At 37.1% G+C, this 144,179-nt stretch overlaps 4 protein-coding genes across 7 annotated transcripts; 3 read left to right on the top strand and 1 right to left on the bottom strand.

Moving 5' to 3' along the window:
* Positions 1-7,886: 7,886 nt before the first annotated feature.
* Positions 7,887-36,851, bottom strand: LOC134855088 (transmembrane protein 184B-like). 4 transcript variants are annotated; one of them, XM_063871468.1, is made up of 13 exons: positions 36,644-36,851; positions 27,793-27,958; positions 26,499-26,589; positions 25,177-25,212; positions 21,741-21,816; positions 19,757-19,848; positions 18,748-18,917; positions 12,976-13,168; positions 12,567-12,608; positions 10,899-11,050; positions 10,344-10,502; positions 9,388-9,407; positions 7,887-8,282 (listed from the first exon to the last, which is right to left on the bottom strand). In XM_063871468.1, exons 1-13 carry the CDS (start codon positions 36,812-36,814, stop codon positions 8,271-8,273), a joined length of 1,380 nt encoding a protein of 459 aa, XP_063727538.1. In that variant the 5' UTR covers positions 36,815-36,851; the 3' UTR covers positions 7,887-8,270. The 4 variants fall into 4 exon arrangements, with proteins under 4 accessions (XP_063727538.1, XP_063727541.1, XP_063727540.1 ...); XM_063871471.1 differs by lacking the exon at positions 12,567-12,608; XM_063871470.1 differs by lacking the exon at positions 25,177-25,212.
* A 42,132-nt stretch (positions 36,852-78,983) lies between these two features.
* LOC134855238 (aspartate--tRNA ligase, cytoplasmic-like) lies at positions 78,984-141,167 on the top strand. Its single transcript, XM_063871699.1, has 12 exons — positions 78,984-79,010; positions 105,762-105,886; positions 106,926-107,032; positions 128,436-128,620; positions 131,167-131,326; positions 131,637-131,795; positions 132,399-132,533; positions 132,855-133,081; positions 133,428-133,557; positions 136,334-136,491; positions 137,490-137,677; positions 140,137-141,167. Exons 2-12 carry the CDS (start codon positions 105,780-105,782, stop codon positions 140,261-140,263), a joined length of 1,683 nt encoding a protein of 560 aa, XP_063727769.1. The 5' UTR covers positions 78,984-79,010; positions 105,762-105,779; the 3' UTR covers positions 140,264-141,167.
* On the top strand, positions 82,540-89,141 carry LOC134855565 (endoplasmic reticulum-Golgi intermediate compartment protein 2-like). Its single transcript, XM_063872106.1, has 4 exons — positions 82,540-83,021; positions 87,118-87,312; positions 87,693-87,885; positions 88,212-89,141. Exons 1-4 carry the CDS (start codon positions 82,544-82,546, stop codon positions 88,444-88,446), a joined length of 1,101 nt encoding a protein of 366 aa, XP_063728176.1. The 5' UTR covers positions 82,540-82,543; the 3' UTR covers positions 88,447-89,141.
* Positions 94,634-101,143, top strand: LOC134855416 (putative E3 ubiquitin-protein ligase UBR7). The gene is made up of 6 exons (XM_063871931.1): positions 94,634-94,854; positions 95,411-95,487; positions 95,719-96,403; positions 99,503-99,676; positions 100,244-100,556; positions 100,870-101,143. Exons 2-6 carry the CDS (start codon positions 95,434-95,436, stop codon positions 101,126-101,128), a joined length of 1,485 nt encoding a protein of 494 aa, XP_063728001.1. The 5' UTR covers positions 94,634-94,854; positions 95,411-95,433; the 3' UTR covers positions 101,129-101,143.
* Positions 141,168-144,179: the final 3,012 nt, after the last annotated feature.

Here is a 144,179-nt window from a genome sequence, read left to right as displayed (position 1 = left end):
AAGCCACATGGGTATCCCAGGTAATGACCTGGCCGACAGAGTAGCCAACGAAGTATGTAATCTCACACACGAATCCAAACCAATCACTCTGAAAAGTGCGATCTCTACAATTAAACGATCCTTCAAAGACCCTCCTCCCCCCCCCCCAACATGCCCGGACGGCAGCAACCTATGCAAACCTGTCTACATGACGCAACGAAAAAGCTATTCTAAGCCGCAAAGACGCTACCTTGATTGAGCGCTTGAGATCTGGCTACAGCTTGAAGTTGGCAGCCTATCGGCACCTCATGAACCCAGCCAAATACCCACCTGCCCGAAATGTCACGAAGCCCCGGAAACGCTAGAACACTGGTTACTGGAATATCCCGGAACAATAGCAGCAAGACAAGTAGTTTTTGGCACAACTGACGTGGGTCTAGCCATTATGTCTCAAGATCCTCACTGAACTACGATGCTCGCAAAGAGATGCCTTTAAGAGCTCCCTTCGGCGTAACCACAATCAACAACAATGAACAACAAAGCAGCAGTAGCGTGCCGAAAGGGGCGGCGGGTCCCCCACCCTCATTACTGGTTGCCACATTTTCCCAAAGGGTTTCCTTTTGGTAAAACTTAACGACATCAATTTTTGGCTCAGTAACCTCAAAATTTTTCTAAAAGCGCCTTCGGCACCGATTTAACTATATTTAAGGGGGGAGCGCGCCTTTTTTGGCCTGTTTCTTGAGCAGCAGATAAGTTATTGAAAAAAACTATCAAATTTCTGGATATTCTATTGATGAGCATGATAGTTGGATTGCGGCTGTGCTGAATCGATTGGCATAAAACAAAGAATGAATCAAATATGATTGTTTGGATTTAAAAAAAAGATTTTTTTTTTCAAAATAGCTAAATCAAGTTTTGAGTTCGCTTTAGTTTCATCTTCAGTATTTTCAACCATCGATGACGCACATGAAAATGCGCAACTAATCAAAGCCAAATGGGCAACATTTAATTTGGATATTTCTATTTAAAAGAACGAAACAAAAGAACGAAATTGGGAACAAGTATTATCTCAGAAGAATAAATCACAAAATTTGACAACACAAAATAAAAGGGCATAATATAAACCATCAAAACCAACTAAATATTCATTTTGACCATAAGTTTTATTACGTTAGTTTGGGGCTCAAAAATAAAAGATTGAATAGTTAGTTTTTATTTAAGAACTTTCTGCTGAGTTAAAATGAAGCTTCAGCTCTGTTGCTTCTTAATTTTAATCATTAACTTTCAAGAAATTTCCGCAAATAATGGTGCAACATGTCAGGTTGTTGACGATGTTGCAACCAGCTGTGAACTTCAGCGAACAGGTAAAAATAATTTTCTTCACGACTTCTATCACAAAGCTAAAGAACAACCCCTTAAGCTGGGTAATGTTTCATTTTTAAACACCTTCGACAGTTCTTCATATTTTTGATAGTATGTTTTGGTGACAATTATGTTGTTCTATCGTGATTTTTAATTCAAACTTAACTCTTCGTTTCCCCAAATAATTGATCAACCACTAGGAACAAAAAATTCAAGAATGTTCCGACCAGTTCACAATGTGGGAAGGAATTATGGCGTATTTTTTTTGCTTGAACTATAGCTTGAACTATAGCTCGTAAAAGATCAAGCGTCATTAATTATTGAAGCGCTTTTAGTTTTGAATCAAATTTCTCTATGTCGAAACAAATTGGTTTGATAGTTTACGGTTTTCATGCTAAATTATCAAATGTGCATAAAAGATGACCTTTAATTTTATTTCTAATTTAAATTTTAATTTTATTTCAATTTTTATAATTTATAAAGACAACTTTTCTTTGCCTATTTTAACCACCAATAGGCTATTTCTTTGGCTATTTTAACCACCAAAAAACAAGAAATCCAGTTATTGAAATCAATTAAGAAATGAAAAAAAAAACGTTCAATTTTTGAAAATATCTTTTAGCTTACAGGCGGCATATAATAAATTAATTATTTCATAAACCATTAAACAGAAACAAAACAAACCAGTTTCGAGCAAAAAGACTTAAACCTGATTCACTTTTTTCCACATGTTTCTGATCTTTTTTAGTATGCTGCGACAAAATAAAGGTAGATTTTTAAAAGCTAAACAAAAATAAACGTACGACTAAAAACAAATTTTTTTTGGGTTTGACGTCGATTTCGTAAAAAAATTGTTGAAAAGTTTTGGTGTAAAACGTTTTCGTGCAATTACAAGCTTTCATGCATTTATAACAGGAGATTGTATTAAATGAAAAATCCTTGAGCCGCCATTATATTGCATCCATTGAATAACAAATAATGAGAAATTTTTGATTATACATATAGCCGATGAGCTATCTTTTGTTTTTCATGGCTGAAAAATTGAACCAGAGAAAAACCTGTAATTTCAGATTTTAAAATTCTTATTTTACTCTATTATTTGATCGATTGATTCGTTTGGCTAAATTCGTAGCAATAATTTATCTATTAATTGTCTGCAAAATCATTTTTTAATATAAAATCATGTTTTTTTTTCATCCAGGTTTTCTCAGTAACAAATAATTACTGCCGATGGGCGGCCAAACAAACCAAAAAATTGCAAAAAATGCTAAGTATTAAATTAATCTAATGTTGGCAGATAAAAACTATAGCTGTGAGCTTCAAGTTGAGATTAAAAAAACTGTAGCGCATATAGCAAATCAGATCTCTTGGATATTTTGAACATTATCTTCTGATTTTTGACTAAACATATGTCATCAGTGTCGGCTCAAACTGGTGCTCTTCTATTCTTAAACTAAAAGTTTTATAAAATTTTGAAGCTCGCATACTTTGAAAACAAATTTATTTATTTGTTATCGAAATTCTAATTTTGCATTTCTTTCCTAAAATCTATGGGTTATTGTTCCCACGTCAACTTAGTGCATTTTTTATTATAGTGAATCATATTTGAACAAAAATTTATTTTCCTTACACCAATAAATCATTATTTCAAATGCCTTAATTCAACCAGAACATGCATTTTTTAATGCTTATAGAAATATTTCATTCAGAACTTTTCAAACTGCGCGAGTCAAGACTTTTTGAACTATTATCATTTTAGGTGATCACTGCACGTTGCGTCTATATCAAGTGACCTTTCGAATTTTCTCCAAAAACTTCCAATTAAACGGAATTCAGGAATGCAAGAAATTGAATTTTGATTTAGAGGAATCAAATACTTTGATTAGCGTAGAAAACATGATTCCAATGGCTGAGAGCGATCATATTCCGTTTTATTGGGAATCTTTTTCAATTATAAATTGCCAGAAAATAGACGCGAAATCAGTTCAGAATCTCCTATCAAATAAGCCTGGCAATCAAGGGAAGCTTAGCATATTCGACAGTTTTAACACTAGCCCTGGCAGTATTTTTGACATTTCATCATTTGTCGACAATTTCATCGACATTTCTATAGGGCAGCCATTTGTTCCTCTGATAGTACCAAATTTCATTGATTCACGGAATACAAAATATTTTGCACTGTCAAATGTGGATGTTCGCGAAAGGATTGACATAGTTTTTAATTCCGAAGTTTTAGCAGCGCTATTTTGGCAAAACAAAGAACTCAGTTTTTGTCCACGCTTTTATTCTGGACGCGACGGAAAGCCAATCACCGATATTTGGTTATCTTGCGCAACGTTTTTTGAAAAAGAAATTCTAACTTATTCAAAGGTCGAAGCTGTTGAAATTGGCTTACCAGAGCGAATAGAATACGGTTCCCTGGCCAACTCGCTAATTGTTAGGAAAATAATTCTCAAGGAGAATGAAGCATATGAAATGTCATTAGAGGATAAACAGAAATTCCTTGACGGAAAATGTTGGGAACTGATACCAGATATATGCGAGATTTGCTTAATGCATCAATATGGTTTGCATAGATTCGAAGACAACGTTCCTTCAAAGTGTACAGCGAAAACCGAACTTGACACGAACGACATGAAGACTTGTTATTGGCGACCAGTCCAACCTGCTCCGGAAAAAGTTGCAGAAAAACTGACACCAACGAACTACTTGCAAGACGACAGCATTAAAGTGTGCGATGAACTTGAAGATGATATCACGGAATACCTCAGCAAGCTGGCAGAGTTTGAAAGAAGTGCAGGGGAAACATTGGGAGTCAAAACTTCCCTCTATTTAGTGGCTTCTTTTATATTCTTCTCATGGCACTGATGATTAAACAATTCATCTTTATATCGAAAATTTGCTATTCTTTTCCTTGACGTTTTTTTAAATTAATAAACAGTCGAGTTTTAATTTTCAATGTAATCCAATTATTGTGAAATAGACTGCGATAGACTTGCTTTTATCAAATTTATAGTGCGTGAACTCATGATGAATGACATGGCTAGTTACATAAAAAATTTCAAATTATTCACAATTCGAGCTGAAAGTTTTCGTATCGGCATCATTTAACAACTTTTATGCAAAAAATGAAGCGATGAGAAAAACTTTTACCGAGAAGCTAAAACCAATACATGTAAAGTTTATTTAAATTTATAGTATAAAAGTGTTTTAATAAATTACTAAAAACTGTTGATTACAATATGTTCCTTTTAAGCTGTCACAGAATACACAGATGAGACACACAGCCTAAGATTGAAGCCTGATTAATTAGTTTTACTATTTTTCAAACAAATTTGGCCTGAATAAGCCAAAGAAGTTTCAATGGCTAATAAGTTAACCAATTTAGAACCTTTTACATATAAAAACTGAATGAGTAGCGTTTTTTGTTTGATATCACTTCAACTTATCGCATCATAACGCCAAAGTTTCCAAGTTTCATTTCGCCACATCAGTTTTTTATCGTATAGTTCGAATACTTGAAAATGACGCAAAATAACATTTAGAGCTCAAAGCAGAGGTCAAACTTTTTTCTGTGCGATATCAAATGGATTTTGTCACTTGATTTGTTAGTGCTCAAAATTGATGTTTTTACACAAAGGGGAAGCGGAGCGTCGCATCATTTGCAATACAACACAATCATCAGAAAAACATTTAAAAAAATGAAAATATTGAAAATAGTTGAATCAACATTTTCGTATGTCTCGATGAAGGACATATAGGGCCCAGCTTAAGTTGGAGATACTTGTTTGATAGCTTTTGAATTTGAAACACTGACGCGGGACAAAATACGTAAATTCAAAAGTTGGACTTTGTCCAAATCATAGTTGTTTCTCTACTAAAATAAGAGAATCAACTTTGAAAAGAGTGAAGCTAAGAAAAAAGGGAAAATTTTTGAGAAATTAGAATGATTCCAAAGTTATAACCTTTCACTAACAATTGAAAATTTCATCTCAGATTGATAGAGTATTTTTTAAGAAAAATCAAAAAGCTTCTAAAAACGGTCAAATTTCGAAAATTTACACTTGTTTGAATGCTTTAACTTTTTTCTAAAAGAGAAATTGCAAAATCCGTTAGATTTTTCTGCTTAAAGAATGTTGTGCCCGGTAAAGTAGAGAAGATTCCCCTTATATGGTTTTTTAATTTTTTGTAAAGTCAACAGTTTTTGTAAAAAAAGTTGTGGGTGGCCGCTAATGCAGGGTAATTTTCCACTTTTTGTCTCTGTTGAACCAACAACGTCAGTTTTGGGAGGCTAGTTTTTGTTAAATTAAATAAAACTCAAAAAAGTTTAGGACATCAAAATTTTGACTATTTCCACGTGGCCATAATTTTATGTTTTAAAAAAGTTTGACGTAACCGCTTTAAGAGAAAAATGTTTCAAATCCTTCCTATTAATTGAAACCAGAACCTCAGAATCTCGGGTTTGGTATTTTTACTTCTGAGAAAACCAAAATCAAAAAAATCAGTCAAATATTCCCACACCAACATAAACCCGTACACATTCAAAACACCTGTTTTTTTTGTCAAACATGAAATCTAGGAAAACAAGCCAAGCAATCCAATTGAATTTCAATTTAGCAATTGAACAAAAGCAAAAATTACGAAGCGGAAACCAGGCCCACAATATTTGATCAGATACCAATTGAGCCAAAAAAACACTAGAAGTTAATCTTATTTTTCGAGGCCTTCACACTTTTGCTGTTCGATAGTTGATTTTGCTTTCCTTTTAACAAAAAAAGTGAACTGAGTTTAGAAAAAAATTATACCTCAAACCGCGAAAATTTTGAAATTGAGCCTGAGCAAGTTTCACACTATTCCTGAAAAAAAAACAAAAAAAATCAACGCCACCTATTTATGAATCTGATCTACGTTCATCTACTCTTAATAGAAGTCTTTGATTTTCTGGAAATTCAGGAGTTAAAGAGTTGTCAAAACATACATACGGCTTTGCCAGTTAAAATAAAACTGTTCACTTAAGGTCAACCTTCCCTCGAATGAATATCTCAAAATCGACTTTGCACCTCGGAACAATTTCCACTTTTTGAGTGAAAGTAAACGTATTGTTCCGACTTTCGATACAAAAAAAAACTGAATATTTGTACTCGGGTGGGTTTTTTTCTCTTCAGACAAATTTCGACTTTTTAACTAGCCATTTTTGACGGAATTTTTTTTTATCATTCACAAGGTATTGTTGTCTTGAGCCTAAATTTGAAAAGATATTTCACCTGTGATAATTTTCGTAAAGTTGTGGGGGTTTAAAAGATGCCATTTTGGGACAATTAACGCGCGATATATTTCGCGCTATTAACGCGTAAGCGTAGATTTAATCCGTCTTAGAAATTGTTCCAAATTGGTTGAAACTAGCTTATTAGCCATAATTGATTTGTTACCACAAGCGAAATGTATTCTTTAGTACTTTATATGGCGTGTAAGAGGATTATTTCATGAAAAGTCTTCAAATTTTAGATTTTTTTTTCTTTTTTCATTTTATTTTTTTTATATTTATTTTTACTTGCTACTACTGCTCCATAAACCTTAAAAGGCAGTCGGAACATTCAGGGCTTCGCCCTGATACGAGCAATCTTGTTTTATTACACTTGCATAGCTGGGCAATCAAATCTATATCTCACAATAAAAACTATAAAGCAGAACTGATTATATTTATTCAGCTAGTTTCGCTTGAGAAAAACTATGGCAAACGGTTCCTCAGTCATTCTCTATCTCAACCGGGATTATTCCTGTTTTAGAAAAGTAGTCTCATTTAGCTGCTTCTTAAAAGAAATCCATGCCACAATATTTAATTGACATCGAATTACTTTGCATCATTATTATACATAGATCGCACCCATTTATACATATTTTGGAAAGAGCAAACTAATTATTTCTATTTTAATACATATTTTTCACTTTTTTGACACCAAAATAGAATTCAATTTTTAAATAACTTCATGTCGAAGATAAATAATTTGGACTAAGGAAATTAATAGGGAGGTTTTAGGTAGAGCTTTGGGGCAGTTTGAGTTAAAACGTACTGCATATTTTTTGCATACCAAGAGTAATACTCATAAATCTACATCTAAATTTGGATCATGATTACACTCAAAATTATGGGTAATATTATTTTCTCAATTGTAATTAAATTTTATTAGAAAGACAAAGTTATCTGAAATTATAGATTATTGTGAACTTCAATACAAGGAAGATCTTACGAATTACAATATGGCACGTTCTTAGGAACTAAGCGGGATTAAATTGACATGCTCATTTTTCGATATATAATCTTTTTTCAAAAATCAGATTATTATTCACAATTTCACGGATTAAAGTTATGAAAAAGAACGAAATAAAACACTAACGAACAACATAGCTAACAGATTTGACAAAAAAATTTCAGTGAATCAAGTGGTTAATTTTTCCTTTCAAGAAATTGTTATATCAAAGAGATTTCACAAGTTTATTTGTAATGTTATTTAATTTTTCAATGACAATTTCTGAACAAAGAAAATTTTTCATTAAAAAAATAACTATTGAACTTAAGGGTTAGGGCTTGAAAGTTTGGCTTTGATCTCACCGAAAAATTTAGCCAAAAAAGATCATGCAGTCGCAGTGTGAATGGAATAGCAGAAACGATTCAAAGCTAATCAAAGTTGCAGTAATTTGAATACATTCAAATAAATAATTGCAGTTTCTTTGCATGCAAATCAGTTCAAACCTCCATTTTTTCACATGCTTTTTCTTTTGGAAAAAAATGTATTGTCACGATTTTTGTCCCTTCTTTCCAAGATAACCGTTCTGTGACAGCTTTCAAATTGGAATCTCTTTGGTTCATCGATTTAAGACACCACTCCGTGTTTTGCTTTCACCTTGTTTCCTTTGTTGCAGCATTTGTATCAGATTTCATCCTAAAACAGTTTGATCAAATTATTCAGATCAGCTTCATCTTCTTTTTCTCGGCAATCGAGGCTTCTGGATTAACAATACTGAATCTATTCGCCAAAAAAAAACAAATCTAAAAGCTTTTCGTAACTATGAACTACTCAAATCTTATTGGCTGTTTTTAGATGTTTTTTATTGGTTTTCAAGCGAAACATGTTTTGCACTCAACTATGAAGTTATGAAATTTCATCTGGGGGTGGGGGGGGTCTTTTTTTCAGGTCAACCAAAATGATTTTCCGAGCTCTCCCAAAGCACTAAAAAGACCCTGTTTTGGCCAAAATTTCTGCGCCGTAGGCAAACTTTTGAAAAAAAAACAGGCCAAAAATAGCGTTTTTAGGCACTTTACCAAAAAAACGCGTTTTTCGGCGCGCGCTCCCACAAAATATAGCATATATTGGCGCTAGGCGCTTTTGGAAAAATTGTAGGGTCTGTCAGTCAAAAATGGATATCTCAAAATAGTACAAAGCAGGACCATTTTTCGTCGGCAGGGGGTCGAATCCTTGATGGGGGCGTCCGCCCCCCTCCGCCACCAAAATCCACCCGTGCTCAACCCCTCACCAAAATTTTGATATCGTTTTTTTTGTCGCTGAAACTAAAAAAAGTGTAACTAATTACCATTATTGACGACAGATAAAGAGATAGAAAATCAAAACAGACTTTTTCAGAACCAAACAGTCATTTATTTACATGTTATTCTCTCAGAGAAGATCATTTGATGATTTTGACACTGTTATCACTTTCAGTTTCAATTCTGATTTAATCAACAGGCTGATCAAATTTCTGTTCATTGTTGATGCTCTTTTTTCAGCCCAAGGTCGCAATCATATCATTGGATGAAGATGCGTCACTTTCATAATCATGACTCAACAGCGAAAAAGCAGCTAGATCTTTATCTTTTGCCGATTTCTCATTTGGGCGAAAATTACTCTGTTTAGGCTCAGCTTTAGATACACTAGTCTTTGATCTTTTTATGATCTTTTTAGGCGAAAATTTTGTTAGTTTTTTCAGTCGTTTAACAGTTCTTGATTTGAAGTCATTTGAAGGTGAGATTCGAGATGATATACTGCTTACTGATGATTTATCGTCGGTTTCTGAAAATCGATCAACTACTTTTTAATTGCGTATCGTTCATTTGTACTTGCAATAGATAAGAGTTCTCACTAAGTTCATTATTGTTAAACACTATTTTAGGCGCTCGTGTTCCTTTATTAAGATTATTTTCAGATTATTTTTCGACACATTTACTCGCATTTATAAAATATCGCCAAGAATCAAAGTTAATATCACCTTATGTAAATTTACTTAACTCTCCGTAAATAATCATTTGTAGTCCGTCCTGTACTAAAATTTCGGGATAATGCTAAGGCAAGAATTAAAAAGTAAGAAAAAATTTCGAAAGGTACGCAACATATCACCATCCACACAAAAAAGACGCCCTTAACCACAAGACAAAAAGTCCACTGACACTCAATTGAAACAATTTTGTTTTCACATATCATTTTTGTTTATTCCGCAGTACAAGTTTTACCAATGCATTCATGTGTTAAATTTGAGACCCTTTTCAAGGTTAGCTGTATGGGGTTACAATGCTGTCACCGTCGTCTGTAATCAATCAGGGGAGAACATTTTATTCAGTTAGTTTGGAACCAAATTCGGAACATGTAACATACCAAAAATTGATACACTAAATATACATTTTCTAATATTAAAATTAAAAAAAAATAAATTTAGCGAATTTAGAATTTTTCGAAAATGAAACATACAAGCAGCCAACTCAAAATTAGCTGGAGCTTCATAATTAATAAGACAGAAATATTTCTTAACCAAAACTTAACAATGATTGTACTTTGTTCTGTTGCACATTTTAAGCCAGTCATAACAAGTTGTGCTTGTTTTTAATTACTTTTAGGAGAACATAATTTCACCCTGAATAAAACAGTTGATTTTAAATCAAATTAACTGTAATCAGAGCCAAAAATGTCTAAGTCTGGATCATCCTTTTGTAAAGCATGCAAGCGAGCGTTTACCTGAGCTCGATTCAGTGAGCAGTCCCATTTTTTCGTTCTTGGGGTTTCCTCCTCCCCCTCCGATTGGCTGATCAGCTTCCGCCCCTCCTCCCCCACCAGTGCCGCTTTTTCCCCTGTTAGAGCCAACGTCCTTCAAGAACTCAGCGTCCGCATCCGCACCTGAGAGAAATCAAGCAGACGACAGTTATCATCACCATCATTACATATGAGCGGAGTTGCAAATCGCATAGACAAGCGAGGAAATATTATTTTTCGAAGTTTCTTTCATGGCCTTGCTAGGAATAAAAAAAATTATTAAAATTTAAAAAAATCTGAAGTTAGCGAATTATTAATTTTTTTGTTTTGCAACTCTTTTTTCGAGGAAAACTTTGGTGAAATACGCCTAACGCACTATTACTATTGAATATGCCTAAATATAGACTTTCGTTGAAATCCTCTCATCTCGTTTTTTAATTTGTGGTAGGAACTTTCTGTTCTACTTGCAATGCAACCAAACTATCCTTCTTTACTATGTACCTTGAAGCATAGTAAAAGAGATCACCCTCCTCTATTTACCTTGTCTGGTGTACTGTTGGTATTGGGGTGAGAAGTTGTGCAATGCATCCTCAATCACATCCTTTGGGTTCATGGACTGTGTGAATCTAGCCCCGATCGAAGTCAGGGTACTCTTCCCATTGCCACTTCCACTCCCGACCTCCGAGTAGGAACTGAACACAAAAAACAGTCGGGTGAACAAAATGGAAAACATAGCCAATCGAAGATTGGAAAAGAGTAATGAACGCAAGTAAATATAAAAAAAACCACTAACTTTGTTGAAAAAATCTCAACTTTCGAATTTCAAAGAAAAAAATAGATGCCCTATAAGCTCTTTGAATTTCTAGAACAATTTATGATTGGCGCTTTTTGATAACATGAACCCAAGTAGAGAAAACTGGATCAATAGGTAGAGTTTTTATTCCGCAGGAAATCTAAAAATTAAATTCCACTTTCGAAACTAGAAATAGTTCACAAATTTTCGCGCCATTTGCACGTTCGTATTCGGAGAATGCTATTTACGTCACTTTCAGCAGATGAATTTCAATTGAACTCAAAAAGTGCATTATACCTAAGTGCATCAATATTTTGAGACTTTTTCCTGAAAAAAAAATCAGCAAGACCTATATAAGAGTCTTCACTACGTTCACTTCTCTTAATCAACATTTGAACAATTATAAATGTATGACTTCAATTCAGTTACAAAGTATCGTGTAGTTAAGGAACATAAAAACCCAGCTCAAACAAAAATTATGAATGCAGTTTAGAAGACCAATGGTTCAAAATGGTAGGATCTAATAAAAAACAGTTGTTAAATCTCACGTGAAATCGATTAACAAAAGTTTTTTTTTTATTTAAAATTAATACTTTTGTTAATCGCTTTCAGGTGGAATTTAACAAAAATAAAAATACAGCTCCCTCTCATAAAACAAAATATAGAGAGTTGCAAAAAGTTCGGACAGACAGAATTAATTAAAAAGAGCAGCTGTCTAGACATCAGCGGAAATTAAAACTGAATTAAACATAACGTCGAAAATTCATAAGCAGAGTTTCGCTCGAAACTTATAACTAAGGTAGGCAATTGCATCCGAAGCCTCGAATAGTAAACCTTGAAACAGGAAAGTTGTTGCTCAGGGTGGCTAATGTTTTTCTGCGATTAGTTTCCAAATTTTGAATGATTTGATCATCTTCACTTCCGTTTGTTTTTTTTTGGGCGGACTAAACTGTTTTTTTTTTGTTGAAAATAATTCTAGATTTCAATTATCTAACTAATTTCTAACTATTTTATAGTGAATCTGGATGTTCATCGCAGTGTTTAAAAATTAGGCTAGCATAATCATCGGATAATCGACGATATTGCATTTCGAATTTGGTCTGACAAAAAGTTCAAGATTGTCCGGCTTCAGATTTTGCATGCAAAAAAGCGTCGAAAAGCACTGATCGCTCATTTTAATTAATTCTGTCTGTCCGAACTTTTTGCTACTAATTTTAACTCAGAGAAAAATCATTCAAGCAAAGCAAATGATTTCAGCTCAGCTTTCCACAAAGTAGCGATAGCAATAGCCAAACAAAAATGCAATGCATTGATTTTTTTCTATTCAGATTTCCAAAACTTTTTCAGACAAATATTTGCATGAATTTATTGAGAACTGAAATGTAATCAGCCAGTGCAACATGAACCATGCTCACCCATCGTCATCACGTAATGTAACTCCTGCTGCTTCAGCTTTACTATAATTTGAGGTAACAGGTAAGCTTTTTGAACGTATCTACAAGATTATCAACCAAACGATACGTGCTCAAGATAAACAAATTAAAATTATGTGTTATAAATTGATCTTCCTAAGCTGTATCATACTCTTAAAACAGCCTGTAGTTGGAATACAATGTGCTTCTTCCTTGCACATCAACTTGCTACTATTTTCTCCTCTAAATGTTGAAAAGCTTTCTTCAAATTGTTCCTCAAAACTGAAATCGTAGTATCACACATTGCCTGTGACTTTATATGCATTCAGTTTTACGGATATGGTCGATTAAAAACCAAAATAAGCAAAAAAAAACTATTGCACAACAATTTTTAAAATGCCAATATTCTCACCCAGCATTGAGATCCTCGTATATCCTGTGCGGAAAAGCCATGAACAGCAACAGAGCAGCGAAGAAGAACTCGATGCAGATGAGGAAATTCTGATAGCCGGCTGCTATAGTGCCAGAGGATATCATCTCCTGTCCATTGGCGAACAGCACTGCATTCAGGACTCCGGTAGCTTCCAAAATTGCCAGCAACATTCCTAAATCAAGAAAGATATAACTATGCTACAGCTTCTAGTTGCTACAGCTATGCTTCAGCTTCAACATACAAAAAATGTGTCTTTAGGCAGAAATTTTTGCAACTCTACTGTAACTCTCCTAGCGAGCCACGAAATGAGCCTAGCGAGCGACGAACCTTTTGAGCCACGAAATGAGCAGCGCTGAATAGTCGCTTTTTCTTGCCGCGTTTAAACAAATTGTTTTGCTTCGAATTTCTCAATTCTTTCTTTACGTGTGAAATTTCTTTACTACTAATTCCAAACTTATGTATTTAACTGAGAGTTCCTTTAACATGGGACCACGTTTTGAGAAAGATATGTATTCCTCGATGCTGGAAAAGATTTCCGACACCAATGTGAGACAGATTTTCGATAAATTATTGACGGATCTGGGCAAAAAAGATGAGATTATTCTAGATCTTGAGAACAAAGTGGATGATTTGGAGCAAAGAGTATCTGCACAGGAAAGGTATTCTTCTAAGGATTGCCTAATTTTGGAGAACCTGCCAATAGTAAACAATCAGGTACCGTTGTCACATCAGGTATGCGATTTTTTGGCCCAATTTCTTCAGTATAAAACTAGCCCGAGTAATTTTAAAGCCTGTCACTTGCTTGGAACGTGGAAAAATATCAATTATCCCCCAGCTGTGATAGTTAAATTTTTATATTTTGGGGGAAAAAGTGAAATCTACAACAGAAAATCTTGGTTGGCTAACATTCGAAACCCGAATAACAACAAACAAATTTTTCTCAAGGAAAGGCTTCCACCGGCAGACCTTCTACTCAAACAGTACGCTGATGATTTGGGTCTTGTAAATACCAGTCAGAATTGTCAGGTTAAAATGTTTAAAATGGACGACAGAGGAGTTTACAAATCTTTTCCCGTTAGTTCGAAAAAGGCGATTGATGATATGAAACACTTAGCGACTAAGAAATCTGACAAATTTCAGTCGAAAACTGGAAAATCTACGGAAAATTATAGTGTATCTGATTATGAAAGAAATACGACACCAATCAGAGCAAATAATACTCAACGGGCGGAGAATATTAAATCTATTCTGAAGCGATTACGTGACTCCCCAGAGCAAGAAGGAGAACAATTATTGGAGCAATTATGCAAAAACAGAAAAACTCTTTCAGAATATGTTGTAAATCCCTACGAGGAAGGTTCATAGTTATTCATACATTCTTGCATGCTCTATGGGGTTGGGATTGATGAAGCATACAAGAATGTTTGAGCGTGGCTTGCAAGTCAGCGCCTAATTTTTTCTGTTTCTTATTTTTGTTGATAAATGAGTAAATTATATTATCGAGAACTCCTAGAGGGGAGACAAGTGGGCGTATTAAATAGCAGTTTTCTTTTTTTCTTGAATATTAGATCTTTGCGATGTCATTATGATGAGTTAAAAATTCTTATTGACGACTTTGAGGTTAAGCCACCAATAATAGCCCTTTGCGAGACATGGCTAACGGACAATGATCCCTTATCAATTTATTCAGTTGAAGGCTACCAACCTATAATAACTACTAACAGAAAAGGTACTCGCGGAGGTGGTTGTGCATTTTTCGTTAGATCGGATTTAAAGGTGTCAAAATTGCAATTGGAATCAGATCTTGAGTTTCTAGCTATATCTGTTAAAAATGAAAAACGTTCGAAAAATTTTATTGTTTTGTATAGAAAACCATCTTCTGCACTAAACGACTTTTTTGAAAAGCTAGAATCTTTCCTGGATACGGTGGCTACTTGGAAAAACCAAACAATAATATGTGGTGATTTTAACATAGATTCACTTGATGCTTCAATCACTAGTGAGAATTTTTTGACATTAATGAACTCATATGGGTTTCTCCAACGCAACTTTGAACCCACACGTGTTACATCTTCAAGTCATTCTTGTATTGACTATATTTTTACCAAGTCTTGTTTGAACAAAATAAACACTTTAAAAACTGTAATCAGTGACCATTACTCAATTTTACTTGAAATTGATGAATTTAAAAGTAAAAATGACATTAAAACACAGAGCGTTTTCCGAAACATAAATCCATTGAAAAATGACAAAAACCTGGTGGATTTCCTTTTCTTACTACATGAAAAACTCAAAAAAATGCAAAGTTCACTAAACGCTGATGAGCAGATAACTTACATTGTAAACAGCTTAACACGTATTTTAGATAAATTTTGCCCATTATCTCAGGTGAATAATAAAGCAAAACCAACTTGGATTACCCAGGATATTAAAAAGCAAATGCAAACGAGAAACATGTTCTACAAAAAATGGATAATTGATCCAACTCCGACAAATTTAGAGAAATATAAATTGTCCCGAAATTTAACCACATCGCTAATAAGAAATTCGAAACTAAAATTTTACCAACAAAAAATCGAAAAATCGAAAAACAATAAAAGTATTTTTCAGGCATATAACGATTTCATACAAAGCAAAACATCTGCCAAAATAGAAGTTGAAGCTGATGTCTTCAATCAGTTTTTCGCACAAATTGGTAATAAATTAAGTGGTAAAAAAGTCAATCATAAAATTGCCTTAAGGCATGTTAAATCTGTAAAAAATTCGATGGTTTTTCAGGAAATAACAACAAAAGAAGTTTTTGATACAATTATTCTTATTAAAAATAAGGGGTCTTCAGGTCCGGATGGTATAAGTAATCAAATTTTGAAACTCTCGTCGACGGTTATTAGCGAACCTTTGTCAAAGTTATTTAATCAATGTATAAAGCAAGGAACGTACCCGAATGCATTAAAAATTGCAAAGGTGCTTCCGTTTTATAAAGATGGTAATTGTCAACTACCAGAAAGCTATAGACCAATAAGTTTACTCAATTCGATAAGCAAGGTTTTTGAAAAGATCATTTTTGGCAAAATGTATAAGTTTCTAAGAAAATATCGAATTCTCACACCAGAGCAATACGGATTTCAACCTAAAAAAAAGTTGCGCTGATGCTTTCTTAGAATTTACCGAGTTCATTCGAGAAGTTATTGATAAACGCCGTTACGGTGAAACATTTTTCATCGATTTCCAAAAAGCTTTTGATACAATAAACCATGAGCTACTTATTCTTAAGTTAGATAAGTATGGAATAAGGGGTAAACTGAACAAACTTATCCGGAGTTATTTAACTGATCGCAAACAATATGTTGCTTTTGACCAAAAAGAATCTCGAATAGAACATTTAACATGTGGCGTTCCGCAGGGTTCTGTTTTAGGACCTCTGTTGTTTCTAATCTTTATTAATGATCTTCCGATTGTTTGTAATACAATTAAACCAGTTTTATATGCAGATGATACAACTTTATGTTATTCAAGTACAATAAGGACAAATAAATTTGAAAACTAAATGAAAAATATTGAAAAATGGATTGATTGTAATGGCCTGACAATCAACTGTAAAGAGCGTTTTTATGAGTTTCGGTAAAAATGTTGAAATGATCAATGTATTTGGAGATAATTTTCAATCGAACTACCAATTGCCTGTTAAATATTTGGGATTAAAAATTGACAATAAACTGAGTTTTAAGCAACATATATGTGGCATTGTTAAAAAGTTATCAACTTTCTGTGGAATAGTTTACAAATGTCGTGAAGTTTTTCCGAAAGCAAGTCTTCTGTTGTTCTACAGAGCATATGCTCAATCCGTAATTCAATATGGTATTCTTATTTATGGCAATACATATAAAACTCATCTCGATTCAATTTTAAAACTACAAAAACGCATCACGCGGGCTATATTCTTCAAACGCAAATTTGAACCAATAACCCAATATATGAGTGAAAACAAAATTTATTCAGTCTTTAATATGTTTCCGAAGTCTCTCTTCAAAGAATTATTTGAAATTTTAAGATGCCCCGATAAGAATAGTTTTTTGAGTTTATCGAGCCTAGAAAGGCTTCCTCACACCCGCAGCAAGACTAAAAAACAAATTACAAATATAGCTTTTAAATCAAAATCAAACGCCATGAAATTCTCTCTTAAACGTAGGCTAGCAATAGCATATAATTTTGTTTTTCAGAATAATTTACTTCCAAAAGATTTTTTCGAATTAAATAAATCAGAACTGAACCGTTTTCAGGAATCTTTTTTCCATAATTATATTTTTGATAATGAATTCTTACACAAACTGCTCTTTAATTGATGCCCACTCTGGAGAATTTATGTCTCTGCTCTTTAAGTTCTCGAGGTGTCCCACTCGATGAGATGAAATTCTCTTTGGGTCACCCTCCATGCCTTATAATAGTATTCATTACTGTTGTAATGTAGATGGTAAATTAAATTTAAAAAAAAAGATTTAAAAAAATTCTTGAGCGAAAAAATTATTTAGTCTCCTTCAGCTGCCTCAAAACAAACTTACATGCACACAATAACTTCTTTCGCTCGTCAAACAACGCAAAATGAGGCCACTAAGCTAATATAATATAAACCAAAACCTATTAACCCAAAAGAAAAAAAAGAAAACATGAAATTTTAACAAACCGACCAGGGAAAAAATCACAACCAAAAAAAGCAAAATTTGAATAGGACCGAAATTTAAAAGGCTAACATGCACAAAATATGTCTATTGCAGTAAATTTGCTGCTGACAGAGGCTTCCAGGATATGAGTCCAGTGAGACCTGTGAATAAAGTTATTTACGGGAAGAAAGTCCAGTACCCGGTTGCAATACACTTGCTATCGCAAGTGTTATAATAATAATTAGAAATAGAGACCAAGTGGAGCTTCGCACCACTTGTTAAACACTAAAAAACAGCATTGCAAGACAAAAACAAAACGAAAGCCACTAAATCGAAAAAAAGTAGGAAAATCAATAAAAATTGCAAAACTTTGTCACGAGTGATGTTTAATTTGAGGAAAAATTAAATAGCTAAACAAATTACGGCGTGAAACAAGTATTCAGAATCAGTCGAATGAAAATGAAGCCAACAAATCTAGCGTACACTCCCGTTGCGCCGAAAACAAAAACTTTTTCCATGAAAAACTTTGAATTATGTATTTCTGAAATCCCAGAATTGTTCCCCTTTTGCGTGCTTCCAGCGGGGTTGGGGCGGGAGCTTCCGGTCGGGGTTAACCGAAGCAAGATAAGCCAATAACCTTAAGCCAAAACCATTTAGGCCAAATAAAACTTTCCCACGGAAAAAAAAGGAAAATACACACGTCAGGGTTAGTAAATTTTCAAACTGAAGAAATTACAGGAGTATATCAAAAACACTTGCAACTACAAATAAAACTGCTAAAAGTACCAGAAGCCTTCGTGATGTGGCATCTAAGCCAACAAAACCATCAAAAAAAATCATAGGTCGACAAATTTTTTTGAAACAGAATATTTTCAGTTTAAAAATTAAGGCCCAGGCCGGATTCGGACCTAGGACATTTGCCGTCCTAGGCGTAGTCATTTACTCTTGGCGAAGTCTGCCGGAAAAGCCAAAAACTGGCATTCATTGTAAATCAAGGTATCATGTGATTTTGCTAAACCAGTTAGTTCAACAGAAAATAGTCTACATTTCGGTTTGATACCTCTTGTTAATCGCAAGCGTAATGAGATCTGACCTTGCCAGAAGGAGAGAAAGATGACAGACTTGACTGAGAGGAACTTCAGCACTGGTCTGTAGGGGGTGAGCATGTCAGCTGTGGCCTGGTAGAAGAGGAAGAGGCCATACAGTGCCACTGACACTGAGATGTTGTACACTATCGTCACGTACAGGTAGCCACTCTTCGTGCTCAAACACAAACACAACAATGAGAGCGAAACACGCTACAGTTATCTACATATGAAAGTGAAAAGATCTTTTTCCTTTTTAGCTTCGCTTTTTTGTTCCGACCATTTGAAAAACGTGGAGGAACTTTGTATTCGGTTGTTTTAGTTTTGTTTTCCCTCTTTTTTTCCGCGCAAAGTTAGAGCGAGCTACCGAGCAGGTGTACAACAGCTTATTTATGCTTACTTTAAGCCCTGAAAAATTAGTTTTAAGCAAGTAAAATTAGTTTTTGGAGTTTTTAGCGCCATTTTGGGAACATGAATGATTTTGATTCTGCAAAAATGATTTTATTTATTTTTTCTTTTCTAGTCATTTTTCTACTAACATTTTCGTCTAATTTGCCTAAATTCGTTAGGTTATACTTTTCCGTCAGACCCTGTTATCACACCACGCAGAAAAAATTACACAATGTGAAAAAAAAAATTTGTTGTTTTTCTAAGGACTATGATCGGAACATTTAGCGCTACTTGCACAGTAATCTGCGATCCTTGTTATTATTCTGGCTATAATCTTCCATATATAGATGATAATGGCGCTTCTTAATTTTGTTCTTCGGTATAATTTCTAGGATTACTAATTGATGACAAAATAAAGCCAAAAAAAATATATACAAGCTTCCAAATAAATTGAAAACCGATCACAGTGCTCACATAAATAGCCCAGAAAAAAGACAGGAGCAAACCAAAAAAAACCCATCAGGTATTTTTTAGTTTACATCAAGAGCATTTCCCTCATGTAAAAATGAACAAAATTATAGCAGTAAATGGATAAATGAAGCTGAAGAGTGTTGTGTTTCTATTTACCTCCAGTTTCCGTCCTGGTAGAGTCCGAAGAACTGCAGAATGAGAGTGACCACTGCCATCACTGGCTTCACAACACAGAACTGCAGGGTGGCCTGCAACACACACGCAAAGAAGAAATAATGTCTTGTTCACGGTAAAACTCTTTGTTCACGGTCATAGTAAAAAGTTTTGAATATTATTAATAGACTTACTTGGAATTAGTCACGGGACAGATAAGTTGCAATTTTTTTTATTTCAACGAGCAAATGAATATTTTTTTTCGCATTGAATAATTAAAATATAGGGTTGGAATTTGGACACAGAGAGGTGTTCCTGCTGTCGAAACATCATCGCAAACACCAAAAAGTTTCAATATACAATTTCAAAACGGTTCTTTGGGAATAAACGGCAAAAATCTTAATAATTTTGAGCTGATAATCAAAAACATAGCCAACTGACAATTGGAAAAGAGTAATGCACGCAAAGAAACAGAAAAAAAAAACAACACTAACTTTGTTGAAAAAATCTCAACTTTCGAATTTCAAAGAAAAAAATAGATGCCCTTTAAGCTCTTGGAATTTCTAGAACAGTTTATTTTTGGCGCTTTTTTGATAACATTAACTCAACTTGAGAAAACTGGATCAACAGGTAAAGTTTTTATTCCGCTGGAAATCTAAAAATTAAATTCCGCTTTCAAAACTAGAAATAGTTCACAAATTTTCGCGCCATTTGCACGTTCGTATTTGGAGAGCGCTATTTACGTCACTTTCAGCAGATGAATTTCATTTGAACTCAAAAAGTGCATTATACCTAAGTACATCAATATTTTAAGACTTTTCCTGAAAAAAAAATCAGGAAGACCTATATAAGAGTCTTCACTACGTTCATTACTCTTAATCAAAAACGAAACAGCAAAAAACGATAATCAAAAGTAGCACTTTTATTTGCAAATTCAGTTGACAAAAAAGTTGCATCGTACCATCACACTACGCTGCGCTTGTGATGAAAATTTGAGCGAGCAAATCGAAAAATCTGAACATGCAAATCGAGCATGTTTATTGATCGGACCAATAATATCAAGGTACGCAAGTCTTAAGATACATCTACCTTATAAAAACTAGATGTGAAAAGTACCAAACAATCAGCGAAAAAAGGTACCAGGCCCAGCATGTTGTCGATGAAAGAAAAAAAAACACACCAAGGCCTATAAAAGAGTCTTCACTACAATCATTACTCTTAATAAGCCAACAAAAGAACTGTGAACTGTTCCAGCTAATATTTGGGGAATAGGACTATTCCGGTTTGTGCACAGGATTTTGATCAGCAGTTATGTTGTTTTTCAAATTTGTCAAAACTTCTGGTATGAACGGCCAAGACATTTTAACTTTGTATAAGACCGGACTAATTAACTCTTTCAAATGTTTGTCTGTCGGTATTTCCGGGGCTCAAATCGTAAGTACAGCTCATCAGCTTCCTAAAATCCAATTTGAGTTAAAAAATTGAAATTATTTTTGTTGTTTGCGAAGATGTTTGACAGCGAGAATACAACTGAAACTAGTAGTGATATGCTCGATATTTTACGCCTTCAAAACATTTCTCAATTTTGGATCGGGCTAGCTCAATTCAAATTATTCTATCAACATTTCAACATTATCATTTAAATAATTGCAGCGAAAACGACAAAAACATGCAGAAATATTTTGTTCATTTGCTCGTTGAAATCAAGAAGTTGGAACTTCTGCCTCGTGGCTATCGATTGCAAACCAAAGAGATAAAAAAATTCATTAATTCTAAGTTTTTGAGGCATCATTTGTACTAATTAAAATGTTTTGCTCAAAGAGAATCGGTCGAACTCGCCAGCAATACCGCTGGATCTGTTTTTCCAAAAAGTTTAAAGAGCCTTTTTTAATAACATCATTTCGATTTTTCGAGATACTCCAACTCCCATGCTAACCATAACTTCCTGATGTTAAACTGTTTCCAAAAACTGAATGAAAATTAGGACCTGTTTGCAGAATCTGAGGAAACTGATGGTGTATTGCAGTCCATTGAGCCAGCAGGTGCAGTTCCTGCAGGTTGCACTGAAACAATACACCAAAACTACAAATAAAATAGATCGTAGAACAGAAATTATCAAACGGACAAAGATAATTCTAAAACTATGATCTTTAAAAAACACGTCAAGAATTCACATTATTTTTAACTGCGAAATACCGTCGCTATCTTAGTATAGTTTAACTTATCAAGATTTAAAGTTTTGAATCAATCTTTTGATAAATACAACCTTTTTCAAATCGAACTTTTTTACGTTTTCAAATCACGCCGAAATAATTTGTCGTCATACACGCAAACGAGACATGTACTGCCAAGATAAATTTCAAGCATGATTTATCAAAATTGTAGAATTTCCCTCACTTAAAGGTCGCAGAAACCCTTTAGTAGAAGATAGATAAAAATAATGCCTGTAGCATTTGGGAAAAAATATATAAATATAATAAACTAAGTAGCTCGTCAACACCCACCAAAATTTTCAACTAGCTTCATATTTCTCCCATTACCTTCATGCAATTTTCCTCAATAAACAAGCACGTAATTACCTTTCCCCATTTGTTTAACATACCTGCACGCTTTCAGTGTGTACGTCACAGATACCAATTGCACAATAACATAAATGCAAATGTTTCAGGCAGCAAAAAGAGCTAATGTATACTTCAAAAACTCTACATAAATCCCTTAAAAACAGACCGACAAAAATTTGAGCAAAGTAAACACAAGAAACAAGCGCTAAATTCTTGTTTCACTTTCATCATTTAACAAAAATTAGGAAATGGTTTTTTTTTCTATTTGAATATACGTTTCTTCAACTTTTGTGGATTCAGATGAATAATTTTTAGGTCAAACCTTCCTTCGATTAACAGCACTACTTCATTTTCAAGAGAGGATATTGAAAAATGGGAAGATAGTCTCCGCTTCAGTTGATTAGAATTTTCCAATCTGTACTTTTTTTTCATCCCTAAACATGCCAACCAAACCAGCGTCACCCGAAAAAGCAATAACGCTACATTTATTAATTCACAAATCGCTTTTCCTTCAACCTTCGCCTACGCAAAAACTTAGCAACAAAAAGCCAATACCACGATTGACAATTTAAATCTAGGTACTACAGTAGGGTACAATAAAAATGCAAATTAAAAATTGGGTTCATGTTGGTACCAAGGTTTGGAAAACTTCAATGGGCTTGTAAATTTAGAAGAATGGTAAGCAGATTGGCATTTATAAAATCAGTTTCAAGTATTTAGCTTTAATAATTTAACGTCATGTTTCCGTAATCATTACATAAAATTAATATTAGAACTCGTTTTTGGAGTCATATTCAGGGCAACTGCAGCTTGAATTTTGGATTATCGACCTTTTCAAGCTCGGTGCTAAACAATTCAATGAGCTATTTAAAACTGAAAAACTCAATTAAAAGATCTGCTTATGCACCGATCTATGTAACGAACACATTTCGGTCTTTAAACATTTTGTTTCCCCTTTTCCCAAAGACAATCTGTTCATTTCCTTCGTCCCTTTTCTAATTATCTTTAGAAGGGGAAAAGTCAGTATTTATTGACTTGAGTTAGCTTTGACATAAAAGTGTCTTGCTTTTACTTTTAATCCACAATCCTCCAAAGTGAACATCTTTGAACTTCTAAAAATATCTAACTGCATGGAATCTTATTTTAAAAAAATCCTTTAGCCAAGTTCTAGTTCGAATTGTTAATATTTGCAATAAATATTTGATTTTCACCGAAAGCATTGACGAAAGAGACCAATTATGACGGTTATCAACATTTTCTGAAAGGAAATTAAAAATAAATTGAAAAGATAAATTTAGATTCAATACTTTTTTATGTACTTTAAAAGAGCGTGTTTCCTATTTAAAAAACGATACGCAGTACTTCATTCAGGCCATGAAAGGAAATAATCTACGCTTACAATAATTTTTATCAAGCATGCAAAGTACACCAATTAAGAATTAAACCGAAATTAATCCTGACTCTTCTCAATTTTTGGTGAAAGTCTTCCTTAAAAGGGCGAATCCTTGAGGAGCCTTATGGTCCGCGAGTTTGATCCCTGTGAGTATGTTTATGACCGCTGTTATATGTACTCACTACAGTTGATTAAATAAAATCAAATCAGAACACAGCCAACTGACAGTTGGAAAAAAGTAATGAACGCAAGGAAACAGGAAAAAAACGGACTTGTTTTTGATAAAACTTCAAATTTTCAAATTTCAAAAAATATATGCCCTTACTTCAAATTTTAAGAAAAATTTATGCGTGGTGCTTTTTTGATAAAATTAACCCAATTTAAAAAAAGTGGATCAATAGGGTCAAGTTTTTATTGCGCTGGGAAATCTATAAATTAACTTCCACTTTCGAAACTAGAACTCGTTCACGCTTTTTGCGCCATTTCAACGTTCGTATTTGGAGTGATGTTTAAGTCACTTTTGGCAGATAAATTTCAATTGAACTCAAAAGTGCACATAAGTGAAAAAAGCAAACAAAAATATCACCAAGACCTATATCAGAGTCTATACTACGTTCATTTCTCTTTAAAAGTTTACAACAAAAACAAAACATCAATTGAGTTAGTAGTTAGTAAATAAGGATGTTCATAAATACTGAAGGCATAAATTTACCCTAATCAGGTTTAAACATTTGTATTAATTGAGAAAAGTAAATGTTTGAAATAACATTCTGATTGATTACTGTGATTGTACATTAATGATATGACTCAACCACCATATTAATTAGGAAAGAAACAAGAGCAGTAAAAACATACCTACTCTATCAAAATTTTCTTCGGCGAAATCTTTTGATTGAAAATAGACAAACCCTGTTTCTGTTCCGACCCTTGAAAATGGGGACGAAATTTGTATTGAGTTTTTTTTAATTTTCTAGATCCACTCAAAATCAGATACCACAAATAATCATTTGAATGGTTCGAGTGATATATCAAATTAAAGCTCCTTCAGTCGAGCTTCGAACATTAAAAATTTTTACAAAGATTTAGTTCGATTCGAACGAGCAAGCGATCGATTAACGTTCGCTATATGAAAACTTAAATATAATTTAGTCTTTTAGGCTAAGAAAACTTGATTTACTAAAACAGAAAACTAGTTTTGAAAGTCATTTAGCGTATCACTGTCAATTAGAAACTCCTTGCACAGCAACCGGATATCTTTGTTGACATTGAAAAAGTACCATTTAAAAACTTTTCTCTGAAACCATATTCTGTGAAATATTAGAAACAGCACCTACAAAGCACCAGTATTTGATTTGACCTCAACCCAAATGTATTAGAAAAGAAACAAACCACCAATTCAATTAGAATACTAAACAGGTGTTTTGATTGGCTGGATAGCAGAAATCAAGGTAAGTGTGATTCTTACTTACTAATTGCTTCGCAAGCAGGGGTACCATGTTTTAACACTGCAGAACACAAAACAAAGGAAGAATGAACATTCAATCAATGCATTTTATACATGCGTCATGCATCGTAATGATTGGGGGAAAGCGAATCGCGACTCACTAATAAAAAAAGAGGGAAATAGCTAGTCCCCCCCCCCCCCCCCACGCTAATATTTAATCTGTCCAGATGAAATCTTTTTTTTCTTCAAATTTGCTACCAAATCTTTACGATAAACAATGTAGCAGTCCACATTATCCTCCTCTATGGATTAGAAACGGATTCCGTTAACCTATCTCAAACCAATTAAGAAGTTATAACCGGGTCTTAGATTACTTGCTGCTATGATGCTGTGAAGCATTTGTTTAGAAACATGTTTTTAGCGTTTCCCAACCAAAAAAGATCCTTCATTAATTTAGCGACAATAATGCTTTCAACAGCGGATGCAAAGGGGTCCCAAAAAGGATGCAATTAAAACCATGCTTCATCCGTTAATGCCAAAAAAAAAACAGAATAATCACATAACCATATTACTTAATTGAAGGGGAAATGTGAAAGGGACATTTGAATGGAACCGAGGCATGGGAAGCAGCTTTCTTTCAATTTCAATGAGGGCAAAGAAAGTCACTTTGGCTGTCAATATCATTTAATTCATTAGGAGGAAAAACAAGATTGCTTCAAAAACTTCAATAGAAGAATTTGTCTTCTTACAAATTTGCCTTTTTCTAATTAATTGATTCATTTAAAAAACAAATATTGACGTAACGCGTAGCATGTATCAAGCCGTTAATAGACAACTTGACTAGTTCGCTTCGAGTCCAAAATGTTACTTGCGGTGCTTTATTTGTATGCCAAAAAGCCTGTTAGCAATTTTGAGGAGCAATTTCCCTCCCCGCAAACTGAATAAATTATTTGGAGAGGACCAAACAGTCTGAACAAATTTAAGCAATGACCCATTTTCGTCTGAATAATGACTTCTTCATCTCAACCGGGTATTCTGGATTTAACGCAGTACTAAAAATGATTCTTCAATTTTAGCTCAATGTATTAAATGCTCTAATAGCTCCTCCTAGTTTTTTTACACCACCTATCATTTTTTACACAATACTATTCTCATAGAGTTTATCAAATATCACAATGAGAACGATGAAAAAACTATTAATTGCTAATTGCTTTAAATTTAATTCGAGCTTGAATCATATAAATTTTTCCAGTGAGATATCTAGACAAACGCTTGAGGACTAAATAGAACAGTTTCTAATCGATCCATTGGGGTGAGAAAACAAAGAGTGATTTGAGAGTGACTCACGCTATTGGCTTTCCTCTGATCTCGGCCATGATGGCTGACTCCCCTCCCAAGTACTCGTAGCATAGACTCAGGAAACTGTAGATGACGAAAGCTGCAAAATACAAAATATGGTCATCATTAAAAACACTCAACCCTTCCACAGGATGACAAAACAACGCAAACTAAAACAGTTATAGATTTAAATCGAGCTAAAACAACAAATAGTTACAAGAGCTACGCAATAGCCTTTTATGGAATTAAAACCTTATTATTTACTGATAATGCCAAAATTGCCTCTTTTTCCTTTTCCCTCCAAATGCAAAATTTTTGAAGTAAAAGTTTTGTTCAGTTCCAATTATTTTAAAAATTGACACACGGACTAAAAAGGCCATGAAAAACACGTTTGGTTTTTATTCTTGACCTTTTAAAACCACTCGTTGTGCCATAGAATTGATGCTCATGTGAGGTGGGGGAGAAAAAAAGCCCCGAACTTTTGACGAAACATACAGCCTCGGCTGATCTCTTTGGTTATCAGAAAGATTATTCTCAAACTGATCCAGATAAGTTAACTTAAAGCGATGTGTCTAACACTTTGATTCCAATTTAAGAGTTAGACAATAAGGACTGTCAAATGAACTTAAGACCGATTCATAAAACTCCACATTTTCCCCGCAGAATTCAACTTGACACACAAACTACTCAATTCGGCTCTTTTCCAGTTTCCCACCCCCCTGGTAAAATTACAAAATTAGGCTGCTCAAAAATCGTTCACACGGCATTTTGCATGTAAAAAATGTTGTCAAAATTTGTTCACTTGTTCACGCTGACACGTTTTGATGCAGTTTATAACAGGAAAAACAATTTTAAGACTTTCACATGTTGAATTTCAGAAAAAATCAAAGGGGGGGGGGGGGGGGGGGGTGGCAGGAAAAGAGCTCTCAATTCAAAAAGGTCATCCGAAAGTTCAAAACTGCTCGAAATCAAGAAACGTAAATTTTCAATTATTCGAAACTTGAGATTCTATCTACGAAATTTTCAGCTGTCTAAAATAGAACTAAAGGACCAAGTTAACATCCTCATAGGGCAGAGAATATTAACGTAACCCGAACTCAGTCTTCCCATTTGGAAAAGGCAAACTTATTATACTTACTTATTAAAAAGCAATTAACTTCAAAACACGAAGAATTCCTAGGAGAATTTAAACTCAGTAAAAATTTTCATATGATCAATCTAAGCTCACAAATCCAAATGCATAAATTGTTCGAAATCAGGAAAACGGTGGTAAGGAGGGGGGCGGGATTTTCTAGATTTTTACCCTCGTAGCAGTCTCGGATTGCATTGAAGTAGATGAAGACATTGCTGCGATTGAAGCAGAGAATCGAGATCCACGAAGAGAGTGTGTAGATTGGCACGATGCACAGAATCCTTACTATCCACCTCTGCTCATTCGGAACTGTGTAGTTCTTCAAATGATGGTAGATCTGAAACAACGCTTTAGTAAAATAAATACTAGGCCAGTCTGATTAAAAGGTTGTCTGCTTACTGGCCGTACACCATAGAAATATAATATAAATTGTGTCCGGCAGGGTCGGATCCAGGATTAACTCGAGGAGGGCGGAATTTCAAAACATTTTATCAACCTTTTTAGGTCGATCGAATTGATTTTCCGAGCGTTACTACAACACTGTAGTTTGACAAAAAAAAGTTGCGCCGCAGGCAAATTTTTGAAAAAACATGTCAATAATGCCGTTTTTGGGCACTTGTTGAAAATTTTTGACTAAAAAAAATCGCGTTTTTTGACGCGTGCTGCCTTCAAAATTAGTATATATTGGTGCTGAAGGCAACTTTAGAATTGGTCGGCCGAAAATGAATGCCATGAAAAAATACCAAAGTGGGACCCTTTGGTCGATGAGGGGGTCGAATTGTTTCTGCGAACAACTGAACTCGATCAATACAAATGCTCATTTGTCGTGTTTATAATTTGTCGTCCTGCTTGCCAAGCGCTCAATTGTGCAATATTAATACAGGTTCAACCGTACAATCCCCCCCTCTAAGTGACCTACCGTAGAATGCTCTCCCCAAGCAGGTATTAAAACTGAAAATTGAATCTGTATAAAATATGCATTTCATGCTATCGAGCAAATAAGTTTGGTTCTTACATTTTTGTATGCGGGATTGTATTTGTATACAGTTAATTCTTAGCTTAATGTTTTAATTCAACTTTGTTCAGTAGAGCGGTTAATTTTGAAAAAATCTAGGCTATTCTCACAATTAGTTCATGAAAAATCAGGGGCGGATTTAGGGGGGGGGGGGGGGGGGGGTGGGCGGACGCCTTGCCTTCCTCAGGGATTCGACCCCCTGCCAACCCAAAGGGTCCCCCCTTTGGTAATTTTTAAGACTAAGACATCCATTTTTGGCCGACCGACCCTAAAATTTTTTTAAAGGTGCCTTTGGCGCCAATATATACTTATTTTGAGGGGGAGCGCACGCCAAAAAAAACGCGATTTTTTTGTCAAAATTTTTCAAAAAGTGCACAAAAACGGCTTTTTTGACCTGTTTTTTCAAAAAATTGCCTGCGGCGCAGAAAATTTGGCCAAAACAGGACAGGATCGTTTTACTGCTTTGGGAGAGCTCGGAAAATCAATCTGATCGACCTTAGAAAAAGGTCGTCAAAATTTTTTGAAAATCCGCCCCCCCCCCCCCTCGAGAAAATCCTAGATCCGCCCCCTGCGAAAAATCCATATTTTCTCCCCTCTAAATCGATTTGGCGGAAACTTGTACGGTTGATCCTTAATATAATGATTTATTTCCATAAAAGTTTAAATTCATCTAACATAATTTTATAAATAATCATTCATCTACGAGACCAGTCTGGTGGATTGCGATTAGACAATATGTCTGTTTTCAGACGTCTCTGAGCCAAAAGTTTTAAAGCAGATGATTATGTAGTACCACTGTAATAACTTTTTTACACGATAAAAACCATCGAGTAGAAGGAAATGTTTCTATAATTAATGTTTTCTATATATTCTATATTGTTTTTTTATTGACAATATAGAACAGCATTAATGTTTTCGGCCAGCGTATTTAAAACAAAAAAACTGCTGCGCTTGACATCGAAACCTATTGCTTTCACGTATTTCCAGATTTTTCAACATTTTTTCAGCACATAAAAAAATAAACAAACAAAATATTCTAAAAACGAATATTTTACTGAATGGATCATGGCCACCGATATTGCCGATATTTAGAACATTAAAAATATACCCCCGAACTTTGAAACACAAATTATACAAATTATTTTTAGAACATTGAAAATATAACCCCCACGCATGAAATACAAATTAAGAGAACTCGACTGCTCCATTAAGTACCTAAAAGTTTCCAACCACGGCCATCTTTATTTATTATGGAAAAGGTAAATTAATAAATATGGCCCGCTTCAGTATGTTACTAGTAATCAATCAGACCGAGGCGCCTTTGATAATTCAAGCTAGACTTTTACATGTAGCTTTCACACACGCATTTCTGTAGCTTAACCATATCCTTTCCATGTACGACATTTACCGCAAGAAAAAATTTCTTCCTTGAAATATTTGCCAATTTGATCTCTCCCTGAAAAAAAACCTCGGGTGGTATGCCTTTTGACGTCTCAAAACGACCAAAGGTGAAAAGCTCATGTCGGACAGCTGTGATGCAATAGGTGGAGCGCTGCTTAGGGGGCGCTCGAGCGCGTCCATTTATGAGTGATACTCCAAGTTGAAATACCAATTTTAACGCGTGTTTCATCCTAAGTTTTCATCCAAATATATTTGAGCTTCTTCAGAAATTTGCCACCTTGCCAGTTTCTACTTGCAAAGCAGAGAGATCTTTCTCTGTATTACGTCTTCTAAAAACATATGAGAAGCACAATGGGTCAAGAAGGTTTAAGTGCACTAGCACTTCTATACATTTACCGAGTAAAGCATAAAAAAACCATATAAAGATAATAGAGCCGCGCCTATCTATGAGTTCATAATAGGCACTCGATGGAGCAAACAGGCAGGTTAAAACGTGCTGCTGATTACCTAGTCGGTTACGTGAAGTCATAGTGGAACGTTAGGGCATAAATTGGGTAAATATTTCATTAAACGCTTAAACTTTTCAGATTCTTTGAAAGTCCCTGAGATCATATCTGGTTTTATATTGACGACTAGTTTCCAAAGCATATATAGTCGTTCTTTTACTGTCAACATCAAATGAATTTTTATTGCGCATAAAAAATCTTCAAATTTTTTTGCTGGCCAGAACATTTTGGGCACAACAACCAGCAAATCTTGTTGATCCGGATTCGACGTCTGCAGTTATTGTAATTTTTTCATACATTTTGGACGCAACTTAAGGCCACTTAGCAGAATAACAGATATGGTTACGACAGCATTTATAAAAAACTTCACTTGTTATTTGAGCTACATGGAAATCTTTCATTAAAAATTTCAAGAAAAACAAGTGGAAACTTCAGGTTTTCAGAATGTACATAACCATACGTTACAGGAAGTTAATAAGCAACCACGCTCACCTTCGTCCATTAACACAAGGCGGATTTTGCTATAGAGGTTTAAAAGCTTCAGAGGGTAAAGCTAGCCTCTAGAGGCCTAAGCTGTTTAGTAGATTCAAAGTCAGAGACTATTTTTTTGCCACGGAGGCGAAGAAGAGCTTCGCAACACCAAAAGAGACGGAATATCATTAAAAAAAACAAAGCATGCAAAGATCAGTAATTTATTTTTCTTGACAAAAACCTTTTGCTACCGGACAAATAGAAGGTACACTTTTTTTCTTAAACTAGATGAAATCACACTTCCGATGAACAGAAATCTTTCACTAAAGCTGACCAAAAATTGTAATCGTAGAGAAATTATCTATGAGCGCGAATCAAATTATCATAAAATTCTGAAAAAATGAATTAAGACCGGGAGAACGGTATCAACTTCTCGCCCAGGCTCGTCATGTAGTTTCTAAAGAACTGTACAAAACCTATCAGTCTCTCTTCTTGTTTCACTGTTTGTGGTACTTTGATCTAATTTAATAACGGCGTTTTCTTGGCTTTCTCAAGTGACACTCTCTGAGTTCTATTTCACATTTAATTGGCAAAAATGTTAGACAGGACCTTCTAACACATTCGAATATCTTTTCGAGCGTAATGATTAATTCTTGAAAGCTGTTCACAGCACTTCCTACATTGTCCATGAACTGTCTACAAAAATCTTCCTCTAAGCATGGATCAAGATAGTGGCGTTTGAAAGAAAAAAAAATCTCGTGGCCGATTTACTTAGCCCTAGAGCAAGGCATTTATATGCACACGTTCTTGGCCCAAAATTGAACGCCAGGAGCTGGACTGAAAGGTCATTTGCCATTTGCACACATTGTATGCTTGTGAATAGTTTAACTTTGTAAATAAGCTTTTTACGGCGAAATGGTTTGATGCATCGGTCATATTTGAACTTGGAAAATTGCTGTTTAAATAATAACTTTTGATTGAATTGTTTATTCGCCTGAAGTCGATCAATTTTCACAATCTACCTGATGCTTTTCTATGTGCAAACAGCGGACTACTGTATTTAGAATGCGACAAGGTTGTCATTGGTCAAAATTAATGCATTAGGGCAAGCTTAACCATTAATATTTTTCCAAAATGTATTGGCGTGGGTGGTCCTTGTGTATGGGGGCGTTCAAGCGCGGGTATCAACTCGATCTTTGATTTTGAGTTGGAGCCGATGTCAAGTCCATATTTGACAAATATGTACGAGTACTTGACCAGTAAATGTTCCACTTCCGACCTTTGATCGTCCGTTAACACTAAATTCTCTCACTAAAATTTGTTTAGAAAGGTCAATCGATCTTTAATTTGATTTGTTGGATCAATTTTCTCAGTTTTGAAAACGAAAATGGAGGATTTGACCATATATCTCCCGTTGATTAATGGTAAGGGAATCAGGATTCTGACACGTTTCCGGCGTTGGGAACCAAAAATTCAAACTCGGACGATGGTCTCGATTGTGAAGCTGTTTGCGCGCTTGACTTTTGATCAATTAATTCATGAATTCTTAATTCAATATCTTGCGGCTTCATTCTTTGATAGCGCGAGCGGCTCAATGGGCATCACTTCTTCCAATTTGGATAATGTCCGATTCGAAAACTTTCCAATTTCGGTTTTGAAAGGCACTGTAAAGTAATGTTCTGTCATGTTGAATGTTTTGTTAACCTCATTTATTGTTGAAGTTGTCGGAAATTTACACTTTTCTAATTCTTTCGATGGGACAACTGTCCCTAAATTTTTTTCCATGTTTGCTGAGATATCTTGTGACAGGCACTCAATTACGACTGTTTTACTGGGAGAGGGGCAACTACTTGTCGCTTCGAGAGGACAAGGGTAAACTTCGTTGATTTAGAGCGCCAGGTCCGGTAATTTGAGTAGATTATACTTGGGGCACCCTTGCATGTCGTGCTCCTTGAAACAAAGAGTTACCAAGGATAAGTGAGTTCACTGCGTTAAGTACGAGAAACGTTTCCATCAAAGTCATATCGGTCATCCTGAATTCAACTGTAATTTCAGTTTCTATTGAGATGATTTGTCCACCGGCGCGGGCAGTTGGGCGAAAGATCCCTTAGGCTTTTGTTATTCGCTCGCTGGGTCATATTTTTTGTAGGCTGTTGGTCGAAGATTGCATTCTGCGGGGTTTGCATAAGCATCGGGTGCTGTCGTTGATTTTGCTGCATTTGCTCAGAGACGAACATCCTGGCGAAGTGTAGCAAATGTAGCATTTGTCAGCACCCGTCAACCACGCTTCTTCTAGTTCACACTGCTGTCTTTGTTCACTGCCTGTAATCCATCAGTTTTCAAGTTGTAGCTTCCTCTTGTTCATACTGCTGTCTTCTTTCATTGGCTCTGATCAGTTTTTAAGCTTTAACTCCTCTTTTCTGCTTTTTGAGCAAGTTACTGCAGTGATCTTGTTTTAGTGTCTCTGCGTTAGTCGAAGTCGTTTTGCTTTTTGGGCGTTGAGTACACTCACTTTTCAGTCATCTTCAGCTCGTCGAGAAAAGTAAGAAACATCGCCCACTCATAGTCACCATGTAATAGACAATCTCTGGCTACTTTTGATAAGTAGTTAAGGAGCATTTTGTGTTTTGGATTATGTATTGAGAAACATGTGAATGTGCGGTCAGGGATGCGCTTTGTGAGGTTGACTATCTTCTCTAGAGTCTGAGCTTGTCGTTAAAAAAGTAATATTAGTGATTCAGTTTACCTTGTTAATCCGAGTTTGTTAATTTCAGTGGTCACTAGGTTTTACTGAATTTCTCGCCTCTATTGTTTACATTAAGCAAACATAATTTAACACTTTGGCATTCATCTAATTTAACATTGAAATTTAATTTATTTGACCTTTAATTTATCCTCATATGGTAATTAACAATTAGTCAATTTGCATGCGATCATGCGCAGTTCATGAAAAGAACAGAACATGAAAAATGTTTTAACAAAACTAGTTAATCTGCAGCGTGCGTTCAATCGGCGTGAAAGAATGTTTTTCATGCACGATTGCAAATGCGCTGTTGAGGTAGTTTGAAAATATGTTTTTAAGTGAGAAAAGTATTTTAGAATGTGAAAAACAATTGAAACACAAGCATGAACACAAACACTTTTCTTTGACTAAAGAATTTTGGCAATAATTTTTTCAAGAAATTGGGAAATTAATTCACTATTCTCGAGCCTGGCGGCCCTCTGATAGTAAAATAATTCCATCGTGCGTGAAAAAAGGTTCAAAACTACTACTGAATATGTAACCTAGGTGTGCAGCACTACATTACACATTTTTGGAAGGCTTATTTCAAACAGAATGAAATAAACACTGATTTCAAGCTCGAAAACTGAAAAAAATCTTAAGCAATGCAAAATACGTTATAGCTTAAACGTGAAAAAACTCTTCCGTTAAACATGCCAGAATAATAGGTTAAAGAAGCTTAAACATGACGAGTTAGTGAAGCCCGCAATTAAATATATAATAGATAGACAGATAGATTTATTGTTGTTGCTTCAAACAGTAGTGAACGTGAAAATTGCAATGATTACAACCAAGGCAATAAACGGGGGAATCCAGCAACAGTTTTGATTTCTAAATTTGAACGATAAAAAAACTCAACTTCAACTGAAATGGTTAAATGTTCAAAACTACTGAGTTTCGGATCTTCGTATTTATAACTCATAAACCCTAAACTGCACACTGCATATTTGAAAAAAAATGAAACAGTTTCAATTGCAAAATCAACAAAACTATAAATGGAATTCAGCGTCATTAATTTTAAAACATTAGACTCGTTTTTCTTTTTTAGTGGTAAATTTAATGAAAAAACTTTAAAAACCATACAGAAGCCAAATTAGAACAATTAATTTGAGCACTAAAATCAACATTTGAATTGAAATTTAAAACTTTTGAAAGTTTTCAAAAAATACAAAAACGCCATATCCAAAAATATCACCTCATAGTTGGGATAATGTTAAGTTTTTCATATCTAAGTTCGTTGAAATTTTTTTAAAAATCATTAAAAAAGGCCATATCTCAGAAATTTAAAGGTCATAGTTAGATGCAAGGTTTACAACACCTGAAAAAATCCAGAAAGAACCCAAATATAAGGTTGAAAATTTCAACGTTTGTCCAATTTTTCTATCTTAATTCTTTGAAATTTATTGAAAAAAATAAGGAAACGTCTTATCTCGTAAAGTAAAAAGATTAAGCAGCCAAACTTGGAGGCAAGAATTTTACCTCCCTAGAGTTCCCTGACAGCATCTCATAGCATAGAGTTAAGAATTTTGAAAATTCAAAAAGGTCTTATCTCGGAAACAAATAGGATTTGAGCATTCATTTTTGGAGGCAAAATTTGCAACTCCTGAGAATACCCTGACAGCATCCAACTTCAGGGTTAGGGATTTCAAAATTGAATGTGACACAGTGGAGTTTGCCTTTATTTTACACAGAGGCAAAGCTTCGCCTCGCAAACACTTGCGAGAAAACGACAAAAAGCAGCTCTATAAAGTTCAATAATGAAAAAGAAAAAAGCCCCGAATTAGCAAAAAATCAGTTAATTTAGAAATTCGAACCTGCGACCTAGAGATTTAGAGTCTCACACACTAACCACTCAGCCACGGAAGCTAACTATACGCTAAACACTAGCCACAATAAAAATGAGCACAGATGCTATGCAATTTCCAATGCTACGGTGAAATTTCCAAATAAGTGAACACTTTTACTGAACACTTTCATTTGCGAGCTAGGTAAAAAAAAGAAGGTTCGTAATAACACACTAAGCTCATCGCAAATGCAAAAGTTTTGAATGAAAGTTTTCTTTAAAATTTTGTGAAATCAAAAAATCGTTGAATCTCGTAAACTAAAAGAATGTTCTGAAAGCGCGTTCAAAATTGGAGACCAAACTTGCAACCCTGTGGCAACTCTGACAGCATCCCACTATTGGGTTTCTAATTTCGAACTTGGTGAAACAATCAGAAATCAAACTGGAAAATCGAAAAAAAAATTCCTAGCCATTGCAATAAACGATATAGCGTAACCGTGAAAATATCCTATCGTTGAACATGCTAAAATAATAAGTTGAAAAAATTGAACATGGCGAGATAGTGAAGCCCGCATTTAAATATATAATAGATAGATAGATTTATTTTTGTTGTCCGATTAACTTTTGACCTGCCCTGGTCGCTTGACGGAAGGGCCAATAGATTTCACGTTTTTATAATACGTATATTTTATAATAAGTAAATTTTTGTATTAGCACGTAAGAATACTGACTACGGAAGAAAAGCCAACCATGAGTTGTATGTATCTTACACAGAGGTGAAGCTTCGCAAACACAAGCGAAAACACGACAAAGAGCAGCTTTAAAAAGTACAATAACAAAAAAAGTATAAATATGAAAATTCGCTACAATGAAAATTCTAAATACGAGCACTTTATTTGCAAGTTAGGTTAGAAAAAAAAGAAGGTTCGTAATAACACACTAGGACGACGCTAGTGTGAACATTCATTAATCATTGCAGGAAAAACTCATTGTGCTAAAAATATAATCACCTTTTGATAATCCTTTGAAATTTTTTTAAATGGAGTTCATCTCATTTCACTCACCTGACATGCAGTCACACAAACTGCCAGTATCACAAAAACGCCAGTGATGACTTCTGCTGTCCAAGTCTGTAGAAAAGTTGAACCATCAAAGCCGAGAACAGATGCTTCTGTAGCATTATGTGTTTCAGCTTTTCCGGGCTCGATACTGTGATCCACGCTATCCGTCGACATAATTAGGATAGCAAACGAGCTCTACATAATACCTGAAAATTAAATAAATTGCAATCGATACCATCAATTAAAAGTCTAAGGATTTGTATTCTTAACTGTTGGTGTTTTGACAATAACTACAATAAAAATTTGCTGACACTTTCAACTGGCAAATGTTTTTTTTAAACTATTTTCAAATTTACAAGTGTATCTCAGATTTTTGTAAATCAGAAGGTAAGAAATCAGCATAGTCACCAAAGTTACCACACTAGTCCTTTATCACATAGTCACCGAAGTTACTACAATAAGCGCACGCAACAAGAAGGCACGCAACAAGCGTCTTGCAAGTGCAAGTAATTCAATGTGCGGGTCCTGCAGCAGAAAAATCAAGGACAAAGAGGAACAAGCAATCCAATGCGACAAATGCGACAATTGGCTACACCAAAAATGTACTGATGTCCCGCTGGAGGCCCTCAACCTATTCGATGTTGTGAAAGGAATCAAATGGTTTTGTGACCATTGTCTTAACCCCGTAAAACAACTGATGGCCAGAAACGAGTCCATGGATGAGGCCGTTGGAATCATTAAGGCAACCATATCAGAACTGAAGGAGGATCTCAATAAAGCTAAGTATAATTCTACGTCACTAATAACTTCCAACCCAACCCCGCCAGCACCCAACGAAAATAATTTAGAAATTAGAGTAAATGGAATAAAGGAATATACACGGAAGAAAGACGCAAATGGCAAAGATATAAGAAATTTTTGCTAAAAAGTAAATTTCAAACGTTTTCGCAACTATGTGCATCGTCAGGATTTTTACAATAAACTACTCTAAATGACTACTCTAAATGCCGATGAAATAACGGCAAAGATATAATTGCAACTCAAGACGAAATTTTGTCTCATGATTCGTATGAAATTGAAAAAGTGCTTAACCACCTAGGGGAAGAAACAAACTGTATCGCCGACTTAAAACGTCTGGGAAAATTTGACAAAGACAAAAAACGCCCTCGTACTATTTTACTGCGACTGAACAATACCTGGACTGCGAGAAAACTTCTAGCGAAAGCAAAGCAGCTGAAAACCTTCGAGGGAGCAACAAAAGTGTTTATATCTAAAAGTTTGAATAAAGAGGAACAAGAAATAGAAAATAAAGTATTGATGAAAAGAAGAGAATTGATTAACGACGGAACAACCACAAAAGATATACGCATAATAGGACTGAAATTATATGTCAATGGACACGAAACCAAAATTGATTGACTATCAAGTGTACTACGGAAGATTTAGATGTATTATGTTTCAATATCAGAAGTATATACCTTCTTCAGCGTAGAGTGGAGCTTTCATCATTTCTTGCCTCGCAGAACTACAACATTATTCTAATATCAGAAACTTGGCTTACCGATGAACAGGAAGATAGCGAACTTTTTCTGCCGTCTTATCAACTATTTAGATCTGATAGAAAAGCTCCTAAAGGTCAGACAAAACACGGAGGCGTTATGATTGGAATTATGCACTCATTTCATTGTCAAAAAATATCACTACCTGAAGAAAGCCAAGGTACTGCTGTAGGGTGCATAGTAAATTTTCAGAACAGAAAAATATTAATTGTTAGCTTCTACAATCCACCGCAAACCAGCCACTATCACCTTAACGATGAAATGATCAAATTAATTTTTAAAGAAATTGAAACATTGATGTCACAGGTTGATGCAACAATAATCTACGGCGATTTCAACTTGGATATCGACTGGAACATCAGAAGTAGCGAAAAGTGCGAATCTCAGAGTTTCCTTGATGTAGTTGATCACCTTGAACTAGAACAACATATAGATTTCCCAACAGCTGCTACGGGTACTTTAGATCTCTTATTCTCAAAAGGTGAACTGAATCTCGTCTCAACGAAAGTCAAACCCTTATCCATTTCAAGCATGTCAAACCATTTTCCAATTACAGCAAAGTTTGAAATTCGAAAAGTAAACAATGTTTTCCGATCATACCACAATGAGTCGAAAATGTTCAGCTACTGTAAAGCCGATTTTAAAGCCTTAAATGCGGATATAATAGACAACCCTTTTCAAGGCTTCTGTTGGTCTAACCCTGATGTGTTATTGTCGGACTGGTATAAATGGTTGAACATCAAAATCGAACGCCATGTCCCTACTCGAACAAGGCATCGAGCCAGACTCGCGCCATGGATTACCCAATCCACATCCAATATCATCATGAAATTGAACACCGCTAAGAAAAAGTACCCAGCTCTGCACAACCGTGTTTTATCTCTACAAAAAGAATGCGATTTTGCCGTTGAACAAGACCAAATTAACTTTGAATCAGAGCTATCTGATTCTAGATCAACTGATAAGCTTTTCAAATTTTACCGTACATTTAAGTCGTCCAGAATACCATCAAAACTTATTTATGGTAGCAAAGAAGCTCAATCAAATGCCGAAAAAGTGGAACTTTTTGCCGATTTCTTTGACGATAATTTCTCAAAACCCTCCGATCCTCCAAGTCTTGGTGAGCCTCAAAACTTATCAACCACGAAATTATATGATTTTGATATCTCGGAGCAACGCATACAAAACATCTGCAGAACTCTGGACTGTACAAAAGCAAGTGGCCCAGATAAAATACCCGCAATTCTTTATAAGAACTGCTCAAAAAACATCGCTAAATCACTAAATGTTCTTTTCTATAAGATCAAACAAACCTGCATTTTCCCCAGCTATTGGAAATGCGCGATCGTTAACCCGACTCATAAGAAATCGTGTAAATATATGGTGGAAAACTACAGACCGGTTTCGTTACTTGCAATCGTATCTAAAATTCTTGAGCGATGTATGTTCCTCGACATCTACGAATTTTTCGAGCCGCTCATCTCCAATCAGCAATACGGTTTCCGCAAAGGACGATCATGTTTAGTTCAAATGATTGTTTATCTGAACAAGGTCTATAAAGCAATCAATGATGGAAAATCTGTAGAAGTTGTGTACACAGATTACGAAAAGGCATTTGACAGAGTAGACCATCAATTATTGCTGCGCAAAATTCAAGATATCGGTATAAGTGGGAAATTGCTCAAACTACTCCGCTCGTATCTTACCAAACGTACCCACAAAATAAGGGTAGAAAATCAATTATCCACAGAAAAATTATTAAACAGTGGTGTGCCACAAGGCTCAATATTAGCAAGCATCTTATTTCTTATCTACATAAATGACATACCATCGCAATGTAAATTCTCTACACCTCTCATATGCGCCGATGATGTCAAATTCATTAACATCAATCAACAGAGCAACATTTTTCAAACTGATCTAGACAGAGTGTTCAAATGGAGTTCATCTCACAAACAAACGCTGCATGTTGGTAAATGCTCTTACATGAGCTTTACAGGTGAATGCAACCAAATGACTTTCAATAATATTGCAATACCGGAAGTTGAAGTACAGAAAGATCTTGGGTTATTAGTCTCGCGGATTATGAAATGGAATGAAACTATAAGCAATAATATATCCAAAGCCCTTAAGACCTTTTTTATGCTGAAACGAAACACTCCAAAGGGACTACCAATGCGAGTGAAACTTAATATATTTAAATCGATGATTTTACAAGTGCTGTTATATGGGTCAAGTTGCTGGGCAGCAAGCATTAAAATGCTTAGATTGATCGAAAAAGTGCAAGAGAAAGCACTGACATGGGTAAATGGCCGGAACGACTACGTAACAAATCTGATGCAATGCAACATTTTACCGCTGACCCTGTATATGCAATTATTGGATCTACTATTTATGTCCAAGATGTTGAATGGTTTCTATAAAATTGATGCCACAGAGTATTTTCGTTTAAAGGAATTCGATAGAGCCACCCGGTTATCAGAGAAACCTTTTTTCGAACTGCCGAAAATAAAGAAATCTATCTACCAACAGGAGTTTTGGCTCAGAACCTGCAAACTTGTGAACATCTTACCAAATTCAATCGACTACTCCAACCATCAGGGACTCAAACCACGACTACTGAAGCACTTCTGGAATTACTTCATGACAAACTATAGATACAACGATATTTCGACATGGAAACTTGCATGACGCTGAAACTTAAGGGTGGAAACACCCAAGCTCTAATAGCTGAATCCATAATAATAATCATAATAATCATAATAGTTCAGTTGACAGCAAAAGTGATAAAGGTTAAGCAAATTTTCAGCAAAACTGAAAAAGGTTGAGCGGATATCAATTCCACTAAACCCCATCTTCATATTTTTTGCCCTGCTATTTACGCAAAGTGAGCGCCTACAAAAAAAGTCCTGGTCCCATGGAAACAATTGAATCGGTCTGTTAAGTGTCATTCGAAAGCGCATGCAGGTTAAGAAAATTTCTTAAAGTCATGGGTGAAAATACAGTTCTGGGGATGTCTGAAACGTGGCTTAAGAAAGATGATGACAACTTATTGAATATTGAACCTTATACACATGTGATGTTTAGCTATGACAATCAATGATGAAAAAAAGGTCGTCGCATTTAATTATATGAAGTTTATAATACATACCAGCTCAATTGGCCCTAAAATTGAGAAATATTTAGATGTAAAATTTTGAAACCCTACGGCGTTGAGCCAATTCTCAATGACAGTCTCTCCTACAAGGAGACGTTATTTAAAAAAATTTTCCCTTGTTTTAGTGGAGAAATCTTTTTAGAGGAAAAATCTTTTTATATTTTACCATGTTAGAATTGAAATGGTCTACAACTCCCTCTACCACAGCCTGGAACAACTTAGCAACACCGAAAAAGAACAATTTCTGCCCAAAATTTTGGCTATTCCGGGACTTTCTTTAAGCCCGAACACCACGAACCCACAGAAGAACCTCGCAAGCCTACTCTGCAGAGCACCTCTAGCAGAAAAACGTCAAGTGGTGGTGTGGCACGACATCATCAATAATTCTATCAACAGTCACCGCACAAACACTTACAGAGCTTGCACTGCAGAGGCATTGACAGAAATCCTGAAGACACTGACAAATATCAGCGCAATTGTATACTGTCAGAGAAACGGTACACCGTATATCAGGAACCAGCTAATCAGCTCGGGTATTCTTGTCATTCCAAAGTGTCTCATTTCAAAGAGGAAGAGAAGAACGGAGCTGGTCAACGAATATCAGGCACTGCACCAGGACGTCCAGCTGGAGCTAAAGTATTTCCGGATTGTGTTCGAACACCAAGAAAACCTGCCAGCTGTTTTGTCCAAGCTTCGTTCAAACACGAAAAAGAAATCTCAATCGAGAAGGAGGGCGGAGAAAAGAAGACTGGTGAACAGAGGCGAGGAAACTGTTGGTCCGACTGACGAGAAGTCTTTAACGGAGTAGGTGAATTAAAAATTGTGCTATTTGTGTTGCTTTGTGTCACGTGAGGTTTATTCCTCGTGGCCTGCAAACCAATGAGCACAGTTGTACTCCCACCTTCAATCTTGATTTGGAATTTGAAAAACAAACTCATTTGGAAATTAGTCCGTGATTATGCGTCCATATATGTTAAATTTATCAACTGTCACCAACGTGTTAAATTTTTGAGAGTTTGTCTAGAAAACGACATTATACTTGATTTTTTGAGTTTCAGGGTGCCTCATTTCAGCAAAAGAAAGGAACAAGTGATGCGAATGTTTTGAAGATAGAAAGAGACATCAATAAGGAGTTGTTCGCTGTGAGGAAAAAAGACGAAATAAGTGAGAATCTCTACCCAAGGATGAGGTCTACAGGGGGGCAGACCCCCAGGCTTTATGGGGTGGCGAAGGTGCATAAAGGGAATACCCCATTAAGACCGGTCCTCTCCTTGCCTGGTAGCTCTTATTATAACTTGAAAAAGGTTCTTGCAAAATAATTTGAGAAAATTGAGGGCACAAACATCGAAACCAACTCACTAGATGCGAGAGAAATCTTAGAAAACTTTAATCTTGAGCCCAATGAAAATTTGATATCTCTAGATGTGAAGATTTTGTATGCAAATGTTCCACTGAAAGAAGCAATAGACATAGCTCTGAGAAAACTGTATGAGCAAGATGAACCACCATCAATTGCTAGGAAAACCATGAAGAGACTGTTGAACATGGCAGTTAGTCAAGTCCATTTCAAGTGGTACGTTCAGAAAGATGGTTGGGCAATGGGGGCATCTCTTGCCGTTATTTTAGCAAATCTTTGGCTGAAGCAGTACGAAACTGCACTATCGAGGGATATTCCCGAAATGTTTTTGCCCGAGAAACATCTTAACGGAATATGTCCCGAGTGCAATAAAAAGTCACGTACAGGTCAAAAGGTGTAGAATGTGAACGCTGTTTGAACTGGTATCACGTAAAATGCGGTGATATATCAGATGATGAGTATCGAAATTTAAGTGAAACTGTCCGGTACTGTAGAAAATGCATCGCAATAAGAGAGAAAAATAAGTCAGTGCAGCAAGCTAAGTTATTTCTCCGTTACGTTGACGATATAGTGAGAACAGTGAAGGGTGATGCTGAAAAAGTGCTACGGGCTGCAAACTTACTACATCCAGATTTATAGTTCACAATAGAAACACCAAACACAAACGGAAAATTGGCATTTTTTGATTTTAAAATTAGTATTGACAAAAGCAGGAAAAATAACTGTGGGTGGTATCAAAAACTAACAGATACAGGTACCATATTAAATTATAGAAGCTGCGCACCCTTCAGTTCAAGAGAAGAGTGATTGAAGGATCTGTTCACCGGGTTTTCCACAGTACGTCAACATGGCAAGAATATGATAAATCTATGAAAATCAACCGTGAGCATTGGTTGGATAACCAATATCCCGAAAGTTGGTCGTCGCGGGTTGCATCCCATGCCCTTGAAAAGATCATCAGGGAGGGCAAAAACAAAAAGAACATGGCTGAGAAAAAGAAGGCCTGTGATTATAGCAGTGATTCACCACCCATCTTGATGGTCCAATATAGGGGGAATCACAGTCAGACATTAGCAAAAAAAGTGCGCCATATCACCAATGCGCTGATAACATTCACGACGAGGAAAATGAAAACTTGTATGCCCTCTCTAAAATCCTCCTATTCCAGTGAACTGAAATCAAAAGTATTGTACAGACTTGAAAGTTGTGTGTGCAAATCCATCTATGTTGGCCAGACGGTCCGACATCTCACCTCAAGGATTGAGGAACACCGAAAAGAGGATACCCCAATTGGACAGCATATAAGGCAGGGTGGTAGTGAGAGTGGTAGTCTTAGTTTAAAAGGAAAATAATCGACCAGGCGTCCAGCATCATCAAGTTACTTACATCAGAGGCGCTGCATATTAGGAAAGAGAGACCGGCAATTAACACGCGCATTGAGTTTAGAAGTAGGGAGCTGACACTACGGCTATAGTTCCAGAATCGAAAAATTCTGGCTAAACTAAAAAATTTTGAAATAACTTACAAGTTAGCATGAAATTTAGCAACAAAACGAAATTGTAAAAACAAAAAAGGTGAAAACTCTCAGAAGTTTAAGACAAAATGTTTAAAAATGTTACCTAATAGATGTCACATAATTTCAGTATTATTTGTAAAGTTTTGATTGGTTAAATTTTTTAAATTTTGAAATAATGATGTGTATTTTGAAATAATAATGACACTTTTTATGATCTTTGATCATTTTGTACAGATAGTTTAGAATTTTTAAAACCTGAAGATGCACAAAAATGTGCAGAAACATTTGTTTGAATTTACAATTTTAACGCATCCTCAAACTAAAATTGAAACACGATTTAAGCTTATTTAATGGCAATGTTTAGATATGACAGACAATAAGTGATGGAAAAAAAGTTGGGGGCATTTAATTATTTAGTCTCGAACCAAATTACTTTTATGGGTGATTGTATCATAAATTACTTGAACAAATCCCAGAAAGAAAATTTTGAAAACTCGAGTAAGTGCTTCAGCAAAAACCCATATTGCTTATCTAATTGGTGATTTTGAAAAAATATAAAATTTGCATTGATAACACCATAAAACTGGATCAATTTGCTTCATTTGATCTGGTGTCAAATTCGAATGACTATGAAATGCCTACAAATGCTCAACATGCTTCCTATCCCCTACGAACTTATTCGTACTGATGTCATTTTGTTATGGAAAATTTGGCACAGAAAAGTCGACATCACGGTTGAATTGGAATTGATTAAGTGTACAAACTGTCTTCGTTCTAAGAAATTCAAAATGTTAATTTAAACGTTTTCGCACATTTTGTGCATCATCAGGATTAAATTTTTTTCAATATTTACAAAACAATCAAAGATCTGTAAAATGAGAAACATGTCTAAAATTGCTTTAAAACTTTTTGACCAATCAAATTTAAACAACTGTAGTTACACAAAAAATTACGTAATCAATAATAACATTTTCCTATAATTTTTTGATATTTCTTTTTCGCTTTTTGTTCTTTCACGGTTATAAAATTTTGATTCGGGAATATTTTTCATTCTGACATGTCAGTTTTTTGATTTTTAGCCATGTTATACATAGACTATACTTTTAGTGTTAATTGCTGGCTCCTGAATTCATCGCGTGTGTTGATCCTCGGCCTCTCCCTCCAAATATGCAAAGCCTCTAGTGTGAGTAGTTTATGAGTGTTAGCTGTTTTGTCTATACTCTCTGACTTCAGGTCAGCAGTACGAATACCTACTTATTAAACTCTAACAAGTGTTGCCCTACTGGGGACTCCCCTTTGCGGTGTTCATTGACCCTCGTGGCTAAATGTTGGACTGTCTGGCCGACATAGGTGGAGTTACATCCACTACATGTAAGCTTATACGCCACTTTGGATCTCAGTTCACGAACAAAGGAAGTTTTGAGAATTGGGAAGCATGTTTTCAATTTTCTTCTTGTAAAAATTATTTGTGCCCCGGAACCTTTGCAGCTAACAGTTCAGATGGATTGCCTCGATATTGCATTGTGAAAAGGGGGTGAGTCTTTTAACCTTTTATCATTTCTCGGTTCTGATGCCTTCACTTCTAAATTTTTCTTTCCCTCAATGATCTTGTTAAGAGTTTCAAACACTGTCCGACCAACTTTTCGGATATTGATTTTCAATCCATTGTTTTCGACTTTTTTCCAATACCTGGTCAAAATTTTTCCATGTTGAGGTACTTCTGAAAACCCTATGAACCGTCCCTTCAATGACGTTTCTTTTGTACTGAAAAGGTGCACAACCTGTGAAATTAAGAATGGTGCCGGTATCAGTGGGTTTTTGGTACCACCCACATGTGACCTTTTTTCCTGAGTCCACGTTGACATTAAAATCCAAAAAGGCCAATTACCGTTAAAATCAAAGATGTCGTCCACATATCTTAGAAAAACTCTAACACCATTCTCAGCCCGATCTGCTTCCTGTTGTTTTTTGCAAGCAATACGTTACTGTTTCAGCGATGTCTGCGTATTTCTAAGTGGTACCAATTCAAACAAGCTTCGCATTCTACCCCTTTAGTCCGATATTTCAGCTTTTTCTGACATCCAGGGCAGACCTCGTTGTTACCCTCACTTAGCACAGTCACTTTTGGTTTTTCTTTCTTTAATGCAGGTTCGTATTCTTCGAGCCACAAATTGGCCAGCATAACTGCAAGGGAGGCGCCCATTGTTAAACCGTCTTTTTGTACATACCACAAACCATTGCATTTGAAGTGTACCTTACTCACTGCTAAATTCAAGAGTTTTTTCATAGTCTTGCGAAAGTTTTCCGGACGGTTGACTCCATCATATAATCTCCTAAGGGCTATTTCAACCGCTTCCTTGATCGGGACATTGGTGTACAAACGCTTTGCATCAAGGGAGATTATACTCTCATCAGAGTCCAGTTCAGTTTTCACCAAGATCTCTCTGGCCATTTGAGTGTTCGGTTCTATGTTTGCCGCCTCAATTTCATCAAATTACTTTGCCAATGTTTTATTTAGGTTGTCATATGAGCTACCAGGTAAAGAAAGGACGAGATGAAGTGGTGTACCTTGTTTATGTACTTTTGCTAATCCATACAGCCTAGCCGGCTGTGCGTGTACCTTTCGCCCAAATACTACACTGTGACGGAGCGTAGAAAAAGTACCTATAGACGACTGTCCGGTGTCAATTACCTAATTTCTACTCGATTTTCACCTTCTCGACCTAGCCAGTTGATTTTCTGGTATGTCTAGGGCTAAGTAAAAAGTTACCACTTTTGGGCCATCAGTCGAACGACCACCAAATCTCGGAACCCCAGACAAACGGTCTCGCATCCCCAGACTACGTGATTGCTGTTAAAAACACGGCTCGAATATCCTATTTTACTATGTTTTTGGTGACAGTTCTATATTAAATCCATTGGAGATGTAATGAAATTTCCTCTTTCTAGACACTCATATTCTAAAAAAAAATTACCGGTGATAATTCAAAGGTTTATGGCATCAGAGTAGCTAAAAAGTCAGTTCTTTACAGTCCTTCACCATATATTGTCTCTGGGGGCCGAGCCTCCGATTCCAGGTTTTTTCTCTAATAACGTCATTTTTACTCCCAAGTCGTGGCACGGTAGGGTACTGCTCCTTCCTTCTTCCCCACTGAAGCCTCCTTCCTGGCTAATTACTTCCGTTCAGTGTCTTATCGTGCTTGACCGTCACGATAAGAGGCTTCGTTTTTTATATCGTTCTCGTCCGATTGTTTCTCACTAAATCGGTTGTTGTTGTGTTTTTTGTCACTTCTCAGTCAAAAATGGCCATCTTTCGCATTTCTCAGAAATATAACGTCGCAATTCGAAATTTCGAAAATTAAAAAATTCCCGAAAATTTTAGCCTCCTTTTCAACCATACACGATCACTAAGGCCTCTAACGTCTTTTTCATGCTGCGACGGAAGGTTCCACTGTGCCAATCCGGGGGAATGGCACAGCCCCCGTTGATCTCAACCTAGTATAGAGCGCTTCGCCAATCTCGTCCTTCTTTTTCATGGCGAGTAATTCCTTGTTTATGCCTTTTTCAAGTTTCAGTATCACGCTGTCCGTCAGATTCTTCCTCTGACTAAATTGTTCTGCCTTTAATAAATCTTTCAGTTTCTTCTCTCTATCAGTTTCTTCTCAGTTTCATTACAAAAAACCCACGCCCTTATCAAACTGCACTGCCAGAAGACCGTTGTCTTTCAAATACTTTTTGGCTTTTTCAACACTTTTGTCCCCATTGATCGCACAACACTGAGTTATCGTCAACTAGCGTTCCATTTCTCTATAATCAACCTTACAAATCGCTTAGAAAATGAAATTTAACTACTCCACCTCAACTCACTGCCTTTCAACATTTTCACAAGAATTGCACTATGAGGAGTGTCCTAGATCAAATTTCTTTTCTGACTACTTACGTCATCTCGCCATAAAATTTCTTTTCTGACAACTTACGTCCTCTCACCATAAATTTATTTTGGCTCATGCTTGATGAACAAGTTGGGACGTGGCATGGCCACGCACCCAATAACACTAACTTAATGTCACTCACCAAGTATAATCAGTTATTTATGCTGTCGTCCTCAATGTTAAAACCGAGAAACTCTGTGACTAGGAAAGGTAATGAGGTACTCACCCTCTTTGAGGGAGCGCCCAAAACCTACCAGGTCGCCACACAGTGAACACATGTCTTACACAGGTTAAAAACTTCAGTCGGGTTTAAATAGGTAAATATACTCACTTTGCCATGTTTGCCTCCTCAATTTAATCAAAATACTTTGCCAATGTTTTATTAGGTTGTCATATGAGCTACCAGGTAAAGAAAGGACGGGAAGAATTGGTGTACCTTGTTTATATACTTTTGCTAATCCAAACAGCCTAGCCGGCTGTGCCTGTAACATTCGCACAAATACTACACAGTGACGGAGCGTAGAAAAAATACCTATAGACGACTGGCCGGCGTCAGTTACCTAATTTCTACTCATTTTTCACCGTCTCGACCTAGCCAGTTGATTTTCTGGTATGTTCAGGGCTTAGTAAAAAATTAACATTTTTAGGCCATCAAACAAATGACTTTTAATCAGCTTCCGTTTACATGCGAAGACAACCACATCTCGGATCCCCAGACAAAGGGTCTCGGATCCCCAGACTACGTGATTGCTGTTAAAAACACGGCTCGAATATCCTATTTTACTATGTTTTTGTTGACAGTTCTATATTAAATCCAATGGTGATGGATTGAACTTTCCTCTTTCGAGCTACTCATATTCTAAAATAACAATTAATACCGGTTTTAATTCAAAAGTTTATGGCATCAGAGTAGCTGAAAAGTCAGTTCTTTACAGTCCTTCACCATATATTGTCTCTGGGGGCCGAGCCTCCGATTCCGGGATTTTTCTGTAAAAAAGTCGTTATTACTCCCAAGTCGTGGCACGGAAGGGTACTGCTCCTTCCTTCTTCCCCACTGAAGCCTCCTTTCTGGCTCATTATTTCCGTTAAGTGTCTTATCGTGCGTGACCGTCACGACAAGAGGCTTCGTTTTTTTATATCGTTCCCGTCCAAATGTTTCTCACTAAATCGGTTGTTGTTGTGTTTTTTGTCACTTCTCAGTCAAAAATGGCCATCTTTCGCATTTCTCAGAAATATAACGTCGCAATTCGAAATTTCGAAAATTAAAAAATTCCCGAAAATTTTAGCCTCCTTTTCAACCATACACGATCACTAAGGCCTCTAACGTCTTTTTCATGCTGCGACGGAAGGTTCCACTGTGCCAATCCGGGGGAATGGCACAGCCCCCGTTGATCTCAACCTAGTATAGAGCGCTTCGCCAATCTCGTCCTTCTTTTTCAGTCAAAAACGGCCATCTTTCGCATTTCTCAGAAATATAACGTCGCAATTCGAAATTTCGAAAATTAAAAAATTCCCGAAAATTCTAGCCTCCTTTTCAACCATACACGATCACTAAGGTCTCTAACGTCTTTTTCATGCTGCGACGGAAGGTTCCACTGTGCCAATCCGGGGGAATGGCACAGCCCCCGTTGATCTCAACCCAGTATACAGCGCTTCGCCAATCTTGTCCTTCTTTTTCATGGCGAGTAATTCCTTGTTTATGTCTTTTTCAATTTTCATTATCACGCTGTCCGTCAGATTCTTCCTCTGACTAAATTGTTCTGCCTTTAATAAATCTTTCAGTTTCTTCTCATATGCCTCCTTTTTCATTACAAAAAACCCACGCCCTTATCAAACGGCACTGCCAGAAGACCGTTGTCCTTCAAACACTTTCTGGCTTTTTCAAGACCTTTGTCCCTTTGATCGCATAACTCCGGGTTATCGTCAAGTGGTGTTCCAGTTCTCTATAATCAACCCTACAAATCGCATTAGAAAATGAAATTTATCTACTCCACCTCAACTCGCCGCGTTTCACAAATGCTACATCTCACTGCCTTTCAACATTTTCACAAAAATTGCACTATGAGGAGTGTCCTAGATCAAATTTTTTTTCTGACTACTTACGTCATCTCGCCATAAAATTTCTTTTCTGACAACTTACGTCATCTCACCATAAATTTCTTTTGGCTCATGCTTGATTAAAAAGTTAGGACGTGGCATGGCCACTTACCCATTAAAACTAACTTAATGTCACTCACCAAGTATAATCAGTTATTTATGCTGTCGTCCTCAATATTAAAACCGAGAAACTCTGTGGCTAGGAAAGGTAATGAGGTACTCACCCTTTTCGAGGGAGCGTACCCAAAACCTACCAGGTCGCCACACAGTGAACACATGTCTTACACAGGTTAAAAACTTCAGTCGGGTTTAAATAGGTAAATATACTCACCTATGCTCTCTATATGTATGTAAATAGAATCAGCTAAAGTTTTCATTGTCATTTAGCAATTGCAACAATTTACCATTTCTCAAAGCCTGGTTTAACCAAACTACAGCAAAACAAAAAATTTAACAGTGTCAATAATCAAATTTAGTTGATTCGTATAAGTTTTAGCGCACAAAGACAATTAAGTTTTCCTCCTTCTCTCTTTACTCTCACTCAATCTTGTGTTACATCTTCGTCTTCACTCCATTGCTTCTTGTCCTTGTTCTTCTGTCTCGCTGTCTTCTAGGACTTTCTCCAGCATGTCCATGGAGTTGCGGGCCGTGTCCCAACTCTCCTGCTCTATCATCCTCGGTTTGCAACAAGATACTAGGTCCACATTCACCTTTTGCTCCCGGTTCCTGCAAAAGCTGTTGTGCAGACACAGGCTCACATTCCGTTCTAGGTCAGTTTGTAAGACCTCTCTCTTTTCGGCTTGAGTAACAGATGGCGCTCCAGCTACTCACTTCACCGCCGTGGCAACAGCGTTTCTATGCGTTAGGAATGCTCTCTTATAGGCTACCGGTCCTATATCTAGCTGGAAGGATTGATAGGCTTCCATGTTCCTAGACATATGACGCTTCGCGCATTCATACATCCATAACGTCATCACTGCACGGAACCAAGGCATCAACCTCTGCCTTGACCATATCCTCTCAATGGCTTTGGGTATCCTCAGAACCCTGCAGGTGGTTCTGAAAAGATCTAAGTTGTTGTTCATCTTCAAGTTGCTTAGTTGCTAAGGTATCGGCACGGCCGTCTCCTGCTCACTCGTGCCCGCGTTAGCTTCTAACCATCTCACCGCCAGCAGGGCACTAACCATCACAATTTACACTGGTTGATTTTGGCCGGGCAAACCCGTGGAGTACAACTCCTCCACGTCCCACACTAACACCAGATTTCCGCGTTTGGGGTACCATAACGTCTGCGCTAGTCAGTGACAAGGATACTCTCCATGGGTCATCAAGTTGTTCCTACGGGTCCGGTACCCTGAAGCTCCCAGCAACGGTTCTACTTCTGTCATGATCCTATGTACGTCATCTGTTTCATCCATGGTGGGGAATTCGGTGGGTAACGCTCCGCTCGCCTTCTTCTTCTGGAATTCACTCACATTACCCTCACCCAACCTCATGAACTCTTCACCACTTACGTCCTGCAACTCGCCTTCAGATCTCTTCGGGACGGCCCGAATGATCTTCGTCAGTAAATCATATGACCTCTCCGACATCCTGGCCAATCTCACGCACTTTGGCACAGAGAAGAGTTGGTCGGCCAACACCTGCTGCGTCCTCGCGTCCATCACCACCATGTGCGTAGGGTACCTACTATTGCAATATGGTGCGGAGCTCGAACCCACCAGATATTTCGAACCAGTAGGTCTATAATAGGCCTCACTGTCTTTCAAATTCATCTCGTTCTCCAGAGCATCTCGCCAACCTGCAATCTTCTGCGCAGTCTGCAATGCTCCAGGGAACACTTTCTCACTTAGGTACGTAACTAGCCCATGGGCACGGTCCTCCAGGCATTCCAGTGATTCGATAGATCTCGTCATACTGTAAAATCTCAAGGCAACGATCAAATTCACTTCCGTTACTCCGTGACAGTCCGCAATCAACTCCATTTCACTTTTGTTCAACATGCTTAATCTCCCATACAATTGAGCTAATTGGCGATGTTGCTCACTCAGCGTGTTCAGACAATGCCCCGAATTACACACGTGTCCGTCCATTCCACTACTGTAGGCTAGACAGGTGCCCTGTCTTAACCAATCACTGGAGGGATTTCCATCGGCTGGTTCCGTTGATGGTCTGCTCTTCTGCTTCGTTATCTTCAGGGCCAGCAGATGGTGTATCATGGCCAAATCGTGTAGACTCGCGTCATCATCCAAATCCAATGCGACATCTGCCGTCATATCCCAGATTAAATTGGCGTTTGGATGTGGACACCAGGAAAGCTTCATGAGCTCCCACATGGTTAATAAGCTGGTCTTCAAGGGACCGTCCCAAGAACCACAATCAAAGCTCACTTGCCCGCTTAACTCGGGAACTGAGGGTTCGACCACTCGTTCCTCCAAAATGATTCCACGCTTGGGTTGTTCCACCATGAACATGCCAGTTTCCTTGACTCGCTCGACCCAGAAATCAAGTACCATAACCTGCTCATAGTCAAAGTATGCTTCCCTGGCTTCCTCGTCCACGAAGGGATTGTACGCCATCCCTGGTATGCCTGATACATATTGGAATGAATTCAACTTCCCCAATGTTAAAAAGTCCTTCTGGCCCCTGACTGCTTCAATTGATTCCCGGCTCACTTTCAACTCCTTGTTGGAGTATCTTCTCACTTCCTCCAACATGCGATAGCTTTCCATGTCATTCAACTCTTTACTTGGTATGAGCAGCGGCATGTCCTGATACAGCTCCTGGAGTGCCTTCAGAGAGTAAGTTTCGTTCACGATCAACTCCCCCTTGCCGAATGGTTTTTTATTCCAATACAGGAGTGGGGATACGATCCACCACGAACCTCACAAAGCAAAGGGCATCTTTACGCTTAGCCCAGGCTATCGCCAAATCGTCTTCACTAATCAACAGTCGCAGGATTTCCATCAATTCCAGTTCTTACTATTTTGATTTCGAGCCATTGCTGACCTCATATTCCGATTTCTTGATTCCCATTAGGCACCAGGTCAGTCATACTTGCAAGTCAGTTCTTGCACACAGATAGGCCAGGTATGCTTCCACCTTCGCAGGTGCACGCATCGTCTCGTCAAATTATCTTTGGAGGGCAGCTCTCCAAGAGATTTCCAGCGGTTTCTCCGGCCCGATTTCATTTGCCTCCGAGGACATCGCAGTGCCGTATTCCATTCGATTCAAGTTGGAGTTCTCCGTCAGTTCTTTCGAAAACTCTTGCATGGCGGGCTTCTCGCTCCAGGCCATCAAGTGTCCTCTTGTTGAGTTCCTCGCCTTGAGCATCTCCACATAACCCCCTGCAGGATCTTGCATGTGGACTGAGTTGGACACCGTGATCCGACTGTATTCGACCACACCGAGTTGCCCCTCCAGTTCCATCCGGGCTATGTTGGTCCGTGAGAGCTTTTTATCGTCGAGTCTCACATATCCACACTGACTGATGACTTCCATTTTGAGCTTTGTGTCCGCCAAGGTCCGTGCGTTTTTCTCCGACCTTGTGGCTGTTGAGGTCAAACCTGCTAATATCATAGGGGGTATCAGGTTTTCTTTCTCTCCCCCGGCCAACGCTGCACCATCTCCTTGTCCACTCTCACTTGGACGAGCTTCTTTTGCCAACGAGACCACTATTGAATTAGCCTTCGACATCACCGCTTTCTGATTCACGGACTTGCTTCCTATTCTCCCTTTAAATCTCTTCAGCCATTTCTTGGCTCGCCTGACGAGTAGTTTTCTCACAACCTGATTTTCATCGGCACTGTCCTCCGAACCTGATTTGGTCAGAACGTCAGACTCTACGGAGCTCATTAGCTTCCCTAGAAACTCGCTCATGATGGGCTGATTTAACCCCACCTTCATTACGGACTGCGTCCCGTACCTGCGTATCACGTCCCATGTCCTTTCCATGAAGGTCACTCGGTTCCAGGTCACTCATGCCTTTCGTTCAAGTTCACTCTGGTATCTCTCCCACTCCGCTTCAGGCAACATACTCAGGAAGGATACCCTCATAGTCTCGTCGATTCTTCTCCTCCTTGGTGACTCATGGAGTAATTTCTGTACGTCCTTCCTTCGGTAATCCATTGCCAGGCCTATCGGATCCACTGGGGAGAAACTGGCTGGCGCCTCCCTCGTTGGGGACATGAAAGACGATGGTGTCATCAACAAAAGATTTCCATCGACTTCCCAGTCATCGTCTTCACTGAACTGGTATTCCAGCAAGTCCCTCTCCAACGCTCCTAAGTCCAATCCATTTGACTTATCTACCTTTCCCTCTATATGTTCGTCATCCTGATTCATCTGCTCATCGTCGTTTGTGTCTGGTCTCGGCCCAGGTCCCGAAGGGCCTTGTCGCATATCCATGCCCGAGTACGGCCGCGCCGGTACGTTCGGATCCCCTGCGTAATAAAATTACTCGTCGTTCACCTCGAACTCCACCGATTCGTCGCCATATGGCGCCAGCTCGTCGACCGTCATGTACGTGCCTCCTCTGCACCCCTTTGCCATTTCTAATAGTATCACTTTCCTTTCTACTGGCCATTTCAACCGTGACCAATCATCGGCTGGCGTGTACACATCATTCCACACGTCAGCGGAAACCCTGGGCCTCCTGGAAGGTGATGCTAATTCCCTGGCTCTCCGACGGACGTCCGTAAGAGATCGGTTATTAAAGAATCAATCAAGTTCCACAAACCTGAGCGTGGTCGCGGAGCTAAACCCTTCCTGTTCCGCTAGCAACCAGTCCACGCCCGGTGTTCGATATAATCCTGACACTGTGGGACCGTCTCCACCCATCAACCTTCTTGCATCCACTCGACATGTCAACGTGTTCATGTTCAAATTCGTTGACATATCCATTTTATACTGTCCCCAACCGCTGGGATCTGGACGGTTCCAAAGCAGCACACTGCTTTGCTCAATCCCTTCCGCCGGCGTGGCGCTCGTCGTTGGGCTTCCTGTAGAAGCAGGAGTTGCCGTGGCGGGCGGGTTACTCGTCCTCGATATAGTCTGAGAAATAGTCTGACTCTGATCAATTGGCCTCCCAAGTCGGCTCTCCAACTGTTATCACTCTCTCACATCTGAGCTTGGAGCAACGGGATCGGTTGCACCCGTTTCCATTGCCAGGGGCCCGGGGCAATTGGCGAGTGGTTCCGGCACATTACCCCTCACTCTACCTCCACCAGTCGAACTGGTCCGAGCCAGTGAGTCGGTTGTACTCAATTCTTGCTCCATTACCTCTATCTGTGTCTGGAACACATCGTTTATCTAGCGTCTCCCTTGCAGGGTTTTGAAATGTATCCCATCTCTGATGATTGCGAGATGATCAGTCATGCGCAGCGTATTCTCAAGATCCATGAGTCGCAGCTCGCTAGGATTGCTTCTCACCAGACTGCGGGTCATATAGTTCCATCGGGTCACTTTGCCATTCATGAAGTCCGCCACTGGTGTGCCCACCTCCGGGTTCTGCGGTATTGTGCACAGCACCACGAGTCGGGGTCTGTATTTCTCCTTTAGTTCGTTCAAAAGGCAGACTAGTAGGGGCTCCTACTTGCCTTCTGGGGTAACAGGGAATCTTGAAACGTCATTGGTACCGAGCATTATCACCAGTGTATCTAAGTGATCTTCGCCCTGGAATTCCATCATTTTAATGATCTGAGCCACGGAGGCCCCTCCAAAAGATAGAACAGTCATCTGACCACTCACAAAGATCTCGTTCAGATCCCTCACCGAGCTATCTCCAACAACCAAATGACGACTCCCTGGAGGAATTGCCTGGTTGCTTATGGCAGAGTTCAAGCTCATGCCGTTCAAATTTATTCCGCAGCTACCTGCACGAATAAATTGCGTACCGCTAAATTCTTTCTGATATCCACTACGCGAGATCTATGGCCCGAGACATTAGTCCCACTAGTCCTGTTGATCTCGTCCATCGTCGCTCTGGCTACCTAATTAAATGACTCCTGAAACTGGGGAGCCAAATAAGTATCTGAGTGGTCCGGTATCGTTATCCTCGAGTTCGCACTGCTCCTGTACCTTCGTCCTGGGACGTGTGACCCTGGATCCATCCGTGGAGTTCATCGTTGCTAGAACCTCCGGTGACACTTGGCCCACCCTCGCCATATATAACTCTTTCATGTGTCTTATCTCTTCATCGTTGAGAGCTATTCAGTTATTCAAGGTCAATAAACAAAGTGGGATTAATCAAGATCTAAAAAACAAGTCACTTAGAACCATCATTCCAGGTTGTTCCTTTTCTGGAATAAAACATCATTCACGTCTTTTTAAAAACAATCCATTGAAACAGTGCTGTCTTAAATCTTACATCCGCAGTTAATGCTATGGCGCACGTACGTTCCGTGAGTATAAAATCGCTGTCCGTGACGGCGACATTGTTTGAATAGTGATTTGGTAGATCAAAGTAAGATTCAAAAACTCGTCCGAATGGTGGTTTTCTTTACCATTTTCGCCCTCCGTTTCCAGCTCTCCGGTTTCCCTCGCCGATTTTAGTTTTTTAATCATCAGATTTTTTGTGTGGGTGAGTCCTACCTCCACTCCCCGGGCAAAAATATCCAATGACGTCCCCGTCGATCGCCCAAAATCGAGCAGATCGAGAGTGGAATCTGGAACGTGTAAAGGACCATCTGGAGCGACCCGGTTGGATTCAGTATTGTCGTGACTGATATATTTGATGCCGTTTTGGTCGACCCCTTGAATCGTCAAGATGGTCTCTTTCGGGTCTGCTGGCAGATAATGGAGTCATTCGAGTATTCGCAGATTTGTCAATTCTTGATCTTGCGTCTGTTCAGTCTCCGGTTCGAATTCCACTTCCGGTTCAGAGCAATCGTCTATCCAATCCATCTCCATGTTGATGACTAGGTCGATCTCTTGTGGCACCAGCACTTCCTCAAATCCCACTAGCGAGTCCATCATGTCGCTCAAAACTATTCTGTCTATGACAAAATCCTCGCCATACGGATTGTACTTCTTCTTGCCTTTCCCTCTTTTGCTTTGACGTGTTTCCATGGTGAAGGGAAAGTCAGGCTGTACACCTTTGTCAACTTCAGTTTGTTCTGGGCAGTCCCAGTCCTCTTCGGCATAAGGTAGTGTTTCGTCATCCACCTCCACTCGCTCGGTCAATTCCAGGTCCAGTGGTAGATCGCAACCATCTACCACCTCATTCCCGTCGTTTTTGTCTCGCGTGCCTCTTTCATTCATCTCGCAGGCAGGATCCACTATCAACCGTTCAGAATGACCACAAAGCAATTTTTCCTAAACCAACGCAATTGCACATTGTCCCTCCTATAAGACGTACACACCATTTTCTTTCTTGATCGTCGCCGTCAAAACAAAGAAGCACTCCAGAAAGCAATCCTGAAAATTAATTGGGCAGAAGTTCCAGAACAAGATCTAGACAAGGTGTATACACAATTCACTGAAAATGTACTTGCAGAAATACAGAAGAAAATCCCGGTTATGAAAGTGAATATGTCAGACAGAGATCCACAGTATGTGTCTCCGCTAATAAAAGCACTTCTTAAACGGCGTACTCGCTATTTCAGAGAACGTCGCCTCAGAGATACTAACAACCTATTAGAATGAATAGGAACTCTAATCGCCAGAAACAGATCTAGTCAGTTGGCAGAATCGTCACGCGGAACTTCAAAATAGTGGCAAAAAGTGAAAGACATTGTTAAACCTGCCAATAAAAAACCAGAGAAGGTGAGACTCGAAGAGTTGAATGAGTATTTTGCCGATATAAACACTGACCCGAGCTATATATTTACTCCAAAGAGAACTACTGTAACCGAAATCACCCCAATTACCACTGCAGAAATTCATCATGCACTGAAACGGCTGAAGAAAACGGCTAGTGGACCGGATGGACTACCCCTGTGTTTTTTGAAAAAATATGCAGACGAACTCAGTCCTATAAAAGCACCAAGTTTGAACCAATGAATCATCGAAGGAAAAGTTCCAATTCTTATGAATTCTGTTAACATTTTACCGATACCAAAGAATAAGAACCCCAAAGCGTGTGGTGACTATCGCCCAGTGTCAGTTAACCCTATTCTGGCTCGTTTGTTAGAACGAATTATTGTGCATAAGTATTTGGCATCTGTCACAGAATCTCATCTCTCCAATTCGCAGTTTGCTTTCAGGAATAGAATCTGGCTTGACAAAAAACTGACATTCGAAACACACATCACTAAAAAAGCCAATATGGCAAACGGAAAGATAGCAGTAATTAAGAAAAGCTTCACTAAAGTCACAAAACAAATTTTTTTAAACATCTACAAATGCTTCATACGGCCACACCTTGAATTTGCGAACTTAATCTGGCACCCAAGGTTGATCAAGCATCAAAAGATCTTGGAAAACGTACAAACAAGAGCGACGCGACTAGTTAGTGGTATAAAAACTCTATCCTATTACGAACGCTTTAGAGAACTGAATCTATCATACCTGGAATACAGAAGGAAACGAGGGACAATGATAGAAATGTATAAAATCTGCTATGGTTTTTATGATAGGATTGCCAATGCGGGACTATTCGTTCGGAATGATAGGGAATCTAGAGGTAACGCATGTAAAGCAGTAGTACGTAAAGCAAATCTAGAAATGCGAAAAAACTTCTTCACGATAAGAGCACCTCTCGACTGGAACAATCTGCCACAGAAAACAGTGCAAAGCAAGACCATCGACAAATTCAAGCGCAAACTGGACAAACATTGCAAAGCGATTAGAATTGACATGTACGAATTCGAACGGAGATAGGAAAAAATATTTGAAATGACCACAAGAGGCACTGTCTAATGGTCATAAAAAACTTGACTTGACTTGACTTGAAACCTGCCTTCTACAGATACAGCACCATATAGGTGAGAATCTAGACAAAAAACAATTCAGATACGTGCGGACGTTTCTGGTTGACTTTTCAAAAGCGTTAGATTTGGTGAATCACAACCTATTGCTAGATAATCACAACCTTTTGCATCACAACCTATTGCACAACCTACAGCAGGTTTTAATTGTTTCGTCGAAATTCTCGCAGATCGACAACAACGAGTTGTTTTTGATGGACAGACAACGAACTTCCTGTGTATACAGAGGGATACCACAAGGAACCGTCAGTGGACTTTGCTTTTTGCTTTTTTCGTGGAAGATTTGAAACCAATAAACGGCCATGTTAGATTATCCAAGTATGCCGACGATGGCACGTTAACGGTCCCGGTGTATGATGGTCATGGAGACAGCTCACTGGAACAAATGAACAAAATCCAGACTTGGTGTCAGCAAAATTCAATGGAAATCAATTAGAATAAAACAAAAAAAATGGTGTGCTCATTTTCGAAGAGTACTTTGAGCAATTTACCCATCGCTCTGTTGAATATTGAGCAAATTATGTCGGCCAAACTACTTGGCTATAAATTTCAGCATGACTTGAAACCCAAAGCCCAATTAGAGATGATTTGGAAAGAAATAGCCCGGAAACTGTACCTGCTACGACAGCTCAGAAAGTACGGTATGGAGACAAGTGGCTTGCAACTGCATTTTGATTCCTGGATTACAAGTCGCCTTATGTATTGTTCCACAGTCTATGGTAAGGGTAATACATCAAGCACTGAAGTATCCAAAATCGACAGAGTGCTGAAAAATGCTCACAGAATTGTTCAAAAGAAGAACAAACAGTACGCAACATAATTTCACGAAGAGACAAAGTTTTGATCCAGAAGATTGAGAAAAATGGGTCACAACTCCTACAAGGTCTGCTGCCTACGTCACGGCAAAGTAATAATAACACTCGTCCCACTTTTGGACGAACTCCCTACATGCTGCCGAAGATTTGTACGGAATCATTCAAAAAACTGTTTTTAAACAGGTGCTTGTTTGTCACATTTTAACTCTAATCGTTTTGTTACTTGAGAACATTATTTTAATTAAGATTTTCTTGTCTTGTCTGGTCTTATATCAGCAAAGTAAAATACAACAATCCAGTAACTAAATTTAGTAACTCAGGACTTGATTAATAACTCTGGAAAAAATTCAGTGTGTAATTTAACCAAGATCATGAAAACGAACTTGCTCAATAAGTTTTATAATATTTTTTGAGTTTTGGATCACAATGTCAGTTCTCTGGGAAGGGAGGTTCCCTAGTCAAACTGTACTCTAAATCTAGTTCAACTCTTTGCTCTTCGCAATCGCTTGTCGCACGCGCTCTCGATGTTATCTGTCGAAAAGGAGACAACTCAGCTCTCGTAAATATACATCGATCAGCATTTGGTCAGAATTGGGTTCAAGTACGACTTTCCCGCGATTGATAATTCGCCTGTTCTATTTTGACTTCTGATTTTCAGTTGTGGCAGATCGAATCGAGTTTTTGAAAAATTAACTCCAAAACAAAAACTTTGCGTCATGGCCGACGCAAAGATTGTTTAAAACCTTCTGGACTAATAAATTGGATTAGAAGTGATTGTTGTTCTAGTTGGTATCATATCAGCTATGTAAATATTTCTCTTAGTGACTCTAAAAAACCCAATGGTTTCAGTGTCCTTTATGCGTTGGTGTAAAATCTGTTAATAAAGCAACAATAGGTAATGATTTAGTGCTATACAATTATATTAAAACAGCAATCTCAATTGTACGAGTACTCAAGAGGATACCAAAAGACTCGCGTGATCCCTTGGCGGAAAATCTGTTGGACAAAATAAATGATATTGTCTCCAATGTAGAAGATGTTACAAAATGGCTAATTTTTTTAATGTCATTTTTTTGGAGCAACCGAAAAGAAGTAGATCTAAGCAGACCACAAGCATGAGCACATTAAACCAGCACATTAAATCAAGTTTCAACAATCTTGAGTATCAAATTATCCATTGTCAGTTTCAACGAAGAATTTACCTTGTGGTTATATTAAATCAGCCCCCAGTGCACGATTACGAAGAGAAAGATCTTACTGAAGAAATTAGAAACAACTACATTTTAGTTATCACAGGTGATGCAAACAGACTAGATCTCTCAACTTTCACAGAAAAATTCCAGTTGACCATTTTCGTCCGTGAACCAACACGAGGAGACCGCTCGCTGGATGTGTTACTCACAAATAGACCTCAGTATTACTCGGTCGAAGTTTTTAGTTCAACCGTTCAGACTGACCACAAAGCAGATTTTGCTAAACCAACACAATTGCACATGGTCTCTCCTATCAGACGTACACAACACCATTTTCTTTCTTGATCGTCGCCGTCAAAACAAAGATGCGCTCCAGAAAGCAATCCTGAAAATTAAACGGGCAGAAGTTCTAGAACAAGATCTAGACAATGTGTATACACAATTCTTTGAAAAGGTACTTGCAGAAATACAGAAGAATATCCCGGTTATCAAATTGAAATGTCAGACAGAGATCCACAGTATGTGTCTCTGCTAATAAAAACTCTTCTTAAACGGCGTACTCATTATTTCGGACATCGTCGCCTCAGAGATGCTAAAAGCCTATTAGAACGAATAGGAAATCTAATCGCCAGAAACAGATCTATTGAGTTGACAGAATCGTCACGCGGCACTTCAAAATGGTGGCAAAAAGTGAAAGACATTGTTAAACCTGCCAATAAAAAACCAGAGAAGATGAGACTCGAAGAGTTGAATGAGCATTTTGCTGATATAAACACTGACCCGAGTTATATATTTACTCCAAAGAGAACTACTGTAACCGAAATCCCCCCAATTACCACTGCAGAAGTTCATCAAGCACTGAAACGGCTGAAGAAAACGGCTAGTGGAGCGGATGGACTACCCCTGTGGTTCTTGAAAGAATATGCAGACGAACTCAGTCGTATAATAGCAACAGTTTTTAACCAATCAATGATCGAAGGTAAAGTTCCAATTCTTATGAAGTCTGTTAAAATTTTACCGATACCAAAGAATAACAACCCCAAAGCGCGTGGCGACTATCGCCCAGTGTCAGTTAACCCTATTCTGGCTCGTTTGTTAGAACGAATTATTGTGCATAAGTATTTGGCATCTGTCACAGAATCTCATCTCTCCAATTCGCAGTTTGCTTTCAGGAATAGAATCTGGCTTGACAACAAACTGACATTCGAAACACACATCACTAAAAAAGCCAATATGGCAAACGGCATGATAGCAATAATTAAGAAAAGTTTCACTAAAGTCACGAAACAAATATTTTTAAACATCTACAAATGCTTGATACGGCCACACCTTGAAATTGCGATTTTAATCTGGCACCCAAGGTTGATCAAGCATCAAAAGAACTTGGAAAACGTACAAAGAAGAGCGACGCGTCTAATTAGTGGTATAAAAAATCTATCCTATTACAAACGCCTTAAAGAACTGAATCTATCATCCCTGGAATACAGAAGGAAAAGAGGGACAATGATGGAAATGTATAAAATCTGCTATGGTTTTTATGATAGGATTGTCAATGCGGGACTATTCGTTCGGAATGATAGGGATTATAGAGGGAACGCATGTAAAGCAGTAGTACGTAAACCAAAACTAGAAATGCGAAAAACTTCTTCACGATAAGAACCACTCTCGATTGGAACAATCTGCCACAGTGCAAAGCAAGATCATCGACGAATTCAATTGAAAACTGGACAAACCCTGGAAAGAGATTGGAATTGACATGTACGAATTCGAACGGAGATAGGAAAAAACATTTGAAATGACCACAAGAGGCACTGTCTAATGGTCACAAAAAACTTGACTTGACTTGACTTGAAACCTGCCTTCTGCAGATACAGTAGCATATAGGTAAGAATCTAAACAAAAAACAATTCAGATACGTGCGGACGTTTCTGGTTGACTTTTCGAAAGCGTTAGGTTTGGTGATTACAACCTATTGCTAGATACAGTACCATATAGGTAAGAATCTAAACAAAAAACAATTCAGATACGTGCGGACGTTTCTGGTTGACTTTTCGAAGATATTCACAACCTATTGCGTCACAACCTATTGCACAACCTACAGCAGTTTTTAATTGTTTCGTAGATTTTCTCGCACATCGACAACAATGAGTTGTTTTGATGGACAGACAATGATTTTTCTGCGTATCAACAGAGGAATACCACAAGGAACCGTCAGTTGACCTTTGCTTTCTGCTTTTTCGTGAAAGTTTTGAAAACACTTAACAGCCATGTTAGATTATCCAAGTATGCCGACGATGGCACTTTAACGGTCATGTGTATGATGGTCATGGAGACAGCTCACTAGAAGATATGAACAAAATCCAGACTTGGTGAAAGCAAAATCCAATGGAAATCATTTTGAGTAAAACAAAAGAAATGGTGTGCTCATTTTCGAAGAGTATTTTGAGCAACTTACCCAACGCTCTGTTGAATATTGAGCAATTATGTCGGCCAAACTACTTGGCTATATATTTCAGTATGACTTGAAACCCAAAGCCCAATTAGAGATGATTTGGAAAGAAACAGCCCGGAAACTGTGCCTGCTACGACAGCTCAAAAAGTACGGTATGCAGACAAGTGTCTTGCAATTGCTTTTTGATTCCTGGGTTACAAGTCGCCTAACGTATTGTTCCACAGTCTATGGGAATACACGAAGCACTGAAGTATCCAAAATTGACAGAGTACTGAAAAATGCTCACAGAATTCTTCAAAAGAAGAACTAACAGTAGCAACATAATTTCACGAAGAGACGAAGATTTATTCCAGAAGATCGAGAAAAATTGGTCAAGACTCCTACAAGGTCTGCTGCCTGCGCCACGGCAAAGTAATAATAACACTCGTCCCACTCGTGGACGAACTCCCTACATGCTGCCGAAGATTTGTACGGAATCATTCAAAAAACTGTTTTTAAATAGGTGCTTGTCTGTCACATTTTAACTCTAATCGTTTTGTTACTAGAGAACATTATTTTAATTAAAATTTTCTTATCTTGTCTTGTCTTATCTGAGCAAAGTCAAATACAATATTCCAGTAACTAAATTTAGTAACTCAGGACATGATTAAAAACTCTGGAATTTAATCCAGTGTGTAATTCAACCAAGATCATGAAAACGAACTTGCTCAATAAGTTTTACAATGTTTTTCGAGTTTTGGACCACAATGTCAGTTCACTGGGAAGTCAAACTGTACTCTAAATCTCGTTCAACTCTTTGCTCTTCGCAATCGCTTGTCGCAGGCGCTCTCGATGTTATCTGTCGAAAATGAGACAACTCAGCTCTCGTAATGTACATCGATCAGCATTTGGTCAGAAGTTAATTCTAGCACCACTTTCCCGCGATTGATATTTCGCCTGTTCTATTTTTGACTTCTGATTTTCAGTTGTCGCAGATCGAATCGAGTTTTTGAAAAATTAACTCCAAAACAAAAACCTTGCGTCAAAGATTGCCTAAAACCTTCAGGACTGATAAATTGGATTAGATTGGATTGTTGTTCTAGTTGGTATCATATCAGTTGTGTATATATTTCTCTTAGCGACTCTAAGAAAACCCAATGGTTTCAGTGTCCTTTATGAGTTGGTGTAAAACTTGTTAATAAATCAACAATAGGTAATGATTTAGTGCTAGACAATTATGTTAAAACAGCCATCTCAATTGTCCGAGTACTCAAGAGGGTACCAAAAGACTCGCGTGATCCCTTGGTGGAAAGTCTGTCGGACAAAATAAATGACATTGTCTACAATGTAGAAGATGCTACAAAATGGCTAATTTTTTTTATGTCGTTCTTGTTTTTTTTGGAGCAAACGAAAAGACGTGGACGCAAACAGACCACAAGCATGAGCTCTTTGATAAATATAAAAATTCGAGAAAATGACTGTCACATGCAAAACCCATCCCCAAGTTTCAAGCCCGCCTTATGCGTTGGTGTAAAATCTGTTAATAAAGCAACAATGGGTAATGATTTAGTGCTAGACTAGTAGGTTAAAACAGCCATCTCAATTGTCCGAGTACTCAAGAGGGTACCAAAAGACTTGCGTGATCCCTTGGCGGAAAGTCTGTCGGACAAAATAAATGACATTGTCTACAATGTAGAAGATGCTACAAAATGGCTAATTTTTTAAATGTCGTTCTTGTTTTTTTTTGGAGCAACCGAAAAGAAGTGGACGCAAACAGACCACAAGCATGAGCTCTTTGATAAATATAAAAATTCGAGCAAATGACTGTCACATGCAAAACCCCATCCCCAAGTATCAAGCCCGCCTCTGAGTGACCTCGAGCAGAGAAAAAGGTAATAAGTAGTAAGCTTGATGAAGGAAATGTAAAGGGAGGAATAAGGCTTGCTGCTTCGGATGACAAAATTGCTCCTTTTTCAGCTGATAACTATCAAAAATTGTTATCTAAGCACCCTCAGCGAGCTAAATTCAGAAATTTTGGATAGTTTTTTTTGTATTCGATTTCGACCTATACAAAGCGATAATGCCCTTTCCGAACGGATCAGCAGTAGGTCCTGATAAAATAGTTCCTCAAATTTTAAAAGATCTTATTAGTAAGTCGAATGGCAGTGCGGGACTTAATTTTCTGACATCGCTTACTAAGCTGATAAACTTAATTGGAGATGGCAGAATACCCGAACCCCTAAGACCTTTCTTTTTCGGCGCAAAGCTTATCGCCCTCATAAATATAGACGGAGGATTGAGACCGATTGCCATAGGTAACACACTGAGATGTATCGCGTCTAAATGCGCTGGAAGCAAGGCACTCTCCGAGCGACACAATTTTTTCGGAAATGTACAGGTAGGATGCGGTACTAAACGAGGAGCAGAAATAGCTGCACACTCGTTTCGAAACCTAATTGAACGCGACGCCAATCCAAAATGCACTGTTTTTTTAAAACTAGATTTTAAGAATGCCTTTAACTCTCTAAATAGAGAAACAAGGCTGAATCATGTTTATTCAAATCGCCCAGAATTGTATAGTTACACCCATTGCAACCTAGTTACCTTTTGTACGGAAGCTCTATCATAATGTCAGAAGACGGAACTCAGCAAGGTGATCCTGAAACCCCACCCCTTTTTGCGGAAACAATTCATACACTAGTCAAACAGTTGAAGTCGAAAATTAACATCTGGTATTTAGATGATAGAAACTTAGCCGACGACTATAAGGTAGTACTCCGTGACCTTAAAAACATTCCGAAATCGGAACAAATATACGGCCTGAACTTGAACACTGAGAAGCGCAAAATTTATTTTTTGGGACCGACTACTAGTACACAGTATAATTTTTTTTAATTTTAAAATTTGTATCTGAAAAATACAGAACAGAAACAGACACTTTCAATATAGTAAAAACGCACAGCATCAAACCATCCAAAACGGTGTGCAACGACAGGCCGAGTTGTGGTACTCGGGAACCGTGAACAGATGGAAGTAGAGCGGGCGATAGACACTGATGGATATGGAACTGGGTTGGCGGAGAGCTATAGCAGAGAGACAAGAAGAACGACACGGGAAAGGACAGAAGAAAGGCGCACCTAGGAGAGAGGGAACTAAAAGACAGACTATCGGGAATTGAGAATATTTACATCAGCATCCACCATTCTTACTGGAGAATCTCTCATTTTCATTTTACTGCGTAGGACTATCAGGGCGGACTTGATGACGGTAAAACTCAGGCGCTTTCTTATATAGTTCTTATTATCAGCGTAAGAGCAGCCATTCTTAGAGCATAGTTTCTCCGCTAGAACAGTACAAAAGTGATCGGCCTCTTCTTCCATTGCTCCATTAGTAGCAAAGACAAGGGGGGTGAAACTGGCATGCTCCACTTGCTGAACCCGTTCTAGGTATGCAGATTTCTTCATCTTCTCGTGGTCGGCAAGATTTGTTTTAACTGGCTTACCACGGTTCGATGGTGAGTTGATGTGGGTCACTCTGACGTCGTACATCGATTTTTGCATTGGCGTCCAGAAAGACCTGCACGCGATATCGAGACGAGCGCCTTCTTCAATGTTTCCCCGAATAGTAATTTTTTCCTCATCGGTCAGGGAAATTAGCGGAGGCTCAATGCTTACATCTTTACATAGACTATCAAGAACATCAGCAAAGAAATCCCGGACGCAGTTATGGCGCGTAATCACAAAGCCACCTACCTTACAACTTAATGAGTGGTCAATGCTGTTATTTTGTCCCCATTCACACTTCGTGGCCATGTTGACAAGTGGCCACTCATATCGCAAATTCAGACAATCTCTGAATTGTCGCGGTTAATGTAGAAACCGTGTTCTCTGGACGGCATGCAAGACAGCCAAGTTGATGTTCCATTTGGCTGGAGCACCTCCAAAGATCTCCTTAGAGACGGCGTGGCTTCTTGCAATATTAGATTCAATTCTGACTTAGCGTGTTCTTCGTTCCAATTTCTGATGGCTTTGCGCTCTTCTGTGCAATGCGAGGGTGGTAGCTCGCATTTCTCGATAACAGCTCTCGTTTATCTCGTGCATATTTGTTTCGAGTTCTCGTGCTCTCGTTCCGCTCGCGTAGTGCGTATGAAAACGCCTAGACCTCCTATTTTGCAGGGCAAAGCTAAAACTCTGCGCTCAAAGTCAGTGATGGTTCTGCCCATAATCTTTTCTAGGAAATAACGTATGTGGACCTCTAGTTTAGTTAAAACGTCGTCGATGCCGGGAATGGTGCGCATGGCGAACGACCATTTGCTCTGCATGACTTTAACAAACACAGCATAAGAAAGATGTGGTTCGCGAGTCGCCATTTCGCTTAACTTATCGATCTGTATGACCCACTCCTCAATCAGTTTCCCAACGTACTGCTGTTTAAACTGCGCCGAATCTAATGTTCCCCCGAGATATCGGTGGCCCTCCGTGGTAATGTTAACTTTTGAACTCGCGAAAAGGTCTTCAGCTACTTTCTTGGACGTTTCATCTTTTAATATCAGCCAGCACTTGTCTGGTCTCGGGTAGTATCCATATCTAGGGCCCAGTGACAACAATGACTCCCACCAGCTTTTCACATGTTGCAGCTTCCCGATCGAGGCGGCGTCGTCAGCAAACCATGGTTGATGGCAGAGGTGGGCTATTAGACGGTCAATCAGAGGCTTAATACTAACCGCATAAAAAGCCATGGCAAGATTATCGCCTTGTGTCGTTCCTTCACAAGAAGTGATTTCCATTCCGTTAGTGAGTATGAGGCGCGCCGGTCTTCGATAGGTGTTGATAATGTAGCGCGAAGTTTTAGGGCATAGCAGTTGTATATTGTAGAGGGCCGTTTTACGATTGAGACTATTGAAGGCGTTGGTTGCATCCACAAGAAGGGCAGCTTCAGATTCTTCTGCTCTGAACAGTTCTTGCGCTGCGTGTATCGTTGCCTCCACCCCCTCATCACGACCCGCACATAACTGATGAATGCCAGCAGTGGTTGCGATGCCTTTGCTAAATTGTCGTGTTATTGACTTGCCAATGATTCTGCGAAGTACCTCACCGATGCCAATGGGTCTTATTCCACCTGTTGAATCTTTGGGTAGGGCTATTTCGCGACAAGATACAAATGACTCAAGCGCGCGTGTATCTACGTTCTCGGTAAAAATACGTCTAGCGACCAGCGAGACGTCTGCGCAGAGTTGCTCAGACACTGCACGGTGCTTCTTTGAGCAAAGAAGGGTGCACATATGCTCAGCTGAAACCCCAGAAGGACCTGCAGAGCCTCTCGTAGCCAGCGCAGAGCGATATATCGAGTCTCCATCGATGGTTGCGTACACCACTGGATCAACAGCGGGAATATCACCATTCAGTAGCTCCCCGGGCGATGGTTCTGCCGCGTCTGGATGTAACTTAGCGATCTTCTGCCGATTTTCTTCGTTAATAAGCAGAGGTGCACCAGAGTCGGACTCACTCAGCATTTTCAAAGCAGCAGACAATTTACCTTGAAGAACTAAATTTGCGAAGGCCTTTGTTACGTTTGTTGCATTTGAAACTTTCATCTTCCCCTGGATAGCGGCACCTTCATTAAAAACATGTCCATCTCACCCTCTCTCCACCACCGAACAAGTTTCTCCAAGTATTTTCTAATGAAATCTGAGGCAGAGAGTTTACCCCATGGCGGTAGTGTTCCACTTGAAGGTGAATCTTCACTGAAATCGATTGTTTTCATCTTACACGTGGGGCAGTGATATCTCTCCGGTTCATCTGCTCGAGGCAAGTCAACGCACGAGAAATGGTACCAACGGCCGCAACCCGTCTCGATATCACACCCGATCCAGGATACACGGCTTCCAGTGCAATCGGGCTGATGGCACTTTTCCCCGATGTTTTCTTGTCGTCCATCATCAGTACTGCCAGTTGTATGTGGTGTCACAGCAGCTTGTCGATTCCTGGTGGACCCCAGGCGTGTCCGGCTGCTGACTTGACTGGCCATTCCGCTCCTCGTGTGATTTCAGACAGCTTCCGCATCCATAATAGTGGAAAATTTTTAATAAGTTCATCACAACAATTAGGCTATGTTTTCTTGTACCGAGAGTACACAGTATAATTCAATTATAACACAATTTTGAAAAATATGCCCCAAAATAAAAATAAAAACAAAAGAAGAATTCCTCATTTTGGGATCTCCAATCGGCGAACGGCATAATTGCGTGTGCGGAAAAAACGTTACCGAGGAAGGTTGGCATGGTTTTTCTTGCCTCAAAAGTGCAGGGAGATTCTCTAGGCATTCAAACCTTAATGCCCTTATAAAGCAGAGTTTATCTTCTACTCACATTCCGTCTGTTTTAGAACCACGACACCTCTACAGGACCGATCAGAAGCGACCAGACGGTTTGAAGCTCGTTCCATGGGCTGTTGCTAAGCAGCTCTTGTGGAATATAGCGGTAGTAGACTCCTTAGCTCCTTGTAGGATTAATGCCGGGTCTGTTTGTAACCCTGGTACGGCTGCCGTTGAATCGGAAGAGCGAAAAAATGACAAGTATAAAGATCTTGTAGATGATGGATATCTTTTTGAACCGCTAGCTTTTGAAATTGAGGGCGCGGCCGGCCCCAGCTCAGAATCTTTTTTGAAAAAGCTTTGTAGGAACCTAAGCATATGCACTGAGGAACCCAGAGCTTGCAGCTTTTCAAAACAGAGAATCTCCCTGGCAATACAGATTGCGAACGCCGCTTGCGTACTCGGAACACTAAATGACAAAATAACTTTCGACAAAATTTTTTATATGAAATACTTGTATATTATATTTTCTCGTGTCGAGTTGCGTGTTCTTATTGAAGAAACGTTGAAGGAAGAGGCGGAGTCGAAACGGAAAGCGAAAAAAGTCATTGTCTGGGGAGTCAAAAAGGCTGACGAACCAAAGGACAAAGAATTCATGCTGCAACTGAGTGCAGACTTAGGAACAGATATTGAAGGTACTAGTACAAAACGAATTGGTAAAGAGAACGAAAATGGAGAACAGTTGATACTTGTCTCTTTGACATCAGAGCTGCAAGCTCAAAACATCCTGAAACTGGCAAAAAAACTCAAGGAGTTCGAACATTACACAAATATTTACATCAATAAAGACCTGACAAAAAGCTAACAGCTTGAAAACAAAAAACTCAGAGAAGAATTGAAAGCTGTGCGACGGGAAGATCCCGATGGGGTTTATTTTATCAAGCACAACCGAATTACAAAGAAATATTGACTATCGGCACTGCTTTGAAACGTAGAGGGGCTGGAAACTTCACTTGAATTACAACCGAATGATTTTGTCACATCCCACGACTTTTTACTGTTAACAGAGACTATGGACGTAAAGGACACAGAAATAACTGGTTTAACTTGTTATTCTTCGGCAGCAGTTAGTCATGATGTGGGAAGACCGTCAGGCGGTATCGCTTTTGCGATCAATAAAAACATTCAATCAAATAGCTGCATCATTTTTAGATCCCAACACGTTCTTATTGTGAAAGTCAAAAACTGCAAAATGAACTTTTTGGTATCGTATTTTCAACCTTGTACAAAACTAGAGGATATCATTTTTAACATATCCGAAGGACTATTCAGAATCGACAAGGAAGAGCTTACGATCTTTGCAGGAGATTTTAACTGTCGCCTGGATCGGGGCGAAAGAGGCACTGACTTATTGGATATCTTATGGGAATTAGGGTTTGCTCGTCTCAATAGCTCCCATGCACCAACATACTACTGCCATAATGGCCGCAGTGCCATTGATTTAGTGTTTACAAACAACCTACAACTAACTTCAGACAATGTGACTATCACAGAAAATTCTGCTACAAAGCACTGCACCGTTGGATTTAAATTTCACACCGACGTTGAAAGAGCTGACAGTAAGACTGCTCATATCAGACAAATTGATCTGGAAAAGCTAGAATACAAACTTAAAATCCTCGGCACGCCGTGTGTCGAGTCGTTGGATCGATGGTACGGAAACTTCATCTCGGCATTTAGAGAGTCAGTTCCAGCTGCCAAGAAACGGATCTCGAAGGTCTGGTTCGACAGAAGCTGTTATTTGCTCCACGCAAAACTGAAAAAACAATGGGATCTCTGCAGAAGACAAGAAAATACAGAAAATCTTCGTGTGTTTGCATGTTACAAAAAAGAATTCAAAAAATTATGCCAATCTAAGAAACAGTCTCATGAGTAAACAAAAGAGGAACTTACCCTCAGCGTAGCAGAGTCTGACAAATCTCAGTTTTGGACCATACTTAAGACCAGAAAACCACCGATCGCGCATTGCGCTGTCAGTTCTGACAACTGGTTCGATCACTTTGATAAACTTCAGAATGTTCCGTTATCGTACAACTTTTATCCTGAGAATGCTGAAATTACTGGTTTTCATGATTTTCAAACTTCATTGAGCGAACGAATACCCGAAATGAGCAGTGAAAAAAAATTAGCAGAAATAACACGTGTAGTAGCCAACTCACCCAATAAAAAAGCTGCTGGTCCCGACGGTATCACTAACGAAGTCTTGAAATCTTCTCTTGGTTTATTATTTTCATTCCTTGTTACAATATTCAATATTTGTTTTACTAATGCTACATGTCCTGTTGTATGGCGAGTTGCTTACTTAAAACCACTCTACAAAGAAAAAGGCGAAAAAACGGATCCAAATTCATATAGAGGTATATCTTTGCTTTCTTGTGTTTACAAATGTTATTCTGCTATTCTATACAATCGGTTAAGTAACTGGCTTGAACTTCAAAAGTTACTTCCTGATACGCAGTATGGGTTTCGAAGGGGTAGGAGCACCATACTTGCCGCGAAAAAGCTAATTGAGTCAATTAAAACAGGAATCCGTTCTAAGAAAAGGTATTACGTCTGCTATGTTGACTTCGAGAAGGCTTTTGACAAGTTTGACAGACAACTTCTATTCACCAAGCTTCAGAGAAATGGCCTCCCTGTACACTTCACTAAAGTTCTGTACAATCTTTATGTTCAAAATAATATCCAAGTATGCTCGGATGGGTATTTGTCCACCAAAATATCTCAGACTATTGGCGTTCCACAAGGCGACAAGTTGTCACGCTGTTGTTTGCATTATTTTTAGCAGATTTATCTGCAGAACTTGAAAGCACAGGCTGCATCACGGTTTTTTACGCCAATGACTTAGCGATTGGGTCGACCGAACTTGACAGTTTTAAAAACGCAATGTTAGCACTCGAAAAATATTGCCAGAAAAACAGTCTCAAAGTGAATGTTGGCAAAACTAAGGTGGTGAAACACAGAAATGGCGGAAGGCTGGCCAGTACCGACCAATTATTTTTCAACAGCCCAGAAACCGAATTCAAGGATTCGTTTGAATACTTAGGCATAGTGTTATCCACTAAATTGACAGGTTCCAAGCACCTGGAACTTCTCAAGAAAAAAGCCTATGCTGCCTCTTGCTCTATACAATCCAAAGTCCAACTCAGAAAAATTTGTTTTAAGTCCTCGGTTAGACTCTATGAGAGCGTCATATTTTCATCTGCTTCTTACGCTCTCGATGTTTTCAGCGATGTGTTATCACAGAAGAAAAGAGACGAACACTTTACCAAAGTGGCTGGGTTTTATTTCAAGAAATGAATCGGAATAAGTATTTATAGCAGAACACACAAAATTTTGCATTATTTGTTCAATAATGACTTTTTGGGCTTACAAAACTGTAGTCCTGCGCACAGGAGAGAAAGAGGTATTTTTTACAGCAACGGTTTTCATCATGTTTTTTGTCATAAAGAGCGCTGTTACGAATCTAGGGACGATGAGACATGTAGTTGCAAGTACTGCGGTTGTGTGATTATCTCAGATATGCACCTTGACACTTGTGTCGGTTTCTCACAACACAGAACAATCCAGCAAAAAGTCAAGGAAATTTACAGGTTGACACTTGATCCATGAGCGGTACCGATATTGGAAGTGGAACTGATTAAAAACTCTTTTTTTTCCACTTTTTGTCTCATTGAGATGTTGAATTCACATATTATTATTATTGAAGAAACGTAACCCGTATCGATTTTAATTGAAAAGGACTTAAGCACTTGTCATCTTCTTTTAGCATTATCACTTCCATATCTAAAAAATTTCAAGGATTTTGACTGGAATACGCGATAAAGGGACTCCTGACTGTAACCTCGGTTACTATGATACTTTTGAACTTAACCTATAAAACTACAAAACTTAAAATGTTTTTTTTTTGCTCAGAACGATTTAAGAAAATGAAAAAACAAACGGATCTTCCTTGTTTAGGAATCCGCTTACAATTCACAAAATGCAGTTTGACCTCGTAATGCTAAGTAGTCGTAACTATTGTAGCCTAATTGTTGTGATAAACTTATTAAATAGTTTCATATACTATGATGACGGAGACACGTGGACGCTTGAAGAGTGCTCAAAATTCACCGTATACGTCCTGCAACGCAGCCGTGAAGAAGCAAGACGAAGGAGTGCAATGCGATAGATGTGGCGAGTGGTGGCATCGGGCGTGTACGGACATCCCGCAGCAGATTTACGACCATCTATCATCGGTTCGTGGGATTATGTGGGCCTGTGCGAACTGCCTTGACAATGCCAAGACAGCAATGAAGACGTCCATTCGAGATAAGTCTATTGAAACTTCTCTAGAATCTATCAAAACTGAAGTCATCAATCTTAAAGCAGCTATTGTATCCACTGATACTAAGACAACTGTAAATGGCCACACAGCAACGCTGTTACACCTGATGATCAAAGTAAAATGGGAATAAGAATAAATGGCGTGCCTGAACCTTCCAACCAGAAATTGCATGACAGAATGGATTCACATATTCAAGCAGTCACAAAAGTTAATGGAGTATTTGGGAGAGCCTGTCAATGAGCCTATAACTGATTCCTTTTGGCTGGTAAAGTATCGATCTGATGCTACCAGGCCGAGAACCTTGCTGGTGAGGTTTAAGAATCCATGGCTGGTTTGTAAGTTGCTGGCTAAATCGTATATCTTGAAAAATTATTCTGATCGCATCTACTTATCCAGAGAGCTTACTGTTGACGAAAAGAAATTGGAGTCGCGTATTCTTTCTGAACGTTATAAACTTGTCGAAACCGGTATCTCAAAGGATAGACTGAGAGTTAGAGATTTAAAATTGTATCTGGATGGCAAAGAACATGTGTTTTGACTAGCCAACCGCAAAATTACTCTCTGTTTGCTGAATGCCCGTTCATTGAAACAACATAATGCCATTTATGAACTACAATGTGATGCCAGTTATCATGGATTTGATATTATCTGTATAACTGAGTCTTGGTTAACCACGGACTTTGATAATTCGTTTATTGCTATTCCTGGGTATAAGATATTTAGGAAAGACCGCAGTTCGTTGAACTCAAACAAAACCACAGGCGGCGGTGTCTGTATTTTTGTTCGTGAAGGTATTGTCAGTTATCGGTAGATCTGTCATCATTCTGATCAGTATGAAATTCTGTGGCTGTCAGTTAGCGTAGGAAATAAATATTTGTTGGTCTGTTCGGTTTATTTCCCACCTGATGCTACGTATGCCCGTCAGCTAGAAATGCATATCTCACATTCCATCAATGTCTTCAGGGACCAGAACACATCGTCAAATATTGTAATCTGTGGGGATTTCAATAACTTGGATACTGACGACCTCGTATTAGATTGCGGTCTTTACGATGTTTGTACGGAAACCACACGCGGGAATAATAGACTTGACAAAATATTGTGTTCGGATTTTCTCGTGTCGAGTTGTTATTGAAGAAACATTGAAGGAAGAGGCGGAGTCGAAACGGAAAGCGAAAAACGTCATTGTCTGGGGAGTCAAAAAGGCTGACGAACCGAAGGACAAAGAATTCATGCTGCAGCTGAGTGCAGACTTAGGAACAGATATTGAAGTTACTAGTACAAAACGAATTGGTAAAGCGAACGAAAATGGAGAACAGTTGATACTTGTCTCTTTGACATCAGAGCTGCAAGCTCAAAACATCCTGAAACTGGCAAAAAAACTCAAGGAGTTCGAACATTACACAAATATTTACATCATTAAAGACCTGACAAAAAGCCAACAGCTTGAAAACAAAAAACTCAGAGAAGAATTGAAAGCTGTGCGACGGGAAGATCCCGATGGGGTTTTTTTTTATCAAGCACAACCGAGTTACAAAGAAATATTGACTATCGGCACTGCTTTGGAACGTGGAGGGGCTGGAAACTTCACTTGAATTACAACCGAATGATTTTGTCACATCCCACGACTTTTTACTGTTAACAGAGACTATGGACGTAAAGGACACAGAAATAACTGGTTTAACTTGTTATTCTTCGGCAGCAGTTAGTCATGATGTGGGAAGACCGTCAGGCGGTATCGCTTTTGCGATCAATAAAAACATTCAATCAAATAGCTGCATCATTTTTAGATCCCAACACGTTCTTATTGTGAAAGTCAAAAACTGCAAAATGAACTTTTTGGTATCGTATTTTCAACCTTGTACAAAACTAGAGGATATCATTTTTAACATATCCGAAGGACTATTCAGAATCGACAAGGAAGAGCTTACGATCATTGCAGGAGATTTTAACTGTCGCCTGGATCGGGGCGAAAGAGGCAATGACTTATTGGATATCTTATGGGAATTAGGGTTTGCTCGTCTCAATAGCTCCCAGGCACCAACATACTACTGCCATAATGGCCGCAGTGCCATTGATTTAGTGTTTACAAACAACCTACAACTAACTTCAGACAATGTGACTATCACAGAAAATTCTGCTACAAAGCACTGCACCGTTGGATTTAAAGTTCACACCGACGTTGAAAGAGCTGACAGTAAGACTGCTCATATCAGAAAAATCGATCTGGAAAAGCTAGAATACAAACTTAAAATCCTCAGCACGCCGTGTGTTGAGTCGTTGGATCGATGGTACGGAAACTTCATCTCGGCATTTAGAGAGTCAGTTCCAGCTGCCAAAAAACGGATCTCGAAGGTCTGGTTCGACAGAAGCTGTTATTTGCTCCACGCAAAAATGAAAAAACAATGGGATCTCTGCAGAAGATAAGCAAATACAGAAAATCTTCGTGTGTTTGCATGTTACAAAAAAGAATTCAAAAAATTATGCCAATCTAAGAAACAGTCTCATGAGAAAACGAAAGAGGAACTTACCCTCAGCGTAGCAGAGTCTGACAAATCTCAGTTTTGGAACATACTTAAGACCAGAAAACCACCGATCGCGCATTGCGCTGTCAGTTCTGACACCTGGTTCGATCACTTTGATAAACTTCAGAATGTTCCGTTATCGTACAACTTTTATCCTGAGAATGCTGAAATTACTGGTTTTCATGATTATCAAACTTCATTGAGCGAACGAATAGCCGAAATGAGCAGTGAAAAAAAATTAGCAGAAATAACACGTGTAGTAGCCAACTCACCCAATAAAAAAGCTGCTGGTCCCGACGGTATCACTAACGAAGTCTTGAAATCTTCTCTTGGGTTAGTATTTTCATTCCTTGTTACAATATTCAATATTTGTTTTACTAATGCTACATGTCCTGTTGTATGGCGAGATGCTTACTTAAAACCACTCTACAAAGAAAAAGGCGAAAAAACGGATCCAAATTCATATAGAGGTATATCTTTGCTTTCTTGTGTTTACAAATGTTATTCTGCTATTCTATATAATCGGTTAAGTAACTGGCTTGAACTTCAAAAGTTACTTCCTGATACGCAGTATGGGTTTTGAAGGGGTAGGAGCACCATACTTGCCGCGAAAAAGCTAATTGAGTCAATTAGAACAGGAATCCGTTCTAAGAAAAGGTATTACGTCTGCTATGTTGACTTCGAGAAGGCTTTTGACAAGTTTGACAGACAACTTCTATTCACCAAGCTTCAGAAAAATGGCCTCCCTGAACACTTCACTAAAGTTCTGTACAATCTTTATGTTCAAAATAATATCCAAGTATGCTCGGATGGGTATTTGTCCACCAAAATATCTCAGACTATTGGCGTTCCACAAGGCGATAAGTTGTCACGCTGTTGTTTGCATTATTTTTAGCAGATTTATCTGCAGAACTTGAAAGCACAGGCTGCATCACGATTTTTTACGCCAATGACTTAGCGATTGGGTCGACCGAACTTGACAGTTTTAAAAACGCATTGTTTGCACTCGAAAAATATTGCCAGAGAAACAGACTCAAAGTGAATGTTGGCAAAACTAAGGTGGTGAAACACAGAAATGGCGGAAGGCTGGCCAGTACCGACCCATTATTTTTCAACAGCACAGAAATCGAATTCAAGGATTCGTTTGAATACTTAGGCATAGTGGTATCCACTAAATTGACAGGTTCCAAGCACCTGGAGCATCTCAAGAAAAAAGCCTATGCTGCCTCTTGCTCTATAAAATCCAAAGTCCAACTCAGAAAAATTTGTTTTAAGTCCTCGGTTAGACTCTATGAGAGCGTCATATTTTCATCTGCTTCTTACGCTCTCGATGTTTTCAGCGATGTGTTATCACAGAAGGAAAGAGACGAACACTTTACCAAAGTGGCTGGGTTTTATTTCAAGAAATGAATCGGAATAAGTATTTATAGCAGAACACACAAAATTTTGCCTTTTTTGTTCAATAATGACTTTTTGGGCTTACAAAACTGTAGTCCTGCGCACAGGAGAGAAAGATGTATTTTTTACAGCAACGGTTTTCATCATGTTTTTTGTCATAAAGAGCGCTGTTACGAATTTAGGGACGATGAGACATGTAGTTGCAAGTACTGCGGTTGTGTGATTATCTCAGATATGCACCTTGACGCTTGTGTCGGTTTCTCACAACATAGAACAATCCAGCAAAAAGTCGAGGAAATTTACAGGTTGACACTTGATCCATGAGCGGTACCGATATTGGAAGTGGAACTGAATAAAAACTCTTTTTTTTCCACTTTTTGTCTCATTGAGATGTTGAATTCACCTATTATTATTATTGAAGAAACGTAACCCGTATCGATTTTAATTGAAAAGGACTTAAACACTTGTCATCTTCTCTTAGCATTATCACTTCCATATCTAAAAAATTTCAAGGATTTTGACTGGAATACGTGATAAGGGGACTCCTGACTGTAACCTCGGTTACTATGATACTTTTGAACTTAACCTATAAAACTACAAAATTTAAAATGTTTTTTTTTGCTCAGAACGATTTAAGAAAATGAAAAAACAAACGGATCTTCCTTGTTTAGGAATCCGCTTACAATTCACAAAATGCAGTTTGACCTCGTAATGCTAAGTAGTCGTAACTATTGTAGCCTAATTGTTGTGATAAACTTATTAAATAGTTTCATATACTATGATGAGGGGGACACGTGGACGCTTGAAGAGTGCTCAAAATTCACCGTGTACATCCTGCAACGCAGCCGTGAAGAAGCAAGACGAAGGAGTGCAATGCAATAGATGTGGCGAGTGGTGGCATCGGGCGTGTACGGACATCCCGCAGCAGATTTACGACCATCTATCATCGGTTCGTGGGATTATGTGGGCCTGTGCGAACTGCCTTGACAATGCCAAGACAGCAATGAAGACGTCCATTCGAGATAAGTCTATTGAAACTTCTCTAGAATCTATCAAAACTGAAGTCATCAATCTTAAAGCAGCTATTGTATCCACTGATACTAAGACAACTGTAAATGGCCACACAGCAACGCCTGTTACACTGATGATCAAAGTAAAATGGGAATAAGAATAAATGGCGTGCCTGAACCTTCCAACCAGAAATTGCATGACAGAATGGATTCAGATATTCAAGCAGTCAGAAAAGTTAATGGATTATTTGGGAGAGCCTGTCAATGAGCCTATAACTGATTCCTTTTGGCTGGTAAAGTATCGATCTGATGCTACCAGGCCGAGAACCTTGCTGGTGAGGTTTAAGAATCCAAGGCTGGTTTGTAAGTTGCTGGCTAAATCGTATATCTTGAAAGATTATTCTGATCGCATCTACTTATCCAGAGAGCTTACTGTTGACGAAAAGAAATTGGAGTCGCGTATTCTCTCTGAACGTGATAAACTTGTCGAAACCGGTATCTCAAAGGATAGACTGAGAGTTAGAGATTTAAAATTGTATCTGGATGGCAAAGAACATGTGTTTTGACTAGCCAACCGCAAAATTACTCTCTGTTTGCTGAATGCCCGTTCATTGAAAAAACATAATGCCATTTATGAACTACAGTGTGATGCCAGTTATCACGGATTTGATATTATCTGTATAACTGAGTCTTGGTTAACCACGGACATTGATAATTCGTTTATTGCTATTCCTGGGTATAAGATATTTAGGAAAGACCGCAGTTCGTTGAACTCAAACAAAACCACAGGCGGCGGTGTCTGTAATTTTGTTCGTGAAGGTATTGTCAGTTATCGGTAGACCTGTCATCATTCTGATCAGTATGAAACTCTGTGGCTGTCAGTTAGCGTAGGAAATAAATATTTGTTGGTCTGTTTGGTTTATTTCCCACCTGATGCTACGTATGGCCGTCAGTTAGAAATGCATATCTCACATTCCATCAATGTCTTCAGGGACCAGAACCCATCGTCAAATATTGTAATCTGTGGGGATTTCAATAACTTGGATACTGATGACCTCGTATTAGATTGCGGTCTTTACGATGTTTGTACGGAACCCACACGCGGGAATAATAGACTTGACAAAATATTGTGTTCGGATGAAATTTATTTCAATGGTATTGAACGATTTACGTCTACTCTGAGAACGGACCATATGGGTTTGGTTGCTTATCATGGTGTTGAACAATCTGAAAAGAAGGTTGTTTACTTTCGTGACCATAGATTTGCCAACAAAAATCATTTGAACTATTTGCTGGATACCCATGATTTAAGTTATTTTCTTAACTACAACGATCCAAATGTGTTGTTAGGGGAACTTCTAACGAGCTTCTGAATCTGTATAAGGTCGCCTGTCCATTTAAACGTGTTGTTCTTAGCTCAAAGGATCCACCTTTCATGACTCCGGTTATCAAATACCTTTTAAGGAAGAAGCATCGACATACACGTCGATGTAAACTTGCGGAAGCGAATGCTGTCGGCCTTCAAGTTCGTATGTTAATTACTAAACGTGCTTTTTCTGATTCCAGTGGTCGAAACTGGTGGCAGCGTGTAAATACTTTATTGAATAAGAATACAATAGCCCCAGATCGCACCTGTGCTTTTTCGGCTGAGCAGCTTAACCAGTAGTATAATGGCATCTCCACTGCTTCTGGAGGCCCATTCAAGCCTACTTATTTGGAGACTACAAATGACGGTCCGCAGTTTTCGCTGTTGCAAAAATTTAATGCCATGAAACGCATTAGGCGAACCGCTACTGGCCCAGACACTCTGCCGTTTTGGATCTTTAAGGACAATGCTCACAATTTGGCCGAAATCTATTGTCATATATTCAACTTGTGCTTGGAACAAGGTACTTTCCCGGAGTTTTGGAAGCTTGCAAAAACATCTCCCTGGCCAAAAGTTTCGTCTCCAAAGCAGCCAAAGGATTTGAGGCCTGTCTCTGTTACTTCTGTTATGTCCAGAGTGTTTGAAAGGTTAATTTACCAGAACTATCTGCAAGGCCCTTATAACAGATGGCTTACACGTAACCAGTATGGTTTTCGTAAACATTCTTCTACTTCCTGTATGCTCATTAGGCTGCAACATCATCTCTGGAATTTCCGTGAAAACTATGATTATGTTCGCTTCTTTTCTCTAGATATGTCAAAAGCTTTTGATACTATTTCCCACAAGAGTGTGATAGAAGGAGTAATGAATATTTTCCCAATAATTGATCCTGCGGTTTTCAACGTAATCATTAACTTCTTGCAAAATAGAGCCCATTATACTTCTCTCAATGGCTTGGATTCAACTGTTTTGTATACTAATCAGGGTGTACCTCAGGGCACTGTCCTTGGTCCGCCTCTTTACAATTGCTCTATCCATGCTACTGATGTTTCAGACATTTCCACCACGTTATCAACTTATGCTGACGATAACAATCCTCTTGTAGCTAGCTGCAATAGCGCTGACAATGCTCGGGAAGTTATTAGTTCGCACTGTCACCAATTTGACGCAAGAAACTTGTTTCTCAATGTTCAAAAACCTTCCAAGGAAATGCGTATCATTTTCAACCATAGTGGCAGTAATGCTATACATATGGTTGAGGGCATTGAGGTTGTTGATGACCTCAAAGTGCTGGGGTTTACGATTTGACTCCAAATTTGGTTTTTCTAAGCATATTGACAAAGCTGTTAAACAATCTAATTCTATACTTTTTTCAATCTGGCGCCTTGGTAAAATCGGTTATTCGAAGGACGAACTTGCTATTTTGTATCGTGCTTTTGTTCTCCCAAAGCTTTACTATGGCATTAATGTCTGGGGTGGTTCAAATGTTAAAGATCTAGAGAAGATAAATTTGATTCAAAGACGTGCAATAAGGCGTGCAATTCAAAGACGTGCTATGAACCAATATCTGCAACTATTAGAAGAGCTGACCAAAAACTCTACGATGTAATCCTCCAAACAGGTTCTGATCATCTGTTGTTTGATTTAGTTCCGACATGTTCTACTTACTCAGCAAACAACCTGCGCTGTCGTGATCCACCTATTGCTCGCTGTAAGATGGAGAGGCAAATGAAAATATTTCCTTATCGCCTGCTGCGCAGACTTCATGACATATAGTTTAATTTGTTGTCTGATTACGATTTATAGATGTCATTCTATAACTAATTTAAGTATCTATCTATCTATCTATCTATCAGTGGTGACCAAAACAATTGCCTACGAATGGCCACGTTTACATGTTTGAATGGTCTTTTTTAGAGGATAGATGGAAGTGCGACATCGACGTCCTCGTAAGGAACCTCCAGTGTTCAGTACAGCTCATAATCTCATTGCAAATCTTGATGCTTTCCCGAAAATTGATTCAGATTTTCAGACTAAGTCGAGATCTGGGGGTGGTTTGGCTCTTTTGACGTTCCTTTTCATCGCAATAATGGTGGTCATAGAGTTGAACTATTTTTTGAGCACACATATAGATTATCAGTATGAAGTAAATTTCGAGACTGCGCCAAAAGTAGAGCTTAACATTGATATAACAGTAGCCACGCCCTGTCAAATGATCGATGCTGACGTATATGATCATATCAGTCAAACTTCATTTGCCGGTGATGCATTTCCATCTGAACCGGCACAATTTGAGATGGACGAAACACAAGCTAAATATTACGATTTCTTGAGGCGAAGCCGAGCACGGATGTTAAACAGCTCAGTTTCTCTGGAAGAAATTATGTTTGCACAAGTTGAAAGTGAGTCATTTTGCCGTTTCTTGTGTATAAAACGCTTTTGGTATAAAACGCTTTCAAGACAAATTTAAGCATTCAGGTACAAGGGAGCTTAAATTATTTATAGATGTGTTTTCCAAAAAAATTCCTACGCAGAGTCTGCAGTCATATTGAAGCGCATTAAGTTCGGACAAAAGAATAATTCTCTACGATTTTTATTTATTTTGACATATGTAACAGTCGTTAGCTTATGTCACATATGAGGCTAAGAAGAATAAAAGAATAGGCCCTATAAAACCATTGGCTCTACGGTCAGGGATACTATCTCTTGTGTTTTTTCATTTTGAGCCAATTCGGTTCGCTTAAGGCATGGTACTACAAAATTGTGTTACAGCTTAAAGGCCACTACCAAATTACCCCCCCCCCACTAAAAATGAGAACGTCCCCATGGCTAGGTCTCTAAGTACCTAAAACACGCGAACGCTGTTAAAAATAGGGTTGGAAACTCAAGTATATATTAGTTTTTATTGGACAGTGGACCTTTGATCCATTTCGGATGAATCAACCTAAACCCCGCCTTATCTCAACATAATCGTGAAAAATACACTCAAGAGATTAAATTCATTACTTACATATTGACTTGACTCTAGACTCAAGTAAATAATGTAACTAAGATAACTCTGGAAGTTTTAAGTAAATCGTTTTGACTCAAGTAGTTTTGTCTTCTGAACCATTGGGCAGTTGGACTCGTCTACCTGCCCAATCAAGGTTCTCTCTTGAACAGCGATGACATTCTCGTATGAATTCGCGATGTTCTCTGTCGGGAACAAGACAGCTCTACTCGATTTAATGATTTCAGTAAAATTGCGAATAGCAATTTTACTCAAGCACAATTTTTATCAACTTTCCCGCAATTGTGATTCGGATCTTCTGATCAAATTGACTTCTGATTTCAATTGTCGCGATAAACTTGAGCATGTCATGGCCAATTTGAGTTTTTCAAAGTTAACAATTTCCCCCAAAATCAAGGTCAAACTTCCGAATATGAGCGACTGGCACAATAATAATCATAATGAAAGTAATGATAATAATACTATTACTTATAATAATAATAATGATAATCATAATATCAAATGTTTCAGGACTATAAACCAAGGGTTCGTATATGACCCAGTAATCAAAAAAATTGTAAATTCATGTTTCAGCGTGTTAAAGTAAATTCCTTTACGCCTCTAAGGTTGGTACATGCACTGAAAATTCGCCAAGTGCATTTATCTGATTAATTGTAAATGAATTTGAAGAATGTTTTGAAAATTTCCAGCAGTTTAGTCTTGCAGTCTGGGTCAAAGAGGATTTCGTATTTGAACATTTGGTTGATGGAGGGTTTCGTTCTCGATATGTACAGCGCTTCAAGGGCTAGCAGTCTAAATTCTCTGTTTCATTAGTCCAGAACAGTTGGAAATGTTAATTAAAAGGGGCTCTTCCGTCATACGGCGGTCCGTGTACAGGTTTGATAGGGCCATACCAAAGCGAAATAAATGCTTCAGCGATCAATGTGAGAGTATTGCAGTCAGTGTTTATAGCATCTAGTGACTTGTGAAATAAAATCTGCCCTCCTCGATTTTTGCACTAAACGAATTGTCAATGCTATTGGTGCTTTTCAATTTTTTATACCTCCGGATGCATAGAATTTTGGTGCTTTTAGAATTTTGGTGCAGATAATTTTTATTGTGTCGCGGTATGATTCATTTCGTTTTTCGCTGTTTTGTGCTAGCTTCTGAATTGTTTTAGTGGAGCGTGGCACTGCTCTGGAACATGCAAAAAGATTTCGTTGTTGGTATTTGAGGGTATTCACGCTGTCGTGATATTTGTAAGCGTCGGGTATGGTTTTTGGGCCCGATTTAGCCCGAGGGTTGAAAGTCTTCAAATTGAGAAAGGTTCGGCTTCCCCAGAGTTAATTAGCCTTGATGTCAAGTCTAGCGTCATTTTCAGTAATGGTTGTCTGGTTATCAAAGCGTTCGCCTTCCAGCGATAAAAGATTTGGTTGGCTCTATATCAATGTCATGGCAGACTCCGCCTACGAAAATGAAAAATTTCGTTTAATTCGGGCTAGGTTGACAAGAAAGCATATATCCAGCTCCCAATTAACCATGATCTACTTGCAAGCGCTCACCTTGCGAATTGCAGGGCACATGCGATTTGACCCGGCTATTCATAAAAATTTCTTATTTGCTTAATCGCTGACCCGGGTTGATCAAAATAAATCAGACAACTTTCAATACTGGAAAAATGTAAGTCATACAGTTTTCATGCATTTCCATAAGGTCTATGAGTAAAGATTTTTCATATACAGAACTTGAATAAAACGAATTTTTCCAAAAACCAAAAATTTTTGGGATATGTTCTTAACCGAGTAGAAGTGGCAAAGACCTTGGTTACTCAAAAGTAGACTTACCAAGGTTTAGAACGTCTCGCAATCACAATGCATCGGAAACTGCCTGAGTTGTCTTAGTTTTGTCATCAACAAATGATATAATGAAATTTTCAGAGGTGATGTTATCGGAGAGAGTTGAGTGAGATATCTTTTTACAACCCTTTCAGTAATAATTCAAACGACAGAACAAAAATTTTCAAAAATTTTCCAGGAGTCAGGAAAAACCGGTTTGAAATTTTTGAGTTTGTCTAATTGTTTTAATTTAGTTAACCAGCCAGAGGCCTAATCCGAAGGTTAATTATTTTAGGTTAAGTAAATTATGGCTATCTTACAAGATCCCATCTTCTAAAATGCAGCGCACACGCGATTTGTACCAGCAATCACATGATTGCTGGGTACCATCACTACCGGATTGCCACAAGCTAAAGCTAGTTAATGCCAATGCCTTTTAGAGCTATTTTTGTCGTTTTCTTGATTGTGTTTGTTCTTGATTGCTTTACGTCTGTATTTAAAGCGCCTTCATTAACGGATGTGTTTATCTAATGATACAGCAAGAAGAAGGCAATCTGAAGGTCCGTTGGGTGAATCGCACAGTCGGCTAAATATTTTTGTTTTTAACTGCTTATTTTTCAAAATGTTTTTTTTTGAGGTTTTCGTTTTTTTGTTTGCGTTTGCGAAATGCATCTTTGCCTCTGCGTTGAGCATTGGTTCGTTCTGATAAAAAATTGACGAAGAAATGCTATATTGTTTTTGGTTTGTTCCTGAATAGCTTCTTTATAATGAGTAACTTTCGAAAGGCTTGGCCAATGCCCGACTAGTTCAGGTTGAGATGTCACATTTCACTGACATGTCAATGCATTTAAGAATTGTATTGTTTTTGTTTGATTAACTGCCACACTACATCAACTAATGTATAACCTAGCAAACCTAGTTAAATTGTCTCCTTTTTTATTTTTTTTTGGTTTGGAGGCTGTGGCTGTGTCAAAGTCCGTTGAGGTTGAGCTATAACGCAGAAAGATGTTTAATCGGATATTTTTTTTGCAAATTTTTGGGGGTTTGAAAAAGCCAATTTTGGATAATAATGTGCCCTATTGAACTCACTATTGAAAATGTCTTTAAATACGTAGAGGGGGCGGTGAATCAATCCGACGCAGAAATCATTCCAAATAGAAGTGAGTACAGAAGTTACTAGATAAAAAATATCTTTGAATATTATACATAGATTATAAAAGGAATCTGAGAAACGGCTTAAAATTTATTCATTTAGTTGAATTTTTCGTTAGTTACACTCTCAGATATGAGCAAGTTTCTCTTTAATTTGCTGGAATGCATCAAGTGCACCTTCGCCTTAATAGTAATATTTAATAGGGGAGCGGTGGTGAAGTGGTTACGTCTCCCCATCTCAATCGAAAGGTCAGATGTTCGAGGCCCACCATGATCCGTGCTCGTTGCTTGAGGGTGAAGCAACATTACCCAGCCCAGAAAAATAACCAAAAAAATTGCATGTAGTTCTTAAACAGGGGCACAACAGCGGTTCGCCGTGATGAGCTGTACAGCTCTTGTGTTGGTCCTTTCTTCCGTGAATAAATGGTCTTAATTTAATACTTTTGACAGAACGAGTTTGTAGTCAAATCGACTGTTTAGCTGGTGGGGATATGTACCAGTTACAAATTATTTTGTTTTTAGGAGGGAAAGACTTCTCAAGCTCAATCGCAATGTCGGATTTATCAGAAAAAAAGGAAGACGGAGAGGATTTTAAGGCGTGTCGCTTCAATGGGTCAATTTTAGTCAATAGACATGCTGGAACTCTTCATATAATATCTGGGAAGCAAATTAACCTGGGAATTGGAGGGAGTTTCCACGCTCATATTCAAATGCCAGGTTTGTTTTTCCAAATTTTGTTTCACTCTAATTATTTCGAAAGTAACGTACCAAAAATTCGTTATATTTGTGCTATTAAGATTTCTTTCACTGAGTGGTCTGGGCGTGAAAGTTTTTTCTTATACATTGTTTTTTTTGAACATAAATAGTTTTTTCTTATACATTGTACTGCTGATCAGAATATACGGGTTTTAAGGTAAGCGCTAGTCGTCGCCCAAATTTGCTTTGTTCCTTTTGTTATCTTCAATTAGTGATGTTTAAATGAAATATTGCACTTTTTTATACGTTATTCTATCATATATGCAAGCGAAGTTTATTCTAGTTTTTTTTGGAAAAGAAAAATTATAGAACATTTGGCACGAATAAATTCCATCTTTCAGGTGCTGGCAAGTACAATTTCTCACACCGAATCGACCATTTGTCCTTCGGAGCGGTGAAAGTGCCTATGATTGGAGCATTGGACAGCGAGTTGAAAATAACCGAGCATGAGAATCAAGAGTATCAGTATAGGATGACAGTTGTTCCTGTTGGCATTGAGACTTTTAAGAATAAGATAACGACTTATAGGTTCAGGTTGGTATGTTTGTTTCTTTTTTGTGGGTCTTGTTAACTATTATCCTTTCTGGGGTATCTAGATTCTGTAACAATTTGAAGAACAAAATTAACGATTTAGATTATGCGAACTTTGCACCTTGTGAACATTTGCACCTTGTAATTATTTTATGACAAAGTTCATTTTTTTTCGTTTTTCAAACTTTCTTCGAACGAGCGAGCTGCAGTTGAAGAGCGTTCTGTTTGAACTAATTAACAAATATCAATTATATGTTGGTTCGCATATTATTTTTTAAAGTCGAAGATCTAATAGTTTGGACAGTAATTTGATCAGATTTCTGTTTTAGTGTTACCGAGAAAGAGAAAATCATCGACCATTCTCACGGAACACACGGCCAATCAGGGATATTCTTCAAGTACGATTTCGCATCTCTTAAAATCATAGCCAAGGAAAAACGGAAACCTGTAGTGCAATTTCTAGTCAGAATAGTTGGAATAATTGGCGGTGCTTTCTCATTGTCAAGTTTCTTCTTTTTCGCTTATGATTTTATTACTTGTAAAGGTCGAGTGGAGGAAAGTTGATTTCTGTTTCGAATAAAAGGACTATTCTGTTAGTTAGTGGATTTCTATAAGATAAAAAAATAATCTTATGGCATCAGTTTTTGGCGACTATTCTTATGGCGACCAGCACTAATAGGTTTCTAAAGGCGCCTTCCGTGCCTATAGATACTAATTTTGAAGGCAAGCGCGCGTAGAAAAACTGAATTTATGGTTAAAAAATCCCAGAAATGGCATTTTTGACTTGCTTGTACTGAGAGCGCTCTGAAACTAATTTGGTCAACCTCAAATAAAGTTCGACAGATTTTTGAAAATCTGCCCTTCGAGAAACTCCTAGATTCACATCTGGTTTAGACGATTTCTGGTTGATAGTTTTTTGAAGGGCAAAAGGTTAACTGCGATGGTAGGGATCAGAATAGTCCAAGCTAAGCTAAAGGAAAAATAACTTCTAAAAGTGATCGCGAGTCCGACAACCAGGTCACTAGAGGCTTGATTTGGGGTTCTGCTCTGCAGTATAAATTAATTGTCATTTATTAATATTTCATTTTTAGTTAATGTTGTTATAAGTTTTTGCTTCAAATAATTTATACTATTGCGATGAAAATATGATTCACAGAAAGAAGTATGGAATCAGTTTCATGCCCTTGTAAATAGCAAAGTTTCCCGAAGGGTGCTATAAATAAATTTTACCTGTCAAAATTCAATTGGTTATATGTTCATGTTGCTTCAATTTGAGATCAGCAGATAATTAGAGGATCGAAGAATTTAAGGAATGTTCTACTTTTAGATTTTGACTATATTATGTACTTTTTCACGAGTACTCCAACATTTTTTTACGAGGGCTCCGGAAATATACCAAGATTGTAAAAAAGAGAGTTACTTTCTTGTTTTTACCCGCTATTATTGTTTCGACTTTTGAAGAAAGTAACTGATTGTTTATGCTCGTAGGTCGACCACAAAAAATCTTCTTTTCGGGGTCGACCTCTTTTCAGTCTTTTTTTTTCGAACCGATTCAAAAAATCAAGAGAATTTATAAGTGTTAATGAATGATAAAAATGTTAATGAACGATGTGATTTTTCAATTGTTCAGGTTCCGTGGTTTCTTTTTCTTTCAGGAAAATTTTTTTTTAATTTTGCTCACGTTCAAAATTGATTTTTTTTGTGGTTTGACTTTTGATTTCTTTTAAAGTGCAACTCAATGCATTTGCTGAAAGGAAAATAAGCTACGTTCTCCAAAATCAAATGTGAAAATGGCGCGAAATAACGTGAATTTTTTTTAGTTCCAAAAATGTTCTTTACTTATCAGAACTCCCAGAGGAGTAAACAAAAGTTTTATTTGAACCAGTTTTCTCTAATTGAGTTAGGTTCATGAAGAAAGTGTCAATCATAAAATATTTATGATTTTCAAAATGCTTTCCTGTGAGTTTTTTTTCTATAAATTGAAGTTGGAAACAAATTCAAAAAAAATTAATCATCATTTTTTCAGTCATCTTGTTTCATTGACTTTTTCTAATATCTGTTGGTTATACCCCAATTTGCATCTCCCATTGAAACTATATACTAGTTTACTAAATTATAGCCTCAAAGATGCAGTGGCGCTTAATGAAAATTTTACAAACCTTCTTAAAATCGATCACACGCATTTAATGAAAAAGAATGAAGAAAGAGTTTGTTTCTCTAATTTATCGTTCAATAAGATTATGTAACATCAGATAATGAGACTTGGAGAGGACAACGGGATACTAGGATCCGCCAAGCCTCTGCCCTAAAATGTTATAAGTTCTTTTGAAAGTGAACAGAATTTTAAAAATCAATGAACAAAAACGTGTCTTTTCCAGAACGAAAATCTTTTTCATCATGCAACCATAACTTCCAAAAAAGCAAAGCGGGCAGCAAATGTTAATATTATTTATCATGCTACAGCAGTAGTCCTATAAAAACAGAAAGATTTTTTAAACTAAACATGAGAGAAAGTTTTTTTTAGTAAGGTTACCAACAAATTGTTACCACTTAGTAACTAATCAAACCATCCCTTATGTTTGTGATAACTAATTGCCACGTTACGCATCAGCAGCAAGGCTGCTCAAAAATTAATTTTTAATTGAAAAATTAATTTTCAGCGAAAAATCAATTAACGGAAATGGAGAAAACTAAAAATCCATTAATGGCCATTAATGGCGTTCAGTTCAAATGTTTCTCAGTTTTCTTCTTGAAGAGCGTCATTGACGGTTTCAACATTCCACATTCGTGCATTGGCTTTGAGAAAGAGCTGTTCTTCGAGATGTAAAGGGGTTATTGATTTCCGCAGGTCACCCAGAGAATACCCAGCTGCGCTGAAAAATCTTTCAATACGGTTCGAGGTCGGCTCCAAAAATTTGCAACTCATGTACTCCGTCGCAGTTGTCTTTGCACGCTTGCTCTCCAAAACGCGTGTTGCAAAATCCGACGAACTGGCACTCACAGAAGGCAAAACAGCTGTACAGCTCCTCAGAGATTGACACTCCTCTTTCTCTCTGATTGTCAAGTTTGCCTCATTCTCGTCCAAAATCTTAACAACACCATTTTCAAAGTTCGGGCTGGCGATAATTGAAGCGTTTGGCGCAAGATATTTCATGTCCATATCCAACTCGGGAACACACGACTTCGTCAAAAAGAAGTCTGGTCGATGATAAGTCGATAGATTCCCGCTGTAGAGCTAAAGTTACTGAATCGAGAACTTCCAACACTTTCTGGTTTTCCCGAGCATGAAGCAACGAATCAAGTAATGTCGATTCACTCGAAAAATGCTGTTCGAGTATTTGTTTTAACTCCAAGTACCTTGAAACCATTTCGTAAGAACTGCTCCATCTGGTAACGTTTTGTTGTTTTGGACGAAATGTCGTGAACTGTCGCAATTTGGCACCAAGTTTGATACCTTTTAATTTTCCTATCAAGACATTAATTTTTGACAAATTTTCGGAATTACTGGACGTCAAAATGTATTCTTTGACAGCCAAATTAAATCTGTGAGACGCGCATCCAATCATGGGAATTCTACAAAGCCTTGCCAAAGCTTTGTTAGTTTCACAGTTATCACAGATTAAACACACCACATTTGACATGTTTTTGCCAAACATTGTCAGAAGATAATTCAAGTAATCCAGGTGCTCGGAAGCCGACATGGAAGTTTCAACTAGAAGCGGTGAGAATCCAAGTAAAATCTGCGCCGGCAGTCCAGCATCGTTGTTGAAGTTTGCTATAACTCCAACATAGTAGGTCGACCCGCTTGACCATCCATCTAACATGAGCGCAAATGCATCAGGTAGTTCTTTTTTGATCGTCTTTTCTACCTCTCTTGTAACCAAATTGAGACATTTCATAAGCGTATTCCGGCAAATTGGAGTTAATTTTGTGTACTTAATTTTGTGTACACTGAGAATCGACAAACGAAAAGGGTTTCAGCTCTGAACATACCCAATCCAACCAGGCGTAGAAACCAGGCGTAGAAACAAACCCAGCAAAGGCGTCAATTTGATTCTCCGACGGATATACTTTTTTCTGGTAATTCGGATGAGCAGACTTAACGTGATTTAGTAAGTTGGTATAAACCTTGTTTTTCGTCTGTTTGATAACTTTTCCACATACACATTTCCGTGTGCCATCGCTCAAGACAGCAAAATAAAGGATAACGATTCGCTTGCTGGAAGCAGAATTGGGCGGCATGACTTGCTGGAACCGCGTTGTAAAACAATCTGCCGTCAGCTGCTCAGCTCACTTTGTTTGCTCCTTTGTTTGCTCACTTTGTTTGCTCACTTTGTTTGCACTTTGTTTGGATGTCCGCATTTTAATTGCTGGTTATTATGTATAGGGCCAATTGGCAAATTTCAACAGCAAGCAGATAGACGGCTGCTAGGACTATTGCGTTAAACACAGATTGGGCGATTCCCTGCTCTGAAATAACGGAAATGGCCTTTAATTTTTTGAATTAAAAATCCATTAATGCCATTTTGAATATTAAAAAATCCATTAATGGCCATCCATTAATGGCCGTTAGGTTTTCCCCCACATAATTTTTGAACAGCCTTGATCAGCAGAAAAGGTAAATAGTGACCAATCAGATATTTTTTTTTGCTGAGAGATATAACAAGTTTCAAGATATTGACTTCCTGAATTCAAATGATGAAAAGTTGTGGATGTTTGAAAGTTGGCCAAATTGCTGGACGAATCTATGATGCTCAGCGCGTAAGCGCGTATTTTTAAGCTTGTTTGTTTCATTATCTTAAATAATCGTCTAAGTCTCAAACCAAATTTTTGTTTTTGTGACCGCATTTTTGTTAACGTAGCTGGATGTTTTTTGAAGATTCCAAAAATCATTTTTAAATCAGGTTTTAAGAGGAATGGACGTAGTGAAGTCTCTAATGTAGTTCTTGGTGATTTTTTTTTCAGAAAGTCTTAAAATGCTCTAATAACTACAGATGTTCATTCATACCTTTTAATGCATTTATGAATGCACTTAGCTGTATATGCACTTCTCTTTGAGTTCAATTAAAATTCATTTGCTGAAAGTTACGTAAGCAGCACTCTCCAAATACGAACGCGGAAATGGCGCAAAAAAACGTGAACAATTTCTAATTTGGTAGGTGGAATTTAATTTTTAGATTTCCAACGGAATAAAAACTTTAGCTATTGATCCAGTTGTCTCAAGTTGGGTTTTTAATCAAAAAAGCGCCAATCATATATTGTTCTATAAATTCAAAGAGATTCATTACTCTTTTCTTACTGTCTGTTGGCTATGTTTTCTGAGACAATTTAAGATCAATTGGAATCTTCAGAGCTTTTGCTAGAGCTGTCTGGATACTAATGTTAGTCCATTTGTTTATGTTTAATTGGCGGCAATTAGGTAAAAGTATTCGCTGTTGGTCGATGGATCAATTAGGCTAGAAATTTTTTGAGAGGCCAACTCTTAACATTTGGCCGAATGAGCGGTTAAATGCTTGACATAAGCAGGAAATGCTGGTTGTACTGCCATTTTGTCAATTGAAACTACCATCATGACCTGTAAAATTTAGGCGAAATTCAGCAACAACTTAAAACTGAAACTAGTTTTTTTTTTTTGAAATTTTTCAGCTTTTTTTGATGTTTCAAAAAGTAATAAAAACTGCTTGTGGCGATTTAACTATTTTTTTGTTAGTTTTAGAGGTTTGTTTTGTGTTGATAAACATGGATGAGCCCTCACAAAAACGCGCTCGAATTGAACCAGAAGCTAAATTGAAGGCAAGTAGCATTTTATTGTCGTTTTAAGGATAATAGTTTCAACCTATTATGTCTCATCTAATCCAAAGAACAGATTTAGACGTAGAAATTAGAAGCTTAGAAAAGTTGGATATTTTGATCAAAAATGTTCACTTCAATTGCATGATTTATATTATATTACCTAGGTAAAAAGTATGTTAGTGATGAATTGTATCGAAACAATTCAGCGTACAGAATTAATTTATTTTAGGCCTCTCAAATTGAAGATGTCGAATGTCTTGCATCATGTGAAAAAATGCAAAACATAGAAAACAATCTGCCGTCAGCTGCTCAGCTCACTTTGTTTGCTCCTTTGTTTGCTCACTTTGTTTGCTCACTTTGTTTGCACTTTGTTTGGATGTCCGCATTTTAATTGCTGGTTATTATGTATAGGGCCAATTGGCAAATTTCAACAGCAAGCAGATAGACGGCTGCTAGGACTATTGCGTTAAACACAGATTGGGCGATTCCCTGCTCTGAAATAACGGAAATGGCCTTTAATTTTTTGAATTAAAAATCCATTAATGCCATTTTGAATATTAAAAAATCCATTAATGGCCATCCATTAATGGCCGTTAATTTTTCCCCCCATTAATTTTTGAACAGCCTTGATCAGCAGAAAAGGTAAATAGTGACCAATCAGATATTTTTTTTTGCTGAGAGATATAACAAGTTTCAAGATATTGACTTCCTGAATTCAAATGATGAAAAGTTGTGGATGTTTGAAAGTTGGCCAAATTGCTGGACGAATCTATGATGCTCAGCGCGTAAGCGCGTATTTTTAAGCTTGTTTGTTTCATTATCTTAAATAATCGTCTAAGTCTCAAACCAAATTTTTGTATTTGTGACCGCATTTTTGTTAACGTAGCTGGATGTTTTTTGAAGATTGCAAAAATCATTTTTAAATCAGGTTTTAAGAGGAATGGACGTAGTGAAGTCTCTAATTTAGTTCTTGGTGATTTTTTTTTCAGAAAGTCTTAAAATGCTCTAATAACTACAGATGTTCATTCATACCTTTTAATGCATTTATGAATGCACTTAGCTGTATATGCACTTCTCTTTGAGTTCAATTAAAATTCATTTGCTGAAAGTTACGTAAGCAGCACTCTCCAAATACGAACGCGGAAATGGCGCAAAAAAACGTGAACAATTTCTAATTTGGTAGGTGGAATTTAATTTTTAGATTTCCAACGGAATAAAAACTTTGGCTATTGATCCAGTTGTCTCAAGTTGGGTTTTTAATCAAAAAAGCGCCAATCATATATTGTTCTATAAATTCAAAGAGATTCATTACTCTTTTCTTACTGTCTGTTGGCTATGTTTTCTGAGACAATTTAAGATCAATTGGAATCTTCAGAGCTTTTGCTAGAGCTGTCTGGATACTAATGTTAGTCCATTTGTTTATGTTTAATTGGCGGCAATTAGGTAAAAGTATTCGCTGTTGGTCGATGGATCAATTAGGCTAGAAATTTTTTGAGAGGCCAACTCTTAACATTTGGCCGAATGAGCGGTTAAATGCTTGACATAAGCAGGAAATGCTGGTTGTACTGCCATTTTGTCAATTGAACTACCATCATGACCTGTAAAATTTAGGCGAAATTCAGCAACAACTTAAAACTGAAACTATTTTTTTTTGAAATTTTTCAGCTTTTTTTGATGTTTCAAAAAGTAATAAAAACTGTTTGTGGCGATTTAACTATTTTTTTGTTAGTTTTAGAGGTTTGTTTTGTGTTGATAAACATGGATGAGCCCTCACAAAAACGCGCTCGAATTGAACCAGAAGCTGAATTGAAGGCAAGTAGCATTTTATTGTCGTTTTAAGGATAATATTTTCAACCTATTATGTCTCATCTAATCCAAAGAACAGATTTAGACGTAGAAATTAGAAGCTTAGAAAAGTTGGATATTTTGATCAAAAATGTTCATTTCAATTGCATGATTTTTATTATATTACCTAGGTAAAAAGTATGTTAGTGATGAATTGTATCGAAAACAATTCAGCGTACAGATTTAATTTATTTTTAGGCCTCTCAAATTGAAGATGTCGAATGTCTTGCATCATGTGAAAAAACGCAAAACATAGAAAACAAAATTGATAAATCAACAGTAGATTTTGTGACTACCGAAAAAATGAATATTACTTCGAATGACGATGAATCTATTTTGAGTAATGACAAAGAAAATTTGCATGTTACTGAAGCACAGTTAAACCAAACGGACAAATCAACCGATTTTCTGAATGAAGAATGTGAAAAAATTGCTAACAATCATGCGTTTTCTGCCAGCAAAGCGGACCAAAAAGCTCAACATTTGCAAACGGCAACTTCTTCTGAAAAGAAAACGACGGTTGAAAACAACGAAAGTTTGAATGAAGTTACATGCGTGGAAAACGTCAGCAACGCTGAACTTGTTTATGAAAAGAATTATTCGGCATTTAATCTTACAAGTGAAAAAAATGTGACCAAATCGGAATGTACAGAAAAGAGCAATAAAGATGAAGAGAAAATAAGTTCAACTTCGGAAATCAAAATTTCAACCAATGATGAAACTGATTCGGTTGATGACGATGAGATAGTTACGATGGAAGATTTTTTGGCAGACTACGATGAAGTATCGTCCATGTTTGGTGGTTTACGAGATGATGAATGCACGTATAAACTGGGAGCTATGACTAGACAGCCTTTATATGCATGTCTAACTTGTGTGAAAGGTAATATTGTGATAGATGGGTTCTCAAAGAGCGTTGTTGTGTTATTATAAAGTTACACGAACCTTGATAAAATTTATTGCAAGAAAAATTAAAATAGAAGTGTCAGAAAAACTTCGGGGCGAACTTTGGATGTTGTGATTCATTTTCACGAGAAGTGTAGCAAAAAATGTCAAATGGGGCGGGTGAGAAAAACTTTAAGTTCAAACTCAGTGCGCTCACAGCTCAAATTATAGTAGTCCCTTTCATATAGCGCAGTCTAAAAAATGAGGCTCAGAAAAACGGTAGCAACTCAGCAATAACATGAAAGACGAACACGAAAATTATTCCTAAGTGTAAGAAAATACAGTTGACTTCTACAAATTCTATTAAGCTAGTCAATCAATTCACCATGACGACCAAAACTTCTATCGAAGCCCTCGTAAATTGAGTCTAACAAACTGACTTGAAAGTCGCGCGTTCAGTTTTTCCTACGTTACCATAAAAAGCGAAAAATCAAAATACCTTATTTTTAGGATTTTTTTCTCCATTGCATCTTCAAGTATTTTTTATTGGCGTTGTGTCTTGAGAAGTTGAGGCTCACTGCAATATTTGGACTTTTCCTTTTTTCACTCTTGAGTCTTTCTGGCGGTGTATTGGATTGCCCCATGTTAGATAATATAACCTTGAGGACTAAGTTAATTATTAAATAGCACAGTTTTGGGACCGCCATTTTTTAAACTCCAAACGAGCGCTTTTTTGATAATTTTTTGCTTCTTGTCAATATTGTATGGGATCAACTGTCATCAATTTTAAGTAACCCTAATTAGTCTTCTACCAATACCAACCCTAAGTAGTCTTTTTCTACCAATACCAACCAGAGACGTTAAATTATCGGACTCTTACCGCCCAGTCTCGATTTTGAGCCCAGCAGTGACAATTTTAAAATTTTTATTCCATCGCGTTTTAAACAAAAAATCTCCCTAAAGCTGACCGTCAGCACGGCTGTCGTCCACACCACTCAACCAATACGGCACTATCAACTCTTGAGTTTTTTTATTAGCACTAGTTTTTAATTAAACACGACCACCTGAAAGAACCGTGCTAGCTACCTTAAATCTATACAAGTGCATTTGACATTGTCTATCATCGCACATTACTGGATCTTATTCACGGCACCGTTGTACCAGAGAGCATATTAAATGGTTTTCCATCGAGCGGCAGGCAAGTGTGCACACAAGGCTTCCGTCAAACTTCATTCATATACTGATGATTTTCACCCCTTACTCCAATCACGCGACAGAAAACATGCCTTTGACACTTAAAGTAAGTATCTTAACACACTGCACGACTTTTTAGTACTTTAAATATTACTTACAAAACTTAAATCAGACCAACCCTGGACTACGCCTGTCCAGCTTCGTCTCACGCCGGGAGTGATCCATCCATAAGTAAAGTGCAAATAGTGCAAAATGCAGCTCTGCGGATAGTGATTGGATGTACTAAGATGAGCAACATTGACCACCTACATTCAGAGTGCAAACTATTTAACGTCAAAGATTACCACAAACTCCTTGCCTCATAATTCATCCTCAGGATCTGCTCGCCAATAATTCCCCTCGTCTTCTACTATACTCACCGCCCCGCCAGCAACGTGAGAACATCTTAAAATCTTAAAGAGGAACTTGAACAAATTTTACAAGAGGCAAACGAGTTTGACTATTTCGATTTTAACCACCTCAAAGCGTTCATAAACAGCAATTTTAAAACGTTTGTAAAGAATATACTCACAAACTGAGTGCAGAAAGCCATAGACGAAGCCCCTCCCCACCAAAATTTCTTCCCCTTATGACGCCCAGAAGTTCCAAAAACTGAACAGACCCTCCACGCTCAACTGGGCGCACCCTCGCCCAAACAAGATCAGGATACAGCCCCCTCTTAATTACTTAAATGAATAGGATATACCCTAATGTCCTTCCAAACTTTCCCTTCTACCCTGCTCCCAACACTGCACTACACTAATTTAACTGTCCCCACAACAGAACAAACTTGACCCCAATAGGCTTGTGGCTTCGGCTGACGGAGGTCGCAACGTTCCTCGAACTCGGCGAGAACATGTGGGACGCGACCCAAACAACGGTAACAACAACAACAACCACAACAGAAGTGCATGAAGTTAAGTTTCACCATCAATACTTTCGATTTGAGCCAGAAATTATTACTAAGTACCACGTGGAATACTTGTGTCAACACTGCGGAGCCCCTCTGCATTGGCTGCGTCCAACTCGCATGACGTTAGCTAGCGACGCGCAGATCTTGCACTCGTCGAAGAGACCTACCGACAGTTATGTGCGCAGTTGGCATTGACAAGGGCACAAGTCACCGTCCCTTCTGAGTATATCGATGCGTATAATTTCACTGAGTCTCAAACAATTAGTCGTTGAGTGCGCCTGCCCCAAGTCATGCTGCAATCTTGACTGCGTTCATGATTTGCTCACTGGGAAACACGCCATTTCCTCTCAGCCTCAGGAAAGAGTTTAGGGAACATCAACGCAAGCAGCCATCAAGCTTTCAATCAGTTTGATTTGCCCGGTTGAACTTAAGTTATTGTTATGGGACCGAGGAATTTTTGAGTCTGGTGTACAAAATGTGAGTATCGAGACGACTAGGATGGTCCTCGATGGAATTGTATTGCTGGACACAAACGCGGTCAAAATGGGTCGTAGGCATTTTGTATGTATTACCGTGTACGAACCGATAGGCCTGAAAAGAAGAAAGACATTTCGCTCATCCATGTTCAACTTAACATAGCCTAGGGCTCTTTTTCCTTTCCCCCCACCTCACACGGCCATCAATTTTATAAGGTAACCAGTGGTTTTACAAGTTTAATTATAAAGACCAAATATGTTTGGCATAGCCTAATTAGTCTGCATGTCGATTTTCATACCGATCGGACAATCTGAACGGTAAGTTTACTAGTAAAAAATTGCAAGTGGGGGAAAAGGAGAAAGAGCATAGCCTAGAATTTAGTATTGTAAAGATATTCTTAAATTCGTATATTCTTAAAACGACTTTATTTTTTAACCAAACCCATCTATCACAATTGTTTCTTCTGTCTGACAGATAAAACTGAGCCAGCTGCTTGTTGCTATGCGTGCTCCATTAATTGTCATGGAGACGATGATAAACACGAAGTAATAGAAATGTACACGAAGAGAAACTTCACGTGTGATTGTGGAAATGAGAAGTTTAAAGAGAAGTGCAAATTGAATGCAGAAAAGAAGCCAGTCAATAATGGTAAGCAGTCGCAAATTTAGCGCCTGTTTTTTTATTTAAACTTGCCTGTAGCGCAGACGATTTAAACAAATTAGTGCCTTTAATTTTTTTTAGCTTGAGCGCAGAAAATCACTCTGGTCGAGTTTCAAAAAACCTTTAGTCCGCGTCTGATTGTAAGGCAGAATCAGAAAATTCAAAAAAGTGATTTTATTTCCTACTGGTGCTGGGCTTAAGGTTCTTGAAGAAATCTGATAAAATATTAAATTGGCTGAAAAGTCGGCAAAGAAGGTAAAATTGCGTTCATTTTCAAAAGAATGCTTGTTTCATCGATAGATTTGAAATACCAAATTGCAGGTTCTGCGGATTAGCTAATGACTGATTATATCCTCATCTTCAGAGTAAGTGCTCCGTTTCGGCGCCCTCTAATTTTATGTCTATTCTGGATATCTTGTGATATTTTCAAAAAATGTACTTATTTTAGTTGCTAAATACTTTATCTTTTTTTCGTTGATAATGTCTTTCCGTGTCCATAAATATTGAAAAAGTTGGGCTTAAAATTGGCAGCGATTTTTATCTGGCTCTTTCCAGGAAATCATTACGATCAAACGTTCATGGGAAAGAACTGCAAGTGTCATCGACCGTACCCTGACGATGCCCCAGACGCATGTTCCGATGACATGATCCAATGCATAGTATGCGAAGATTGGTTCCACTTAACCCATCTGAAATTACACGAAGATGATAAAGAGAAAACGGAGTCTGATTTTGCAGAGTTGATTTGTGATGGTTGCATGGGTGGAAATGCGAGGTCATTGGTGTGTTATTACGAGAAATTGAGAGCTTTTGCACCTGGAGAGTTGCCAACTGTTGATGAAACTGAATCTCAGAAATCTGATGTCAAGTTAGTCTATTCTTAATAAGAGGTCAAGTTGTTCTCTTAATATTGTTTGAAAAAATATATTGTTTGATTTTGTCAGAATTATAATGAATCAACCTATACTTTTTGGTGAAACTATGTATAATAATTTATATGAAACTATGAAAGTGAAACAATAAAACAATAAAATTTATTTTATACTTCTGCTTCGAAACCAGTTTAACGGGACTCTGTTGTCGAGTTAACGGACTTAGACTTTAAGTGTGCGGTCTTAGAAAGTAAATAACATGCATAATCTCAATATGCCAGGAAACATTATTAATTTGATTTTGCTTAGAACTTGTTCGCGTCCTGAAACTTATGCAACATACGAATCAAGTGAAGAGCCGTTCGCTACATTTTGGAAGTACGAATGGCGCAAACATATCTGCAGATGCACTTCATGCTTGAACGATTTGCAACTGAACGGAATTCTGTTTGTCTCGGACTGGGACGATTCAATGTTGGAATACGAAAGACGAGCGAGAAAAGCCGACAAGGAATCAAGTTTATTCGACCTTGAATTAGAGCTTAAGTTATATCTATTATCAATTTAAGTCGGATCTATTTAACGGTACCCTCGAGAGATCAGTGTCGGTATTAAGTTTCACGGAGGGTAGATTGGGATGTACTTATTTGGGTGATCCTTTTTTGTTAACATTCACCCGATTGGTATTTTTCTGCATAAAAAATAGTTTTAGCTGGTCAAAAATGAGTTGTAGGTATGTGTTGAAAGACTAAGAGAATTTTTTACCTATTGATTTTCATTCAAAGTCGATGGCCGTAGCGGTTACGTTCTTCCAATCATTTTCAAAACCTAGTCAAATAAGCGTTAACCAAATTTATGTTTATGAAATAAGAGCAAATAATTTAAACTTGATTCCTCAACATTAAAAGGAAGAAGAGGAGGCTAAATTAGCCAAAATTCCCTATGTAATAAAACAACTAATGGGTCAGTTCGTACATGTATTGGACGGCAGTTTCAAAGAGTTCTTCTCGACTCTGCCCGAAGAGTATTTGAAAGGAAAGCCGATCACGGCTGATCTGGTTCAGCAGTTTGTTGAGAAATCGCAAGGAGAGTTAAAAGAAAAGATGGCGAAGATTGCGTTCAAACCGCCCGATAATTGCCGATGAATGAACAAAAATTGAAATTTCAGCCTTTTTTCTGAAGCTGAATGCTGACGTGTCCATGTTGAAAATAATTACTTGGAAATACCCAATTTCTAAGTATGTCAGCTTTATTATGTCAAAAAACTACACGAAACAATTATTAGCAATTATTTTGATTCAACGTGTTGTGCACTTGCGATGCAAGTTTCATTTTTACTTTAACTGATATGGTGATATTTTGCTACAATTGATGTTGGTTGAATTCGAATGCTTCTTTTTCCTGATAATAATACTGTTTAGTTTTTAGATTTCAGTTTTTTGTTTGTTTGTGATTTCTTAATCTTTTGTATCATTTTGAATTTACAATTGCGTTTATTTTTTGTGGAAGTTAATCGCCAAGGTAGCTCATGGAAAGCAACTAAAAATTAATAACCTGCAAATTTTACGGAAATTGATAATGATAAGTCACAAAAATGACCAACGATAGCCGGTTGCTGTTCAAGTAGCACATAATCTTGCGACCATTTTCATGAAATCTACAAACAAAAGTTCTTCAATTTATTAAGTTTTTCAATTTAATGTAGTTTTTTTTATGGTGTGATGATAAAATTATACACTCGAGTAAAAAGTTAAAAAGTTAGGCATAATCAACTACAGTTATCTTCTAAAAAAACAATTAAACGCAAAAACAATTTTAGAAAAATTTCGAATTTTTTCTTCTATCTTTTTTAATGTTTTTTTTTCAATTTATTTTTTGCCAGTGAAGTGCCAAATATTGCTTTGAAAACTAGCTTCCGTTTGAAAAAATTTCAAACCGGTTTTTCCTCTACACTAGGAATTTTTCGGAAGTTTTTTAATGGCTTTCGAATCACGGCTGAAAGGGCTTATATCATTCAACCTAGTCAGATGATTATTTGTGGTACCTGTGGATCATTCAACCTAGTCCGATGATTATTTGTGGTACCTGTGGAAAAGGAAAAAATGAAAAAATAAAATAAAACACATCTGAATGCAAAGTTTTTCCTTTTTTCAATGGTCGGAACAATAAAATTTAAATAAAAACCTATCCTTATCAGTTATAATCTATAAATATGAACTAAGCAGTCAAGTGCTTTTTACTTGCCAATGCAGTTCTTTAAACCATTATTTGATCGTTACGTATTTTCTGTTTCTTTTTTTTTGCGAGATGTCCAAAGAAAAAGATAAGAAAGCTATTAGTTGATTTTAGGCCACCAATTTCATTTTTTGGGACTGTTTTTTCTTTTAGACATTTTCGTTTCATTATAAGCAGAGTTGTTCATAAAAATAATTTGACTGCTCATATCAGGGTGAAGCTCTGAATATTCCGACTGCCCTGCAATGTATTCGAAATAGTTTTTGAAAATACCAATTTAAAAAATTCGATTTTTTTTTCGATTAGTCCCCCCCCCCCCCCCACACGCCATGCCGAATAAAAAGTGATTTTCATAGCTTTTAGTAATGTATGAGTTTCATCAAACATCTTGCCTAATTTCTAATAAAATTAAGTTATGAGCAGAATAAATACCCACTGACGCGTTAATAGCACGAAATACATCGCGCGTTAAGGGTCTTAAATTAGCCAAGTTGTCATTTTCCAAAACCTCATAACTGTGCAAAAATTGATCAAACGACCAAGTTTCTTATTAAGCTTACGATTAGCGATCGTTATCAAATAGGAATATAGATTTTTTCGAGTTAACAACTAGTTTAACAAAATCACTCGAATCACTATACCTTTGGTTCATATGAAATCAAAAGTCAGAGGTTAAGTCATCGCACTTGGTCTGGGGTTAATGCAGTTACCTATGAAATCTTATGTGAGGGGTTCGAGTCCCTGTCGGATCTTGTAATTTTTCAGTGTCTGGCATGGAATATTTTTCTGGTTTGTCGGATTTTATTTTGTCTGCTTATGTTTTGTCGACTTAGTTGCCATCAGAAATTTTTTTTGAGCTGTAATCAGTTTCATTGTAGTCTCAAGGGTCTTGATTAACTTCTGTTACTATACCGGATTGATATATTTGCCGTTTTTTCTTGTTTTTTTTTCGATTAGAAACTTTATTCGGCCTAAATGATTTGGGCTCTTGTTTTGTCGGTGTAGTCAACATATTTTGCATCGGTATAAAGATAAAAATTGATTATAAAAGGTGATTTTAAAGATCAAGCTTTTAATCACTCAAAGTTTTTTGTGACAGCAATTTCCCTTGACATTTGTTTTGGTTTAATTGATATCAAACCATGTGTTGTTGGCTTGGTGGAAGCTTGAAAGATACTAACTGCTTGCTTAATGCTAGTGGTTGTATTTCTCGTCTGTTTTTCTGAGATTCGATTTTTCGTTATTCTAAATAAGTCTTTCGGTTTTTTTGATTTCAGATCAATTGGCGTCTAACTACGTGTTGTTGGCTTAGTTGGCGATCAGAAAACACTAAAAGCTTGCTTCATGCTAGTTGTTCTGTTTCTCGTCTGTTTTTCTGAGATAGACTTTTTCGTTTTTCAAAAAAATTTTTGAATGTTTTTTGACAACCATTTGTTTTGGCATTTTTGTTTTCGGGTCGATTGCCGTGTAATTGCGTTTTGTTTGGCATAGTGGCACTCAGGAAATACTTAAAGCTTGCCTAATTGTGGTGATTGTGTTTTCGTCTGTTGTTCTGTGGTTGAATTTTTCGTATATCCAGTTTTTTCAAGTTACTTCCATCTCACTGACCATTTAGTAGCTTGCAATAGTACTTTTTCGTTGCATCGTAAGTGATACGAAGCTCCGCTTCGCCTTTGTGTTATGTTTGAGTCACCTTTCAGATGGTATAAAAATTTTTGTTCAAAAACGGCTAGTTAAAAAGTTGAACTGGCCTGAAGAAAAAGTACGCCAGAGCTTAAATAATCCGTCTTTTGGTTCGAAAGTCGGGTCAATTACTATCAGGTACTTCAACAGATTACTTGTTTGAGCGCGCCGAGGTAATTCAAATTTCGACGCTTTCAAATAATCATTCCAAACAAAATGGCTGCTAGCTAATAGGTCTCACTAAGTTCCGTTCTGTTACTCAATATTAGTTTTTGGCTTGAATGATATGCTTGACGTTTCGGAGCTTCTTTTTGATTTTTTTTTCTGCTCAGTTGGGAACCTGTTGTCTCAGCAATTCGATAATCACACCACAATCTATAATTGAATACTATTTTCAACGCTTGGATTATAGTCTGTCGGGAGCTGTTCTCGTGCGCGAAGGGCCGAATTGGCAAAAACTCTCAACCAATCGATGCCCTTTAAATTGTTCAAAATATGACTGAAATTATTCTTGAGTTCTGATTGGCTGATAAATTTTTCGCGCATTTGGTCCTTCAAGCCTGAGGGATTGCCCCGTTTACTTATTAAGTAGCACATTTAATTGCTATGTGCCCGAAGTTGCTTTTATGTACTTTTCTATAGAAGCATGAGGTAATAGATATTCTGTTTTAAATTTCTTGATTCAAGCTTCGAATTGACTAAAACTAAAAGAATAAGCTGTCAGGGAGGAGTTTGTGAAGTGGGTTCCAAGTAAGAACTGTTTCAGGGGGGGGGGGTGCTTCCTTGATCTTTCCCAAATAATTTCAATCAGTCTGAACCAAATTTGTTCGATTTTGATTGACTGCATGTTATTCTACAAGCAGGCACGAAATTCTTGAATTTAAAGCGGATTAACTATTGGTTCTGGTATTCTTCTTAAACAAGGCAATTAATCGTTCAAATAATTAATTGAAAGTTTGTTAATTAACTAACATAATTAAGAGGTGGATTCGGCTATTTTCAGCAAATTTGCAGTAGTTTCAGTTCTTAAAAATTAATTTTTTCGTGACAATGAGAACAGTTTAAGTTTTTAAGAATCTGAATTCATAGTCTTTAATTAGAATCCTCAAATTTTGCAATAGTTTTTTCCAGTTTTTTGCGGTGACGAGTTTGAAGCAAGGACTTAACTTTCATTAGGTTTATACACTCCTTCATTTTTTGATTCGTTTGACTTCGGATAATATATCCTGTAATTCGACGACAAAAAAATAGATAATCACGATGCCTTGAATCTTATTTTTCAGAGTCTTTGTTAATTGAAAATGAGTGAAAATGTTGAGAATTCCCCTCCAGTCGCTGGCGGAGACAACGAAGCAGAGAAAGTTTCAAAGAAAGCTCTGAAGAAAGCTGCCAAGAAAGAAGAGAAAAGGAGTGTGATCATTTTAAATTCAATTTTACTGAGTTTGTTAAGAAGCAATCAAAATGAAATAAAGGCGAATTTAAGGTTCAAAATAAAAAAACAAAGAAGATCGATTTTCTAATTAAGCTGGAAATAAAAATGAATCATTTGTTAAAATAGAATTAAGCAAAAATTACTTTAAAGAGGTTCCATGAAAAATGTTATATTAACAACAAAAAACTCGAAAATCTAAGTAGTATCCATGATAGTTGTTTCAGATTTTTTGGATTGCTTATATTAATCCATATAGTATAAACAGTGGCTTTCAATTCTGAATCAGACAAAAGTGTTTGATGATTTTCACAATGGTAACTAGCAATTAAGTTGTTCCGCTTAGCGCTGCAAAAACTTGAGAAATTGATATAAAAATCATTTGATTTTTGATTTCAATTTGAAAAATGCTTTTAATACATTTTTTAACTGACTCTGGAAGTTTGACTTTTTAGGTGCGTCTAGTCACTTAACTTTAAAAAGTCAAAGCATCCAAATACTATGTAAAACTCAAATATTGTTTCTGCGAAAGCACGGGGACGACTGAAACAGTAAAAGTTTGAAATTTGACAGATGAAATCTTTTCATTCCTTGTGTGAAAACACGATTTGAGCACGTTTTTGCTGAACACGTTTTGAAAGAAAGAAGAAATGAATTGAGACAGCAAAAATTTATGAATTGTCAGCAAAATCTGACAGACATTGAGAACCTCACATCAGAGGAACAAAGTTTGTACTTTTTCGATCCGAAATTTACCAGTAAGTACTTAAACATTTTATTTAGTTTTCCGAAAGATGCAGGTTTAGACAAAATTTTTTGCGCATTTGAAAAGTTTTTTAAACATCGATAAATTTTCAATCACGGCTTTTAAAAATAAACTTGATATAATTGTTTTTGAGTGTTATGTAACTTTTTGTTAGTCATAAACAATGACGAGCCCAGATGGGCATCAATAAACAATACAACCATTAGTTTATTCGAGGAGATGACTGAAGTTAAATTGATGCGTGGGTTGAAGTGCCAAGAAAGCGGACAAGAAGGCAGTCAATAGTGAGGGTGGGGCAGCAGGTGGTGAGTCATCAAATACTGGTGCTGATGGGGGTCAAGGAGTGGACATATCAGAAGGTATGTTTTTGTTTCGCTTTTTTTCTAGGTAATTAATTTCTCAGAGAAATGAGTATATAGACTTCAAAATAGGCTTGCAGGCTTGAAGGTACAGCAATGATAGATAATAACTAAGATGTGATCTCGTGATTGCGCTAATGTTAAATTAAGAGGTGTCTAAATAAATAATGATGAAGATGATGATGAAATCATCCAAGTTCCCTATTTATAAATCAAAAACAGATAGATTTAGTTAACAACGAAGTGCACGAACTAATTCAGAGCTATTCGAAAATCCAAAAACGTTTGTTGGTTGCTTTGCAATAAGTTGTTTTCCAAGGTCAAGTTATTGAAATAGAGCTTTTATTCAAAACTGAGATCTTTTGTCATGAATATTCTTTTAGTTTCATTTAGTTTCCCATTTTCGGTTGCTTTTCTATACGTCAAAAATTAAAGAGTGATCAAGTATCTAGTGAGCGGGCTTACATTTACATTAGAAGTCAATTATGAATCATCAAACTTGAGATTAATGAGCATTAACATCCTCGGGGGAGCCCTTTAGGTTTTCCCTTGGATGAACCAAATCCAATTTTACGAGGGGTCTGGTTAATTTGCCTAGCGCTGTTTTTACCACGCACGAACGCGCTATGACCTCAGGTCCGGTGAATATCTCTGTCGCTCGTCCAAGCGGCGAAACTCCTCTCCAAACGAGTAAAATCCTCGAGTATCCAAACGATGTCGTTGACTCGAATTTCGTCTGCTGGCTGTCTCCATTTTTTACGGCGTATGAGAGTGGGTGCTTGCTCTCGAAGGAGATTTTTCCAGAAGATGTCCATTCTCTTTCCCGATCCTCCTTAAGTTTGAATCAAGTTTCTCGGAGCTGTCGTTTCCAAGTATCACCGCCGGCGAGGAAGGGAAAGCGTCCAATCAAGAAGCTGTTGGGCGTCAGTGGAAACTCGTCCTCAATTTCACTGCTGACATGAGTCAAGGAACGCGAATTGAGTAGGCCTTCTGTTTCAATCACGATGGTTCTAAACAAGTCCTAAGTGGGGCGGGCAGAACCAAGGTTGATCAAGAAAGCTCGTTTCACCATCGAAACGAGCCTTTCCCACACACCACCAAAATGATGGGTCGATGGTGGTTTCATTTTCCAATCGATATCGTGGTTTGCTATGACATTCCGTACGGATTCGCTGTCTATCTCAATCGGACTAGCCCTGATTTCTTTGCTTGTCCCAACAAAATAAATAGCATTGTCTGACAAGATTTTGAGCATTTCCTCTTTGAGCAATAAAACGACGAATGGTTGTAATGCACTTGTTGTTAGAGAGACACTCCGTAGTCTCGATGTATTGCTCGTGTCGTCAAACGTGTGAGCAAGCGTATGTCGTTTTTTTCTGTACTTGTTTTGTCTGCTATGAAGAAGGAACTGATACAGTCACTGCCAACGTTTCTGAAAGGAAGAGGGACGTTTTCAGGTTTCTCAAATCTGATTGCTGGTAAATCGACCATAATAGTTATCCTTACAGTCCCTTGAAACGTGCGACAGTAGAACTAACCTGTTCGGATTTGTTTCAGTGCTTCGCGAAGCCCTATCACAAGGTAGTTATATTGTACATAGTTGTGGACGTAATTCGTTCCGAGATGCATGCACCTGTTGTGGACGTGCTCCAGCATCAATAGAGTTGAGGGCTCTGTGGCATCAAGAATGATTGGAAACTTAGCACTGTCTCTCAGCTAAGAGTTGCAAAGACGACCTCGGGTTCGCGGAAAATTTCCTTCCAAGAATGGAGAAAAAAATCAGAAGCGTGCATTTTTATCCTAGCGGTTCATTTGCTCGTAATTTCTTTAAACCTTCAGGAAAAGACGTTTGCTGTGATTGAGCAAACGGCAACGCTTTAGGTTTTTCGGGATCATTGATTGTTGAGTTTCGTTTTTCTCGGGTTAGAAGTATAGAACAGAAATGCATTACGCGTGTTGCAACACGAAGAAAGCGAAACCAACCCGAGAAACGAGTAGAATCTAGCCGAGATTGAATAGGAAATGATTCAGTGGCTTTTGTAGCATTACTAAAGGAAGTGCAATAGTTTGTCATCAGAGGTTACAATAGGAATTCAGGCGGAGTTATCCAAAAGCGGTATACGTCTGAAAGGAGGATGCCACGGGTTCCATGATCTGCAGCCTTCATCTTACCTTGAATGTGGTCCCAATGATCCATTTTCGGCAAATCATTTGTGCGATTAGAACAGATTGATTTCTGTTTTGAGCAGGATTTCAGCCAGACCAGGACGCTTGTACTTTGTCCAGAAATGAATTTGCTGAAATTTGATCCTTGTTCCGCCCTCAACAAACTTATGAAGCCGGGCTTCAAGAAGAGGTGCCTGTAGGTTTAATTTTGGAATCTTCTCTTGTTTTAGAGGAGCTACTTTCATATGATCAATGACCAGCTTTGAGGTAGACGCAAGCCGCCATTGCGCTTTGGGAGGCGTCTACGAAAACATGCACTTGTAGAAACGAAAAGGAAGGGATTCTCAAGAAACGAGGAATTTTTATCAAATAACTTTTGCGACCTTGATTCAGTCTTTTTTTGATGACTGCTGTGTTTTGATCATTAATTTTGTCATCCCATGCCATTCCTAAACGCCAAAACTTTTGTTAATGATTTTGAAAATAATCAAAAAAGGCGCACAAAACCTAATGGATCGAATAGTGTTGCAATAGAAGACAAGACTTTACGCAGTGTCATGTTTGTAGCGTCATAATCGGATTGAACCTTCGCTTTTACAAATAGAATGTCTTTAGCACTGTCCCAATGAACACCTAGAACTCTTTGAGTTGTTTCTTCTTTGATTTTTTTAGTATCAGCAATCGATTGAAGAGCTTCAGAACTGCTTGAAACGATTTTGGTCAGATTGAAAACCACCTTTATGTAAACATGATTTAAGAGCTAAACTGTGGTTTCAGCTACTGTCGCAGACTGAAAAGAGTGGTCAAAAGCATCCATATAGAAGCTTTCATAGTCAGTTTCAAGATTTCAGGTTGATGTATGCAGAAATCTTTTCCTATCTGCTGCAAGGCGAAAATCGCAATAGAGGGAGAGCAGTTAGCACCAAATATCAGTCTTGTGTTTTGATATTGCTTTATACCGTTCTCTGACAGCCAGAGAAAGCGTAAGGCGTTTTGATTTTGTTCTTTCATTCCAATTTGCATGAACATGCCTTCTATGTCTGCCGAAAATGCTGAGGGGTTTTCTCTTAAGCGCAGCAAGATTTCGAACATATTGTAAAGGAGGTCAGGGCCTGACACAAGACATAAGTTTAATGATAAGCTTTTGAACTTGGAAGCTGCATTGGCAACGCGTCTTAGCTTCCTAGGCTTGTTCGGGTTGGTAACAGGATGATGAGGAAAGTACCGAACGTTTGCTGTGGAAACAAGAAGGTTACCAATTCAACGTAGCCTTTAGTCAATATCGGTGGTCAGCGATTTTCTACAAAGATCTAGCGTGACGGCGTTTTTCTCAAGTCGGCGCTGCAGCGAAATCAATTGCGCTTTAGCACTTACGTAGTTATTTGTTAGAGAGACGTTGTATTTCCTCAAGAGGTTGATATGATATCTAATTCCATCATAAAAGATTCTATTTTGCATTAGGTGGAGGAGCTTTTCAGTTAAAGTGCCGGGGAATGTTGGTTCTGAGCGAATACCCGACTCTTCAACTTCTCGAGAATTAACTGACTTGACTTGGAGCTGTCGGAGTATTTATTATCAATGAAGTTAATTAAGTGATGTGGATTTTTATCACGATAAACTTTCTGATTCATCGTGCCCATTATAGTCCAATCCAGCAAGTTCCGAATTGCGTAAGGTGTCCCAATTGGTCCCTTTCTGATGTCACGTTCGGCAATAAACTGAAAAGCATCCACTCCGAGTTAAACTTTAGCATTGTTGTCTTCGAAAGAAGGAAAGTTAACGTGGCTCAAATGGTTGAAATGAGCACATTTTTTGCTGAGCTGTCTTACCTTGACTATGTAAAACGACGGTTTATCAACAGAGTAAACACTTAGTAGCGTAAAAAGAGCACGGCCAGATTAAAAGCTTCCGATGCTCAAGTTCACCAGTGAAGTCCGCAGAGTAACCTTGGAAAAAGCGCATTGCACGTTCAACTCAATTGTCTGCTTTGGAATACATTGTAGCTCGTCTGCTGTTGCTTTGCTGATGTGCGAACAGCTGCTGCAATTGTCCAACGTTGCATAACACCTAATTAGTTTGTTTTTGTTAAATATAGTTACGGGCATAAACTGCAGTTGATTTTTAACGTAGCAGAGTGAGTTTCAACGCATCTTCAGTAAGTGCTTTTCAGATTTGCAGTCAAGCAATTTGTGACAATACAAACTGTTGAAGCAGAATGAAAGTCGTTTTACCGGCTCATTTTTTTTTATCAACTGAGAGTTTTAGGATCTCTGGGCAATGATCCAAATAGTGGCTTTGTTGCTCAATCGGGCAGACCAATTGAATCGAGTTGGTTTTCCGTTGAGTTGAAAGGTTTTGTTTCCTCTCTCTGATTCCAATCTTTGTTCTTTGAATTGATCTTTGAATTTAGATCCTCCGGAATGTAGGTTTTCAGGCTGAGACTAAGTTTTCACAAGCTTTAGCGTAATTTTTCAGCCGATCAGAGAAGTCGATAAAGATGGCGTATTCTATACCGTGAAGGTTGCAAAACTCCTCCCATTTCATAACAACACAGGGAGGAAGATTATTTCGAGCTATTCGTGAGAGGTTGCTCGACGCAAGATCTACTTCATAATTGTTTGCCTGGAAGTTATGAACAACCTTTCGTAGAAAGGCAGAATATTTCACGAAAGTATTTGGATTGCGCATATGAGGTCGTTCGAAATCCTCGAGTTGCTTGATGAAAGCTGATATTGTGAATTTGGGTTTTTCAAATTGTCTAGTAGTTCGGCAATTGCTTGGTTGTACTCACAGGAGTTTGTACCGATAATTTCAATTAAACATTTGGCGTCTCCATTGCACAGTGATTGCAAGTAGGTTATTTTTTCAACCGGACTAATTCGTGGATTTTTTTTCCAATTGCAGTTTGGAGCAATGCAAACCAGTTATTTCATTCGAGAGGATCTCCATCATATTTTGACAATCGAATATCCCGAAATTTGAAAACGTTTAAGCTATAAAAGTTTGAACTGCCTGAAATCTCAGTGGGTGCGTGATAAGCCGGTTGACTGTAAAGACACTGCTCGCAACTTGATCAGGTAGGTCGAAATGTAGATCATACCTATTGTCTCTGAGTAACAAGTTATCCCGTTGATTTGTTGTCATAGTATAACTTGATGTTTGCGGCAAAACTGTTGTTTGTCGTGAAAAAGGTTGATCACGTGAATGAACCTCAAAAGGGTTACTTTGAACCTATTTGTTAAACTCACTGAATGGGATGATGGTTCAGAAAGTCTGAATACCGTGTTGTCAAGAAAATTTTGAGTGGACAAATTTGTAGGTTGATCTCGCAGCACAAAACCAGAAGAACTGCTTGGTGTAACGAGAGGTGTATGATGGCTGTAAAACATTTCGTTAGAGTCGTACAGTGATGTTCATAGAGTAGGCTTCCATCGTTGAAAGTTACTCTAGTAGACGGACCTTGGTCCCTGAAGCAGTATGTCATGAGAGGACTGTTCGAGGTGATAGCTGTCGAAAATAAGGTAGTCACTGTTGAAGCTGAAAACAAGTTGGAGCTATGAACCGGAGTTGTTGATGCCAACGTTGTCTGATGGTTGGGAGCAGTGTTAGTGCTGCTGACGGCAGAGCGATCGTCGTCGCCGTGTGAATTAAAAAGTGTTTCGTACTTTTTGACTTTTTTTTGAGACGTTGCATTTTCGGCTGCGTAACAAAGAGGTTCTATTAGGACAATCTATTGCTTCCACGGAAGAAAACGCTGCCAGTTCAAATGAAATTTTCTCAATTTCATTGATACATGAAACTAATTCACTGGGTATCAGCTGAACATACTCAGCATCTGCTGAATTAAATATTTCCTGTGTCAGTTGGTGTTGAAGTTCTTCAATAGATCGATATTTGTAATTTCATTGGTTACTGTGTTGTTTCATAGTGCTTTTTTGCTTCTTAGACAATTCATAACAGTCTCAGATGGTAGAAACTGCCATCGATTAGTTTGTGTGCTGTATAAGACACTGGAGGAAGCTCTAGTGACTACTAGTACCTATGCGTCCCAAAAGACGAGGAGAACCAGTGAGGACTGGTTTGAAAAGATGCAAGTGTGCCGCGGAAGACACGGGGGAAAGCACTAGTTAAAATTAGAGCCAATGTGTACCAAAAGACACGAAGACGAGACCCAGCGAGGACTGGCTTGACAAGATGCAAGTGTGCCGCTGTGGACTTGGGGTAAAACATTAGTGACTACTAGTACTAATAGGTCTGGAGGCACGATGATGGCAACCAGCGGATACTGGTTCAACCTGGAGCAAGTGAGCCGCTTAAGGCATGAGGCGGAGGACTAGTGACTACTAGTACCAATGTGTCCCGAGAGACACGAAGAGAAGAACCAGCGGAGACTGGTTCAACCAAAAGCAAGTGTGCCGCGGAAGGTATGAGAGGAAATTACTAGTGATTACTGGCAGCAATGTGTCACGAAAGACACGAGTGGGATAACTAGTTACGAAAAGTTCGAAATGAAACAAGCCGGATGATGACCAGCGAGAACGAAGAGCAACCAGGAATACCTAGCTTTGATTTAGCTAAGTTTTTGGTGAAGACCAGCAAAAAGCAGAGGCTCGCGAGACAGAGCTAGGTATAAAAGCGGCGGTGTTTCAGCGAAACCTAAGGGAAGCTGGAAGACGACCAGCAAACGGCGAAGGGTGAGCTAGGTTAAACCGGCTGTAGAAGCCGCGATGTGTTTCTGCAAAACGCGAAGTAAGCAGAAAGACGACCAGCAAAAAGATCGAATCAAGCTTCAGATTAGGGTTAGGGCTAGGGTTAGCTCGCTAAAGTAACCAAATAAATGAAAAGTCGATGAGCATTATATAGAAGTTGCCGTAGTAGATTAAGTAGTAGTAGAGTTTTCCTTTGTTGTCTGTTGCGTAGGATGCCTTAGCATCGCACCGTTTCTGATTACAGCCCGCGTTTCTCATTTAAAATTAGCGTGTGTGATTTTTCCCGAAAAGCTTTTAAGTCTGGTAAAGTCTATTTGCTTTGGAACATCAAAGTGCTACTTATTCAAAAGATTTTTTTATGTTGGAAAACTTTATATGGAACTGATCAAAGTTTTTCAACTTTTGATTCAAATAGAAATTCATACTACATAAAATTTAGTAAGTCCAAAGAAAAAACTATTTGATTCTTGGATAATTAGAAAATTGTTGATCTTTTTTTCTTCCTGTTTTTGTATGATTTAATTGCCGACAAGATTTAAATTTAACAGCGCTTTTTGAAAGTTTGAAATATGCAAGGAACTGACTCAAAATTTTACGAATTTTTTAGGAATTAAAGAGGAAAATCTCTTGAAACACGCCGAGTCCTACCTTTTTTTCTTGTTTTTAAACCCCCGAGGAGTTTTTCATAGTATTTATTTAAAATCCAACAAATCCAAAATTTTAATGAAACCAATTTTAGAACATCAAATGAAGAAATTAGTTGAAACACCTTTAACGGAATCTGATAGTTTAATGTTGCTCTTGCGAAATCATTAAATGAAGATCCATTCGAAACATAGCCAAGTTCATGAGTCTTAAACAGCTCAATGACGAAAAGATAGTTATCACTAAAAATGATTGCCTTTTAGGTTTCAAAATCGAAACGATATGGCTTGAATCTTTTTTTTTGGGTTTGATTCAGCTGAAGAAGCAGATAATAATTTGACGATGTAGATTCTTGCTGGCAAAACTTGCTGGGATCCCTGAAGCAGCAGTCGAATCACGCAGATAGGTTGCCAAGATGTTCAAAACTGAGTTCTTGTCATGAAAAAAAAAATTTGTTTCTTTTTGTTTCCCATTTTTCGTTGCTTTTCTATAGGTCAAAAGTTAAATAGTGATCAAGTATCTAGTAGGAAGCGTTAAATAAAGCTTCCGCAACTTGTTTTTTCTGTGAAATCAAGTTTTGTTCAGCTCAATTGAACAATTCTTATCATTTTATATAAAGACCAAAAATCGAAAAATTTATTTAGGACATTATGGTGCAGTAATAAAAAATCAGGGTCTTCGACGTTCACCTCTTAAATTGTTTCGCGTGCATTTCGAAATGGTTACCTCAAAGAAAGAGGAAAAAAGCACAAATTGAGCACGAGAGTTTATAAATAAACCATTTTTGAGTATCTTGTGAAAGAGCAAATACATTAACCTGGGATTTCAAAGATGGTATGTAGAAGCGATCTCTATATCACATGCAAACGTTCCTTCTAGGCTGATTTTTTCTTTGATAAGAGATTCATCTACACAGCAGTTAGGATTTTCTCTTTTTACTGTAAGCAAGAAATTGCTGGTGAAAAAATGGAACTTGATGTATATTTGACAAATCAAATTTCGCAGAAATGAGTGTTCACTTTCAATAGAAAACAAGAAAGTGAAACGCCGGAAGAAACAATTACCATCGGAGCAATAGGCTTCGTTTTGTTGAGGTAAACGTTAGGTAACATCTGAAGAGGAAAAGACTGATTGTTACGCAACGCAATAAGACTGGCGCAAGACTGACGCAATTAAAAAAAATAAAAGGTACTTGTTTATATATGAAACTGCTACGCAATGGGGAGTTTTTTATTCTGCCTGAAACAATCTTTCAGTTCAAAACTCATCACTTTGTAATCAGCTGATCTTTTCATCCACTATACTTTAAATCAAAAACATAAAAGTTCACCAAGGTAACTATTTTAAATTAAAAAGCGTCGTTTTATAAAAGTACTTTTACAAAAAGATTCACTGGGGTTGTCTTTTACGTTGAAATCAAGACAATGTTGTTAACATATACTCTTGAAGGTTGTCAAAGAAGTCAGCAGCGCATATTTTAGTGCAAGAAATAGTTTCCTTATATTTAGAGTAAGTAAAAGCTGTATTTATGGAGAGACTTCTTTAAGTCAACTGTTCTTTGCCACAACCTGGTAATCGTTTCCTAAGTTCAAAGCATGGTCTTTAGCTCAAAATCGTGTACCCGCTTAGATTTTCCCAGGAATCCACACAAGTTTTTTGGAATAAAGCCGTAATGGCAGATTAGGGATGTTCGCCCTGGGTTTTCAATCATGTTTTTCACCTCGCCTTCGAGTTATCAACTCAGTCTTGCCCCTAATTTCTGGCCTAATCAAGTTCAACATTTCAAAAGATTTCATAGAAGTAATAACATAAAATTATGCCGTAATGGCTCAATCGATGAATGAGTGTTTGTATGTTTTGGTCAGTGCTCATTTGCATGGGGTAAAACGTGGAAAATTTACATCCAGTTGTAATCATTTTTTTGTAAATCATTATCCATTTTATGTGTACTTGTGAAAGCGCACTATGCTTAACGTTGATCATAATTACTCTCAATTTATTTATTCAAATTTTGCAATCATCTTGAAAGGACATTACAATTGCTTAACTGATTTTTGTCTGCTGAGTCTATGGCTTTGTTTAACTAGAGGCGCCGAAAGAAAGAAAATTATTCCTCTCTCTTATCTTTTAAAGTCACTATAAAAAGTATCCGAATACGCTTTTTGGAAATTGGTTGCGTTCTGATGAAAAGTAACGTACTTCAACTTACATTTTAGCTTTCATTTTTTTTCCTTAGAAATAATCTGATTGCTTGTTTGCGCACTTCATGATAAATGAGACGCACTCACTCCGAAAAAGCACAATTACTACACTGTCTTGTGGTGCTGAAGGTTTAAGTTTAGTTGTATGCTCATTTGAGTCATCTCTCCTTTAAATGACATACTCGTAGTCGTTCCGCATGTTTGAACATTGTCTGAATTGGGAGTTGTTTGCTTCTGATTTTGTCGACAATCATCTGATCTTGTTCAAATCAAATATCACAGTCGTCGATTTTATCTTGCCAGATACCGAATGATATCATATAATTCAGCTGATGAAACCGTGAATTTCAAAAACTCTACATGGGGTCCACTTATCATCAAGTAGGAAAATTCTTTATCAATAAATGACTAAATTTTATTTCTGTGGTGCTGAATAATTTCAGCTGGATTTTTTTTTGAGTTAAGAGCCTAATAAAATTTCTTTATTGCAATGAAAAGAAATCAGGTGGTTAAATCTTAGAATGTTTTTTTCTTTAAGCATTGTCAGCCAGGCCAATGGCTTGACTTAACTAGAGCTGCCGTAAAAATTTGGAAATTAGTCCTGTCTTTTTTATAAGAACGTCACTGAAAAAGCTATTAAAAATCAGTTTGAGACTTACTTAGTGGCATTCTGATGAAAAGTAACGTACTTCTACTTTTATTTTTTTTAAATTTCGGTAGAAATAATCTGATTGCTTGTTTGCGCACTTCATGATAATTGAGGCGCACTCACTCCGAAAAAGCACATTTACTACGATTGTCTTGTGGTGCTGAAGATATAAGTTGTTTTTTGTATGCTCAACAGGAGTCATCTCTCCTCAAAATGACAAACTCGTAGTCGTTCCGCATGTTTGAACCTTGTCTGAATTGGGAGTTGTTTGCTTCTGATTTTGTTGACAATCATCTGATCTTGTTCAAGTCAAATATCACAGTTGTCGATTTTATCTTGCCAGATACCGAATGATATCATATAATTCAGCTGATGAAACCGTGAATTTCAAAAACTCTACATGGGGTCCACTTATCATCAAGTGGGAAAATTCTTTATCAATAAAGGACTATATTTTATTTCTGTGGTGCTGAATAATTTCAGCTAGATTTTTTTTTGAGTTAAGAGCCTAATAAAATTTCTTAATTGCAATGAAAAGAAATCAGGTGGTTAAATCTTAGAATGTTTTTTTTCTTTAAGCATTGTCAGCCAGGCCAATGGCTTGACTTAACTAGAGCTGCCGTAAAAATTTGGAAATTAGTCCTGTCTTTTTTATAAGAACGTCACTGAAAAAGCTATTAAAAATCAGTTTGAGACTTACTTGGTGGCATTCTGATGAAAAGTAACGTACTTCTACTTTTATTTTAACTAAAACTTCGGTAGAAATAATCTGATTGCTTGTTTGCGCACTTCATGATAATTGAGACGCACTCACTCCGAAAAAGCACAACTACTACACTGTCTTGTGGTGCTGAAGGTTTAAGTTTAGTTGTATGCTCATTTGAGTCATCTCTCCTTTAAATGACATACTCGTAGTCGTTCCGCATGTTTGAACATTGTCTGAATTGGGAGTTGTTTGCTTCTGATTTTGTCGACAATCATCTGATCTTGTTCAAATCAAATATCACAGTCGTCGATTTTATCTTGCCAGATACCGAATGATATCATATAATTCAGCTGATGAAACCGTGAATTTCAAAAACTCTACATGGGGTCCACGTATCATCAAAATGGAAAATTCTTTATCAATAAATGAATAAATTTTTGTTTCTGTGTTGCTGAAAAGTTTCAGCTGGATTTTTTTTAGAATTTAGATCTGAGTAAGGGCTCTTTAGTCCAATGGAAAGAAATCAGGTTGATAAATCTTTGATTGTTTTTTTCTTTAAGCTTTGTCAGCCAGGCTTATGGCTTGACTTAACTAGAGGCGCAGTGAAAAAAAAAGAAAACCATCCTGTCTTCTTTCCAATAATATCACTGGAAAAGCTGTCAAATAAATCTTTTTGAGACCCATACTTGGTGGCTTTCTGATGAAAAGTAACGTTCTTCTACTTTTGTTTATTTTTCAATTTCGGTAGAAATAATCTGATTGCTTGTTTGTGCACTTCATGATGATTGAGACGCACTCACTCCGAAAAAGCACAATTATTACAATTGTCTGGTAGCGCTGAAGATTTAAGTTTTTTGTATGCTCATTTGAGTCCTCTCTTCTTAAAGTGACAAACTCGTAGTCGTTCCTCATATTTGGGACATTGTCTGGCATGAGAGCGGTTTGCTACTGAATTTGTCGACAATCATCAGATCTTGTTCAAATGAACTATTACCGTTGTCGATTGTATCTGGCCATATACTGCAATTTTTAAAATCTTTTTCAGCTTATGCTGCCGTGAATTTTAAAAACTCGACATGCGGTCCACGTATTATCAAAACGAAAAATTCTGAGAAACACAAATCAGGTTGACAAAGCTTCAAATGATTTTTTCCTTAAGAATTGTCTGTCAGGCCATTTGCTTGGCTTGACTAGAGGAGCCGTAAAAAATAAACAAATCACCTTGTCTTTTTATAAGAACGTCACTGGAAAAGCTATTAGAAATCATTCTGAGACTTACTTGGTGGCATTCTGATGAAAAGTAACGTACTTCTACTTTTATTTTCTGTTTTCAATTTCGGTAGAAATGATCTGATTACTTGTTTGTGCACGTCATGATGATTGAGACGCACTCATTCTGAAAAAGCACAATTACTACAATTGTCTTTAGTGCTGAAGATCTAAATTTTGTTGTATGCTCATTTGAGTCCTCTCTCCTTAAAGTGACATACTCGTAGTCGTTCCTCAAGTTTGGGACATTGTCTGGCATGGGAGCGGTTTGCTTCTGAATTTGTCGACAATAATCAGATCTTGTTCAAATGAAGTATTACCGTTGTCGATTGTATCTGGCCATATACTGAAATTTTTTATCTTCTTCAGCTTATGAATCCGTGAATTTTATAAACTCGACATTTAGTCCACGTATTATCAAAATGAAAAATTCTGAGAAACAGAAATCAGGTTGACAAAGCTTTAAATGATTTTTCTTTAAGAATTGTCTGTCAGGCCAATGGCTTGGCTTAACTAAAGGCGAAGTTAAAAGTAGAATTTAGTCCTGTCTTTTGTCTAATAATGTCATTAGAAACTTTATTCAAATAATCTTTTTGAAACATATACTTGGTTGCGCTCTGAAAAGTAACGTTTTTAAACTCGTATTTCAATTTGATTGGCCACTTTGGGCGATAGGCATAATCTGATAGCTGGTTGTGCATTTCATGATACTTGTTGTACATCGTCTGGCTGGGGAGCGGTTTGCTATTGAGTTTATTGACAATCAGCAGATCTTGTTCGAACAAATTATCACCGTTGTGGATTTTATCCGGCGAGATACCGAATGATATATGTTACAGCTTTTGATGCCGTGATTCTTAATAACTCGACTTGAGGTGCACGCATTATCAAGTTACAAAATTCTTCAATCAATGCACGAATAAAAATTTCTTTCTGGTGTTGAATAGTGTTTCGTACTTTTTGACTTTTTTTTGAGACGTTGCATTTTCGGCTGCGTAACAAAGAGGTTCTATTAGGACAATCTATTGCTTCCACGGAAGAAAACGCTGCCAGTTCAAATGAAATTTTCTCAATTTCATTGATACATGAAACTAATTCACTGGGTATCAGCTGAACATACTCAGCATCTGCTGAATTAAATATTTCCTGTGTCAGTTGGTGTTGAAGTTCTTCAATAGATCGATATTTGTAATTTCATTGGTTACTGTGTTGTTTCATAGTGCTTTTTTGCTTCTTAGACAATTCATAACAGTCTCAGATGGTAGAAACTGCCATCGATTAGTTTGTGTGCTGTATAAGACACTGGAGGAAGCTCTAGTGACTACTAGTACCTATGCGTCCCAAAAGACGAGGAGAACCAGTGAGGACTGGTTTGAAAAGATGCAAGTGTGCCGCGGAAGACACGGGGGAAAGCACTAGTTAAAATTAGAGCCAATGTGTACCAAAAGACACGAAGACGAGACCCAGCGAGGACTGGCTTGACAAGATGCAAGTGTGCCGCTGTGGACTTGGGGTAAAACATTAGTGACTACTAGTACTAATAGGTCTCGAGGCACGATGATGGCAACCAGCGGATACTGGTTCAACCTGGAGCAAGTGAGCCGCTTAAGGCATGAGGCGGAGGACTAGTGACTACTAGTACCAATGTGTCCCGAGAGACACGAAGAGAAGAACCAGCGGAGACTGGTTCAACCAAAAGCAAGTGTGCCGCGGAAGGTATGAGAGGAAATTACTAGTGATTACTGGCAGCAATGTGTCACGAAAGACACGAGTGGGATAACTAGTTACGAAAAGTTCGAAATGAAACAAGCCGGATGATGACCAGCGAGAACGAAGAGCAACCAGGAATACCTAGCTTTGATTTAGCTAAGTTTTTGGTGAAGACCAGCAAAAAGCAGAGGCTCGCGAGACAGAGCTAGGTATAAAAGCGGCGGTGTTTCAGCGAAACCTAAGGGAAGCTGGAAGACGACCAGCAAACGGCGAAGGGTGAGCTAGGTTAAACCGGCTGTAGAAGCCGCGATGTGTTTCTGCAAAACGCGAAGTAAGCAGGAAGACGACCAGCAAAAAGCTCGAATCAAGCTTCAGATTAGGGTTAGGGCTAGGGTTAGCTCGCTAAAGTAACCAAATAAATGAAAAGTCGATGAGCATTATATAGAAGTTGCCGTAGTAGATTAAGTAGTAGTAGAGTTTTCCTTTGTTGTCTGTTGCGTAGGATGCCTGAGCATCGCACCGTTTCTGATTACAGCCCGCGGTTCTCATTTAAAATTAGCGTGTGTGATTTTTCCCAAAAAGCTTTTAAGTCTGGTAAAGTCTATTTGCTTTGGAACATCAAAGTGCTACTTATTCAAAAGATTTTTTTATGTTGGAAAACTTTATATGGAACTGATCAAAGTTTTTCAACTTTTGATTCAAATAGAAATTCATACTACATAAAATTTAGTAAGTCCAAAGAAAAAACTATTTGATTCTTGGATAATTAGAAAATTGTTGATCTTTTTTTCTTCCTGTTTTTGTATGATTTAATTGCCGACAAGATTTAAATTTAACAGCGCTTTTTGAAAGTTTGAAATATGCAAGGAACTGACTCAAAATTTTACGAATTTTTTAGGAATTAAAGAGGAAAATCTCTTGAAACACGCCGAGTCCTACCTTTTTTTCTTGTTTTTAAACCCCCGAGGAGTTTTTCATAGTATTTATTTAAAATCCAACAAATCCAAAATTTTAATGAAACCAATTTTAGAACATCAAATGAAGAAATTAGTTGAAACACCTTTAACGGAATCTGATAGTTTAATGTTGCTCTTGCGAAATCATTAAATGAAGATCCATTCGAAACATAGCCAAGTTCATGAGTCTTAAACAGCTCAATGACGAAAAGATAGTTATCACTAAAAATGATTGCCTTTTAGGTTTCAAAATCGAAACGATATGGCTTGAATCTTTTTTTTTGGGTTTGATTCAGCTGAAGAAGCAGATAATAATTTGACGATGTAGATTCTTGCTGGCAAAACTTGCTGGGATCCCTGAAGCAGCAGTCGAATCACGCAGATAGGTTGCCAAGATGTTCAAAACTGAGTTCTTGTCATGAAAAAAAAAATTTGTTTCTTTTTGTTTCCCATTTTTCGTTGCTTTTCTATAGGTCAAAAGTTAAATAGTGATCAAGTATCTAGTAGGAAGCGTTAAATAAAGCTTCCGCAACTTGTTTTTTCTGTGAAATCAAGTTTTGTTCAGCTCAATTGAACAATTCTTATCATTTTATATAAAGACCAAAAATCGAAAAATTTATTTAGGACATTATGGTGCAGTAATAAAAAATCAGGGTCTTCGACGTTCACCTCTTAAATTGTTTCGCGTGCATTTCGAAATGGTTACCTCAAAGAAAGAGGAAAAAAGCACAAATTGAGCACGAGAGTTTATAAATAAACCATTTTTGAGTATCTTGTGAAAGAGCAAATACATTAACCTGGGATTTCAAAGATGGTATGTAGAAGCGATCTCTATATCACATGCAAACGTTCCTTCTAGGCTGATTTTTTCTTTGATAAGAGATTCATCTACACAGCAGTTAGGATTTTCTCTTTTTACTGTAAGCAAGAAATTGCTGGTGAAAAAATGGAACTTGATGTATATTTGACAAATCAAATTTCGCAGAAATGAGTGTTCACTTTCAATAGAAAACAAGAAAGTGAAACGCCGGAACAAACAATTACCATCGGAGCAATAGGCTTCGTTTTGTTGAGGTAAACGTTAGGTAACATCTGAAGAGGAAAAGACTGATTGTTACGCAACGCAATAAGACTGGCGCAAGACTGACGCAATTAAAAAAAATAAAAGGTACTTGTTTATATATGAAACTGCTACGCAATGGGGAGTTTTTTATTCTGACTGAAACAATCTTTCAGTTCAAAACTCATCACTTTGTAATCAGCTGATCTTTTCATCCACTATACTTTAAATCAAAAACATAAAAGTTCACCAAGGTAACTATTTTAAATTAAAAAGCGTCGTTTTATAAAAGTACTTTTACAAAAAGATTCACTGGGGTTGTCTTTTACGTTGAAATCAAGACAATGTTGTTAACATATACTCTTGAAGGTTGTCACAGAAGTCAGCAGCGCATATTTTAGTGCAAGAAATAGTTTCCTTATATTTAGAGTAAGTAAAAGCTGTAATTATGGAGAGACTTCTTTAAGTCAACTGTTCTTTGCCACAACCTGGTAATCGTTTCCTAAGTTCAAAGCATGGTCTTTAGCTCAAAATCGTGTACCCGCTTAGATTTTCCCAGGAATCCACACAAGTTTTTTGGAATAAAGCCGTAATGGCAGATTAGGGATGTTCGCCCTGGGTTTTCAATCATGTTTTTCACCTCGCCTTCGAGTTATCAACTCAGTCTTGCCCCTAATTTCTGGCCTAATCAAGTTCAACATTTCAAAAGATTTCATAGAAGTAATAACATAAAATTATGCCGTCATGGCTCAATCGATGAATGAGTGTTTGTATGTTTTGGTCAGTGCTCATTTGCATGGGGTAAAACGTGGAAAATTTACATCCAGTTGTAATCATTTTTTTGTAAATCATTATCCATTTTATGTGTACTTCTGAAAGCGCACTATGCTTAACGTTGATCATAATTACTCTCAATTTATTTATTCAAATTTTGCAATCATCTTGAAAGGACATTACAATTGCTTAACTGATTTTTGTCTGCTGAGTCTATGGCTTTGTTTAACTAGAGGCGCCGAAAGAAAGAAAATTATTCCTCTCTCTTATCTTTTAAAGTCACTATAAAAAGTATCCGAATACGCTTTTTGGAAATTGGTTGCGTTCTGATGAAAAGTAACGTACTTCAACTTACATTTTAGCTTTCATTTTTTTTTCCTTAGAAATAATCTGATTGCTTGTTTGCGCACTTCATGATAATTGAGACGCACTCACTCCGAAAAAGCACAATTACTACACTGTCTTGTGGTGCTGAAGGTTTAAGTTTAGTTGTATGCTCATTTGAGTCATCTCTCCTTTAAATGACATACTCGTAGTCGTTCCGCATGTTTGAACATTGTCTGAATTGGGAGTTGTTTGCTTCTGATTTTGTCGACAATCATCTGATCTTGTTCAAATCAAATATCACAGTCGTCGATTTTATCTTGCCAGATACCGAATGATATCATATAATTCAGCTGATGAAACCGTGAATTTCAAAAACTCTACATGGGGTCCACTTATCATCAAGTAGGAAAATTCTTTATCAATAAATGACTAAATTTTATTTCTGTGGTGCTGAATAATTTCAGCTGGATTTTTTTTGAGTTAAGAGCCTAATAAAATTTCTTTATTGCAATGAAAAGAAATCAGGTGGTTAAATCTTAGAATGTTTTTTTCTTTAAGCATTGTCAGCCAGGCCAATGGCTTGACTTAACTAGAGCTGCCGTAAAAATTTGGAAATTAGTCCTGTCTTTTTTATAAGAACGTCACTGAAAAAGCTATTAAAAATCAGTTTGAGACTTACTTAGTGGCATTCTGATGAAAAGTAACGTACTTCTACTTTTATTTTTTTTAAATTTCGGTAGAAATAATCTGATTGCTTGTTTGCGCACTTCATGATAATTGAGGCGCACTCACTCCGAAAAAGCACATTTACTACGATTGTCTTGTGGTGCTGAAGATATAAGTTTTTTTGTATGCTCAACAGGAGTCATCTCTCCTCAAAATGACAAACTCGTAGTCGTTCCGCATGTTTGAACCTTGTCTGAATTGGGAGTTGTTTGCTTCTGATTTTGTTGACAATCATCTGATCTTGTTCAAGTCAAATATCACAGTTGTCGATTTTATCTTGCCAGATACCGAATGATATCATATAATTCAGCTGATGAAACCGTGAATTTCAAAAACTCTACATGGGGTCCACTTATCATCAAGTGGGAAAATTCTTTATCAATAAAGGACTATATTTTATTTCTGTGGTGCTGAATAATTTCAGCTAGATTTTTTTTTGAGTTAAGAGCCTAATAAAATTTCTTAATTGCAATGAAAAGAAATCAGGTGGTTAAATCTTAGAATGTTTTTTTTCTTTAAGCATTGTCAGCCAGGCCAATGGCTTGACTTAACTAGAGCTGCCGTAAAAATTTGGAAATTAGTCCTGTCTTTTTTATAAGAACGTCACTGAAAAAGCTATTAAAAATCAGTTTGAGACTTACTTGGTGGCATTCTGATGAAAAGTAACGTACTTCTACTTTTATTTTAACTAAAACTTCGGTAGAAATAATCTGATTGCTTGTTTGCGCACTTCATGATAATTGAGACGCACTCACTCCGAAAAAGCACAACTACTACACTGTCTTGTGGTGCTGAAGGTTTAAGTTTAGTTGTATGCTCATTTGAGTCATCTCTCCTTTAAATGACATACTCGTAGTCGTTCCGCATGTTTGAACATTGTCTGAATTGGGAGTTGTTTGCTTCTGATTTTGTCGACAATCATCTGATCTTGTTCAAATCAAATATCACAGTCGTCGATTTTATCTTGCCAGATACCGAATGATATCATATAATTCAGCTGATGAAACCGTGAATTTCAAAAACTCTACATGGGGTCCACGTATCATCAAAATGGAAAATTCTTTATCAATAAATGAATAAATTTTTGTTTCTGTGTTGCTGAAAAGTTTCAGCTGGATTTTTTTTAGAATTTAGATCTGAGTAAGGGCTCTTTAGTCCAATGGAAAGAAATCAGGTTGATAAATCTTTGATTGTTTTTTTCTTTAAGCTTTGTCAGCCAGGCTTATGGCTTGACTTAACTAGAGGCGCAGTGAAAAAAAAAGAAAACCATCCTGTCTTCTTTCCAATAATATCACTGGAAAAGCTGTCAAATAAATCTTTTTGAGACCCATACTTGGTGGCTTTCTGATGAAAAGTAACGTTCTTCTACTTTTGTTTATTTTTCAATTTCGGTAGAAATAATCTGATTGCTTGTTTGTGCACTTCATGATGATTGAGACGCACTCACTCCGAAAAAGCACAATTATTACAATTGTCTGGTAGCGCTGAAGATTTAAGTTTTTTGTATGCTCATTTGAGTCCTCTCTTCTTAAAGTGACAAACTCGTAGTCGTTCCTCATATTTGGGACATTGTCTGGCATGAGAGCGGTTTGCTACTGAATTTGTCGACAATCATCAGATCTTGTTCAAATGAACTATTACCGTTGTCGATTGTATCTGGCCATATACTGCAATTTTTAAAATCTTTTTCAGCTTATGCTACCGTGAATTTTAAAAACTCGACATGCGGTCCACGTATTATCAAAACGAAAAATTCTGAGAAACACAAATCAGGTTGACAAAGCTTCAAATGATTTTTTCCTTAAGAATTGTCTGTCAGGCCATTTGCTTGGCTTGACTAGAGGAGCCGTAAAAAATAAACAAATCACCTTGTCTTTTTATAAGAACGTCACTGGAAAAGCTATTAGAAATCATTCTGAGACTTACTTGGTGGCATTCTGATGAAAAGTAACGTACTTCTACTTTTATTTTCTGTTTTCAATTTCGGTAGAAATGATCTGATTACTTGTTTGTGCACGTCATGATGATTGAGACGCACTCATTCTGAAAAAGCACAATTACTACAATTGTCTTTAGTGCTGAAGATCTAAATTTTGTTGTATGCTCATTTGAGTCCTCTCTCCTTAAAGTGACAAACTCGTAGTCGTTCCTCAAGTTTGGGACATTGTCTGGCATGGGAGCGGTTTGCTTCTGAATTTGTCGACAATAATCAGATCTTGTTCAAATGAACTATTACCGTTGTCGATTGTATCTGGCCATATACTGAAATTTTTTATCTTCTTCAGCTTATGAATCCGTGAATTTTATAAACTCGACATTTAGTCCACGTATTATCAAAATGAAAAATTCTGAGAAACAGAAATCAGGTTGACAAAGCTTTAAATGATTTTTCTTTAAGAATTGTCTGTCAGGCCAATGGCTTGGCTTAACTAAAGGCGAAGTTAAAAGTAGAATTTAGTCCTGTCTTTTGTCTAATAATGTCATTAGAAACTTTATTCAAATAATCTTTTTGAAACATATACTTGGTTGCGCTCTGAAAAGTAACGTTTTTAAACTCGTATTTCAATTTGATTGGCCACTTTGCGCGATAGGCATAATCTGATAGCTGGTTGTGCATTTCATGATACTTGTTGTACATCGTCTGGCTGGGGAGCGGTTTGCTATTGAGTTTATTGACAATCAGCAGATCTTGTTCGAACAAATTATCACCGTTGTGGATTTTATCCGGCGAGATACCGAATGATATATGTTACAGCTTTTGATGCCGTGATTCTTAATAACTCGACTTGAGGTGCACGCATTATCAAGTTACAAAATTCTTCAATCAATGCACGAATAAAAATTTCTTTCTGGTGTTGAATAGTGTCACTTGAATCTTTTGAATTTAGTTCTGATTAAGTTTCGTTTTCGTCAAAATTTGTCTGCCAGGCCAATGGCTTGACTTAACTGGAAGCGCTCTGAATACTTAGAAATTAGTCCCGTTTTTTTTCCTAAAAAATCTCACTGGAAAGGTTATGCCGATAATTTCTTTGAAATTTATACTTGGTCGCGTTCTGATTAAAACTAACGTTTTTCCTAAATCAGGGCTTTTTATTGCAATTGACAGAAATCAGGTTGAAAAATCTTTAAATGTTTTTTTTTCTTAAATGTTGTTTTTCTTAAAAGTTGCGTAACTGTTTTCCGTTACGTTAAATATCCTGAAACTCACCAAACCGATTATATAAATTCTTTTTTCCTTGCTCTATAACAAATACATTAATAGAATGGTTGAGATTCCAATTTAGAATTATTGCAGAGAACACATTATTGCCATTATCACGTCGTAGGGAATCGAATGAATTGAAAAATGAACGGTAGATCTGGTGATACAGTGGCTTCCAATGGCGTGAAGATGTTGGGTGCAACGGAGTGGCACCGTTCAGAGTTTTTAAAGACTCTACAGAGATTTTGTGTCTTCGTTGAAAATTGAATGAATTGAACCATGAACGTCTATTCATATGTTTAGGCAAATACGGAGTGTACGAGTTAATGCAGAGCAAGACTAAAATGCAACGGGACCTAGTGCCAATAGCGAAGTTGAATGAAACTATGGCTGATGAGAGTGTGTTTGTGAGGGGCAGAATACACACTACGAGGTCAAAGGGCAAGCAGTGTTTCCTTGTGCTCAGACAGAGAGCATACACTGTGCAGGTGAGGCCTAGTTATAGAGAAATGCACAAGTTCGGACAGAAAAAAATGATTAAAAGAGCAGTTGACCTATTTTGAAAACATTTTGCATGCAAAAGTTAATTTTTCAGACAGAATTCATGTCTGTAGGTCTCCATAAAAATCAAATGTACATGCAAAAATACGCAAATTGCTCTTTTAAATTGTTTTTGTCTGCTCCAACTTTTTGCAACTTAATATATATTTGTAGTTTTTCACGTTGCTAAACTCCTCAGTTTTTGAAATAATTCTGACTTTTCAATTTGAAAATGGCAGAGAACTTGGCTCTTTTTTACCCTTGCGATAAGCAAGGCTATTGCAACCGGGTACTAGACTTTTTAAGAGTAATGAACGTAGTGACCACTCTTACATAGGTCTTGGTGATTTTTTTTTCAAGAAAAAGTCCTAAAATTTGTTCACATTTAATTTTGATTTTTGGCAGTTTGACCGACCTGTCGTTTCTTCTCAAGTTCAGTGCATTTCCATTGTTAAAAGAAATGCAAACTCCACTATCGAACAGCAAAAGTGTAAAGGTAACGAAAAATGTGATCGATTTCTAGCTTTGAAAGTGGAATTTAATTGCACTAGTGAACAAAAGGAAGCGCAAATTCATGTTTTTTTCTTTAAATGTCTCTTCAAGTATGATTGCGACAACATTCACTTGGAATTTAAATAAAATTTTTACATTGACCGAGAGTAAATGATCAGCGCTGCCTTCTATGAATTTAACAAAATTTGGTTTCAAAGTCTTACCAGGGTTTCCCGGGTCTAAAAAGGCAGTTTTCGCCACCTGCACTTAATTTTACATAGGAGTTAATTCTTTCTCAAATAAGCGGAGAAAAAAAATTGATCATGCAATAAGAACATCCTAAGCGACTTTTTAGAGAGAAAAATCTGAATTTGCGCTTAATTTTATCCACTTGTGTATCAGATCCCAGCAAAATAAAATCACTACGTATTGATTCAGTTTTATCAAATTGCGTTAATTTCATGAAAAAATATTCAAATATAATCTGCTCTAAAAATTCAAAGACGTTTAAGGCCATCAATTTTTTTTCTTCGAAATTTGAAGTCAGAGTTTTTCAAAAAAAAAAAACTTATTCTACCATTAAAAAAGGCATTGATTAACTTATTTTGGATTCGCTGTGACGCGAGTATGTTAGTTTGCGATACATGCGTTGTAACGTATCAGGTAAATGAATAAAGTTGAATGAACATGGTAGCTGAGTACATTTAAAAAGTAAGGATAGCAGTCTACTGTGCAAGTTTTAAAAAATACAACAAAAGTTTTAATCGTTTTTTTAGCGCGTGGTGTGATAACAAGATCTGCATAAAGTGTTAGAGCTTAGGCATATTCGGCAGACATAGTAAACCAAGCAAACTGGAAAACAAGTTCTGTAAAAAATGTCCTGTAAAAATAAAAAAAGTCCAAATTTTTTTGCTGTTTTTTCGAGTGTTTGACGTTTTTGTTTCCAAAAAGGCGCTTAAGTACGCAAGAAAAACTAACTTTAATCGAGTTAATTATTGTAAGCCTGCTCATTTACTCGAAATAAGACTAAAAGCCAAAAATTTCAAATCGGGTTTTTCCCGACACTGGGAATGTTTTTTGAAAATTTTTAAAGTTGTTCAAATTACGACTGAATTGGCTTTAAAATGATATATCACTCAACTCTCTCCAAAGATTATTTGTAGCTGATCTTGCCTGGAAAAAAAGAAAAGAACTCAATCACACCCGAATACAAAGTTCGTCCCCATTTTGAAATGGTCGGAACAAAATTTAGGATTAAGTTTTAGACTAGCGCAAAGAAAATAAATAACAAAATAAAATGTTGAATGACAGGATTATCATTTATTCGATTGAGTTTATTCGCTTTTAAGAAAACTGTGGTACCCTTTTTTCAACTTGTCCCTCGCAACAAATGTACCATTTTGCCTACATTAATAAAGAAAAATCTCGGACTAATCAACTCAAAAACACAATTTGATCTTTTTTGATTTTAATAAATGATGCATGCAATTTTGGTATCTTAAACGATTATAGATCAGTTTGCCGAACGAGGTAATGATAATTGTATTTTTTCTTTGTTCCAAGACAAGAGCTTACTATTTCCTTCGAAAAAATATGGTGGGTCTGTGATGCGAAACGTTTTTAAATACTATAATCTGACAGTCTTGAGATGAAAGTTGAATAACTTGCATCGTTTTTATAGTGCTTATAGCAAATATATGGTACCCCTCTTTATTCTTGAAAGTTGAATAAAATGAAATCAGTCTGAACATAATCAAAATTCAGTGCATTCGATTTAGTGTTTAAATTGTATTGCAGCATAACCATTCATTCACTGCATCAGGATAGCTAGAACGGGCTGCTCAGCCTAACAATTAACTGTTCATTGAGATTATTATCACAGTTAAGTAGCGAAACCCGCTGATCTAATACAAATAAAAGAAACATGTCGACTAATTGAACATTAATTATCAGCTCGTTCTATCAGGTAAATGTTTATTCGGCAATAGTCTTTTTTTTTCAGGCCTTAGCATTCGTGGACAGCAATACCAGTCTCCAACTTGTCAAGTTCGTGGGTTCAGTGTCCCGGGAGTCGATTGTGGACGTGGAAGCGAAAGTTGTCAAGGTGTCCCAACTTATCACAGGGTGCACGCAGAAAACAGTCGAATTACATGTCACTTCAGGTCAGTAAAAATTTTTCCTTCATCATTTTTTCTGAAGTCCACTGACTTCGAGAAAAGTGTGTTTTGAATTTAAAGTTTAATTGGTTTTATCCGGATATTTTAAATCAGCACTATAGAGCAGTAATGCAAGTGCCTTCTATTTTTTCTATTTCGTAAGACAAAACTATTAAAGTTTTGTAGGGTGTAGGGTTTTAACGGAGGTAGTGAGGTTTAATGGTTAGAGTATGAAAGCGATTCGATTTTAAATAAAACATATAATGAGGGTGTTTGAAATTTTTAAGATCTGAAAACTATCATAGTTTTTTTTCAGTGTTCGTGGTCAGCCAGTCTGAGCCGAACTTGCCACTGCAGATTGAAGATGCTATGAGGCGATCAGCAGACGAGCACGGAGGAGATCAACAACAGGAAGAAGAGAGTGGCAAAGAGGGAGGACAACAGTTGGCAAGGGTGAAACAAGACACTAAACTAGGTTGGGCGAATAGTGTGCAATTGAATAACGTTAAAGCACATGCGAGCTATCCCCCTCGCATCGATCACGTGAACTATCTCCCCCCCCCCCCCCCCCCCCCGAAAAAAAAACAAGTTAAATAAAAATAACCAATTGAACTTTCTCATCGTAAATCGGCTTATTTTTTGGTGTGTGTGGGGGGGAAGGGTCGTTCTTATGGTCCAACGTTAAATAATTGCGCTATAAAAATCAACAATCTCTCTTTGAATTTAGAATTCCCAATAATACTGGTCAAATTATTCAGCAATTACGCGCCCTTTGAGTTTTCAGCTTATTGGTGAATCTCCATAAGGTTACTGGAGATAACTAGATTCAATAATTGACTGTATTTTGTTTGGAAGCTGTTGCTGTTTTTTTTAATGATAGGTGAAATAATTGCATACGTAACAACGTGATTGGTTGAGATCTTTAGGCCTTTTCGGAAGCAAAATGAACGAAGTAGATCAATTGATTAGGTTTTCTTCAGAACGAAGAATGAAACATGCATAATGATAAGGTGAAACTATCTGTATATTTGGATCTATATCGCTCACAGGTCTATCTTTTTGACCTTGTCCATTTCAGATAACAGAGTAATCGATCTGAGGACGCCCATCAACCAAGCGATCTTCAGAGTCGAGGCTGGAGTCTGTAGACTGTTTCGAGACCACTTGACTTCTAAAGGCTTCACAGAAATACACACTCCAAAAATCATCTCAGGCATCAATTGAACCTAATGGGGCTCGCACGAAAAATTATGACAAAGATTTTTTAAAAATTTCCATAAATAGCGAACATGTTTTTTTTTGAGTTTATACAACCTGGACGTACAAATTTTGAATAAGATGGTTATATTCTTAAGATACAATACATCAATTCAAAAGAATTGAATTACAGAACACCAATAAAAACAAAGGCAGAGAAAAATAGCTAATACATTAAATTAAATTAATTTAACCTGAAATTTTGAGCTAGGAGGGTAAATATAACCGAGTAGAAATGAAAAAGTAGCAGAGTAAAAGTTCAATTGAGCCTTTTCAGCCGCAAGCGAGGGAGGAGCTAATGTGTTCACTGTATCTTACTTCAAAAACAGCGCCTATCTTGCCCAATCACCGCAGCTGTACAAACAAATGTGCATAGCGGCTGACTTTGAGAGGGTTTTCACAGTGGGACCCGTGTTCAGAGCGGAGAATTCAAACACACATCGACACTTGACGGAGTTTGTTGGATTGGACTTGGAATTGGCGTTTAATTATCACTATCATGAGGTGGTTGAATGGTACTATTGTGGAAGAATAGTATTGTGGAAGGGTTGTTTTTAAGCCAGGGGACCTACTGAATATCAGCACCTATAGTGTTATATTTGTAACTTGTATAAACTGTATCTATATATTGTATCTTATTAGCGAACCTACAGTTTTCATGGGTAATACATTTTTAAATTTTAGTTAGCGGAATAGTTTTGCTTTTGGTATGCATTTTTTCTAAATTGTAGAAGAAAAGCGCATGAGATCTCCAATTTGTAAAATTTGAATTTAAAATCTGGTTGCCAGGAGTTAAACAATGCGTTATATAATGGATTTAGTGCCATTATACCACAATAGTACCATTCAGGTAGTTGACGTCATTGGCGATATGTTTATACACATGTTCCGAGGACTACACGAACAGTATAAAGAGGAAATTGAGTTCATAGCTCAGCAGTATCCCTGCGAGCCATTCAAGTTTCTGGAGCCCAGTTTGGGTAAGTTCCTAGTTTGGATTCGGCTTTTTCTCTCTAGTTCCCTCTTTCAAATTTATTATTCAAGTACAGAGAGCAGCAGTCCTTTTTAAAGCGATATTCGAGAGTTCCTATTTTTCAGTTCGGTCCTCATGTGATGTGAAAAAATCGCAGAAACAAATAAAGGTGCAGTTCATCTATATCATACCACAGGTAGTATTAAATCATTGCTTATTAAGAGTCGATGAACGTAATTCAGACTCTTATATAGGTCGCGATGATGTTCTTTCGTTTTTTTTTCAAGAAAAGTCCCAAAGTTTGTTCAGGCTCAAATTTACTTTTTCACGGTTTGACTTGATTTATTTCTAATTACAGTTCTTTTCTTTTATTAAAAGAAAGGCAAACTCCGCTAACGAACAGCGAAAGGCTAAAGGTCACAAAAAACGTGATTGACTTTTAGTTTTGGAAGTGGAGTTTAATTTTTAGGTTTCAAGCAGAATAAAAACTTTACCTATTGATCCAGTTTTCTCAAATTGGGTTAATTTTATGAATAAAACATCAATCATAAATTTTTCTAGAAATTCAAAGAGATTTAAGAAACATTTTTTTTTCTGTGAAACTGTTAACTTGCGTTCATTGAATCTTTTCCAGCTGTCTATTGGCTATGTTTGTGTGTAGAGCTGTATTGGATAAGTTATCGTTAAGATCGATTGGCATGCCTTTAATTCCTTTTATGAAATCGAATTAGCAGATGTCGTCATTATGTTTCGTCAAAATTTATGTTTTTCAGGTCTTAAAAAATTAGAATTAAGCTCTCATGTTTTGGAATTGGAGGGAAAATAGTTTTCTACATTTGTTTTTCTAATTTATGACAATTGTAATTTAAGTGAAAACAACACTTTTAAAATGCTCTTTATATTTCACAGAAGTTCATTCAAACACATTAATGCATTTATAAATCCTTCTAGATATATATGCACTGTTTGAGATCAAATCAATTTCATCTGCTAAAAGTTAGGTAAGATGGGTTCTCTAATGACAAACGTAAATTATAAGTCTAAGATTTCTCAGCGGAGTAAAAACTGTACATTTTGATCCAGTTCTTTACAAATTGACTCATTTTTATCGAGAAAGTGTCAATCATAAATGGTTGTTGAAATTCAAGTAGGTTTAGGACTAAATATTTCTTCTTTAAATTTTTAGAAAATTTAGAAAGGAACGTAGTGAGTACTCTTTTATAGGTCTTGCTGATTTTTTTTTTTCTCAGGAACAAGTCTTAAAATTTGTTCACGCTCATTTTTTGATTTTTCGCGGTTTGACTTGTGATTTCTTTTCAAGTTAAGTGCATTTCGATTGTTAAAAGGACGGCAAAACCCACCATCGAACAGCAAAATTGTAAAGGTCACGCAAAACGTGATCGAATTCTGATTTTGAAAATGGAAATTAATTATCAGATTTTCTAGCGAAATAAAAGTTTAACCTACTGATCCAGTTTTCTCAAATTGGATTAGTCTTAACAAAAAAGTGTTCATAATTTTTGTTTTACACATTTGAAGAGCTTGAAGGCCTTTTGTTTTTTCTTGGAATTTCAAAAGTTGAAGATTGTTGAAAAACAAGTCAGTTTTTGTTTCAGTTTCCTTGCGTTCATTATTCTGTTCCAACTGTCAGTTGCCTATGTTTTGTTTCCTTGCGTTCATTGATCTTTTCCGCCTGGCTACGTTTTCTGTTGCCACCATTGAGACTGGAGAGGAGCTTTGTATTCGGGTGTGTTTTAATTTTTTTGTTCTCAATACGAAATCAAGTGCCACAAATAATCATGGGGATTGGTCGAATGATATATCATATTAAAGCCCTTTTAGTTGCCCGGCTTAAGAGTTGTCACGCTATTGAGAAAAACTGGTTCGAATATTTTAAGCTCAGTCAACTTGATTTTTCCAAACGGAAAACCTTATTTAAACTTACTTTAGCGCTTCCTTAACCAAAAAAATGTTTCTTGAAAAAAGAAAAATTAATGTAAAAAATTTTAATTTCGTTTAATCAGTTCTCTCATTAAACCTGGGGCAAAAAGCGACACTGAAATTAAGAAAAAAACACTTTGTGTTTTCGACCATTTGAAAATTGGGGGGGGGGGGGGGGAATTTATTATTCGGGTGTGTTTGTTTCGTTCTTTTTTCTTTTTTTTTTCACGCAAAATCAGCTACCACAAATAATCTTTGGAGGTTCCACAATATATGGGAATAATTATGGGAAAGGGTTGAATGATATATCATATTAAAGCACGTTTAGTTGTTTCCAAAATTTCCAAAAAGTTGTCCCAGTTTCGAGGAAAACAGGATCAAATTTTTTGATTTTTAGTCTAAAAATTCGCGCGAATAATGCCCGCGTATTTTTGGTTAATTTAGGCCGTGAAAACTTAGTTTTACTCAAGTAAAGTTGTTTTTGGAGTTTCGTTTGCGCCATTTGGTAATTTAAAAAATTTCTGTTTTTTTTTGGATATTTTTTCGTTTTCTTAGTCTTTTTCCTTCACTTTATGCCTATTTTTTTATGACTGTCAAATATTCCTAGTATTCTTCATAAGTTCCAGTTTTTCGTTCAGACCATGTTATCACATAGAAAAACGACACTAATTTGAAAAAAAAAAATTCTGTTTTTTTAGACTATTGTCGGAACCTTCTTTTCCACTTGCACAGTAACCGGCTATCCATGTTTTTTTTATGAATTTGGTCGGAACATTATGTGCTACCTGCATAGCAACTGGTTAGCCTTGTTTTCATTTCACTCCTTTTTTCCTACTTTTCAGTGCTGGAGTACAAAGAGGGAATTGAGATGTTGAAAGAGGCTGGCTGTGAGATCGGAGATTACGATGATCTCTCCACTCCAGATGAGAAACTACTGGGCAGACTGGTCAAGCACAAGTACGACACCGACTTCTTCATCCTCGACAAGTACCCTCTCGAAGTGCGTCAAAACATTCGCGTTATGTGTTCCCCCTCCCCATTTTAATTAGTACGACATTTATTCAACCCTGTAAGAAACCCTGTAAGACAGCTGGCTACAGCGTTAAGTTGAGGTTTCTGTGAGATGAGCATGTGGTTGTCAATTAGCATGCGACAATCGGGTTAGACAGTCTTTTGGTTTTGAATAGTCAAAATTTATCTATTCGAGTGCTAAAATTAACCATCTACTCGATTAAAATTTTGCTGCAATGGATGTGGGAGCATTTCGAGAAAAGATTAGATGACTCCAACCCCTGTAGCTGGAAAATTCTGTGCGACTGTACCCGAAACAACTGCAGAAATATGTCTAACTATCTGAAACTGTGGGGGAAACCCCTTGCGTACGCTAAATTCAAATTATTATTATTATTATTATTAAAGCTGAAATTTTTGTGACGTCTTTCTCTAAATGGGTTGTTTTTAGATAAATTCTTAAACTAAATGGCAAATTCAAGCCGTAAGGCCTGCGTGCACTATGCTTAAATCTGATTGTAACCAAGTGAAAAATCCCCTTCTAAATGTTTCTAGACTTCTAATAACTGAGATTTTTACAAAATGACACACTTTTTCCTCAAAACAAAATAGCTTTTCCCATGAATCTCGTAGTTTTAAAGTTATTGTTCTAGCTTAGGGAAAATTTATTCTATAAATCTTTGATTTTGCAATTGATGTACTTATTACATAAATCGGTTTACTGATCTGGTAATTTACTGACACATCGGTTTACTGTACGCACCCGCTAAATTTGTAGGTCGGAAGTTGGATTCCTTTCAGCTCCGTTTTGTCATTTTTTGCCTCATTTAAGCCCAGCTTCACATCTTTGAGATAAAACCGTTTTCCCATCGGCTACCGTTTTCCCATCGCATGTTAAAATTTATATCAACGAGTACTTCTAACTCTTTATTTATTTAGAACCAAGGGTGAATCAATTTCGTAATTTTTAATGAAATTCTTTTTCAGGTGCGACCATTCTACACGATGCCAGATCCGAACAGTCCCAAATACAGCAACTCATACGACATGTTCATGCGAGGGGAGGAGATCGTGTCAGGTGCACAGAGGATACACGACCCAGAACTCCTAACCGAGAGAGCGAAATTCCACGAGATAGATTTGACTAAAATCAAGGCTTATATTGACTCGTTCAGGTATGATAGATCATGCTGAAAACCAGTGGTATTGATACGCTCATCTCTAAACGACCTTCTATGTTAACAAGCAATGTTTTTTTTTTCGTAAAATTGAGTTTTTGTGCGGAGTTTTTTTTTCGTAAAATTGAGTTTTTGTGCGCACAAAAACTCCGTAAAATTGAGTTTTTGTGCGGAGTTTTTGTGCGTTTTTTTTTTCGTAAAATTGAGTTTTTGTGCGGAGTTTTTGGAAAGATCTTCGACGTCGGAAAGTTGTTGAATAAAGGATGTGCATTGTCGATTGTTTCAATTTTATATCTCTCAATTCACATCGTGAATTGTCTAATAGCAAAATTGCCTCCTAATTTGCGTCGATCTTTTATAAATTTACGTTGCATGGCATCTATAACGTTAACGTTATGCCCAGTCCTCTATAGACATAATGTTAAAGCCTTTTTAAGAGTAATGAACGTAGTAAAGACTCTTATATAGGTTTTGCCGATTTTTTTGTCTGTTTTTTTTTCAGGAAAAAGTCTTAAAATATTGATGCATTTAGGTATAATTCCCTTTTTGAGTGCAATTGAAATTCATCTGCTGAAAGACGTAAAAAGCACTCTCCAAATACAAACGTTGAAATGGGGTGAAAAAACGTGAACGATTTCTAGTTTCTAAAGTGGAATTTAATTTTTAGATTTCCAGCGGAATATAAACTTCACCTAATGATCCAGTTTTCTCTAGTTGGGTTCATGTTATCAAAAAAGCGCCAATCATAAATCGATCTAGAAATTCAGATAGCTTAAAGGGCATCTATTTTTTTCTTTGAAATTCGAAAGTTTTTTTTGTTTATTTGTGTTCATCACTCTTTTCCAATCTTTGATTGGCTATGTTTATAGGGTGCGATGGTAATTGAAAAATTTGTTAGGGTCAATGTTAGCAAAAGATAACAATGTTCTGGAAGTTTCGGCGTATCTGAAGCATTTTCGTTACAAGTTTCATTGAAACGTTCATTGAATTGATTGGAAATAAAATCTAGCACTACTCGTTAATTCAGAACACCAGTTTAAAGCATAACAATGAGTTATTTGAACTTTTGTGGCTTCGAAACTGCTTTATATAAGTTCCAAAACCGAAATCAATTAAAGAAGAAAAAGGAGCTTAAAGTGGAAGGTTTTTGATTTTCTTGAAAATCTCGAGTAAATAGAGCTGAAAAGTTACACTAAAAGCAAAAAGTAAAACATTTGGCCATTTTGCGAAGAAGCAAGTTTTCATGGTGATCTATCTTCGGTCAATAGAACAAATTAGAGAACAGGGATTCTGAAAGCTGAAAATTACGATAAGTTTAACTCATAAATAACGTTAATTGGCAGACAGTTAAATCATCTTACATGTATTCAACCAACGTCAAAGTTTGATACAAGGTAACTTTTTCGAGACTTAAGTGGTTGATTCAAGATGGACTGATTCGTAAGTGGACTGACGAACCTTCCGAGATGAAACAAGGTTGAGATTGATTGGTTCTGTGAACAGGAATGAACTTCCAGTTGCCTCTTGAAAAAAAAACTACTTTTTAGTTGGTTAATCCGTTTTCAATAATAATGTTATTTTAAATATGACTTTTGAAGTTTTATCAAAAATCAACAAGTGAAGGGTGTTTCAACAATGAAAGGTAAACTTTGTAATTATCACATTAAAACTCGAACTCGAATCATCAAGAAGGTGAAAACATCAGCAGAAAACACACTGAATTCCCTAGAAGAAAATTTTTCTTCGGATCTTTCGGTTGACTTAATCAGTGTTATAGAGACAGGACTCAAGCAAATTTTTTTGTAATTCAAACTATGTAATCTTTTTTTTAAAGTTACTTCCTGCATTTAAACGCAAATTGATGTATTTTTTAAAAAGATTTTATGATCATGTCTTCAGTTTAAATAGATGTTTCCCTGGAGGTTGTACCAATTGCAAAGTTGGAAAGTTAGCTTCTTACTCGCATATAATTTTCTTCGATAATCTGTTTGGTCATATAGCTCTAAGAAATAGTAGCGTTCGACCTCGTCAAAGTGACAAATGTAATTTTTTCGTGAAGTTCAAGAAGCATTATGGCCCCAAAGTTTCAAAGTTGAACTTTTTTCAAAAAGCAAGTAGGTTTTTTGTTTCTGTTTCTTTGTTTTCATACTCATTTTTTAGCTATCTGTTGGCTATGTTTTTTTAGAAAACACGCGAAACTTTCTAATTAAATTGAGATTTGAAAATTCATATGAATAATGAACAGTATTTTATTGAACTAACTCAGTAGTAAAGCATACGAAGTCGAGTGATAGTTGGAATTCGCCTTCATTTTTACCTAAGAAGAGCTTCCTCTCGTTGAGTTCAGATTCATTTGTTTTTTAAAAACTTAATTGTCTGTTTTCCCCGGTCGGGAGGTGGTGTGTTTAAAAAGATTTCTTGTCAGCGATTCAAAAACATTATGAAAAACTGTTTAGGTATGGATGTCCCCCTCACGGTGGAGGTGGGGTTGGGATGGAGAGAGTGGTGATGCTGTTCCTAGGAGTGCCCAACATCAGACTAGTGTCCATGTTCCCCCGAGACCCCAGCAGACTCACGCCATAATTGAACTGAAATCGAGAAGACTTGATTGACGAGAAGCAAAATTTCATGTAAAAGAAAGGGTGCATTTTTGGCAATACTTCAGAGCAATTAATGATTTCAACTGTCACTCTCTCTTTTTAAGCGTCAATGAACGAAGTGACGACACTTATATAGGTTGTGTTGATTTTTCCCACTAAACAAGAAAAGGACTACAAAAAAAGCCTGCTTTCAAAATTTTTTTCTTCTAGGTTGAGATTGATTGGTTCTGTGAACATGAATTGCCTCCAGTTGCCTCTTGAAAAATCTGCTTTTTAGGTGGTGAATCCGTTTTTAATAATATTGTTATTTCAAATATGACTTGACATCAAATTTAGTGAAGGGTCCAAAGTCTCTTGATTTTAAAGAATACCTTTTTTGTATCTCAACTTATATAAATGGTTGAATAATATGTTTTAAAGGCACACTCTAATCTGTGGATTTATCATGTGACTTAAAAATTATCTCACGTATTTTTTTCGACAAATTCTGAAAAATTTGCGATTTTTTTGATGCTGTTTTTACAAGGATAGCTATTATAGCAATTTGCTTAGTAATGGAGTGCTCACAAAGCAGTCTCTGTTCTCTTAAAGCTTCAGCTTTTAAAGCTTCAGTTATAAATATTATTATGGAAAATAGTTGATTTGTTGAACGCATTGGTTAATCAAAATATGGATCTGTTTAAACTTCGATGTAATGCTTTAAAGAGTTGAGTGACTATTCTGTTTATAAATTAAATGTTAACGACCTTGAATTATTTAATGAAGTTGATTAAAACTTGTAATATAACGGCGGTGAATTGTGGAGGAAGATTTTGACCTGAATGTGCCTCGAAGAATATTTCTTACTGCATTTCTTTTTGAGCTGTCTTGAAGTATTTTCGACTTTGCACTTAGTTTTTTATGAGATGGCAACGGATTGGAGGATGCTTAAAAAGTCTTTTCTTACAAAAAATAAAAGTAATGAACTCAGATATACAAAAGGTCTGTGAATCAAAGATACTCACGCGTAAATCTCAATGAAGGCAATCGAAATGCAACGTCGCTCTTGTGTTACATGATGGGAGAGAAATGTGCATTGAATTAAGCTAACAATTTTCTCATGATTAGGAGTAGATTCTTGTATAGATCGCGATGAATTTTTTTCGTTTGTTTATGAGAAGTCTAAAATTTGTTGAGGCTCAAATTTAGTTTTTTTTGCGGTTGTCATTTTCAACTAAAGCAATTCGAAACAGCAACAATAGTGAAACTTTCTAATGCAATAGAATTGAGATAATGGATAAATCGAAATTCCCATTAGACATTTAGTTACGCCTGAAATTATGGTGAACAATATGCTTCATAGTTAAATTAATAAACCGAAGGCCGTAATGAGCTGTCCATTTCATAAATGTCTGCTGATTGCAAGTAAAACACGGATACAAATTGACGGATATATAAAAGAGTAGAATGACTATTTCTTTATTTTAAAATTGAGCTTTTTTCCTGCTGAAGTGTAAAAATAACATAAAAGATGATTGAGTTGAAAAATCGGAAGTGGAATTTAGTTTTCAGGTTGCCCAGAGGAATAGAAACTTTATCTACTATTCGAGGCTTCTCAAATTGGGTTTTCAAAAAAGTGCCTATCAAAAATTGATGTTGAAATTCAAAAAATTTGAAGGACATCCATTTTTTAAATTTTGGATTGGAAATTTGACGTTTCAAAAAACGAGTCTGTAATATTTTTATGTTGCATTGCCTTCAGTGATTTTTTTAACGATATGTTGTCTGTTTTTAAAAATTGTTACCTGCTGTTTAAGTTTTCTATATAACTATTTTTTTAAACAAAAAACGTTCAATTTAAAAATGGTTCTTGAAAATCAAATAGCTACTCCGCCATATATCTTCAAGTATTGATGGAGAAAAAAGGGACAAAATTTGGATCGCTTACAGTTAGTTTCCTATATTTATTTAGATTTTAAAACGTGCAATTTTCATGAGTATTTATGTTCATTTTCATTTTTTCTACGAATTTTAGCGAGCGTAGGGTATTAGTACAAACCGCCTTTTGCTAACCTAGCACGCAATAAAAGTGCTCATTTGGTGACCCTTTTGCTTTAATCACGATCTGTAGCGTAGGAAATTTCATAGCATCTGTTCTCTGCTTTCCTTGTGGCTAGTGTTTAAGATCAATTAAGTGTCTGTGGCTGATTGGTTAGTGCGTGTGGCTCAATATCGCTAGTTCGCAGGATTGAAATCGATATATACCCAAAATTTTATTATTTCTAGCATTATTTCTAATTTTTGTCAGTTCACTATATAAATCTGCGTTTTTTTTTCGTGTTTTCGCTAGTGTTTGCCATGCGCAGCTTTGCCTCTACATTTAAGGCACTTGCGAACATCAGAGTTAGAGAAACTTTAACGTGAAAGAATTGAGATAAAGGATATACTTAAAAGTCAGTTACGCCTGAAATCACGTTGAGCAATGCTTCGCAAAAGCAGTAATGAACGGTCCATCCGACAAATTTCTACTAATTTCAGTTGATTTTTTTAATTTCTTTTCTTAAGTATCGACAAACGTGATGATTTTTTCCATGAAGTTTTGGGTTTGTCCATTGTCAAAATTTAGTTTTCTTCATATGGTTTTTGGAACTCATTTTTTTTTGGAACTCTTTTTGAAACTCTTTTGGAACTCTTTTTTTTGGAACTCTTTCAAAGTTCATTTCTTTGCCAAATAGAAGGCAAACTCCACTATCAAACAGTGAGAAATTACTGGCCTCGAAAAACGTGATCGATTTCTAATTTTTTGAAAGTCGAATTTAATTATCGAAGTTTCCAGCGAAATATAATTTTTTACCTATCGATCGAATTTTCTCAAGTTGGGTTCATTTTTATCAAAAAAAAATTCAACCACGAATTTTTCTTAAGTTTGAAAGAGCTTCAAAAGCCGGTTAATTTTTCTTTGAAATTCAAAAATTTAGATTTTTAAGAGTAATGAACCTAGTGATGATGTTTAATTTTAAGGTCTTAGTGATGTTTATTTTCTTGTTTTTTTTCTGAAAAAAGTGTTAAAATAATCTAGTAACGAAAAGTGTGCATTCATACATATCATTGCAGTATGAAAGCTCATAGGTGTATATACATTCTTTGAGTTCAATTGGAATTCATCTGCTGAAAGTTACGTAAATATCACTCTCCAAATACGAACTTGGAAATGGCAAGAAAAAACGTGAACAGGTTCGAAAGTATTATTTAATTTTTAGATTTCCAGCAGAATAAAACCTTAACATTTTGGTCCAGTTTTCTCGAGTTGGGTTAATATTATCAAAAAAGCACCATTCATAAATTTTTCTAGAAATTCAAAAGCTTAAAGGGTATCAATTTTTTCACGGATCTTTCCAGAGAAATTAGACACTAAAAACGATACAAAAAACTGAGTAAATAACCGAGTGAAAAATTCTGTAAACAAAAGAAACAAAATCTACCGTGAACATTTGCGTCTTAAAAATCAAGAATCGAAAAATAAATTTTGTAAATAATAAAATCGGACGAAATTTGAAATTTTCGAAAAATGAAAACATTGAGTTTGGAGTTCCTCAAGGCTCTATCTTTGTTTCCCTACTCTTCATTATTTATTTGAATGCGCTTGATACGTGTTGCAACCATCTTCGTACTTTTCTTTGCCAGGAAGATACAGCTCTGATAATCAAACTGGACAATGATTCGCTGAACGCTAAACTGCATGTGAACAAACTGCTAACTGTAAACAAGCTATCCCTTAACACTTATAAAACTAAACTGTTTAATTTCACAAAATCCAGAATTACAAAAAATTAAATGTGAAACTGAGAGGAGAATTTAAAGAAAACGTTAAAAATTTAAAATACTTAGGAATGCACTCAGATCACAAATTGAACATTGAA

Source organism: Symsagittifera roscoffensis, chromosome 10, assembly GCF_963678635.1.
Source record: "Symsagittifera roscoffensis chromosome 10, txSymRosc1.1, whole genome shotgun sequence".
Classification (NCBI taxonomy): domain Eukaryota; kingdom Metazoa; phylum Xenacoelomorpha; order Acoela; family Convolutidae; genus Symsagittifera; species Symsagittifera roscoffensis.
Note: the sequence above shows the minus strand (reverse complement) of the source record. Positions and strands in the feature narration are given on the sequence as shown.

Bases quoted from the DNA above. Each gene is read 5' to 3' on its own strand.
- LOC134855088 (XM_063871468.1), bottom strand. From the start codon at position 36,814: ATGTCGACGGATAGCGTGGATCACAGTATCGAGCCCGGAAAAGCTGAA. The intron at 13,169-18,747 runs GTCAGATCTCAT...TTCTTGATTTAG, and splicing joins CTTTCTCTCCTTCTGGCAAG to GAATGTTGCTGGCAATTTTG. The intron at 11,051-12,566 runs GTGAGCATGGTT...TTTTGTGTTCAG, and splicing joins ACATTACGTGATGACGATGG to TTCCTACTCGGAGGTCGGGA.
- LOC134855565 (XM_063872106.1), top strand. From the start codon at position 82,544: ATGGAAGTGCGACATCGACGTCCTCGTAAGGAACCTCCAGTGTTCAGT. The intron at 87,313-87,692 runs GTTTGTTTTTCC...TCCATCTTTCAG, and splicing joins CGCTCATATTCAAATGCCAG to GTGCTGGCAAGTACAATTTC. The intron at 87,886-88,211 runs GTTGGTATGTTT...TTTCTGTTTTAG, and splicing joins ATAACGACTTATAGGTTCAG to TGTTACCGAGAAAGAGAAAA.
- LOC134855238 (XM_063871699.1), top strand. From the start codon at position 105,780: ATGAGTGAAAATGTTGAGAATTCCCCTCCAGTCGCTGGCGGAGACAAC. The intron at 131,796-132,398 runs GTTGGGCGAATA...TGTCCATTTCAG, and splicing joins GAAACAAGACACTAAACTAG to ATAACAGAGTAATCGATCTG. The intron at 133,558-136,333 runs GTAAGTTCCTAG...CCTACTTTTCAG, and splicing joins GTTTCTGGAGCCCAGTTTGG to TGCTGGAGTACAAAGAGGGA.
- LOC134855416 (XM_063871931.1), top strand. From the start codon at position 95,434: ATGGATGAGCCCTCACAAAAACGCGCTCGAATTGAACCAGAAGCTGAA. The intron at 96,404-99,502 runs GTAATATTGTGA...TCTGTCTGACAG, and splicing joins ATGTCTAACTTGTGTGAAAG to ATAAAACTGAGCCAGCTGCT. The intron at 99,677-100,243 runs GTAAGCAGTCGC...GGCTCTTTCCAG, and splicing joins AAAGAAGCCAGTCAATAATG to GAAATCATTACGATCAAACG.